The sequence below is a fragment of the Excalfactoria chinensis genome, chromosome 2 (genome assembly GCF_039878825.1).
Source record: "Excalfactoria chinensis isolate bCotChi1 chromosome 2, bCotChi1.hap2, whole genome shotgun sequence".
NCBI classification, from domain to species: domain Eukaryota; kingdom Metazoa; phylum Chordata; class Aves; order Galliformes; family Phasianidae; genus Excalfactoria; species Excalfactoria chinensis.
The window spans coordinates 137518340-137662518 of record NC_092826.1 but is presented as its reverse complement, the minus strand read 5'-3'; the positions used below and the strand labels follow the sequence as shown (position 1 = coordinate 137662518).

The 144179-nt window shown below is 44.8% G+C and overlaps 1 protein-coding gene and 1 long non-coding RNA gene across 5 annotated transcripts; one reads left to right on the top strand and one right to left on the bottom strand.

The window, feature by feature from the left end:
• Positions 1–73564: 73564 nt before the first annotated feature.
• LOC140247739 (uncharacterized) lies at positions 73565–77167 on the bottom strand. Its single transcript, XR_011902761.1, has 3 exons — positions 77134–77167; positions 74866–76791; positions 73565–74101 (listed from the first exon to the last, which is right to left on the bottom strand). It is a non-coding gene; the product is annotated as an uncharacterized lncRNA (long non-coding RNA).
• Positions 77168–77214: 47 nt separating this feature from the next.
• CTDSPL (CTD small phosphatase like) lies at positions 77215–141796 on the top strand. Of its 4 annotated transcripts, XM_072327618.1 has the most exons (10): positions 77215–77544; positions 78054–78172; positions 113840–113994; positions 119828–119860; positions 126497–126598; positions 131892–131948; positions 138063–138155; positions 139609–139794; positions 141449–141570; positions 141641–141796. In XM_072327618.1, exons 2-10 carry the CDS (start codon positions 78097–78099, stop codon positions 141729–141731), a joined length of 915 nt encoding a protein of 304 aa, XP_072183719.1. In that variant the 5' UTR covers positions 77215–77544; positions 78054–78096; the 3' UTR covers positions 141732–141796. The 4 variants fall into 4 exon arrangements, with proteins under 4 accessions (XP_072183719.1, XP_072183720.1, XP_072183722.1 ...); XM_072327619.1 differs by lacking the exon at positions 119828–119860 and having other exon boundaries at positions 77215–78172; XM_072327620.1 differs by lacking the exon at positions 77215–77544 and having other exon boundaries at positions 77971–78172; positions 141449–141796.
• Positions 141797–144179: the final 2383 nt, after the last annotated feature.

The window sequence follows — 144179 nt, the reverse complement described above, 5'->3', positions numbered from 1 at the left end:
TCTCACCTCCCCAGGCATTGTATATCCCTCAAGCCTTTCATCCACTAAGATAATTAAGGGCATAGGAGAAATTAAGCTAATTTTGTCTGGGCTGTTGCATCTCTCTTATCAGTTCTTGCTCCCCTGCTTGTTCCACATGTATAATTACAGCAAGTTTGTCTGCTAAGAGATGAAGCACCTTGCTTTTCAGGACCAGTTTCAGCTGTTCAGTCAGAGCTCACAGTGCTTCTCATTCACTGCAGGAAATTCCTCCTTGGACACACACGCATGTGCAAATCCCCCCTGTAAGAACCCTTCATGATGCTGCAGCTCCAAAGGGCTGCAAATCCACCACTGACCTCCCCTCCCACCCCTGCCCCTTGGGCACTGAGTGACATCTGTGCCATTTTTTAATGCAACCATCATAGTTGCCGTGGCGACCCTAAAACACATCCCATGCCAAGCTGTGGCTGTTGCAGCCACTCTCACTCTAAACACCAGCAATAGGTTTAGGAGAGGCATGAAGCAAAGCAGCACCACAGAGCATAAGGACACATGACACAAGAGCATAAGGACACATCTTTTCTCCTCTGCTGGAGAAAAGATGAGCATCTTCAAGCCCAACACCTTTGTGTAAGCTCAGTGTGTCCTCAGGCAGCAGACAGCCCAAAAAACAAGAGTCACATCTGGTAGGGAGGAGGGAAATGTGCTCACCACCAGGCTGTCAGTATTGCTTGTGCTCCAGGGACCCAGACAGGCTCAGCCACACCGCTGGGTCACCACTTCAAGATCAGGAAGGTCCACATCTTGGTGAACATATGAAAGTCTTAGAAGCTGGTGCTGCTATCCAGAAGGGCACTGAGTGCTGATTTATGCCTTGCAAGTGATGGCAATCCATCCAACAGCTGTGATTACCCGTTCCACACTTCCCTGCCTTTCAGGATTCTGCTTTCCTGCTGGATTTATGGCACTCCAAACAAGCAGTACTTCATCAAACCTGGGTTTGGGTCAACACAGCTTTCCCCTCTATTTTACTCTCCTGCCTCAGGTTCAAGGGTGCAACGTGTCAGAATGTAAAGAGCTACTGAGGACTATGAGAGCCATGGTTGCTGGTTTTATTTTGTATTGCAGCATGATCCTCAAAAATGCAAGGTTATATATTCTTTCATTTTATTTTTTTTTTCCTTTTCCTTATAGCTACTGTTGGCTATGCTCAATGTCTTCAATAGGATGAGAGGGAATGGCCTCAAGTTGCACCAGGGGTGGTTCAGGTTGGATATTAGGAAAAATATCTTCTCAGAAGAAGTGGCAATGCACTGGAAAAGGCTGCCCAGGGAGGTGGTGGAATCACGGCCCAAGAAATATGGATATGAGACCCTGAGGGACATGGTTTAGTGGGTAATATTGGTGGTAGGTGGACAGCTGGGCGAGATGATCTCAGAGGTCTTTTCCAAGCTTAATGCTTCTATGATTCTAAGGCCCATCTAAGCCTGAGTGTGAAAACCGAGGTTAAGGGTCATATGAAAGGTGATCTCTCCACCTAAACCAGCAGTCTCGAAAGTCTATAGAAATGAAAGTTGCAATGGTGACATTGAAACGTCATCAAACCAAAACCTGTGCTGAAACCAGGACTGCCAAAGAGTCCTATAAGTCTGCAAGTTGGAAAAAAAAGATACTAATTCTCCTAAGTGGGTTTTCATTGCATGAAATTTCAGCTTCAGCTGATGGGTACGAATCTCCCATCGATACAGCATCAGGTCAAAACCAAGGCTGAACTGCAGTTGGCTGTCGTGACCACGCTCTCATAAATATGAGATGAGCAACACTTGCAGGAAATGATGTGGTTGCCTCTGACAACAACTTCGGGTTTTACCACAAGGTGGTTATTGATCCCAGCGCTTAACAACCTGATGAATATCCTTTAGAAACCAATAATATCTCCCACAGTCGATTAGGCCATAAATTACTGGTAATTATTTCCATAATTTTGGAGTTGGACCTATTTTATTGTGTGTGGTTTTTGTTGTTTTGTTGTTTTTTTTTTTTTTTTTTTAATAAGAGATATCATCACAGCTTATTTTCATTAAAAATGCTTAAGATCTATTAATGGGATTGGGTGCTACGGCTCGTTTAAATGAAACGTTCTCAAAGTCTTTGCTGAATCAAAGCTTAGAGCTCTCCCAACATATCTTTATTGCTTTTTTCTCCCTTTTCCTTTTTTCTTTTATTTCATTCACCTTCACTAGTTACAACATCCTCAGGGCAGAGATTGCTCGATACGAGTTTCTGCTGTGAGGTTGGGGGTGCTGTGCTGCCAACAGGATGTAGCCTTGCGATAAGGCACAGCTCTGTGTGCTGCAATACGAGCTACCAACACTTGATGCATCTGATCCTGAACCATGCAAAACAAGAACACTGCATTCCTTTACCTTCCATTCACTCATTTCACCACAAGGGCTGTTATGCAGCCATTTGACTGTGGGTGTGAAAGATTAACATCTATGGTGGCAGAGCCAAACCCTGACTGGGGATAATTATGCAGAAGGTATCTCATCCTCCCTGGGGTCACTATTCTACCAAGTGCTTTTACTCAGCCTGCCAGTTTTAGGGGTAGATAAGCTTGCTTGAACACGCCCCTGGCACTGCTGTTAATATTGAGTATGTCTGGGTGCTCATTTCCTCTTCTACCTACCATCTTCTGTGCTCTTGACAATGAGCAGACATACATATACACCTCCTACTTTGAAAACTGGAGTGAGGATGTTCCTGTTGACTCATAACCTGAAGACTCCAGGAAAAGCTCAGCCATTAACGCATAGTTTGGTGATAAGCCAAATCAAGTTTCTACCATCTCCAGTAGTTGTTGGTTGAGTAGGAGATGGAGACAATACTGATTAAGCCTAATGGAATATACTTTGGCCTTGTTCCCTTTACCAAGTCCACACAGGGAGGTAAAGAATATATTCAGATCTCTGCAATAAAAGGGTGAGATTCCTCTTGCCTAACCTTTACACAGTAGATATCTACCACTGCACCCCCATCTCCCTTTAGAACCACTGGTAAGAAGATGTTAGATTTACCTGACGTACTTTAAAAATCAAATTGAAATCATGTTCCAGTAGTTCCTATTGCTCTCCACTTTCATAAGCAGAGTCCTGAGAACAGCTCAGAGGCAGAAGCCCAGCATGAGAGCCTGCTTCGTCCCTTGCGTTCCCCTCTCTTGGTGAGATGTAGGCTGTGCTCACATATCAGCTTCTGGCATCTGAATTGCAACAGGTGATGGGATTCAGCTGTGTGAAGGTAAGGTAATGTGATTTTTTCCCTCTGTTAATGAAGAACAAGGAAAAATATCTCCCAGCTAAGGCCATCTGTTCCTTGAGGATTTGGGCTTTTTACTGCGTTGTTTGTTCATTGATCAAATAGCACAGCAGAAGAGGTACTGGGTCGGGTGGCTCTACTATCCCAACAGGTGACTGGACAGACCAAGGGCAGAAAACTGGTCCTACACCTGCAAAGGACCCCTAAAGACAACCTAAAGTCTCATGGACCAACGGTTTGGTCTGAAGATGATAGAGGACAGACTGTTCTGCTGCCTTTTATGGAGGAAAGAAGCCTTTGTCCGGGGTCTAGTCTGAATGACATCTGAATTTTCTAAAACTAGAGGCAAAAAAAGGGAAGCACGGATGAAAAACATATCAGCCAACTTTCAGGAAACTCCCCCAAACCTTGACACATTCCAGTCACCAGAGGTACAAATAGAAACGTAGAAGCCGTGGTGTGAAGTTGTAGGTCCTTGTTTATTCTGCACTTCCTGTCTGAAAAGTGTCTTGGCGTATATCTGAACTGCCGACTTGGCATCGCATCCTAGAAGAACACATTTCAGCTACTGCAGTTCTGTTTGTAAAAACGAGTTGCACTTATTTTTATGCCTTTCTAATGCAGATGCAGCTGAACTATACTACTGATTCATGTATACACCTCTTTTCCATATAGATGATGACTGCGTCAGAAAAGCCAGCACTCTGAAATAGCACACAGTGAAATACCACAGCAATTCTCATTTGAAGTCTATAGTGGGAGAGAAATCTCCAAAAATGAAGGGCAAGGTTCCTAATCCATAGCAGCTTTTTGCCAGAAAGATGTGGGAGAGAAGAAACAGGATGCATCCTGCATGAATCATCACTGCAACCACCCTGGATTTATTAACTGAAATAATGAGGAACACCAAAAAGGATTAAAACCTCAAAATGCCTGTTGGAAGGCATCTTCGCAAGGCATCTTCTGACTCTCGTGAGCTATTGCCATAGACTTCCTGTTGATAGTAAAGCAGCCAGGACTAAAAAGGTCAAGCTTTCAAGACTAAATAATTTATTAAAAAATAAACAAATAAATAGAGGGACATTTGTCATCAATGTCTATCACAAAAAGAGATGAATACATCCCCAGCACCTTTCCAAAAACCATTGCTTGAGATTCTGGTATCTGGGGACTACAGGCTGAAAAGATACGGAACCCATGAATCTGTGGAGCGATCTAGTTGGAAGGAGCAAGACTTTCCTTGCTCTTTAAGCCATAACCAGCTTCTATGCTCTGTATTTTATGAGTTTCATTTTTAAGGTTGGACCAATAGATTCCATTGAAATGCAGCTCGTGGCTACCATGGACCCCAAATAAAAATACAACCACGGTTGTCCTGGTTCTGCCCTTGACTTCTTCATTCTCCGTGGTCCTCAGTGCTTCCTCTGGCAGTGGTTCAACCCCATGAGCTTCCTCTGGGTTCACAGTCACTGTGTTGCCCTTCATTTTCCATGTCCTAGCCTTTGTTTCTGCCCCTCTTCCTCACAGATTTGGGCTGAAAGATTTGGGTTCTCAATGGAGCAGGATACTGTGGTACTCTTAGACAATAAATCCAGCAATGTGAGGGTCCAGAGCATCTCTTCAGTGCAGGAACATCCCCTGGAAGAAGCTGGAGGAAAAGCTTCGCTCAGCATCTCTTCAACAACTCAACATAAGAAGCGAGGCATAAAAACATAAAAAAAACCAAAACACGAAAACGTAGAAACAGGTATATTGCTCTCACCTCTGCAAAGTCTGGAAATAATGGGCATGAATTTACCAGAGAGAGAGGAACAAAGTGAGTAGGTCCTAGACATCCATAGCGGAAGGAATGTTGGGAGATCAGTGGTCTCCCTGCCATCTGTGTGCTCTGCTCTATTGCAGGCTCTCTCTGTATTCGACAGTGTTCAGCTGGGGAGGCTGAATACCTCGCTATTTTTAAAGATAAATGTTAATAGGATTAATTGCCAGTACTCCAGGAATGGTGCCAGGGCTAAAAAGTATCTACTAAGAAACTACCAAGAAATACTGTTAAACAGGATCTAGGAAAAAAGCCAGACACAAAAATTTATGATGCTTATCTCTGCAATAATAATTTCATGGTGGTTAACCAAGGAGCAGAACAAAGGTCATCAGTTTCATATCAGCTGGAGTTTGTGCAATCCTTTGTTTTCTTCTATGTGAGCTTGCCCTGCAAGTTTGATGCAGGAGACCCTAGAAATGAATGGAAAAGCCTGGCATTTCAGAGTGTACCATTTGCATCTCATTCTTTGCTCAAGACCAAAGAACAGTGGACATCCAAACCAGAAGCCTTCCCATTACTGGTTGAGACCCAACCCAGCTCCTAATGCAGGGTTAGCAGCTTTCACCTCATTTCATTAAACGAGTTATCCACAGGACAGGTATGATGAACATCCATGTTACCGAAACCCCATGGATTAACATGTTCAGTCAGGAGAGGCTCTCTAATAATTTCACTCTTGTGCAAATAAACATGGGACTCGACCTCATCTTGGGTTCTTCTGCTTTCCAGCAGGAAGAGGGACAAACAAGAGACCCTTGGAGACCTCTGAAAATAAATAAAAGGAGATGAGGCTCTTTCTTATTGCTATTTTCTCTTACTATGGTAGAAATTATTCTAGAGAAAACATACACTTCGCTTCTTGACACAGCTGCCAAGACTCTCAGTTTTACAGAGAGGATTGGGTTTCAGAATCTTTCCAAACCAACCCCCACAAAATTAATTGACCATCCTGGAATCTTGGCTTCGGATGTTATTTATTTTGAAGGTAAAGTTCTGATCCCAGCGACTGTAGAGAAAACCTTGAGAATGCAATCTTTCTGACTCAGAGGGTGGGATTCAGCTGCCCACGCGCAGAGCCTGGTGCCATCCAAGATGCCCTTGTGCATCTGAGGCACATCCCACGGGGCTGGCAAAGTGACACAGCTGAGGGCAGACGAATGCTTTTCAGAAGCAAGAGCTGGAGTCTGGGAGCCTCCAGCATCCAACTCAGCTCTAGGAAATTGTGTTTGAACAGATGAATCAAGCCCTAGCGCACACGTACAGCACAGATATCAGCAAATCAATCGGTCACTCAATCAGTCACAAGAGATATTCCCAAATCTTCAGATTTCACGCTAGTTCTGGAGGCAATTTAAGCACTGTTTTTCAGTGCTCAGGACTCTGTTAGAAACACTCTATTTGCTTCACTGACACTTCCGAGCATACTGAAGCATTCATCTGGCCCAGGCTCCATGGTCCCCACCCTGTCTCTAACGTCCTCTTCTTCATCTTCTGTCCTTCTGGGGCTCCAGTACAACCATGGGATTCGTAATTCCCTGTCTGATCTTCAAGCTACAAGAAAAATACATATATATATGCATATATATATGTGTTTTCTTTTTCTTTCCAAAAGAGATATGTGCAAAATGCAGGAGGCAAAGACTTTCCACAAGGCCAAGGGGAAAGAGCCGTGACATGGTTTATGGAGCCCAGAGGGGCAATAGAAAGGACCGGCATGTGAAATATCAGCAGCTTTGGGGCAGCATTACCTCAGAAAATCAGAGCTTTCACAGAAAAGCTGGATATTTTTAGGTTACTGAGAGTATTTAAATCATCTTGGAGTACATTAAAATTATAGTAATTATCCCACCTTCTCATGTGGGATTCTGGGAGGTGATAGATTGGTGGATTGTGCTGGTGGAGTCATCCTCGGCGAGGTCCTTCTGCAAAACAGAATGATTTTCTTTCCATATTTTACAGCTGCAGCATTCCTGGCCCATTAATACTCGACGACTGAATGCTGTGATCTGCTCACATCGCACCCTCCCTTTGCAGGGCTGCTTCTTGCAGCACTCTGGAGCAGAGTTATAGCTGTTACCTGGGAGAAGAAGCTGACCACTCACCTCACTAGAACCTCCCTTCAGGGTGTTGTAGAAAACAATAAGGTCTCCCCTGAGCCTCCTTTTCTGCAGTCTGAACAGTCCCAGATGGATCTCCAGCCTGGTGTTATCTTGGAGGTCCCAAACATCCCAGTGTGAGTCACCATAGATAACCTCCAGCCCAGCATCACCACGGAGCTCCTACAAAGCCATGACAACTGGATCTTCAGAGTCTTGTAGAGTGTGATCCCTCCACTGAGAGCCCAAACAAGATACCTCCAATAAGAAACTAATAGGTATCCTTTGGTGGAGGCAAGAAATTCCCATCATAGTAAACCCAGAGGAGGGGATCTGGGCTACCACATTGTCCCAGGACAGGATCCCCATCTGCACAGGCTGCAGTTCTCTGCTCTTCCTCTCTTCCATCTCTGACTGAGAAGCCTTCATCACTCTCCTCAGACCATGCCTGCATCTGAACATTCCCTGCCTCACACCCATGTTCTCTGGCCCATTCCCAGTTCTTCCAGCAGCATGTTCTTGATTATTTACTCTCTGAAAGTGCTGCAGAAAAATGATGCTCTTCCTGAATACTAACAAAGAAAAAAAAAATCCCATTCCTAGTCTGTGTGTTTTCCTCTGTTTGAAGTTCTCCATTACTGCTGAAAGGCTCTGTGACCCTTGGAGATATTTGATCCCAGTGACCTCTGGTGCTTGGGACACTGATATGATCCCACTCTGAGTTTACTCTTGAACAGAGCTCATATATCCATCCATCCTTTTATCCATACATAAAACGATTGTCCCCTTTATCTCTCTCATTCCAGTGCTATCTGATCAATTTTTGTCTTTCCTTACACTTCTTTCATCAAATTAATATCTTTCCCCTGAGGGAAATCTCCCGGATTTTCTCCTTTTACACCCTGTCATGTCCCAGTCCAACTTCCCTTCTCCAGACCCGATCCCCTTCTCTCCACACTGCCAATTCACAGTTGCCTTACATATTCAGCCTAACATATATATTTAAATGGGATGATTTCCAGTAATGTAAACAGTCTGGCTCATTAATTTCAATGGTGGAGCTGACAGCTCGGGGCTGGCGTTTCATTGCCTGGTGACACATGAGTACAGCTGCTTGAACTCGACGGGTAACTGTTTCCAGTGCCGAGCTGCACATCTGCAGGAGGAAGGAAATAACTTTCTGTAACGCTGGAAAAAATAAAGCCGCCTAGATTTCCCTCCCCCCTCATCCCCAGATGATGATGTTCATCATTCAAACGTTTCAGCTGAGTGGGTGTTTAATTCAAAGTTGGATGGGGGACATTTATGGTGTGTTGCTTGTGCTGCTTTCAATTCTTTGTTCCAGGTGTTGCCTCTACTGAGGGCTCCTCCAAAATCCCTCCAATACATGCCCAGCAACATGGGTAGCCCCAATTCCTTCAGAGCGATTGCTTAATTAAAGGACTGATTTCTCTTTGAGGAGGCTACAGCATGAAGTTAGACTGTCATTCTGGCATTGTTACTGAAAGGAGGTTGCAGTGAGTTGGGGTCAGCCTCCACCCCCAGGGAATAGCAACAGGACAAGAGGCGATAGCCTTAAGTTGTGCCAGTTGATGCTCAGGTTGGATATTAGGAAAAATTATTCTCCAGAAGAGTGGTAATGCACTGGCACAGGCTGCCCAGGGAGAGGTGAAGTCACCATCCCTGGAGGTGCTCCAGAAACAAGGAGACGTGGAAATAAGGGATGTAGTCAGTGGGCACAGATTGGGTGGGTTGGGGCTGGACTTGGGATTGTAGTGGTCTTTTCCAACCATAATGATTCTGTGATTCTGTGACTGACAAATGATAGCAAAGGAGAAAAAACAGCAGGATTTCTTTGATGGGAATAACTTACCAGGCAACCTCTAACCTGCCAAGCATGGGCTGGGTCACAATCAGGGACACCATCCTTGCTGCTGGGATCCAGAAAACAAAGTTAGCAAAACATCAGGATTGACTCAGACTTTTCAGTTGCTCGAGGAAAATGCGTGATTAACACCAGGAAACACTCCAGTTGTTGTTTTTTTTTTCCTCAAAGTAACTCAATATTGTATCCACATCAGTCTCCTCTGTAGATACTCAAGACCCACGTGGGCACTTTCCTGCTCAGCTTACTGCAGGGAATCTGCTTTTAGCAGATGGTTGGATCCAGTGATCTCCAGAAGACCCTTCCAACCAACCTCTGTAGCTATACAATTCTATGAGTTATCCAGACAGGCCGAGGTACCCACATGACATCATTTGTGCTGCCGTCTGTTGGCAGGCCATGCCCCTGTGTGTCACCCCACGTGGGATCTTCTCTTGGAAAGAGGAAATAGGCCATAAGTGCCATTCATCTCTGTGACATCTGTACGAAGATAACCTCAAACTCAGACTGGAGTGTATATGGAAGCACAGTGGGACAGGAAGAGAAAGGAAGTCTACTGGACTAGATGCCAAAGCTTAAGCAACAATTTTCAGTCTTCAGTGTTGTTTTTTTTTTCTTAATCTTTCTGAGTAAAATTCAGATGCTGAGGAGAACAAACTACCACCACTTAAATAATTCTTGCTGAAGGATACCTAGCTATGCCCAGAAATGGAAAATGTATAGGGACCTAAACAACAAAGAATGGGTACTCCTGTCTCCATGACATCCTCTCAGCAGCCCTGTCCTTTGAGTGTTGTTCTTTGAAGATCCTTTGAAGATCCTGTGAGATATGTTCTTTGAAAACTTGCCCTAGTCTTCTGGGCAGTCTGGTTCTCTTCTGTCTCATTAGTCCAGTATTCTACGAGCCTGTCATCCCTTCTTGAACAACCTGAGGAAGGTGGGTATCCATACTAAGTTGGTTTGGGAGGACCACAGACACTACGTGCCTTTCATAATAACAAGCAGTTTTTAAATCACAAACAAATCCAAGCCTTCTTTCTGAGGTGTGTTGAAAAGGCAATAGCAAGCGAAACTGTCCTGTAATTGATTAACCAAACGCAAAGAACTGATCCAGAGTACATACTTGCATTCATTAATATGGTCAGTTATTGCACCTTGTGACTGACTGAAACACAGACAAGACTTTTCCCTGTAGCTCACTGAAGTTTCTTTTCAACACATTACTTCTTGTCTCCAGGCTCAAAAGTTCATTTCTGAGAAGCCCAGATTTTCCAGAAGAAACTCATAGCTGATTTGTGGAGTTCGTTTTGTATCTTTTCTAGAGTAGTGGATTTCCCAGTTCAGGTGGTAAATCCAAGGTGGGAGGGAAGAGGCTTAATTTTCCTTGACAAGCGTGAGAAAAGCTGAACTCTCATGAACATCAGTGCTCCCGGACTGCTGGGATGCCCTAGGAACATGACTGACAATTTTACTCCAACATCAGGGCTGAGCCAAACTCTGCATTAACAGCTTAATGGATCCATGGATCCATGTCCAACTTCCTTCTGGAGTTGTTCCAGGGTAGGAAATTAGATGGTTCTTGTGTATGATCGTGTCTCACAATTGGCTTGGGGCTGAAATGGTGCAACGACAGCTTGTAATGGTGATGAACTGGGGCCTCTATTGCCTGTAATGAGATCCCAGACTACCTTAGATGGAGGCCACAGCTATTAAGCACCACTTAGATGGACTGAAGCTTGCAGCCTTTTGATCTGCAGTACAAGGTGTCCGCTTCTGTAATTCTGGAGCCATTTGATAAGAACCAGAATCCTGTCTTCTCATCTGAACCTCTAATTTTGAGCCCACAAGTGTGAATGCACTGCCTGTGCGTTTCCCTACTGCAGTGCTTCTCCCAGATGGACTCACCATCTACAATAGTTTAGACAAGATCAGATAACTCATACTCTGTTCCTCCCCATTAAAGAAGCCTGCCATGATCAGTCCTTTTGGGAAATTTATGCTTAGGGCACCTAAAGGCTGGTGAACCCTAAACCAGGAAATGAAGAGAGACTGCATCACTGTCAGACCTAAGAGATGAGAATGGCTGCATTCTTCCCCATCCTAACTTTAAACTACTCTGTGCTTGTTTGTTTCTTTGCAGAGAAATAAATGCATATCTGCTCCCTTGCCTGTCTCTGACTTTGAACAGGACTCTGAAAGACAGTGGGAAAGGATTTGGGTTGCCTTAAAGCTCAGACTACATGGAAAATTGTTTATTTGCCTGTTTATATCCTGTAATAAAAAATACACAAACATAACCTTCCTTCTTCCCCTCTTAAATCCTTCAATTTATGTGCATAGCTAGTTTATATAATCCTCAGCTTGGTATGTTAGAGCATACATGTTGTCAGAACAATCTGCAAGCACTAGAAGAGCTCCAGCAGCACAGATGAGTTCTGGTGTCCTATTATTGCAGAGGAGGAACTGAGGCACCCATGGACCCAACGGGATTTCAGGTCCAGAGGAGCAGCTCTGAGAAGATCTTTGGCAGGTGTTAATTTTGGAATGCTGAAATGCAGGAGTTGTGAACTGCCTTACAGTGTTCTTGCTTGCGGGGCTATATTTAAGAGAAAGAAAAGATGACCATAGACTTCTTCCACTTTGACCCTGATTGTGAATACCTCTGGGACACAACCAGTGAGTGATGTGGAGCGTGAGTACTGCCTTAATATATCCAAACCAATGCTTTACTGCACAGTATTTCCAAGTAAATCTCTGGAGAGACAGGGAAGGATTCACAGGATTCATGGAATTCTCAAGCTTGTTACTAAACTGATTGACTGCGGACAAAGGATTCCAGTCTTCCACCATGACAATTATTGGAGTAAGCAACATATTCCATTGAATACCTGTGAAGTTCAACCTCAGTGTTAGGATTCACCACAAGGAAGATCCAAGCTGAAAGTTACACAAAAAGATTAATTGCAGCCATTTTTTCTCCTTCGCATAGAAAAAATGTGCAGCCAATCTTTCCATCCATTTGAGCTGTTTGTTGCCCAGCACAAATGGGTTCTGCTCTTAGACACTGTGTCTTCAAAATCATGTTAACACTGAAAGCCAAGGGAGTGCTAATGCCTTCCACTGAATCTTTGCTAAGTGACAAGAACCAGCATAAGTAGTTTGGATCTGATATGATTGTCTGAAATTTTCTCCAAGGCTACCACATCCCTGTCAGACATCACAGCTTCCATGTCTTTTTCTTTGACTGTCTGTTGTTCAACATGTCAACCCAGCAGGGAGATGCTAGGATAAGGAAAGCCTAAATACAGATGGCTGATGCCATCTGAAATGTCCCAGACTATCTGAGTTATTCATGTACACCTGGCAGGCACCAGACCCAGATGACATCAAGTTTACAGGTAACCTGTGTGCTTCTGGAGCTGCAGCAAAAGGCCAAATGTGACATCTGAGGACAGCAAAAAGGCCATAGTCTTTTGTGTTAGGCATCATCTCATTGTAATGGCAGGTCATATGCAACCATCATGGGCTGTCCAGTCATCTCTGTTGACTCTCTCTGCTATTTTTTAACAATTCAGTTCTCTGTAAACAGATTTGGGCAATAGAAGCCCACCACACAATGCATCCCAGTGTACATCTTTAAAACAGAGTAAATAAATCACACCTTACAAGTGTCTGCTTCTGTTCATTGGCTGAAAAGGGAACTGTGACCAGCACTGATGTGGAGACTAAGCAAAGTGAGGGGAGCTGGATACCGCCACCGATTCATCACTAAGGTTGGGAAAGACTGCTGAGACCAACCCCAACCCACCCCCACCATGCCCACTGACCATGTCACTGCAGTGACACAACTTCATGGTTCTGGAACACCTCCAGGGATGGTGACCTCACCAGCTACCTGAGCAACCTGGGCCTCTTCTTCACTTCTCCTTCTGAGAAGAGTTTTTTCCTCGTATCTAGCCTGAAAGATGAAAGATAAAGATGAAAAGACTCAATTAAGAACATCTTGGCGAGGGGGCCTGCTGACATTTCAAAGCAACTCTATCCTTGCCCCACATTCCCCCATGGCATGGAGCTGTAGAGAAGCAAGCAGCCATGCAGCAGCAGCTTCCAAGTCCATTGCACATTGCTAGAACAGCATGGGCTGCCAGGAATGGTGCATGCCCAGCACACAGCTCTGCAAGGTGCTCAGCAGCCAAGCAAGCTGTCCAAGCCCACTGAAAACTTGCCACCCTTGATGCAATACGGCAGAATGCTTTTCTTTTTCTGCTCCCTGGTGCTTATCGATTGGAGTATTAATAAAATCTTGTTCCAAGTTCCCTCAGCTTCCGAAATTACTTGGGAACAGTCCAGCCCTACAGCCCCAGCCATGCTTGTAATGTGGGGACTGGAGGATCAAAAACATTTCTAAATAGCCCTGCTAATCAATCATCAACAATTGGGTAAATTAAGCCCTGCAGTCTTTCCTTTTGTGCGCGAGGGATCTGCTGGACATATCTTTAATGAGCAGATTCTTATCCTTTTAATATTCCTTAATACCTTTCTAGAGGAAATGAACTGTGGGGAGACTTTGTTGGTGGAATGAGAGGAATGCAGATAACTGCTGGTTGCTGCTTTCTCACATGCCGGGCTGCGTGCTGGCCTGAAGCCCTGACTGAGCAAGGCACACCAGGTCTCAGTTTCCTTCTATAGATCCTGGTAACTCCAGCTCTCCTCTGGCCAACATCATGGCCAAAGTGTGTCCCTGTGTCCTCACTGTAGAGCTAAACCCTGTCGTTGCTCACCTCCCAGTGGTCCACATCTCTCTGGGGTGAAGGCTTGTCCTGCAAAGCCCATCAGCAAGATGCACACAGCTCCTGAGGTACTGGCCTAAGAGATTCCTGTTAATTATTAACAAGCAAGAAGCAATGCAAACATCACAGGAAGCAAAGAGGCTCCGTCCATCCTGGATTGTCTGGGGAACGCTGCCTTTTGTTACCTTTTTCCATGATACAGAAAAATAGAGTCATTAAGGTTGGAAAACACCTCGAAGTCCAACCTTTAGTTCATCATCCCACCCCCACCATGCCCACTGACCACGTCCACATGGTTCTGGAACACCTCCAGGGATGGTGACTCCCCCCACCTCCCTGGGCAGCCTGTGCCAATGCATCACCAGCCTTTCAGATAATAATTTTTTCCTTTGTGCTTTCCTATTTTACTGTGGCACATTGTACTTTGTACACTGTACACTGTATTTGTGTTACAGGTCCCATGCATGCTAAGAGATCCTGAGTTTTGTAGCCTGTAATAAGTTTTGGCTGTGAGATACCAGAATGTACAGATATTTCTCTACCCAGAGACAGCCCAAGACACCACTGTCTCCTGCACTAAAAACCAAGACCCCAACATTTCTCACCAGTCTCCAGAATAAGATGGCTGTCCAGGCATGGACAAAGTAGCAGTCCACAAATGGTGCCAACGTGTAAAGCAACAGGCCTTGTAGGAAACATAGGCTGCAGCTCTGCTACATATTGCTGGCTTCAAAAATGAAGAATTTGCATGCTTTGGACCCAAACTAGGAGATCTCCAGATTTAATGAAGGAATACTCTTGCTCCTACACATTAGGATTACACCAGCGAGAGTAGACTCAGACCCAGCGATCCATTACGGAAATACCCAGCCTGATGGTGCATGCAGTGTAGGCAGAGCATTTAATTTCTCCAGAGGGAGCCTAGCTTGACAGCATTTTACCTCCTAAGTGCAATGGCACGGCAATTAGCACAGCGAGCATTGAGCATCCTGGGAGTGAGGGCAGGAGGAGCACAGCCTGAGCACGGACACTTCATCCACACCAGTCCCCTTCCTCGGAGCCCCCATCACACATGTTCTTCTTGCACAGACACCTGCAATAAAAGGGAATTTATGAGATTTTGTCCACAGGCAGCAAAAGCTGATATCGATTACTGCAAGGCTCTTAAATGAGAGTAATTCACAACCCTCTCCAGTTTTGAAGGCAAGCTCTAATTTAATATCATTATGTCTTCATGCCCCCACACATTCCACTGTCTCATTCACTGAGCTTTTATTGGGCTCTGGATAATTTATGGCTAGATATGCTGCCTTTTATCTGACCTATTTTTAGCTATTCTTGCTTTTTACATATTTTTTCTCTGCCATCACAACTGGCAATTAAAGTAAAAAGGTTAAAAAAAGAAAAAACAACAAAAAAACAGCTACATGATCCACACAGTTTTAACCTTTATTTCTTCTTCTTTATGTGCTGGAGGACGCATTTGTTATTGCCATAGCTTTCTGAGGACAAGAGTTTGTGATAAAAGCACTTCCCCAGATTTTACTTCTCTTTTTTTCTTTGTTTCTCCAAAGCTTTCAACTTAAACCCAAAATCTCCACCAGTGATCCTGCTTGGTTTGCACAGCTGCTGAGTTCTCCCATTTTCCTTCAGTTTCCCATTGTAAATGAGATCTATTGACCCTCTGCAGTCTTTTCCAACAGGGATTCATGTCCTTTGTCTTCTGCAGCTTCCAAGGAGGATGTTGTCAAGCTTTGCTCAGGTTTAGTTCCCAACATCATTAACGCCCCTTGGTGCAGAGAAAAACAGGGATGCCTTTTATCTGGGGGCACTATTTTTTCTATTTTATTGTTTCAATGAAGCTTTTTTAGAAACAAAAACTTGGAAACAAATTTAATTCAGCACAAATCAGTCCCATTGACAACCACTGACACTGTCCATTGACATTAACAACCAAGAGATTTCCCAAACCTGTGCCACCACACTGCTTTGTCCATGAAGTCTCTTGCTGGGGAAAGGCTCCGTCCTTTGATCCAAGACCTCAGGGCTCTTGGCACCCCCATGAGTTCATCCCTTCTCCCTGGGCTCATCAGGCAGGGTTTTCCCAGCTGAAGGTGTCAGGCCATCGGGGCTGATAAACAAGGAATACACAGTGGTTCTGTCTCACCTCGTACTTCCCAAGTTAACTTGCAAAAAGTTCTGCTGCTGCTATCCTTTTCTGCTATATTTAAGAGAAACATCATTATGTTGATATTTGTTCCTCACAGCAATTCCAGTTTCTGAATATATTTTTAGATATTCAGTTCACAACCATTAGATCACTGCCATTTATATATATATATATATATTTTTTTTTTTTTTCCATTGCATTTCTGGTTTAGTGTAAAATTACCTTGCTCTATTTATGCATGCATAATAACATGGCATAAGATTATTAATGTTACCTATAATTACCTGTGATTGTAGAATCATAGAATGGTTTGGGTTTGAAGGGACCTTTAAGAACACCAGCCAATTCCAACCCCCTGCGGTAAGCAGGGACACCTCCTTTTAGACCTGGTTGCTCACAGCCCCATCCAGCCTGGCTTCCAGGGAGGGGACATCCAAAGTTCAAAGGTAAGGCAAAAGGTTGAGTCCACCAGAGATGTCCTCCCTGATCCCTGTCTCAATACACCTGCATGTACCAGAACCACAGAATGGTTTGGTTTGGAAGAGTTCACCTCATTCCAACCCGTTGTCCTGGACAAGGACACCTCCCACTTGACCAGGTTGCCCAAAGTCCCATCCAACTCAACTTTGAATATCTCCATTGATGGGCATCCACAACTTCCCTGGGCAGTTCATTCCGAAGTCTCACTATTCTCATTATGAAAAGTCCTGCACGGAAAGTCAATGCTGTACTGATACTTAGCATTAGAGCTGTAGAATTGGTCTGATAAGTAATTGGTCATTTGGCTGAAGGAAGGCCTTGGCCATGTACGTGTCTACATCCCACCTGAGCTGGGCACCTTGTTGTTTCCAGTCCCACAGCACAGTTATTTTCCCAGACAGACCCAAGCTCCTGGCCCAGCCTGATAAAAGCACTCAAAATAACAGCTTCATCTTGAGGGATTTCCAAGCTGTCCAAGGCAGTATCTCGGGAGAGAGAGGGAAATGAGCTGTGCAGCTTCACCAGCCGCATTCCCACACATAACAACCATGACAGCAATGCTAACGAGAACCAAAAATCACGAGGCAGATTTCCCCTCTCCTCAGCCAACATGAAAAAATCATAAGACTGGATCTGGAAAAACCACAGAGTTTTAGAACGTTGCGTGCTAGTTGTTTTCACAGATGAGTTTTATACCAGCAGCTCCCTCCAGTCACAAGGAAGAGAAGCATTTTGTTGTTGCCATTGAAGAAAAGTTCATAAATTGCCGAATAATCACGAGGCTCCAGGAATAGGGACTTGTGAACTGACACTGCAAGAGGACGTAGGTAGGAGGTAAGTTACGGGGGACACATTGTGAGATTAAGGAACACTGTGCATCCCTGTTCACTCTAGGAATAGAAGATAAATAGCAAAAAAAGTTCCACCATGAACACTTTAATCCCATAACACTAAATTATCAAGTGGCAAGAGTTTGCTCTTATGCCCATGTGCTTATTTTGTCTGCCTGGTAGAAGGCTATTGCATGGAGCCTATGCATGCTCAACCCTCAGGCAAAATCTTGCCTTGCTGAAATACGCAGCAAAAATGTCATAAATAAATAACGTGCTTAAAAGAATAATCATCATAGTAATAAAAACGACCTTAAACCATCTGATGCCATCTGATTAGAACAGCAAAATTCCATATTTAAAGAAAAAGAAAATAAATAGCAGCCCTGAAGGCAAGGAGGATTTGCTTGGGAAATCATGTTGGGAGATGGGAGCTCCCCAGCAGCAGTGGCAGCAATGGCTTCTGCACGGGTTTTTCAGAACACCTGTAGGTAGGCAACAGGGATTAAGACAGCATTATACAGCTTGGGTCATCAGAGAGCCTATTTTAGTGTATGTGGAGCTTGCTTACTAGGTTCTATGGGCTCTTGAAGGGTACCTATTTTGGAACAGGCTGCCCAGGTTGGTGGTGGGGTCACCATCCCTGGAGGTGTTTCAGAACCATGGAGATGTGGCACTGAGGGATGTGGTGTGCATAGTGGGGTGTGTTGGGGTTGGACTTGGTGATCCCAGAGGTCTTTTCCAACCTTAGTGATTCTATGATTCTATGATAAGGTGCAGACCCACTAGATTGTACAGGCTTTTTTAGGCTACACGGTGTTGTCCAGTAGACTATATGGAGTTGCAAGGATGAGTGAAGATGTTGCACTGAGTATCGCCTGGAGGTGTTGGTCCCCATTAAAGCCATGGGTGGCACACCAGGTCCAGGCCAAGCCCCACCCCAGGAACATATTTTTGGGTGGCATCAGGTGATGGGGGCTGAGCAAGGATCCATTTGTGTTCATGTTGCATGGGAGAGGCAAACACAGCTTGGCTGGAGACCTGTGAGCAGCCGGTCCTTCCGCCCCACCAGGCTCTCACAGACTGGCTCACTGCTGCCCATAAATTAACTGGATATCTTATCACTTTTTAATTAAAAATGTGCTTGTATATTATGTACTTGGACACCTAAGAAACAGCATAAATAATAAATGCAAACAGTGGCAATTTATCGGTACAGTGGGGTTTAGTTGGATCAGTATTGATTCCTCTTTATGACTACACATTCTTACAGGGGAAAGATAATATATTTCTTACTCAAACAGTGGTTAATTACTGCCTAAAATAAATCGATACTAACTGGCCAAGCAATATAAGCCATTAGTTGTGCTTAAAATGAATTAGCCAATGTGATTTTCTCAGAACTCATTTTGGGGGGTTATTTACATTTCTGGGTGCTAGTAATTTGCGTCAAAGAAATCTTTGGCGCTGATAACAAGCACTTCATTAGTTAATTAAGCTCATAAAGCAGCTCAGTGACTCGCTTAGTTCACTGCAAGTTCAGATTTAAGCCGACCAGAAATGCAATCATTTTAAAATCTGAAGTGAATCAATCAATTAAAGAGGAAAGATCTTGCTGAAGAAAGCGTTTGTTTCTGCTGGGAACAAAGCCATTTTTTATTATTCTTACTTCTAACTTTTGAGAGATTTTAAACGATCGTAAAAGGTAAAATTGAGGCAACATTAACAACAGTTCATAGATCATAAGCTAATTATTATTTTCTGTTTTATTTTAATCCCAACTTTAGACTTTTTGGAATGTGATTCCTACAGGCTCTTTCCTACAGGCTCCTGCTTTTTCTTTTCTCTTTCTTTTATTATTGGCAGTTCAACAAAAGCTGACACAAATCTGCAGGGCATGTCTGGGGAGCTGAATTCCCTTAAAAAAGCTAAAAAATCTCTGGCTAAAAAAAATAACCCTATTGCCGTGATTTAGACCTGTTTGAATAAGAGAGAGGAGAACTTCCTGTTACTTCCTCCTGACGTAACCGCGTGCTGATGATATTATTAGGATAATATTGTCCTACAGGAACAATCCAAAACCAAGCTCAGAGCTAGCTTTGCTCTCTTCAAAGCATCTCTAAAGCTCAGAACTGAGCTTTGGAACTGAGAAGGAAGGGAGGATTAAACCCATCTTGCCACAGACCAGCAGCAGAGCCAAGTGCTGCTGACACATAGAGGGTGCAGCTCATCTAACATCAGATGCGACATATTCACCCCAGGATGAGCGCACAAAGGAGAAAGGAACACTTTCAGGGTGAGATTTGTCTGCCCTAATTTGGGTGATAGATTTAAGAGGAGAAAAATTCACCCTGGGCTTGTTGACTAAGGAGACAGCCCAGAGTGAGCAGCAGTGATGGAGACCTCAACACTTGGCTGGGTGTCCCCAACTTGTAACATCAGTATCTTGAGGTGGAAGAAAAGGCTCCATCGAGGAACTGGAAAGCATGTCCAACTCTTCCACAAATATTTGGTAATTTCACACCAAGTGACGTACAGAGCTCCAGGCAGGGGAGGAGGAATGCAGTGGTTATTCAGCATCTCCTATTGTAGAATCATAGAGCCATTGAGTCATTTGAGTTGGAAGAGACCCTTAAAGGTCACATATTCCAATGCCTCTGCAATGAACGGAAGATATCAGCACCAGGAAAGAGTTTGGGGATGGAAGAGGAACCGAAATGAAAGCAGAGTTACATGGTGCTTAAAGGAGGTAAAATGTGGGGATAAATACAGAGGTTAGGCCAAGACTTTGGATCAGTAACACTTTTCTGACAGATGGCTGTGTCATGGCCATGCGCCCAAAGATCCAAGCATGCTGGAACACAGGGCTGTTTGGAAACCTCTGTTTGGAGGGAGCTGCTCTTTGCAGCCCCTGTCTTCTGCCCACACACCTAACCCAAGCTTTTTATCTATCTGGGAATGCCTTCAGCAAGCATCTAATCTCCAGATGAGTTACAATCTATCAGCCAGTAGAACATCCAGTCACGATTTAAAGTCCTCACGTTTGGGTTGTAAAGAGGCACTTCCACTGGTTTTATCACTCAAGCTGTTAAAATTGTACATCATTTCTGTTCCTGATTTTTCTGGCATTAGCTCTTATCCTCTGGTCACTTCTCCAGCAAGACTACAAAGCTACCTGCTCTCGCAAATCTGTTCCTTGCATGGATATTTGCAGTCATTAAATATTAAGATATAAAATGCCTTATCATTTTCTGTCGGAGAAGCCAAGTCAACCAAACAACGTAATTCTTCACTTCTATTAGTGGAGCAGATGGCTGCTCACAAGCAGCCTCAGAAGCTGGGGTCTGGTCCCATCCCGTGGGCTAGGAGGTACATTTAACACTTGCAGGCTGCCAAATGGCTGGAGCCCTTGGATCTTCCATATCAGTGAAAATGATTAACCTTCATGTAGGGTGAATAACGTATGCCCTTGTTTTCATGGCCATCAGAAGCTTGAGGTTCCTTATTTTCAAGATTAGCAGAAGATTTCAGGTTCATAGCCCTTTTCCAGCTTGTCCATTTTAACTGGAAGAACCCAGGTGCAGCACTGCAATTTACATCTTTTTCCAGTTTCACTGTGCTGCCTCAAGACTGGACTACCCAGAAACCTCTTCTGTAGCATCATAAGTAGCAACCTCCTATTCCAGCACTGCCTTGGAAGTGACTTGTAAAAGGAGATGCAGAGTGAAACAGCTCAAAAACCCTGGCTCATCCTTACTGTGGAGGTGGCCATGTGCCACACTGAACTGAACTCTGTAGCAGATGGTCAAGAAGATGTTGTCTGGCTGCCTTTGGTTTGAGCAACCTCCCAGAGTGCTTTTTGATGTAATTCCCCAAACAGCTGCACAGTCAGCACTGCACTAACAGGTGGTGGACTTGTAAACAGAGCACTTGGACATTGCCTAGCAGTGCCCCCACGCACGATCCAAAATCCTGTGCTCTGCACAACCACTTTGTTTTGCTCAAGTATCTACAAAGGGGAATGGCACTGCTTCTGTTCTGTAGCAGTGGCTGAAGGAATACACAGACCTGGGGCTGGGTCTGTGGTTTTGTGCTCCTGCTCAGACCTTAGTAGCTTATAAGTGAGCAATTGCAGTGCTCTTGTATATTAAATCTTGAGGTATGTGAAATTACAAGGATCTTTGTGAGCATGAATCCAGACATAGAATCATTAAGGTTGGAAAAGACCACTGAGATCCCCAAGTCCAACCCAAACCCACCCCACCATGCACCATACCAATTGATTACATCCCTCGGTGCCACATCTCCACATCACTCCACACATCTCCAGGGATGGTGACTCCACCACCTCCCTGGGCAGCCTGTGCCACTGCATCACTGCTCTTCTGGAGAAAGAATTTTCCCTAATAGGCACTAGCTGGGAACTGCATCATGTTGTCCTTCAAGAGCACTCAGAGACAGTGTGGGAGCCCAAGTGCAAGGGATTCTCCTCTTTGCATTGGAGGATGGAAACTGGAGGATGGGGATAGAATCAAAGTAACGTAGAGGCTCCATTTGAGCATCTTATCCTGTGAGATGGTACCAGATGCTCTTGCAAATCAGCCTTGCTGCTTTATGGAAGCATCACCTCTGACCTGACCAAAAAGGAACAAACAAATGAATAAAGCCCAGTCTTCCTGCTCTGGGACTGACACACATCCAGAGCTCATCTCTCTCCATACTGGGGTGAGGACCAAGATGCAGGTTCTGGTTTGAGCTGCTCTCAAGCAGAGACATCAGGCATGCTGGCTGAAGGCTTTCATTTTTTACTGCAATGTCACCGCCTGCCAAATTGGCTGAGCTGGGAAAACAATCTATAATTGACTACAGAGGCATGAGGTTATAACGATTTACCCTTTTTCTGAAGCATGCACATAACCTCTGCCAATTAGCCAAAAGTTAGAAAGACTCTTTAATGACAGCGTGTCCAGCAGAAGGAGGAAGGGGCACTTGTGTGTGTAGGGGGTGGTTGTGACTGCAAATTGTCATGGTCCAAGTTGCAAGTCATAGGAGCCTGAGGTCTGACAACACAGGGAGGAGAAGGCACGCTGAAGAGCTCTGCTTGCAGATGATCCTTAAGCACCTGGCTTCCTAGGTGTAAAAGGGAGGCAGGCTGGCACAGACAGGAGCTATATGTGGGGTTTTTGCTGCTGGGCTGTAGGGAGATTTAGATTGGATTTAAGGAAAAAGTTTTTTACAATAAGAGTAGTGAAGCACTGGCAGAGGTTGCCCGGAGATGTGTTGTGTGACCTGTCCTGGGAGACATAAAAAGTCAGGCTGGAAAGGACTCTGATCAAGCTGTAGGTATCCCTGTTTGTTGCAGATGAGATGGACTAGATGGCCTTTAAGGGTCCCTTCCAACTCAAATGAGGGTCCCCTTTAAGGGTCCCCTCCTATGGGAAGGCATAGGGCTGATGGCCAAGGGTTGTCACATTGTCATGATGGGTGCTGCATTGGGATGAGACTGGCTGGTCCTGAGGGCTTGGGATTGTGGCAATGGACAAAGAGAGCTTCCCCAGCAGGGGACAAGCAAATGTGTGCTCAACCTGATGTGCACAACTCAAAGATGGGGGGTAGCCTAGACTGAGTATTCCCACAGCGAAAGCAGATACAGTTGCCTGGAAATTACTTACTAGGTCTCACCCAGACATAGCCTCCAGGACACAGGGAAGAGAGTCACCATCACATGAAGGTCCTGCTTCTCCTTCATGGTGCCCACCTCTTGGCACAATTTCCAGGCAAGGAGGAGAGGAAATGTGTTAGGCTTGATGAATTCAGACTGTTGGAATCTAGCTAATACTTCTCCCATGTCTGCTATTCTTAAAGAAAGCTACAAAATACAAGTGCTTTGGGATGTTCTATTATACAGATTTGAACAGTCCATATCATAAGCATCAAAGAAACCTCTTTAATCCTCCTGGATGCCACTATGCTGACCACCAGCTTACATCAGTGGTATGGCTGGGTACTGAACTGGTCCAGCGGGTGTGAATCTGACCCTGACTTTCTTGCATCTTGATGCAACAGCCACAACTTGATAGGCATAGATCACCATCTCAGAGGGCTGGCTAAGACTGGCTGGATCTGACACCAGGTGCTGCTGAGCTGGAAATTCAAATCACATTTTTCAGTCTTAGATTGCATCTAGATACATGCAATAAGCAAAATGTATAACAAATATTATGACAGATTCAGACTGGACAGGGAAAACATCTGATGCCTTGCTTTGCTCCTGAAGTCAGTCCAAGCTTGAAAAGAAGGAGCCAAGCCAGCTCCTCCACTCAGACAGAGAGCCCCTCTTCCAGCTCTCCTGGCTCAGCACGTTTCTTACTCCACCTCTTATGTTTACTATCATGTTGGGCACAAACATGTTTGTTGCTAGGAGGAGCAAGGCAAGATTAGCTATCTCGAGCCCAAGCAGAGCAGGCTCCATGCAGAGACTGCTTCAGCTGGAAAGGCTGCACTGGCAGGAGCAAGGATTCATCCCCAGGTCCACATGGAGGGGGCAGGCTCTGAGCAACAGCACCAAAATTGCAGTGACAATAAAGTGCAACCCGTGGTGAGACCCAATCCCCCGATGCTGAGTCTTGCAGATGGCACGTAGAGAGCAAGGAGCTTTCAATGGCAGGCATGGGGAACAACCCCAGAACAGTCCCTGGGGACTTCACAAAGTCAGAGCACAGCGCACAACAGTCTAGTTTGCATTGAACAACATTGTTATGAGGATGGCATCAGCAGCAGAGGAGCACACTTGGAAACACTTGGTTCTCCGAGCTGCCTTCTGGCTGCTGGTGCTGCCCTCTGAGCTCAGGATCCGTGCGTGGCACAATGCAGTCAGTCCCACCATGTGTCAGGCACATCTGGTGCAGGCAGCCTGCCAGGGAATTAGGGCTGCACAGCACAAGCTGTCCTATGAGCACACAGGCTGTGAATGATCTGCTTTGCACCAGCCTAGATGTGGCCTCTTTGACCCCTGGGAGGATGCGCTAGGGATGACTTGATGAAGGCCAAACCCTATCCATGCTGATGTGGGAAGGATTTAGGGCTCAGCTGGGTGGAAATAATTTGCTTGGCAGTAGGTCTGGGGAGAAAACACATTGAAGGGACAGTAGGTAGCATATTTCCTCTCTGTTATTTCATGGAAGGTAATTTATATCCCACCCCAGGGGGCTAAAGCCTTTCTGGGATGCATTTGCAGGAGTCTATGGGCTTCTGGCTGTGTATGCAGCAAAACTTAAAGCTCACAGTGAGCCTCTCTGCTCTGCCATCACAGCATTGGCTTCATCTTCATGGTGCCCAGCTGACAAGGGTCAGATTGTTCTCACCTGGTATCACACTCCCCAGCTGCGAAAACCTCATCCAGATCTCAAAGTCTACAGAAATTCCAATCTCTATCCCAACCCCTTTCTTTCCTTTGAGCCCCTCCCCTCAGCTAATCAACCGCTGTGTTTATTAGAAATAGGAGACGCATTCCTGACCAAAGTGGAAGCCCTGTGCTTAATGGAGCCCATCAAAGAGGGGGCCATTTCTTGAACAAACACATCTCAGGCTGCAGAATCTTCCTCAGGCTGAGCCCAGCCATGGGCTGCTGCTCACGATGGGGACAGGACGCGCGATTTGCATAAGACCTTCACTAAATAATCACTGGGAGGCCAGTGAATGTAAAAGCAGCTTGGCTCTCATTGGGTTTGAGCTCAGAAATGCACACGGGGGGGAAAAAAAAAACGCTCAGCATCCACACGAGCAAAACTCTTTGTCTTCTTCAGTTCAATTGCTACTTTCATTTGTCTTTAATAATATGGTATTTGCTCACTCTTAGACAGCCGCTTGCAAGGCTGTTCGTATCCAAGGCTAATTTGCTCAGACATTTGGCTCTCCCAAAGAGATCGCTAAAACTCCTGGTACACAGAGTACTTTTCTTGAATGTTAAAGCATTTAAAGCTGTATTCCTCCTTGTCCGTACCATGCGTAAGTATTTGTGCCTACACAGAGAAAGCATTGGAAACAAGCTAGTATTTTGGCTGGGGGGATGTTTTGCACCTCGTTACGCCGGTGGAAGGAGCACAAGGGTAGAGAAGGGACAGGCAGTTTCCAGCAGCTCATTTTAGGGTTCCGGTCAGCTCCTAATTTCAGCCAGCCCTTCCCAGCAGAGATATGTGCAAACGTATCACTGCTCCTTGCCTATTTCTGGGGGCTGGGTTTGCATCATGCGAGGCTTGCTGTTATTTTTGACCTGGTTTTGGCCTCAGAGCAAAGGGAAGGGCTTTCCATGCAAGGCCCCACAGGGGGAAATGAGACCAACAGCTTGAAGTGCCACTAGAGAAACACCTCTGAGGTGGGCCAGTTTTACCCGCTGCCTGGGACTACCCATGGTATGAGCAGGGCTCACCCAGTATTCACCACCTCTTAGCACCCAGCAGTGAAAAACAGCTCATGTGAGGCTGCTGTGCAGGTAAACCTGTGCTTTGGGTCAAGTCTACCCAACAGCAGGCCTCTTTCTTTCTCTTTCAGGTATGAAAGCCTGAAGCCAGGAGAGATCATTGCATTACATTGTTTGAGCCCCAGGACACAGCAGACCACATCTGTCTGAGGTCAAGAGCCTGAGAAATGATGGCAGTGTCAGAAAACGGTGTGCCTGGATCCAAGGAAATGGAGCGTGGTTCCCTCCCTGAGAAGTGCATCACCTTCACCGGTATGAGGAAAGCACAAAGCCTTTTTCCTGGCTGGAGCTTGTCTGCCTTTGCCCTCCAGCACCAGCTCCTGTTATTCCTCACTCTGATAGATTAAAGACCCCTTTAATATCTTGTATTTTTTTTTTCCTCAAGAGAATGTACTTACATGCTTTAATGTTCTCTCAGTCTTCCTTCCGATAAGCTACGATAGCGAGCTCTGAGTCTCTTGCAAGCTATTTCTTCCGGCTTCTCATATCATTTTTGCAGCTGTTTTTGGCACCTTCCTCAATTTTTCAACTTCCTCCTGGAAATGTGGGCACCGTGCAGCACTCGATGTTCCCACACAGCTCTGCTCCATCAGCAGGAGCGTGGCAGCAGGGCAGGAGGAGGGAGCGCTGGCAGAGTGCTCTGCCCAAATTGCTGTGAGACCCAAAGCCAGCCCAAAACGCAGCCCATCTGTGTGGGGGCTGCATGGCAGGTGACCGAACCAGCTATGGATAGCAATGCTCACATCTCAGCAGCTTGTTTTTTGAGGATAGTTCAACCCTCTGCTGGTAACCAAGCCTGAGCTCTACCCTGTGGTGCAATCCATGTGGACGGATGGGCAAAACCTCTGGATCCAAGGCACTTCCATGCAGAAAGACAGGCTAAACGTTTAGCATAGAATCACAGAGTTCTCTGAGTTGGAAGGGATCCCTAAAAGCCAAGTGGTCCGACTCCCTTACAATAAACAGAGACATGTACAGCTCCATCAGGTGCTCAGAGCCCCGTCCAGCCTGACCTTGGGTGTCTCCAGGGCAATCATATTAGGAAGAACTTCTTCAAAAGAGCAGTCAGGCATTGGCACAGGCTGCAACAGTGAGTTGGTGCAGTCAGCATCCCTGGAGGTGTTCCAGAACTACAGAGATGTAGCATGTGGGTTAGCGGACAATATTGATGGTAGGCGGTCACTTGGACTAGCTGAACTTAAAGGGCTTTTCCAACCATAATGACGCTGTAATTCTATGATTCTAAGACAAGCCATCCAGAAAGACCACCAGAGAGGTTCTCTCAACACCAACACCACACAGGCAACGCTGCACAGCTTTTAAAAGCCCCAGCAAAGCAAGTGAAGCAGTGTGCTTCCCTAGAATGGAGAACACCTTGAAATTTAGCTTAATGAGCACCACCCTATTCATTATGAAGTTCAAGGATCAGTTCGTATTGCCAACCATCACTGTCAATTTACCATAAGAAGTTGTGTTCTTCTCCCACAGTGGTCTGATCCTTTCAGCGCAGAAAGAAGGCTTAGAATAGCACGTTTCTCAATAAATTATCTTTCCACTTACGTGGGTGTAAACTGGAAGTTGGTCTCTCTGGACATTTTACTCTTCAGTCTGCATTTCCAATGCAGTAACCAAACTAGCTCCAGGACATGCAGGAAATGTAAGCAGTTGCTGACACCTGTTAGGAGAGTCACGCACTTCAGCGAGTGACAACCATGGAACAAATGAGTGAACGGCTACCATCCAGCCAGCTACCAGCGTGTTCACCAGAGAAAACATTGAAGAAATAGACCAACAAATGGAATATCTTTGGAAACGAATCCAGGTTTTAGTGCAAGTTTGATATGCGTAGCTGTGAGTGAAGGCTCTGCCCACTGGAACAATGTGAGGTCCTTTTTCTTCTCCCATCACCTCCAGCTTTTGTGAGAAGGGCTTCCCCGAGGCTCAGTACCCACAGGTGCCCTTGGAACAACGGTAACCTGGGCTGAATTCAAGGCAGTGCACAGAAAATCATCACTCATTGCTGCTAGATATTTTGATGGACCTGCTCAACGTATCCCTTGAGTGTCCTACAGATATTAACATACAAATCCTCCTGCTTCCTTCCTCTAACAGGCCGTTATTGCCCAGACTTTGAAAGTACGGAAGCTGAGGCCAAGAGGTGAATAGACTGGCCAAGATCTCATAGGAAACCTGTGATCTTTATGCTCTGGGCACTTCCGACCAACAAAACCATAGCTTGGCTTTTTGCCTGCTGCAGATAAGAGGGCGGAAAGGCTTGAGTCATGGTTTAAAGGGGACTTTATGGGAGGAAAGCTTTAGGGTAGCATAGGGTTGGAATGCCACCACCACCACAGGAGACCCCATGGGCATGTGGTGGGATGAGACCCCTTGCTATGCAGAAGTCCCTGTATTATTCCACATCCCAAAGCAATAATGGAGGAGCCTCGTGGAGACTTCTGCACTTCTATTTGTATTGAGACTATTAAGAAATCAGGTGCTGTTGTCCCTTCCTATTCAGCTGAATAAAATTCAAAGGCAACTTAATGACCTCCCTGGATACTTCACAATGGTGTTGCTTAGTTTAAAATTGGCACAGCTGTAAAGTTCTCTATCTTGGACTCTGCTCTGGCTGCTTCCCTAAGATGACAGTGGAAATGAGTTACTGGCTGGAACCTAAGCTTGCTCTGTATGATTTTCATTAGCCCTAACAAGTGTCAAGCAGCTGACGTCCTGCTTCAGAAAATGACTGTGTCTCTGAGTATTCAGCCCAAAACAACATGCATACACACAGAGCAATGGGCTCTGCAGACCCGGCTCTCTCATCTCCACAGAGGGGTTTAATTGTCCTGGGCTTTTCCTGTTTTTGGTCTGTTTTGATGATGGTGACATTTGATAATAACCTTGTGTGTTATTCAGAGCTTGCTTTCCCAGTTCTCTCAGTCACATCAGAAATCAATTTGTTTGCTATTATTTAAATAAACTCGTGGCTCCTGGAGCTGGAAACTGCATGCAAAGGATAGATAGAGGTATGAGCTCTCAGCACCACAGAGATCCCCTTTGGCATTGCTGCCCACCCTGCCATCCCTGCCAGCCTCAGGGCAAGGGCTGATTCATGGTTTTAGCTGCACCTCATCACCACCAGAAACAGCAAAACCCCACCGAGCTCCTCAGGGCTAACAGAGCTCATGTTCTGGCTCATTGCCACCATCAGCCAGAGCGCAGAGGGATTGCAGCACTGAGTGTGGGGATGGCTCTGTTCCCTCCATAGCCAGCAAGCAAGAAGCAATAAATTCCCATCCAGGGGAAGGGAGAAGTTATACACAACTGGGGAACCCAGGCAGCGGTGAGTAGAAGGACTGATGCTGCAGAGAGACTGGAGAGATGAATAATAAGATAAGAATCTCAGCTAAATGGCAGCTGTGAGAGGCAGAGCTTGAAACCATACATGTTTCAGGAGCGTGTCCTAAGATAAAGAATATTTAGTGACAGGCCATGGGGACAGCAGTCAAGAAATTAATGTGTTTTTTTCAGTCTGTCTTAGTGAGAAAAATAAAGCCCATGTAGATAGACTGGAAGTGGCAAGTGCCAAGTAAGGAAATGCCTGAAGAGTCTGAATACAGAGGGAGCAGCCAGGATGGAAACACTTTGCTTTTGCAATTAGCATTAGGGATGGCTTATCACAGTGCTTTAATCATTTGCGTTTAAGTACTACCAAAGAAACAAAGACCACAACTCAGAGCTCCACGTATCCCAAAAGATCTTCCCTGCATGAAAAACTGGAGCTGTAAGGGATTGAATGAAGGGCAAGGGATGGGGAGAGGCAGGCACCAGGTTGTGTAAGGGAGGACCAGATCTCACAGGATCATAGCATTATAGAAGAACTGAGGTTGGAAAAGACCTTTAAGTTACCAAGTCCAACTGTCAACCCATCCTCACCGTGCCCACTGACCATGTCCCTCAATGCCACTGTCCACCATGTCTCCTACACTGCCTCCAACTTACAGGAGGCAAAATAGATTCTCTTGGACAGATTTCCCAACAGTGAGAGGGAGCAAAGAAGATATTCATGGGGATAATAATAATAATTTTATCCTTAGACAAATATCTGTGTTCTGATCTTAGTTATTACTAGAGGACATGGACCAAAGAGACAAAGTGAAAGGATCCCAGTTTCCAGTTGTGGTTCTCCATCTTGCTTTCCCTATGTATAAAGCAGGGCAAGGATGCTGCCTCCTCCAACATGGCAGAAAGAGGGTCTGTGCTATGCAAAACATGGGAGATACGGACGAGTGCAAGCAAATATTTTTCTCTGCCCTGCACACACACTGAGAGCTCTCTTGGAGAAGGCAAAATCACAAAGCAGCAAGTATGGAAAAGAGATAAATTATTTTAAGACAAGCATTCGACTTCCAGAAGCCAGCAGAGACTGTTTAACAACAGATCGAACATGTCCTCTGTTCCATGCTGATCAAAAAACCTGAAAAAAAGCAGTAATTGAGCACTCATGAGCACTTTTTCCTACTTTAGAAATGGAATTTAATTACAAATTGAGACACAGAGCTTCGTCTAGCTCAGTGGGATGGTGGCCACTGCTTTGCAGAACATTTGAGGACATGGTGAAGTCCCAGCATATGGCTCTGGAATAACAGGTCTTCGAGGTCTCTTCCAACTCAAGCTATTCTGTGGTTCTATATCACAGCTGACGGTGATGAAATATCAGACTCCTGGTAGCCCAGGGACCAGCAGAGGAGAACCAGCCTGCATTTAATGAGTCTGCAAATCAGACTGTCTCTCCCATGCATTCTCCCAGTTCTGTTCCCTTCCAGACTTGGGCTGCTGCTTCTTCATCGCAAAGCTCAGACCCCAAACCCATCAGCCCCGTGTTCTCCTAAAGTGACCCTGGCTTGGGGAATGTCATAATTAACACTGCCTGTACACTGCTGAAATGTTAATGTTTCTATTAACAGACTTTATTGACTTGCTTTTAACACCACAGGTGGCTTTTCAAGAGTTCAGGCTTGATTTAAATCATATCCCCTGCTTATTGCTTTAATTATGGAAATGGCCAGAGCAAGCAACCATGTTTCTGGAGCTCAGATCTCACAACAAACAGGAGGGAGGTGAGGCTGCCTGGCTTTATTTTCAGACTGAATACAAGAATCTGGGAGGACCCCACCATCCCAGTGTGTGTTGGGATGAGATGGGATGAGATCCCACCTCTCCACCTAATGCCCCTCAGCCCATATCCAGCCCTTGCTTTCCACCACATCCACCTCTATCTCATCATCTGCTCCAGAGGCGTTTCCCAGCTTCTCCTGGGCCTCCCCAAGAATGTTCCCCTCCCTTTCACCCTTCCACCAGTGCTGGCCTTTGAGTGGAAGACTTTCTCCCCTGGTTTTGTTTGCATTGCCATTCATCACGCTTAGCCCTCATGCTCTCTTGCAAAGCTGTGAGGAAGGAAGCCAGTGATGGAGCAGCCAAAGCATGGAGGCTGTATGCCCCCAGTTATGTTTTGGAGCCACCCATTCCTCCAACAATGGGTTAAGCAGGTCATTAAAAAGTGAAAATGCTCAAAAAAAGAAAGAAGTTCTGAAAGCAGCACACCTTCCTCTCACACCTTCTTGCCCAGGTCCTAAATCACAACCTCATTACCGATGTGCTGGGACACAGTTATTTATAGTCAGTATTTTTGGCGCTGCCTCTGTTGTGGCTGTAAATTTGTATTGTCTTGGCTGAGCTGACAACCAACCTGCCTGAAAAGTTTGTTGTGGGACCAGCTGAGCTATCCCAGTGTGGGGCTGTGGGGTGGATGGTTGGCAGGGTCTGTGTTCTCTTAACTCTGGATGTAAGGTATCTGTGTGGTGTCAGACTCATTTCCACAGTCACTGTCATGCAAAGGGGCTGCTTGGCTCAAGAAAGTATTGTCCTCAAAGCACAAATGTGGGAGGAAAAGGGGATGAGTTACCACGGGTATCTACATGGGTACAACCTGGTTCATTCCAGCAAGTCACGACTTATAAATCATTTTGACAAAATAATTAAAGTGTACGTGTGCTGTAATTTATAATACTGCCTCTCGCCTCTAACACCCGAGACCATGGTGCCTCTGGATTAAGTGTGGTATAAAAATAAGGGAAAACTAGTCCAAGATACATCTTAGAACCTAAATGCTTGCCCTTGTGATGCTAAGTTCCCCATCCAGAAGGATGTCAGAGCAAAGGTGCTGCTCTGCATCGATACTGCTATTGTTTGTGTGACTATCACAGCTGAGGTCTGCTGAGCTCAGTCTCTACCATTACTGTCAGTGAGTGGGACTTGATATTACAACTTGGTTTTAGAGTGGTGAGGCATTGGCACAGGCTGCCCAGGGTGGTGGTAGAGTCGTTGTCCCTGGAGGTGTTCAATAAGAGGGTGGATGCTGCACTCAGTGGCATAGTCTGGAGTGGTCACAGACATGGCGTGATGGTTGGACTAGATGATCTTAGTGCTCCTTCCAGCATCAATGATTCCATGACTGGACCCACCACACTACCTGACCAGGAGCCGTGGGGAAGGCAGTGTGCAAACAGAAAGGCACAAATAGCCACCTTCTTAAATGCACACTCCTGGGAAATCTTGCAGACGTAATTACACAATGTGGACACAGAGCTGACCTGACCTACAGCTTTCACTGACATCATTATTAAAGTTCATCAAACCAAACCCTGTGCTGTGAAACTCCATGCATCAGAAATATGTTTGCTTCTTGGCACTGCTTGTCAGAGTCATAAAAAAAAAGAGAAACGGAGTCACTTCGCATCAGGATAATCCTTTGGATGGAAGAAGACCTTTTGTCCTGAGGGTTTGGCAAGAAGGTAATGAGGAAAGCCTAGACAAGAGGCAATGATCCCTTGTCAACATGAAGCGGTAAAACACTTTAAGGACTTTGAAAGGTTTTATTTTTCTAGCCAAGTATTGTGGACGCCCCTGAGGGCGTAGACCAAAATGATCATAGGAAGTTCCTCCACAGGAGAAGTGTGATGGAACTGAGGCATATTGACGTGTCTTCTCTAAGAGAAAAATATAGTGACCCCTCAAACTCAGGGCTCTTTTTGAGGACACACCAGGTGCACCTTGGAGATTCCAGTCCTCTGAGTGGCCAGGAAGAACAGCTCAATTAAGGGAGAGCAAGTTACGAAGGGAAGTGGATGATTTGGCTCTAAATCATTAATCTGACCCAAATAAAAGTTAGGTTGGGGGTTACTTCTAAAAGTTCTCTCACCTTTTTGCTGTTGTTGTTTGATCTGGGCATGATCCGCTCTGCAATATGCAGACTCATTTTGCTACCCCACTCCAAATCATCCACCAGTGAGTGACATTTCAGTGGAGTGGCATCTTACTGGGATACAGATGAAGCTTTTATGCATTCTTGGAAGAGATTGGAAGAGATATTCATCTTTTCGTACTCTTGGAATTCAACTCAAAGATGCAAAAAAAAAGTCTTTTTTTTAAATCTGCAGAAGTTTTTGGTGCTGTATTTTTTTTTTTTTCCTCAACAGATGCTCTATGAAAATGCTGAAATAAGTGTATTAATATCAAGCTCAGCCATCTGCTTAAGTAATTTCTCAGGGGAGAAAAAAATGCAACAAGAGTAGCAGGAAGAGATAAAACTGGGCAGCAGGTTTCCACGAGGTACATCCCATCAGATTGCACAGACTAATGATCGAGGCGGTCGCTGCATGGAGCAGCAGAACTGGTGCTTTTCCAGTGACAGCCCCATGTTCTGCAGCTTTCCATGCCGTCGTTGTGAGGTCACCTCCTATCAATCATGTTGGTTTTAATTCCTGCAAAGCTACCCAGTTTCCCAGTGGATAAAGGTCCTGATCCAGCATCCAAAGATAAGGAGCGCAGTTCTTCACCCCAGGATCCCACTGAAGCTGATGGAGAGATGCAGGCACTCTTAGGATGTGAGTCACCTGCTGTGTTTTAGCCCTGGGATGGACTGAATCATGCTCTGGGACCTCGAGGAAGGCATGCAGGAGCACTACAGGGCAAGGCAGGATGACCTTGACACTGCCTGGGAACACTGTGCAGACACTGTTAGACCCTCTCCAAAATCAAGCTGGAGGGGCATAGTGCTTTCCTCCTTACCATCCTGCATCCCTGAAGGTGTCCTGTACTTCTCAGGCAGGGCACTTCATTGATCTCTGCACCACCTGTGTATTTGTTCCTTGACACTCTTGTGAGCCCCACATCTCCCCAGAGGTGCAAGCATGAAAAGCCAGCAAACCTGCCTTGTAGGAGGGGGCCACAGTGCTGCCCACGCAATCAGCACAAAGTAAAGCTCCAGCAAGGCAAAGGCTCATTAAAAATAATCAGCGTCCCTTTCAAGCTCCAGGAAGCAGCACTACTGAATGGAGATGCTCTGAATGTGTGCAGATTAGAGGAGCAGCTGTGTGGAGCCAGTGAGCCCATGGGGATGGGCATCCCAAGGCTACACCCCATGCATCCTGATCTCATCCTTGATCTCCCACCAGCTGTGCCCCAGCCTCCATATCCTTCTCTATAAGGTAGAGGTGGCCATCAGTGTGCACTAGTATCTTCCAGTAGGAATAGATGGGAAGAAATGTTTGTTACAGGGGCATTGCATGAACTGAGCATCACTTTCCTGTTCCTGATGCACCACCTCCATGTCTCAGTGTTTAGGGTCAGTCCCAAACTCTTATCTCGGTTCTTTCTTGATGGCACTGAAGTGAGGATGGGGATATATAAATCAGTCGAGACAAGACAAGGGTTTGAATTGGTTCTCATAAATCCTCTCTCTCCGAATACAGATGGAAGGAACAAACAGACAATTTGCTGAGTGGCTCTTTTTTTGTCTGTCTTCTGAAAAACTTCTCTCGCAGAAGATTCTGGTCTGCAGGTGGTGTCCATCAGAAGACCACAGGTGGATGGCCTCTAACCAACCTGAGGAGGTGGGAAGGAATAGTGAGTGGGAAATACCACCACTCATTCATCATCCCTACCAGCCCCATGCTCCCATGATAGCCACAGCAAGCCATGAATTCCATGGGGGACACCTCAAGCTTCCCCAACTATCCAAGGCCCATAGTGTCTGGCCAAGGGACAGCTGTGCTCTGCCCTCACTTCCATCTGCCTGTATCAGCCCAACCGGGTTATAATCAGCCTATTTCAGATCTTGATTTTTCTTCCAGCTGCCAGAAAATATCCTCATTCAAAAGGTGTGTGAGTTCAGCAACATGAGACCAGCAAGGGAGAGAAAGTAGAAAACAGATTAAAGGCATGGGGAAATGCTGAGGAGACAGCCTCAGAAGACAGAGGTATCTCTGCAAAGAAGGCTTGATGCTATTAGTAAGGAAAGGTCACTTAATTAGTTGGGCAAATTGATCAGCTTCCTTGTCACTCCTTTTTTTGCTGCATCTTTGCTATGTTTACAGCAATGCTGGTGAATCCTGAAGTCCGTTCAGGCAAGACATTGATCTCCTTTGCCCAGACACACAAAAGGGTGTTGTGTTGACTTAGTATGTGGGTAGTGGAGACAGGTCCCGGTGCTGCCAAATCTCTGTCAGGAACTTCATGGATAGGTCCAGTGCAGGGAAATATTCCACATGTTTCTGGGCAGATCAGTCAAGGCATTCAGGAAGGTAATGAGGCATTGAGGAACTCCACTGGGTTTGGCTCCTGGGTTGTTTTTCTCACTTATTTTTGCCTTGGCTCATAGTTCCCAAAACATCCATCTACCGTCACAGCTCAGGCAGGTCTACAGGGTGCCACATTGGCTCAACTTGGGAGGGCATTGCTTTCCAAGCTCCACACTCCCAACCACCAAAGAGCACAATGAGGAGACCCATGGACTTTCTCAAGGCTAGAAGTGGATTTGGACTTGCTCAATCCAAGCAGCCACCATGCAGGAAATACCATCTGGTGCTCATGACTTGATAACCCACCTAAACCAAAAGACCACAAAAGCTGTCTAGCTTTTACCTTGTTTCCTCTCAAATGTGCAATCAGGTTAAAGCTGGAAGGTGCTAATGACCCATTTGGGCCATTTGCCCACAAGGATGGATAAACACAGTGTTTTGGTATGCAAAGGTAGGAATCTGGTCCTTTTCATGAACTCCCATTAATTCACAAGGTAATTTCCCCCATTTGGAAAGCTGAAACGCCTACTTCATTCTTGCCTCATAGCACTGACATCACAAAAGCCTTTCCAAGGATATGAGTAAATGGCACTTCATTCTGGATAAAACAGCATTAGTGGGATCCTGCATCACGTCCAGAGCACTACATCAGGATAAATGAAGCTTGTAATCAAGAAACTCAGCCAACAGTGCAGTCCCTGTGCCATTTCTCCCTGTGCTGTTGGGAGAAACTGGCCAGTGGTTATTTGTACCTTCTATCATTGCTCCAGGTGCAGAATCAGATTCATAGAATATCTCGAGTTGGAAAGGTCCCACAAGGATTGTCGAGTCCAACCCCTGACTCTACACAGCACCACCCCAAATTCAAACCCTATGTCTGAGCACATCACCTGTCTGCTCCTTGAACTCTGCTTCTAAACACTTGCAAACAAAAAAAGAGGGAATTTAGGTTAGATGTTAGGAAGAAATGCTTTACTTGAAGTGTGGTGAGGCCCTGGCACTGCTGCCCAGAGGTGCTGTGGGTGTCCCAGCAAAGACAGTACTGAACAGAAGCTGCACTGTGTTTGGAGCTGTTTCCCCTGGCCAGGTGGGTAGCGATGCTCCTTTCCAAGTCTCAAAGTTCTTTAGCGTTGAGTCCATCCTACCTGCAGATGCTGTTGATGGCCACTGTCAGAAACCCAGCAGCTCTGCTCACAGACTTGTGCAAACCTTGTGTCACAAGGGCAGCAGCTACAGCACCTGGCACATTGGTATTTTGGGTCTGGGGCTGCCCAGGTTCCTATGGAGGAAGATGTCTACAGAGGGCAAGGTTTTGCCATCCATCTCCCTGAGCCAATGAGATCTGAATTGCCCTACAACCTCTCCTTTAGCTTCTTGAGACAAATCACTTTGACCCAAACTTCCAAAGTCTATGGAGGTTGAAATAAGTGGTTTTGTGATCCAAATAAACACCACATAGAAGCAGGCAAGTTTCATTTCAGATCCTCACAAGGAATTGCCAGTTGGAGATCAGAACCAGGGTGAGGAATTGAGAACCTGAGGCTTGCAGTCCCTAAAGCCCTTGGACCTGAGGGGTGCAACGAGCTATCTGAGTCTAACTATGGATGCCTACCCTTGACCATATTGCACTGTGTTCTCAGTGGTCAAAACAGGGACTTCTGCAAGGGTCATTCATCTGACCTAATTTGGATGCCTCCCTTTCAGCATTCACTTGACCTGCAAAGCGGGGATGACACAATGAAATCCAGAGCTGGTGCAAGGGGAAAGGAGATGCATGCAGTAAAATAGCTCAGCAGAGCTCTGGACCTCTGAGCACAAGACGTATTAAGATGTTTTCTAACATTGGGGTGCATAAATATTAAAGAAGCTGCAGCAGAAAGGAGAGCAGTGTCTGTGCTGTCGACTCCCTGGGGTAGGGAGCAGGAACCAGGACACTGAGTGCATCTCAGCGCAGCCTTGTGCTGGGCACAAAATGATCTGCAGGCTTGGACAGGCTGCCCCAAGCTCTCCTTGGGGGCTTCTGCTTTCATACAGCAGCTCTTTGACAGAGGCTGGCCCTGAGGTTTTGTGCTTGTTGTCTGGACCAAGACACTTAGCAAATCCCATGTAGCTAATTATACTCCAGCTCAATGCCTCATAGCCTCTGGTGTTGTTTCTTATGCTAATTAACAGTACCCAGCAGGGTAGTGTGCATCCCCACAGTGTCTTGTTCTCTCTCACCATGGGTAAAAGATGAAGACAACTGATGGGAACTTTTCTCTGCACTGGGAGATGGGGCTGAGTTCCATCATGCAGCCTGGTTTGCTGCAATTGTTTTATATATATATATATATATCTGTGGCACCAAAAGGCAAAAAATGTCCCTTATCATGACCTGTCAAAGAGAATGGAGGGGAATGGAGGATGACCTCCAGCTGGCATAATCCCAACATCACCATGGCATAGAGCATGCAGTCAGTGGCATGGGGCACAGGGAAGGCAGTGTCCAACCATGGCTTTAAAATCAAGATGTCCAAAACCCTCATGGGCTGTAGAACTAGTAGAGCATGCTTGGACCCCAAGCCTCATGTACTTCAAGCCTATTTGCAGGGATGTCTCCAGGATGGCCAGAAGGAGATGGATGCACCCCATGAGGCACTTGAGCTTCCAATCCCTTCTCTCCACCTGGAAAGCATAGAATCATAGAATTGTTTGTTGGGAGGGATGCTTAAAGGTCATCCAGTCCATTCAGACTCACATTTCTTGGCTGCTGACACCTCAGGCTGGACCTGCATGGAACTGGCCTGGGATCCTGCATGGTGAGAAATCCCCCAGCTACAGCCTGCAGCTTCTGAAAGCCCATCAATATCTTTGGGCACCCCCAGCATGGGGAGATCCAGGGAATCCACTCTGTCTCACTGTCTGGCTCAGAAAGACACAACACAACAGGTTTTTCTTTCCTCCTTGGATGAAACAAACCCTGTGGTGTTTCCAGCACAACCAATTCCACAATGACGGCGATCTACCCTGCCTCCCTCGCACCCCAGGAAGGTGCCAAGCATCATCAGCGTGCGGATATACATTGCTATTGCATGATCAGCTGGATATTCGTGGGGAAAATGAGCTGAATTAGGCAGTATCTTTCACTGGAATAGCAAAGACCGGTGGGGATTTCCAAAAGAGAGATTGTTATAAAAGGAAAATCCATACGACACCATCAGAAACAGCCTTAAAAGGCTGCTGTCATCTGAAAAATGTGCTGGTATACAGAAAAAGGAGTCTGTTCATCTCCCTAACACACATTTATGCAGCTGTGAAAGCGAGGAGGCTCTGTCCTTCAGAACTCCTATGCTTCTTATGCCATTACTCTCACTCACTTCTGCATTCCAGGACTGAATATACAATACCAGGGTTTACGCAGCACTGTTTACATTGAATTAGGAATATTAGGATATTAGAAAAAAAAAATAAATCTATCTTAGAAAAGAGTGGTGATGCATTGACACAGGCTGCCCAGGGTCACCATCCCTGGAGGTGTTCCAGAACCATGGAGATGTGGCACTGAGGGACGTGGTCAGTGGGCATGGAGGGAATGGGCTGGGGTTGAACTTGGGGACCTCCGTGGTCTTTTTTAATCTTAATGATTCTGTGATTCTATGAATTGAAACGTTGTCATTATCTGTGCCTCACTTTGGCTGCTCAAAGCCTGGATCCATGCCTAGAGAGACTGAACACAGCCCCCAGACCCCTGGTGAGTGATGCTTCGACATCCCATGGCTACAGGGAATGGTGGTGTTGGGAAGTGATGTGGTGCTTGGAACTGGGGCTGTCAGAGCCAAGTCTCTGTCCTGTTAGTCCAGAGTGAATTTTAAAGGAGTAATTAGATTAAAATTCAAAAAAAAATAAAAACAAGAAAACAAAACAGAATTGACTGTTTCGTTTTACAGGGTGAGGTGGATTTTATAGGGCCACTCAATGTTGATGACATGAGTGATGAGACTTCTGGGGTCTGCTGGTGCAGACCATGGGTGGCCTTCAACATCTGACCTCTGGGAAAATAGGAGGCTGCTCTGGCAGTGGACTCCTGGAGTAAGGTCTTCAAGGAAGATGAAATACAGAAAGTCACATTATTGATGCACTGCCACTGAAACGTGTACTGAAGGAGGAAATCTCACCTCCAAGACCTCTAATGTAATTCCTTTCCTTATGCCCGAAATCAAAAGCCAATGACTGGAAATGCAGCTGAGATAGGCTTTAACTTCCAGCCATTAAGTGCTGAAAACTGACACACCTGATGATTGATAGTACCACGTGGAACACCTCTTTCATTTCTTACAGTCGCCAGTGATAACAGCCTGTGTTGGCTCTGATTTCTGAGCTGGCTCTCCTGGATCAGGAGCACATGATTCATCCATTCCCTCCTGCAATCCCCAGGGTACAACTGTATGTATGCTGATGTTCCAATGTGCCTTTGCAGACCCTCTTTGCTCGGTTTCCCTACCTTGGAGGCACCGGCCTATACATGGGACACACAAATATTCCCAATGATGCTGTCTATTATTGATAAGTTTCTATAAGTGTGTGAGAGTTCCTGCAGCTCCCTGAAAAATCAGCCACCAGAGGTTTTGTGTTGCTTCCCTTGGATGGATTTCCCTCACCTGGAGAGCACAGTGGGTTTCTAAAGGCATGTGGAAGCTGATGAGAGAAGAGGGATCAGAGCACTCTTTGGCATCCTCCTTTTCATGTGACCAGAGGTGTTTCCTAAGCGATGGCTGATAAGTTAATTTGAAGTGTTACATGAATGATTCCTGCCCACCGTGACCATCGTTCTGTAGCCTGAAGAACGATGTCTGCTCACATCCCATTCATTTCAGAGATGGATGTTTCTTAGGAACTCATCCTCATCAATCCACCACTTGTGCTTATTATGAGTGTTTGGTGTTTGTCAAATGCTTTTTGAAGAACTTTGGTTTAGTGAGCAATGCCGGTTGTAGATGGACGGTTGGACTGGATGATCTTAGGGATCTTTTCCAACCTTCATTTATAACTATCCTCACTTCACAGTGAGGAGACTGAGAAGAGCAGCCCATAGGCAGAATCAGCCCAGAGCTGGGATTAACACTGAAGTCGCAATTTCAGCATGCTGGACAAGAAGGTGTTTGGGAGGGAAATCTTTTTCCTGGGGAAACAACAGCCTTCCCAAGGTACCACTGAGAATTTATCTTTTCTTCTAGTATTCAGCTCTCCCACGCTGGGTTAATTACCCCTTGTGCAAGCAGCAGAGATGCCTCTGAAGCTGTGCTTTCAGATAGCTTTGAACAATGGTACAGCAATTGCCCAGGGCTTTCTGTTGGAGCAGATGAATAGAGAGAGCTGTTAGCTTCTCTCCTTGTAAAGAAGTTCCCACAGGCTTCATCGCACACACATCCAGGAAGCCATCACAAGGCAGTATAGTCCAATATTCCCCCCTCAGTGTCACATTCCTTGAGCATCTCCAGGGACAGTGACTCTACCACCTCTGTGGGCAGCCTCTTCCAGTTCCTGACCACTCTTTTGGAGACGTTTCCCCTAATAGCCACCCTAAACTCCCCACCCACCCACCCCCCCCGGCCCCCCTGGCACAACTTGAGGTCATTCCCTCTCATCCTATCCATTCAAAGATCGTTGTTGCAGACTGATGTCTGTTCCCAAGATTTGCCACCCCAGAACATAGTCGGGAAATAGTATAATGCCTTGCTGTCTTTTTGGAGAGATGCAGCAGAGCTGTAGGTGATCAGACAGATTAATTCCTGAGCACAGAGTAGAATACAAGCCAGTGGTTTCTCAAATCCAACAGACAGCTGTTTGAAGTTGTAAATAAAATAAAGTAAAATAAAATCCTACATTTACTGAGATCTGTTTAAAATAACAGGAAGATTCAGTCCCCTCTCATGGGAGTGGTTCTCCATTCCTCTGACTTTTCTCCCATTTCACTCCTGCATGATCCTTTGGGTTGCGATCAACTTCCTTGGAGTACAGGGACTTGGATGAGGCTTTCAGGGTGAAACTGTCCAAGCTTTCCAGTTGTCAGCCACCAGATCAGGCTGCCCATCTAACCCAGCCTTGAGCACTTCTGAGAATGGAGCAATTGGTTGATGCAGAATTCCTTGGGAAAAGTCAAGTGAGAAAGTCATTTAATATAATCGTTAGATGAATGTCAAGATGGACTTAGTGTTTTAAATCATGGGAGAGTTGCTGTCACTGGACATATCTGGTTATCAAAGGGAAAAAAGGAGACAACAGTGAGTTGGGTTTCTGGGCTTGAAGAAGTGGGTTGGTCAACCCACCACATCGTAGTGGAGTCACTGCACATAAATGGGCTGATTTACATTGATTCATAGAACCGTGGAATATCCCAAGTTGGAAGAGACTCACAAGGATCACTGAGTCCAACCCTGCACAGCATCACCCCAAACCTATACCCTGCACCTGAGAGCAGTGTCTAAATGCTCCCCGAGCTCCGTCAGCTTGGGGTTAAACTAGAATGATGCCATGCAGCATTCGTTTTGGACATCTCTGTTGCTGGAATACATTCCCATAATTTTATTCCTCTATGTGGCAGAGCTAAGCTGCTCTGAGAGCTCGGGTTATTTTTAGACAGCCGCACAGCCAGAGATGCCCTTTCAGTAGCCAAAGTAAGAGGACACCAAATGGTCCTGACCTTTCTCTCCAAGGCCCCATGTTGGGCCCATGCATTGAGCAGAGCAGAGGGTGGAAGGAGGGAAGGAATCTGTGTGTATTTGCTTGGCAGGCTGCCCTTGCTTGGGGATCAAGTTTATATAAAGAAGGTGAGGACACCACATGAGGATGAAGGCTTCTTGGCCATCGCAGTGTTCGTGAGCTCAACTGACAAGGTCACAGGCTTGAAAACGCTTTCAGAAATGGAAATGATCTTCCTCACCTCACCCAGGCGTTAACCTGAACATGCCCAACAATGCTAACTGTCCACAATGTTACCTATAGGTTGTCTTTTTATTTTCCAGCATCTTTACAGTACCCCAGTGCCCAAGCAGTGACGTGGTTCTGCCACGCACGCAAGCCATCATTTTAAAATAGAAAGTAGCAAGGTGTTGGTTCCTTCTTGCAGACAGGAGCCCTGAGAGACAGATGAAGAGTCCCATACTTGTTCTGCTTCATTCAGACCTTCAGCTGTCCTTCTTCCCTGAGCCCAATCTCATTGCTTTGACATGCAGTGTTTACTCCTTCAGTATTCAATGCTCAACGTGAGGCTCGGCTGTCACAGCTGGGTGCTGTCATGACCCACTCCAGCTGGATAACATCTGGACTGCAATCTGCAGTATCTCTGCCTTGCTGTGTAATGGAGTCACGGAGTCATGGAATGGCTTCAGTTTGAGGAAATGGCCATGGGCAGGGACACCTCCCACCAGCCCAGGTTGCCCAAAGCCTATCCAACCTGATCTTGAGCTCCTCCAGGAATGGAGCATCCACAGCTTCTCTATGCAGCCTGTGCCAGCTCCTCAGCACCACCGGGTAAGGAACTGACCCCTTTCTTTCCTATCCCCATAGAGGCAATTGCACCTAGTTGAGCAAGATGAGTGTGTCAGGCTTGAATTATGCCTGGGACCACTGCTGCTTCTCAATGGAATGGGGAAACAAATCACTGCCATCCTCCCTGCGCATCCTGCAATCCAGATAATTAATACCAAGGGCTCCCTGTTGGCCCCAGCTCTCTCTGGGATGCAAAAGTCACATTAGGAGAGCTCTCACCATGCCTGGAGCTGTTCAGACAATGAGGCCGGATCCCCACCACAGCAGCGGGAGGAGAGGAGGAGGTGCCATTGCCATCCGCCAGCTCTCCCAAGCATAAGGACTCCTTTGTTTGCTTTTCCTTCAGCCTCCCATTACCCAGAGGGGGAGAGCCAGGAGATGGCAGAAAACTGGGATTTTCAAACACTTTCTGAGTCAGATGCAGTGGGAGAGGGGAGGGAAGATTTCTTACATTCAGAGAGGCTGGAACAGACAGTGCTGGGGGGTACAGAGTGCTAGCCTCGATCAAGGGTAGGAATGTCATTGCTAAGCACACGTGCCATGAAAAGACTTGGTGAATTTGGGGATTGCTTGAATATTTTCCCTCATATCCAGCCCGGGCAGCACCTTGCATGTGCCCCAGCCTAGAGATAGCATTGCCCTGCTGGAGCTGCACATCTTCCTACAGGGACATGCAAACCCATTGCATTACCATTGCATCCATACACTCCATTGATTCTGACACGCTGATTTTCTATTTCCTCATTAATTTGGATAGAGGTTTTAACTTACATCAAGCACCTCCTCCCTGCCTCCTGTTCCTCCCATGCACTTGTTGTGTGGGACTGGAATTACCTGAATGTTGAGATTCTGTCCCATTGTCAAGAGGAAGGAGGTGGAAATGCAGTTGATCACCTCCAGGTTTTAATTGCTCTTATTTGTCAGGTATAAAGGAGCAACTGGAAGCCACACGGACATGTGGGCAAAAACACTCAAAAGAGCTGCTATAAATTAATAGATTAAGTGCTAAGGATTTTTAATATAAGGTTGAATTTAAGGTGATGCTTATGTGATCAGGGGAGCTCGAGGGCTCTTTTTCCAGGTCCAAGCTGAGGACACCAGCTGTGACTTTAGCTCCGTTATGCCTAGCAGTGCAATGGCTGTTCTCACAGTTAGCTTGAAGGCAGCAAAAAGCTGCTCTACACCTGAAGGAAGGGATCACGTGCCCGCAGTCTTGCTTGATTTTTTCCAACCATATCATCCAGTCTAATAAAAGGGAGTAACTCCTCCTCCAAACCTTGCCTTGCTCATCGCCTGAAAACACCCAACAATGCTTCCCTGACAAAGGGAATGAGTCATTCATCAGAGCAAGCACTTGTGCTCCAGACCTTCAGAAAAAGAAAATATATCTACATATTCATTTATTCTTGTATTTGAATAAAAAGGTCTGATTTACATGTACCAAGCAATAGAAAAGAAACTCGTGCCTTTCTGGAACCCGAAATCTGGGTGCAAGGGGCTGGAATTTGGGCACAAGTAACAGTTTTTCAGCTGTAAGCAGAACAGGGGGGAATAAAGCACTCACGGAAGGATTACAGCTAGAGCAAGCCCTGGGGAAATCACGGTGACAGGGAGGTGGGTGGAGAGACACCAAACATCAGGAAATGGCACCCAAAAAGGGAGAGCACCCAGAGATCCTGAGCACAATGGGAAATAAGGAAGATGCTGTAGTTTCACATCACAAATAATTAATGTCTGAGTATTAAAAGAGAAGGCGGTGTGGCTTGAGTTATGGCATATAGCACTGAGGGACGTGGTCAGTGGGCATGGTCGTAGTGGGCTGATGGTTGAACAAAATGATCTTAAGGGTCTTTTCCAACCCTAATGATTCTGTGACATCTTTTGAGGTGTGGAGGGCACAAGATAGGCATGTTGTCCATGGTGGGAGATAAACAGCACCCCAAAAAACATTTGGAAGTGGTGGATGAACACGTGCGTCCTTTAGTCTACAGAGCAAGTGGATGCTGTGGCTTCAGATGCATTTCCCTGGATCTTCACGAGGCTTTCTGAGGTGAGATCCAAGCTGCTTTGCATAGAATCATAGAATGGTTTGGGTTGGAAGGGACCTCAGTGCTCAACCAGTTCCAATCCCTGCAGTAGGAGCCAAATCAGGCTGCCCAGGACCCCATCCTACCCAGCCTCAAGCACCTTTATGGATGGGGCACCCACAGCTCTCTGAGCAGCCTGTTCCAATGCTTCACCACCCTCTCAGAGAAAAAGGCATCTCTTAAAACTGGGGTTTGCTCCCAGGACCAAAATAAGGGGAACTGCACCAGCGCTCCTCTAAGCAAGGTGTCTTTTGAGAGCACCTGAAGAAGCAGCAGGTTTTGGTAGCTTCTGTGAGCCTTAATTGCATCCATCCCAAAGCAGTGACCTCAGCTCTGCAAACCATAAAACACCACTCGCTTCTGGGGCTTAATGGTGTGTGGCCCGCCAAGGAATCCTTTATCCTTCTCTTAGAGACAACGTGTGGGAATTTATTGGCTTTTTAAAGCTGTCCGATCTTTCACTGAAGGAAACTAATGGAATATCAATGACACCAGGTATTTGTCACGGGTATCATTGGCTTAGGAAATACAGGGCTGGCTCAGGGAAGCTCTGGGCACGGGGATCGCTGCATGCAGGTCCAGCAGCAGCTGCAGTCAGACTGAGCTTCTTCACGGCTCCGGGCTCATCAGTCTCAACCAAACCTATAAAAGCAAAAAGCATTCCTAATTCAGTTAACTAATTCAATTTAAAGCCCCAGTGAGGATGAGGCGACTTGAATTTTCGTGTGAGGTTGAATTTAGAACAGCACCTTTGCAGCTGGGAAGGAGAAACTTTGATTTGCAGCTCCTTTTCAAAACAGTGGGTCAAAAAAAGGCATTTAAAAGCAGTCACATTGTGGTCTTTATATCAGGTTGCTCTTCCTTTTCCTCCTTTTCTCTCCCTTTTGAGCATTATCCAATAGAAAATGTCACCTACGTAGATCCGTTATGAAATGGCTGCTCTGAAAGTAATGCCTCCTATTTTATGATGTTGGTCCCATGTCAGAGGTGGATGTTGGGATGGCAGCCCACCAATATTCCATTACATTCTGTTGCCTTGTGACAGATGGCAGCAAAAGGGGCAGGGCAGCAAAATGGTGTCTGACATCAAAGTGCGTATGAAGCAAAGGGGGTGGAATTAAACTCCTCCATGTGGAAAAATGGCACCTATTAACATTCACCAATGTTTGCTGGTCATTTATGTAGATCGAACAGTGAGGGGTGGATGCGGTGTTACAGCATCTTCATGGATCTTCTGGGTTGTCTCACGGATGTTAAATCCAGCTTGGGTTTTCAAGAGCTTCCTAAGGGCCGTGCCCAGCAGTGAGCCTTCCTATAAATGGTGGAAAAAACTACTCCTAAAAACACAAAACGTGCCAGAAAGAAACAAGCATCATCGCTCATTCCTCAGATTTTTTGGAGTGTTGGTTGAGGGAATGGAGACAAAGGAAAATAAGGCCACTTTCATGCTCAAAGACTGCAGAAATGGCTGAGTACCTGAAGCTTCACATTAAATTAGCACAAAGCACGGTGATCTGCTGCAGGGTTTGGATCTCAGCTACTGCATACCTAGGGAGAGAAGTGAAAGGGAAAGCACAGGTCTTTATTTGGGCCTGAGTCTGAAAACAGAGCATAAACTCAGAGCGGGATGCCCTGACCTCAGAGTCAGCCCCATGGGAAGGCAGTGCTTCGACAGTGCAATTAGCAGTGGGTCCTGGGGGACAGGGAAGGAGAGAGGCAGAGAAAGCAGCTGGAAGGCACTGCTTGTTTGCTTGTGTGCCCTGAGCCGCAGAACCCCCCCAGTGCTTCCATTTGTTTAGGCTTAAAACACCACAGCCCATCCCCTGCCTTCAGCCCCATTATGGTACATCGCTGCCTCTGCCAGCATCCCTTCCCCAGCCCATAGGAGTATTCATTTAGTCTTGGGCCTTGAGCTCTGATATTGTCTTGTGGGGAAATACAGCTGCAGAGGGAGCAGGGATGGCCCAGCACCACCGTTTCTGTTGGTTCTGGTGTTTCTTCCAAGGTACCCTGAACTGAAGACCCAAATTATAGAGAATGAGAGTTCAAAACAGGGCTGGGTCAGACTGTGTGGCTGCGAATGAAATCCTTAAATCAGGGTATGGCAGTGCTCCAGGTTCACCTCTGAGCTGTCCCCTGATAAATCCAGAGTAAGAGCTGGCAGCTCCCTGAACAAAGAGGGAGGGAGAGGAGAGGAGGCAGGCTCGCTGTGGATGCTTGTACGCTGGAATATCACATGAACATGTTTAACATTTTTTCCAGTGTTATCAGGGGAAAATATCATCCAGGAGGCATAATTATATCTTAGGTTCTCCTTTTTATTATTATTTTATTTTTTTGAGGGGCTTTTCAAGCAGCTGTTTTGTTTCATTCTTCTCCTTTTTCTATTTTTGAATTACGGCACGAACAGGAGGAGGATGGCAGCTAATGCAAGACAAAAGCTGTGGATGCTCAAAGGAGAGATGCTGCCATTCCTCACCATTTAGGCAGAAACCAGCACGGCTTCATCCATGCAGCTCCACATGCCTGTCACTTTCCTCCAGACCCTCTATTTCAAGTCTAAGGTCCACGACCTGGGATGTGGTTCATAGGCACCAGGGGATGGATCTGTTTGACAACTGAGTTCTTCTTTGTAGGCTGTGATGGGCACTCTCACACCCAGAACACACTTCTGGGAAGGCTTCGACATCACAACAGATGAATTTATGTCTCAGTCTACAGTCTGACTCCTACCCATGGCAAAGGGTTTCTTGCTCAATGATGCATCAGAGGACAAGACCTCAGGAAGAGAGGAGATCCCACCATCCCAACCTGATTGGGCTATCTCTCCAGAATCATAGAACAGCCCAAGTTAGAAGGGATCCATAAGGATCACTGAGTCCAACTTATAGCATCTCAGAAGCTCCTCTCACCCTTGGGAGCTTCACAACAAGCTGCTTAATACAACTCATATGAATGGGGCATTTTCCAAACCTCCACCTAGACAGGTGGGATATCCAACCATGATCCTCACCTGTCAGTCGTGCTCTGGGGATGCTCTCCCTTGTCACTGTCACTGCTTGTGACCATCCTGTGTGGTTCCATACCACAGCTGGAAGATGGGAGCCAGCAGCACACTGCAGGAATTAATGTATCCTAAGGCACCTAATGCTGTATGCCCGGGTTGGGCTCTCCCCCCTGCAGTAACTGAGGGCCCCCCAGATATAATCAGCAATGAGACGATGAGTAGCTTGTTTGCTCTCCTTTAATTAGGAGCTTCTCAACATTTTGGCCAAAGACTGTTAGGTATCAGCAAGCAATAATAGGGGATGCTTCAGAGGGAGGTTTTACATAATGCACCTCATCATTGGTCACCTGTGGTCATCCATGGACAGATTTCTCCCCCATGCCAGGATGCTTTTATATCCTGAAGCATGAGATCTGATTAGAGCGCAGAACCATGAATGCTATTACAGGCCATAAAGTCACTGAGGTATAAAAACCTTTATTTACTGTTTGCAATCCCAGCTCCAGTCACTGCCTCCTGTGGCACACAGAGACGCTCCAAGGAGGATTTTCCCACTGTTTATTCTCGAGGCACAGAGAGGGGAGGCTGTTTTCAGCAATGATTTTATTCCTCATTCCTTTTATGCACTCCAACAGCGTTAACCTCTTCAGTGAGACTATGCACTCATCTGCCAGTCTTACAGGGATGTCACTGACCAAAATTAGCTTTGTGCTCCAGTGTATGTCAAACTGCACTTGTGCTGAATGCCTTACTGTCTGCAACGCAACAGTCCCTATGAAGTTGATGGCATGACCCACCGGCCTCAAAGCAGCGTGGGCAGATCCCTCATCCCCTTCAGCTCCTCAGGATTTGCATCTATTCAGATACATGCCACAGTGATTTCCACTTTCCTTCCATTTTCTTTTAATCTTTTTTTTCCTTTTCTTTTTAACAGAAAACAGCTTCATTTTTGTGCCTTCTGGTTTCTGATTGTTTCAGAGCTGTGGCTGGATCGTGCTTTCAATATTTCTTCTAACTTTACAAGGACTGGGAGCCTTCTGCTTGTTGTTTTGTTCTTAAATGTACTTCACAAAGCTTCAAAGGCTGTGCTGAGGTTGGTGGTGGGGAGAAGACAAGGACCAGATTCAGCTCTCATCATAAATTCAGGTGAGATAGTAGCAGAGAGGACAGGGATATGCCACGTTGTACTGAGGTGCACAGCCCTATCCATAAAGCCATGCATCAACATAAAGCCCCATAAATTGCTGGAAAACAGCAGCCCAGATGCCCAGGAAAAAATGAGGTTTTCTTGTATAATGTCAGCTGCTCTTGAAGTGACACCTCTGGGATCTGCCACCATTGAAAACACATCTGGCTAATGTGCATTTGTGATGAACTAAAACTAATGGAAATATTTGGATTTGAAGAGTGGGCTGTTCAGAAGGTAAATAATTGGTTGGATGGTCGCTGCCAGATGGTTGTGGTCAATGGCTCTGTGTCCAGGTCACAAGTGGTGTCCCCCAGGGATCCATCCTGGGATCAATGATCTTCAGCATCCTTATCAATGACATTGATGCTGGGGTAGAGAGCACCCTCAGCAGTTTGCTGATGACACCAAGTTGAGTGGAGCAGTTGACACAACAGAGGGAAGGCATGTTATCCAGGGGTCCTTAAGGTCCCTTCCAACCCAAGCTGTACTATGATTCTATGAAACTCCCACTGCCCTCCTGTTTTCTCTACAAATATCCCATAGGGATTTAAATAGCAGTCAGAGTCAAGAATGCGAAGACAATTATGCACTGGAATTTAAACAAACATTAATTACCGAGATACTCTGGCAGATGATGGCTCCAACAATGCCTATTACAAGAACCTCCATCAAATTATCTGCTTTTTCTTGTTATCTGAGTGCTTCTCTTCTCTTAACTGAGATGAGAAAAGTAATTAAAAACCATACAATGAGATGCTTTATTAATGACATGCACGTCTCCATCTCTCTAAGAAAATTGGGCAATCTGTTCCTATGCCACAATCCTCCATCAAGGGATTTTGTCTACCATCACTCTAACAGTGACTTGTTACATTGCTATCCAAGTTTTTGGCTTGAAGGTAGGGGGAGGAAGGAACCATTTACTAAAGGTATCTATCGAGGAACACTCCTGTGGAACAATACAGAATAAGAGGAACAGAAAGCAAACAAAACGACGTATCTAAAAACAAGGTCATCTTGCTGTCTGACCAGAACCCCAAAAAACAAGACTTTCTAGTCTTCCTCATCTTGCCTCCAAGTGCTGCACCCAGCAGCATCTGCTCTCCCACTCACTCAGGACTGAGCCACAGAGGTGATTCACTGCAGCACTGAGCACCTTCTTTGCTTGCACCACACTCTAATTTACTTCATCACCACAGATTAAAGCGTTTCTAATTAAGGACAGAAGTTAGATCTGATGGGGACACAGTTCTTGTTCTGTTCACACTCTGGCTGGGTAAGTCACACTGATGTCTCTCACCCCAGATGTTTCCTTTCTTTTCCAACAGGAGTCCGATGCGTACATTTCATTTAGCAGGGCGTATAAAGGTATGTAAGAACCCAGTTTTTGGACCCTAAAAATATTTTAATGGAAACTTCCTCTCTGGCCCAGGTACTTACATGTGTCTCAGCTGTGTATGGGAGTGGGTTGAGAAAGCAACAAAACAATGTCATGGTTAATACAGAAGGAAGCCCACTTGCCACACATGCTCGCTGCCCAGCACAGAGACTGAGAGGAACTGGAACCTCTCTCTGTAAGAGCTGCTGTGCTGAGGTGGGGAGATGTGTTTCCATCCTTTCTACCTTTATGTGGATGATGGGATGGTGAGGTCTTTGTGACAGCACCCTATTAGATGCGGATACACTTCTGACATTGGAATTAACAACACTAGGAATATTTGTTTTCCATAAGGCGCTTTTCATGAGCAGATCTTGAAGTGCTTACTGGAAGGCATAAAAATTCTTTATTCTTTGTATATAAAACCTTAACTACAGCAGGAAAATCCAGAGTCCAGACAAGAGCCCAGCCTCATTCGTCCTCCATTGTCCTTGAAATACAGTAAGTGATCCAATTGCCTTGTAGGATCATCCAGGGCCGCTGGCAGTTCACGACTCTCATTCATCCAAGTGCTTTTACAACCATGTGTCCCTGACCCCCAGGAGAGCCAAATGCCCACTCAGTTTACAAACAAGCTTCAGAGGGCACTTGCTGGGCTGGTACACAAGAAGCTCAGGTTTCACTTCCCAAAATGCTGGAGCACTTGTTTAGTGCTTGTTTAGCTAGATGATTCTGTGGAGTTATTTAATCACACCATGGTTTTGCTATGATAAAATATAACATAGTGTGGCCAACACAGCCTCAGCAACCCACAGAGGGTCTCCAGTAATAGGTCACAATGTGGAGGTGATGAGGGCTTCCCAAGGGTCTTGCAGCTCCTTTCCAGCATGGACTGGGTTTGTAGAGCATCCACCAGTGTCAGCTTTCTAGTTAGAGAAATGAGACCTCTGCAATGTCAGGCTGGGCACAGAGTCAGGGAATCATAGAAGCGTAGAATTATTTGAGTTGGAAGGGACTCTTAAAAGTCATCTAGTCCAAATCTCCTGCAATGAACAGGAACACCTACAGCTTGATCGTGTTGCTCAGATGGGCAAGCCGGATGCTGTGTGCACCATCTGTCCTTCAACCACAGTGAAGCCAAGGGAGCAGTCTATTGGCCAGGAAGAATGCGAGCCCAAGGCCAAGAACAGGGATAGCTGCCCAGGATGAAGCAAGAAAACTCTCTCCCAGAATGGCCTCCCAGCCCTCAGCACCTGGTGGTGTGAGGATTTGCACAGAGGTGGTCACCACAGCAGTGGGAACATTTGGAGGTCCCCAAGCCCCACCAGTGTTCCTGTGCTACAACAAGGCCCTGGCTTTGTGGGTGCCTCACTGGGATGCCAGGCAATGATGAAACCACATCCTTTCAGAGCTGAGAAGGAAGCAGCAGGGAGCACACATCTGCATGTGACCTGCATGACACAAGCCTGCAGGCACAAATTACATACTTTACAAGTGACATCTGCTGTCACAGGGAGAAGTTTGAGTGAGGCTGTTTAAAATTCAACTAAACTCTGCCTGGAAAGAGGGTGGCATGTGGTCTTCGTTTTGCTTCCATTCCCTGGGGTAGCACTGTGATGTTTCCAGGGAGGAAATCCCTCTCTGGCTCCCAGTCTTGGCTGTGAATTTTGCCCAAGGGATAAGGATTCACGTGTTGCAGTTCTCTGGCTGTTGTGCAAACTCCAGGCTGACCTCCCTTGTCAGTCAGCAGCATGGGAGCTGATTTACAGCATCATGGGGGCTGAGTTCAATCAGAAGAGCTACACAGCTCAGAGAACACTCAGTAGATTTATCCTATCAGTTTCATTTCCTTTCCCCGTTGCTTCTTTTGTGTCATGCCCCACTTCAAAGGCAAGAAGGAGAAGACTTCATGCCCTGTTCCATAACCTGGGAGGAAGGAGATCACTGTGAAGAAGGTGGTCAGAAGGCTGCAAGAAAGGTATCTACTATGGGTTGTGTTGAAGCAGCCATCAAAATCCAGGGTTGTGTCCAGAAGTAAAAATCACTGTGAGATTGTGATACCCAACAGTGCAGTCCTGTTCATTGCAAAGTCCTTTTATTTCTTAAATCTCTAGAAATGGTGGGAAAGAACTGAAAGTATTTTCTGAGTTCACGGCTCAGGTCTATTTTCTGGATAACTACATTATATCACTCTGTAACTGCACTATCATTCTCTTCTCTACTTTCTCAGCACACACTGACATTGTTTCCAGTGACTATATGCACTGGATCTTCTCTTTCCAGCTTTCTGATCTTTCCGAACCTCTTCCATGGATGTGCAGACTTTGATATGCAGCTGAACTCTCCCACACATGTGTGACTTACACGTGGCTTTGCTTTGCTTTGTCATAGACGGTTACATTGTGATGATGCTGTTAAGTTAGTTATCTCATAACAGAGAATTACTTAATAACTTGCTCTGTGTGTCCTCTTTGACAGAAACAATGTGTTCAACCATGTGTTACATCAGTTCCTACTAATTTTCAGCAATCTCACAAGGCCATGAGCAGCTGCAGCTGTTTATTTTATCAATGGGATGATCGTAATATAGGACTCACTGCAGAACTAAAGGGTTCTTCAATCTACCAAGGAGAAAAAGGTTGTAAACCAAATCCAGAAGCTCAAGGCACATAGATTCAGATGAGAATATTGCCAGTCAAAAGGAAAATCTATCAAGGGAATTGGTGGAGTGTCTATCTCCTGAAATCCAATTATTTTCATTAAATGACAGTATCTACTCTTGCAGATGACACCAAGCTGAGTGGTGTGGTTGACACATTGAAGGAGAGGGATGCCATCCAGAAGGAGCTGGACAGGCTTGAGAAGAGGCCCATGTGAGCCTCACAGAGTTCAACAAGGCCAACAACAAGGTCCTGGATCTGGGTTGGAGCAATCCCAAGCACAAATACAGAATGAGCAGTGAGCACACTGAGAGCAGCTGTGACAAGAAGGACTTGAGGGTGCTGGTTGATGAAAAGCTCAACATGATTCAACAACGTGCCCAAACAGTCCAGAAAGCAAATCACACCTTGGGCTGCATCAAAAGAAGCATGGCCAGCAGGGTGAGGGATTTGATTGTCCACCTCTAATTCACCCTTGTGAGTGTCATGTTCATCTCTGGGGCTGCAGCATCAACCTTCAGATCACTGCACAGAGCTTAGCTCTGTTGGCTATGCCGATATCTCACACATCTAGATGGCCATAGAGGTGCCCTGCCCCACTGTCAGCTGGCTCCATGAACCCAGCAACCTGTAGCCCTGTGTCATTTCCTACCAGACCTGCAAGGATATGTCATATTCCCCAAGAATCTCAAAAGAAAAAACAACCAAACCCATACACCTCCATTTAGGCAAATGAACCCCTGTATGATTTCCAGGAACAGACACATTACTCAAGAATGCATTACTGGACACAATGCAAAAACACGTGGGTGAATTTTTATGGCTTGTATATACAAGTACTCAGACTCAAAGATCAAATGTTGGTTTTGTCCGTAAAGTTTCAAAATGCTCCTTATCTTACAGGATGTTTGCTTTGCTCAGTTCATTAGTGTGGGCAAGACACTTTTACCATGCTTTATCACAGGATATCAACATATAAATGATTTATATGGATGGTGACGTTTATTCTATCAACGAGAACATTAAATGAAGTTAAAATACAGTCTAACGAGGTGCACCAGAACAGAATACCGTATGCAGCATTTCGTGCATGTCTGTAAATAAGGTAAGCTTCCCAGGAAAAACAGGTCTAAATGTGTAAGAGGACTAAGCGAGCTCCTGGTCACACAGCTGAGTCCATAGCCAATGTGACTGCTAGGCTGCTTTTAAGAGAGCAAGTAGCAATCCATGTAAGCATGTTTGAAATAGGGAATAGACAGCACTTGTTGAAAAAGAAAATAAAGAAGAAAACTTTGAAAAATAAAAGTGGTTTTATTAGTGTTTCCAGCATTTAATCATTGGCATTTGGGCTACGGCCATGTTGGACAGACCCAAGCATCTTCCCATGCCATGGTCAGGTTACTGGATGGACCACTGTGTGGCTGTCATCCATAAAGACTGCTTTGGAGAAGCTCAGCTCCCCCTTTCCCAGCCAAGAGATGAAATCCTGGCTGCTTGGAAGCCCGCAGCAGAATAAGCAGAAGAAGACGCCAGTATATTCAGCATCCAACCCTTACTGGTGCAGACCGGGAGCAAAATTTAGCCACTCTCTCCAGCACTGCTTCCATTACAAAAATATAAGGAATTTTTTTCATAAAATGGGTTTCTCTAATCATTACTGGCAGCTATTGCACAGTCAGCTTCTCCATGAGCCAACCAGCAACCATTCCCTCTGCTGCAACCACAGCAAACACGAGAATCAATCTAGAGATGACAGGTAGAATTTCAAATATAAGAAAAAAAAGAAAGAATCAACAATCAAATAAACGTATAAATAAATAAATCCACCCTGGGCATGTAATCAAGTGAACCAAAATGCTTGTTGATGCTACCGACACACAGGCAACTATTTTCTGAGAGGCAAAGGAAGGCAAAGTATTGAGGAGCTAAAATAAGTCACTGTGAGCAGGACTTGAATTTGAGGTGGCCTGAGATGATGGGGATAACCTGCTGATGCCTGCAAAGCCTGCTTTTTCATGGCTGGTAGCCATCTGGTCCAGCACTAGAGGGTAACAGTGAGTTAGGCCCTTCCAGACTCACGTCTGGGTAAGGTCTTGCCAGTGGAGATGGAGTGTTTGGAAGTGGTAAGCCCAGAGAGATAAGAGCAAGGTGAGAGCAAATAAAGGGGCTGGTTGTGGTCCCCTCACCAGCCTGGGTATGGAGCACTAGTGCAGTGTACTGTGAGGGTGTTCCCATGTGCTGGTAGGAGAAGAAAGGAGATGGCATTGAAAATGGATTACCAAGCTCTGCATTTGACTGGAGGGAAGGGGTTAGGAAGCCAGGTGGAAGGTGTATTCTGCTCTACATAGGGCAAGGAGCCACCTTTGTGCATGCAGAGCAGGAGGCACATCTGACAAACTCTATATGCTATTCACAGAACCAAAGAATCATTAAGGCTGGAAAAATACACTAAGGTCATTTAGTCCAACCATCATCCCACCCTCCCCATACAATCACATCACTCAGTGTAGCATTTACCCTTGAACACCTCCAGGGGTGGTTACTCCACCACCTCCCTGGACAGTCTGTGCCAATGCATTACTACTACTTCAGAGAAGAAATTTTTCCTAATATCCAACCTGAACCTCCCCTGGTACAACACAAGGCCATCACCTCTCATCACTGTTATCTGGGAGAAGAGGCTAACACCCATCTTGCCACAACCTCCTTTCAGGCAGCTGTAGAGAGTGATGAGGTCTCCCTGAGCTTCCTCTTCTCCAGACTGAACAACCGCAGCTCTCTCAGCCACCCCACATAAGATTTGTGCTCCAGACCCTTCACAGCTCCGTTGCCCTTCTCTGGACACACTCCAGGGCCTTCCTACACTCAGGCAAGATGAACACTTTCCCTCAACTTGATACTGTCTGCAAACTTACTGGGTGTGCACGCAATTCAGTTAATCAATACAGATATTAAACACGCGTCCAGTGCAAGGCATAAGTGCACAGCTTGCTCCTTCTTCTATTCAGAGCCTCATCTTCTGGTGACTCACAAATATGCAAAGCCCTGCCAGAGCCCTGAGCTGCTGGCTCCAAGGAGCCAGACCTGCTGCCCATGTCCCCTGGCGTCAAGCCTAGGACCTCATGTGTATGCAGAGCATACAGCAGATCTGCTCTCCTTCAACAATGCTCCTATCCCCAGAGGGGCCGTGCCTGGTCATGCACCGCTTGGTAAAGTTGGAGTGAATTATTCTCTCCCTTAAAGCTCCAATATTGTTTGAATCTTTAATCAAAATTACAAAGCCTAAGAGTGGGTTCTCCGGCAATTGATGTTAGGTATCTGGTGGATAGAAAAGACCAGCAGTCAGGACTCCTGGGTCCCATTTTCACATCTCCCATTGACTCTTTGAGTGACCTTGAAGAAGTCAATTAATTTCTGTGTCATTTTCCAGACAGGTAAAAATGAGGAGATAATTCTTCCCTGGTTCGCTAGAGGATTGTGAGACTTAATTGTTTGCAGGGCACTTTGCAGTGTTCACACAAGAGGTAAAGGACTGCAGCCATCCAACAGCCTGAAAAAGGCTGTTATCGTAGAATCACTGAATCACAGAATGGCTTGGGTTGAAAAGGATCTCAAAGATCATCCAGTTTCAACCCCCCTGCCATGGGCAGGGTCAACAACCACCAGACCAGGCTGCCCAGAGCCACCGTCCAGCCTGACCTTGAATGCATCCAGGGATGGGGTTCTGTGGGGCAGACCACAAAATCTTTGGGTTTTGTTTTGCTGGAAAATTGCATGTTTGCACAAAGAGGATGCGGTGACCCTCTTGGTGGGATGCTCTTTTGAGGTCAGTGGAGCACATTCAGACCAGATCAACCTGCCCTGGAGTGTAAATGACTGCTGTACTTTTGAGCTTAAAGATATGTATGCTTCCCTTTGCCTTGCAAGGGAGCTCATTGCTGCCCACTCTGCAGTGCTGTTCCATTCCTAGGTTTCCCTGGGCAGAAGAGAGGAAGAGGAGCTGCCACCAGGGAACCCCTTCCAGCTTAACCTACTTACCAGGCGCATCTCCTGTCTGTGCTGTTTGTTTGCTTGAGGCCATTTCCACGCGCAGAGTAACTGGAGCTGAGCAGAATTCCGAATTTCTGCTCCCACGGGAAATTTCGGTGTTTCAGAGGTCGGTTTGCATCCCAAATCAGGCCAGTTCAACACAGCGAAATTCTGCTTGAACTCACTTGAAACACTTGGATTCTCCCCAGTGAAAAACTGGAATCTGGGGAAAGAAGGAGGGGGGGAGCAAAGGGGGAACATTTGGCATTTACTCGCAGGAAATTTCCCTTTTAGAGAAACTGTATTTTTCACTCGTTCCAGTCCCAAACTGCTCCAGAGCTAATGCCAGGAATTCCATCATCTATTTATACTCCGTTCTGCTGTCTGGGTCTTTATTGTACCTGGTATTTGCTGTGCTCTGTGACCAGCTTGCAAGTAGTAACAGGAACATTCACTGCGTGGAAGTATGGCAGAGGGAAGGATTCCAGGAGCCCTTTGCTAAACCTTCTGTCACCAACCTGCAGGGCTGATCCTCATCCCTCCCATACTGCCAGCAAAGGCCCGGAGCCCTGTGGCTTTTAAAACACTGCAGCAGAAACAGTGTGGGTGGATTTGGGGGGCTAAGTTCTCTTTATGGTGAAAAAAAGGAGAAGAAACACTGCGAATTTCTGTCAGTTTTGCCAAATGAATTCAGTTAGAACTGTAAAAATAAGTTGCTCGAGAAGGGTTTTTGCTGTGAGATGTCTTTCTGCTCAGAGGTTTCCTCTCACTCTGTTTTTCTTTTTCACATAGAGACCAACTGAAACGTTTTCTCTGGGGCTGAGTGAAACGTTTCAGTAGATCAGGAACTGCAGAGATGCATGTAGTTATCTTTCAGAACTGCCAGCAAACCAAAACACCTCTTGCACACCTTGTTGTAGCTGAAAGCATCACGGGACACCCTGTTAAGATAGCAGCAGTTTGCAATTGGCTCCAATCCAAGCAAATAATTCTTAACTGAAAGGCTTCTTTTTATGAAAGGAGCCGTGGAAATCTTACTGTAATGACTGTCAGAGCGTACGCTGGGGGACAAAACTGCCAAATGGTGGTTCTGAATCTCATCTCCTCAGCACTGCTGCAATTGCATGTAAAATCAGGTCCGGGGATTGCAGTTTTCTTGGTGTGAAGTTGATGCCAACATAAGACAGACTGGACCTGGGCTGAGATGCAGCTGATTGGATGCAAATATACGTGGTCATGTTTGCAACTCCACAATCCCTTTGCAGGCATAGAAAAGCGTGTGTGATGGTCAGTGGGGTTTGGGGGACAACTCAGCCACTGCTAAGGTAGGACAAGGGGAAATGGTTTTAAACTAAAAGAGAGGAGACTTAGATTAGATGTTTGGATGAAATTCTTTGCTCAGAGAGCAGTGAGACACTGGTACTGCTGCCAGAGAGCTGTGGATGCTCCATCCCTGGAGGTGCCCAAGGCCAGGCTGGATGGGGCTCTGGGCAGCCTGGTCTGGTGGTTGGTGACCCTGCACATAGCAGGGGGTTGGAACTGGATGAGCACTGTGGTCCTTTTCAACCCAGGACATTCTATGATTCTATGATTCTGTGAGCTACCATATGATGTCTCTGGTAACATTGCCATCTGGCATAGCACTGGGTGCCTCAGTCATCCCCCTGAAGTTGCAAGAGATGCAAAGACTGGTAAAGCACAATGCACAGGCTTCTCCTGATGGCTCTGCATTTCCTAAGATGCAGCAAGGCAGTCCTGCCCAGATTTTCAGGAGATTTCCCAGCAGGGTGAGTCAGTCTCATCACCTTACATAAGACACATGGTGAGAGGAGGGATCGCTGTGCAGATTGTGTGGTGCTTTCTGAGCTCCCTGCCTCAGCTTCCAACCTTTTGCCACCTTCCGTATAATCACTTTTTGCTGACAAGTCACACCTCTTGCTTTGGGTAGCAGCACCAAGCCAAACTGCCTCTTCACAACAGCAGAGCTTGCTCGCAGCGCACAAGGAAGCAGGAGATTTACACCAGTCGGATGACATAACCGTCCCAGATAAGAGGAATGCAACATGTCAGCAGTGTCCATGGCTTTATCTCTACAGGAAAGACATTCAGGAGCAGAAAGATCTTTGTGGGGTTGATAGGAAAAATTATTCTTACCCCCTAGCTTGCCTGGCCATGAGTGGCTCAGGGTGGCTAACGTTATTTGAGAGCAGCCTTGGTGTGGTTTATCTGCTATTAGACCACAGCTGGCACTGCTGTAAATCACACATTTCCCTTTCCCCATCATTTATCATCAATAGAGATGTGTTATGTTTTATACAGCTCCTTTCATCCCAAGGATCCCATGGCGTGTCGTATGGCATGACCCAGGCACAGCAGGTAGGCAGGCTCATGAGGACATCATGATGGATTTGTCCAGGGGGAGCCAGTCTGGGCCTACTCACCAATTATTTCCCAAAAAGCAGCGGAAAGAAACACATCCATCCCCATTTGTTTACCCTGTTACAAAACACTTCCCAGAGGATGGGTTGAAAGAGTGGTGTGGCCCAAGGCAAGAGACACATGAAAGTGTAATTTCTGTGCGGGGCCATATGAGCAGATGTTTTAGTGAACAAATTCAAACTGTATCTTGAGAAGAGGGTGATTCCATCTCCGGAGATGTTTAAGTGATGTAAGAATAAGGCTGAAAAGAGGCTTGATATTCAATTCTTGAGTTTCAATATAAACTAGACTGAAAATCTGAGGTCAATAAATCTGGATAGCTCACGCATAAATGTCTCTCTCTGCTATTTGCTGAACTCCATTAGGGTCTGTGAAGACAAATGGAGTCTTCTAGGGCATATCCCAAAAGAATGCCAATGTCTACTTTAGAGGAAAGTATATTGTTGGCCTTTAAAAGGGTCCCGGATGACTCCTCAGAAGTATATTGCAAACCTGTGAAGTTACTGATGAGGAATCTCATTTGTCTGTACCTTGTAGTAACACCTGTGATCCCAGAACACAGCAAAGCATCAAAACAAAAGACAGCAGTCCTGGTTTCATCTTCACAAACTGTTCTGTGTTCTCTGTAACACTCCTTCCAGAGCGATGGAGGAGATCTGACAGTCAGCACTGGGATCATTCCTGCTTTGGATCTATAGGACAAGCCAGTAGAACAGGCCTGGTCAGACAATCCCTGTATAAGAAGACAGGAGGTTGCTTAGTTCTATTCCCAAGGACAGAAGATGGTACAGATATCAGTAATACAGAACCAATGGTCAAAACGTACCCAGATATATTGGTATTTTGTCCACTGACATACAAGGAGTGGGCTGTACGTGGGCTGAGTAACAATACTCTTTAAAACATGACTTTGCAGATTGAAATGAGAATTGTGAAATTACAGGCTGGGTGCAGGTTTGCTATTTAGCAAATTACAGAGAGGTTTCGAGGCTCTCCAGAATGACCCAGCCAGTTTCAAAACAGAACAGACCAAAACCAAACATCATCCAGACTAATCACAATCCTAGTCTGACAAATAGGGCTAAGAGTACATCCTCTGAGCATCTGAACCCCTGTGTTTCAGACACACACAGAGCTTTTTCCCCCAAGATGCAGGTGAATTAGAGCTGTACCCCCAGCAGCTCTAAAGGCGCTCGCTCAGCCTTGTTTGCCTGTCTGCATTCCAAAGCTAATGCACATTCCAGCCCGTGCAAGGAACTCTGCCTCACCTTGGATGCACAAGGTCACCTCACCTTTGATCCCCTGGTTGCTGCAAGGCTACCCGAGAAGGGCTGAGGAATGACTCAGCAGCTCTGCCTACTGCGTTCCACTTCTCTTTAACTGGATTTTTTTGCTCTGGTGAGGCTGTTCTCAGAATGGCTGAAGCTGACATGCCTGATCTTGAAGGGAGAGCACAATTATTTAGCAGGTGTAAAGCCAGCTAACACCAGTACAGTGCAGCTCAGGCATGCGGCAGGCAGGCTGATGTGTCAAATGATGCCTGTTGTTGCCACGGGAATAACAACACGGAGGAGATCATGCAGCCTCGTGGCAAACTGTGACTTCTTAGCATGGCATCCACCTGCACCCTTGTCAGAAAGGGAGTGAGATTTTGAGACACCGTGCACAAAATGTGTGCGGGAGAGGTTTTCAGAGAACTCCATGAGTTCTGCTTGCTTCTAAACCCCGGCAGTGACTGACATTCTTGAGCTCATGAGCTCTGTATCAAAATCTTGATATGGCTTTTAGCCATGAGACAAGTGACAAACAGAAAGACAAATTGAGGGAAGGGCTTAAGTGGCACACAGATCAGATACATCAATCACTTCTTGCTTCCCACAGTCCCTTATGGAAAGGGATCTGGCCAGCCTAAATGTCCTCGTCATCTCTACGCTTTCCTCAGCTGGGAGTCTAAGTCACACTAGCAAAGCCCTACAGCTTTTCATGTAACCTAGACATGGAGGGGAGATGCACACGAGCCACATGCAACTCAATAACCTTAGATGGGTCACACTAGAGGCTTTAGTAAAATAAAGCCTAGAGTCTAGCTTGGTTCTCCTTCCTTCCATATCACTGGCACCTACAATCCCTACCACTTATAAAGCCAACCTGACCATCAGCCAGCATCACACAGCTTCCTTTTCACACCTTTAGGACATGACTCTGAAGCCATCACAGCACCCCCAGCATTCTCCCCACATCAGTTCTCCCTTAATTGCAACTATCATTAATCTCCACTAATTAGTACTGCTGGGAACTCTTGAGAAAGGCATTGATAAACACTGAGAAATTATTTTATGCCAAGAAGCCTAAAATATCTTGACTTTGCCTAGTTTATAATGTATTGTAGTATTCTACTTCCAGCACAGGACATAAAAATAGCTCCCAACAATATTATCACTTTGTTGTAATGGGCTAAATTCAGCCCTGAGGGGCTGTAGAAATTAATGGAGTTTGGCCCAACATGTGGTTAATGAGGATAGTCTATTTCAAGCCCATAAGATACCATACTTCTGCCACTACAGACTGGCTGGGAATAATTCACCTCTTCAGAGATGCTGCATTCACTTCCAGCCCTGGCTATGTCTGCTCTAAATAGAGACAGCAAAAATAGACATCAAAAACAAAAACATTTCTTTCAAACTCCAAATGCCTCTGGCTCTGATTTTGATCTCGCATGCAGCAGAAGCTCAAGTGAGCAGAGAGGTTTCTTTCTCATTTCTGCCAGTACAAATGAACTCGGCCCATTGCTTAAGAATGCAGAAAATGTTAATGTCAGTCAAACAAAGCTAACCTTTACATCTTCAGATCTCTTCCTATGGACAGCCTCTTGGCTTCCTTTGATTTCTGCAACTGTCCAGTTTCTAACACCTTCCCTCCCATACAGCCAAGCCCAACCCCCTCAAGCCACGTCTCAAGAACTTCAGAATCAAAGTCCTGTAGCGTCACGTTTCTAGTTCTGCACGACCCTACTCTAATCTCTCAGAAGCACATAAGCCCATGTTAACCTATTTAGACCAATAAATCAGTGTTTACTTGCAAAAAAGATGCATTCCTGGAGCCTTCTCTGCAGCTCACTCTGTTTGCATCTTACTCTGAGCCCCAGGATCCTGCAGGATGTCTGTCTGATCTTTGGCCTTTGAGTCTTTGCTGCTGTTTGTTTTGAAACAGCACAGCCACAGAGGCTCAAAATACAGCCCAGGTTCTCCACTGTGCCCTCCATTTTCCACACTGAAAACCTCCTGCAAAGAAGAATGCCCCAGAAATCACTAAACTGCAGTTCAGATCATGTTAGTTCTTTCGGACAGGCTTATCATTTCTAATATAGTTTACCTGCACTGAAGATCTTGTGTATTCCTTCTTCCTCTTACAATTTACCTCAGCTGTTCTCAGTTGAAGAAGGATCTCCCCTTAATATCTGAACACAGCCCGAAGTGTTTCAACCACACCTCTTCTAGTGATCTAAATTGTACCAGGGAGCATTTTATGGTCCAGAGGCCAACTAGCACAGTCTGGCTATCCAAAGGGACCCAACATTGTTTATTTAACTAGTGTAGGTCTATACTTTAAAACCTTCCTGCCACAAAACACTCAGATCAATTTTTTTCTGAACTATGGGTTAATGGGCAAATCTGTTTTTTACCAGAGAGGAAAAAACGTTCATTACTTACAAGAACTCTGCTGAAGTGCAGCACGTTTCTTTCCTATAGGATAAGCTCATGATTTCATTCCTATGGCTCACAACTTTGCTCCCCAAACTTACTGACTTTTACCTGTGCTTCCAAACACACTACATTATTTACTTGGATCACGGTGAAACAGAAAGCTGAGATGAGATTCTCATCTATTTAGTCATTTGTTAACTTCCAAAAGAAATTGAGCTTTGTCTCCTTATCTCCCTTTGCCAAACAATGCAGCCAAGGCCAGCAGCTGAACCTCATCTTTCACGCTCGTCACTTGATTCAATCGGTCACATATTGGAGTTGATCATTACATATTCTAGGTAACTACTTGTTGTTTATTCATTGATGTCAAATATTCATTGCACTAACAATTTCTTAATGGGAAGGAAAAGAGCGAAAACTTCACCAGTACCATATCTTTCTTATCAGTTCCAGGGGTGTAAAGCTAGCAATAACTTAGTAAGGTGTCAGTTCCACAATCAGCAGGAATAAGTATTCTTTCTGGAATGAAACTATAATCTTTATCCTTTAGGATGGATATCAGGAGGAAGTTCTTTACTATGAGAGTGGTGAGTTGCTGGAGCAGCTGCCCAGAGAGGCTTTGGATACCCCATCCCTGGAGGTGTTCAAGGCCAGGTTGGATGGGGCCCTGGGCAGCCTGGTTTGGTATTCAATGTGGAGGTTGGTGGCCCTGTCTGCAGCAGGAGGGTTGGAGCTTCATGATCCTTGAGGTCTCTTCCAACCTGGGCCAGTCTATGATTGTTTGATTCTATGATGATCCTTTGTATATGGCCATTATACCTCATTCTGCATGGGCCACCGTAATACAAAACTTTCCAATGAACCATCTTTTCCATCTTGTTTTTTTAACATTATGACTTCTGAATCCCCAAAAGATGAACCCCAGCACTCTTCAGGAAGCTTTGACCCCACCTACTCAATCACACAGTTCAGGTAGAAGGCCTACCCCTTGCTCATGGATCCTCTGCATTTCTTCGGACATACCTCTTAAATAAAACTGCTGTCAGCACTGGTCTTCTTGCTTTCCTATCTATCATATCCATCACAGCTTTCATTTAGAAGATACTGAGACTTTCCTTGGAATGAGCTTATACCTCCAGCCTACAGTCTTAAACATACAGGAAGAATTCCTCATTACTCACCAAATCCAAGGAGAAGTGCAAGCTTGGAAAACTTTGAAAATCAACTTCAGAATCTTCACTATCAGTTCTAAAAATCTCAAATTTAGGCTGATGCACTGGGCATAGCATTCTGTATTCATTTGGCAGTTGTGATAAAAATTAGATCTCACTTCTAACAGCACGTTTTTGGAAGCAGATATAGTTAGTCCCTATTGCTATTTTCTCTGGTTGAGGGCCTAGCTTGAGATTTAGGCTATGACCTTCCTCACACCCACCCCAGTGCTTTGGCAGCACATGTATTTTCAGCATTGTGTGTACAATAAGCAGTCACACTGTAAAACAGTAAAGCAACACCCAAGCAAGCCATTGCCAATAGCGAAGAACTGGTTAGCTAGAAGAGTGGTTAATGTTTTGAAATACTGAGTGGTTAACAACACTTCAAGTGGCTGTTGAAAGAATGCTAGTATTTACTGAGAGACCAATTATTCGCTCATTATTTTCTCTGTTTAATTTCCTTGTAGTCTATTTCCTCCATTACATATTTATAATCACTTTCTCATAAGTTCTCCTCCGTAATTACTCTCTATCTTCACCACATACCCTTTTGTGCCATATACACGGCGAGTATTAATTCCCGTAGAGCGGAGAATTTTTTAATTAAAGCAACGATCTTTGGAAACAAATACAAAAAACCATCAATTAAATGTATCAAATAAGGAAAAGTCATTAAAAAAAGAATGCCAGTCGAGATGCTGAGCTGAAATTCAGATGACAGATGCGCTCCACATGATGTGCTTCTTAAAAATCAGCAGAGATCCCAGACTTCACTATGCATCTCCACTCCTCCACATGGACATGATCTGGTAGAGCAAAGTGAAGCATTTGAAATACGTCACTGGAAACAGATTCTCTGGGGGCTCAAAACTATTTACCTATAAAAGGGACAATCAGGTGCTGCTCCTCTTCCCGTCAGGATCTTCAAAATAAAGATGTGTGAACCTTCTAAGGTCTGAAAGGGAGTTTTTGTTTAATAAAAGTAGACAAGAAAGAAGGATGTGGTCACAGAGATATTAGAAGTAGGTTAAGAGAAGCAATCTGCTGGGATGGACAGAGGCAGTATTTTGGATTTTGACTTCAAAGGAAAAGTGTAAGGAACTCGCAGCTCTGGAACTGGATATCATCCAAGTATTTCCTTCAGGCTGCTTAGGATAGAACAGTTACTAAGGATTGCTATATAACTGTAGTTACACTTAACAACAACAACAAAAAAAACATGTTTTAATGTATATCCTGCCAATTGTGTTTTAAGTATCTATTTGGCCCTTAGCAAGAACAAGAAATAGTAACTTCCGCTGTAGAAAAGTCTCTTGTGGCCCTTAGCAAGAACAAGAAATAGTAACTTCCGCTGTAGAAAAGTCTCTTGTTCCAAAGGCTGGATTGTGTCCTAGAGCTATCCCATAGATCTGCCTTCCAGAACTGCAACTGTACGCACAAAGCACACATTAAAGTAATTGATTGCTCCTTGAGCTTAATACTTCACTATCCCAGGATCTATACATTACAATACAATACATTATATCATAATATATAGCAAATACCACTAAAGTCAGTCGGCACTGTCTAAGCAAGGACCAAACAGAGTGTTGATATTAGAGTCCAGAAAGAGGCACAAGGGATATGGCAGAAGCCAGCAGCCAGCGGTGCAGAGTTTAACCTGTCTGTGATATTTCTGTGAGGGCTGCAAGCAGAAAATCCCAGCCCATTATCTCCAGAGAGGAAAGAAGGATGGTGAAGAGAGAAGGGTGAATTATTAAAGGATAGGCCAAGTATGACTGAGAGCTTATTAAAAAGGGAGGAGGATGGGCAAGAGGAGAAAGAGCTTGCTAGGCTGGTTTTATTAAAATCTAAGGCTAGATCCTCTGCAAATTAGCATAGCTCCATTGACTTGGGTTGACTGGTTGACTTTTTTGGCTTTATGGCAGTTCACCAGCTGACATTTTTGCCCATTAACTTGAAGCATTGCATGTTTTCCTGCGAGCTTTCTTCTTTGTTTGTTCTGCCCCCTCCCCACTCTTTTTCTGCCAGAACTGACAAAATTCTTCAGCTGAAACATCTGAGGGATGACATCTCATCAAAGATGGACGTTTCCATGGAAATCTCTGTTTCAGATGAATTTTTTTTTTTTGAGTCTTTCACAGATGAAATATAAATAACTGGTTGGACAAGTTTTCGATAAATCAAAACAGAAACTTTGCTGGAGAAGCTGAAATGTTGTTTGGGTTGCATTTTTTTTTCTCTCTTTCTCTTTTCTCTAATAAACATATAACGTCCGAAGACGTTGGCTAAGGACAGGATGAGATGTTGAAGAGTGAATGCAAGACAGAGGAGGGAGAGAAAGTGAGAGGTAAGCATCCTGACTTCCCTCTAGATTAGGGCCTTTTCTTTCCTCTCCAGCTCTTTTCTTCACTCGTCCCTTCCCACTCACTGCAGCTACTGCCTCAAACCATGATCTGCTGGAAAAAACCTAGTGCATACTGTGCCTCCCCTGCACCAGCCGTTGCTGATCAAGAGATCCTCCAACACAACTCTAGAGGGTTTTTTCTCCCTCCTTTTGAGCACTGATTTAATCATACAAATAGACTGACATTTAATCACATGGGGAAGCACATTCCAGGGGAGAAACTACTGTGTTTCCCACAGTAGGACCCCAAGGAAGAACTGGCTAAGGAAGATGGTGCGTTGAAAATGATTTTAGAAATGAATACATACAGTAGAATGCAGAGTTCTGCTTAAACACATAATAGGGTCTGACAACAGTGGAAGCTGGGTACCTACATCCCTGAGAATCCCATTGGGATTGCATTCCTCTGCCAAGGAATGCAAGCGAGTAGGAACACAATCAGGACTCTGGTCATATTTTACCACCCTCACATCTGCTAAGCAATCACATGCCCAAGAACAGTGCTAGGAAACCACTCTCAGAGGTCTTTCCTAATATATGTAGTGCCAGGGCTGGGCTTTACAGTACAAAGATAGTATTGGATACAGAATGTGCAGATAAGAGTTTCCAGGATTTTACCTTACCGCTTCTACCCAGAAAACTCTCTGTAAATGAAGTGTGCCAACTGAATCAATCTCTGCTTCTGGAAATGCAGTACCAGCTTCCTTGGCACAGTTCAGAATAGCAAAAATGTAAGAAGCCTCCTACGGCTGGGGAAGAGAACTAGAGCTACCAGCTGCTCTGAACGTTTGTAGAGGAGTGCTTGGGGACTGGGCTGCAAATACACCAGTATATTCCACTTTCCAGGAGCCTTAAGTATGTTTGCCAATATACTGGGAAGAACTGCTGATGGTGTGAAACCTCAGCTGGGAGGTTGTCTAGAACAGAGCATAATCCTACTCATGGATGAATATGGTCATGATATTTTATTGCTGTACAAAAGGTCCCATAAAGAATGTGTCACTTTGAGTTACTTTTCCCACATAAAGAATAAAAGATGTGTTTAAATCAGTGCTTAGCTTTAGGCAGCACTTAGCTGCTGACCGGTGTGGATATCCCAGCTGATGGAGCTGAGGAAAAGGCGTGCAGATTTGTCATCACTGCCAAAGTGGTTTTGCACAGGAAGTGCTAATGCAGAACAAAACAATAACTGCTTATTCTGGGGGAGGCAAACTCCAGCTTTTTCTGTGAGCTTGTTTGGTGAGGTCAGCCAGACAAAAAAGAAAGGGGGAGGGGGGGGAAGTTTGTTAAACTATGAATGCAATGAAAACCAAAGAGATTGCATTAGGGAAGGTGTTATTCAGTGCATATGTGTGTGATGGGGTGCCAGAAGCTGGATCTGAATAGTTTTGATTAACAAACTCGAGTTTGAATTGTTAGAGAACTGTTCATTTCGTTAAGCCATTATTCATGGCCTGCCACTGGTCATAAGTAATGTTCTGCATCTTGATGAGAGGATTGAAGCTTACACTGGAATGATGAATGCCTGACAGCAGATAATGAATAGTGTACTTCCCTCACAATTCAGAAATGCTCTAGGGTTTCTAAATTGTAAGCTACCAGGCCAACTCACTGAACAAGTGCAATGAAATAACATTCCCAAGAGCAGCGAGATTTCAGCCCTTTCTCTGTGGAGCAGAGTTTTATTTCTCTACATCAAAGCAGTGTAGGTCAAGCAGGTGTCCTCAAGCTGTTTGTTGGTTTTGTCTCAGGCCCAGGCAGCCAGTAAATACAACACAACCTCTCAGCCTCCAACTCCTCCTTGGGGAGAGAGATGGGGAGGTCCTGGGGAGGTCAAAACCCAGCTCTCTGCACAAGTACTTTTACCTCCTGACCCAGGAACTTCCACATGTAGTTGAAGCTGCATGAATACTTCCGAATAGTAACCGCACAGTCACATAAATAGCAGTCAATGGAAGCCAAGTAATTCATTTATCAATACGTTGGCCAACAGACTGTCTTCATTATTTAACTATTCTGGTAAAAGCTAATGCATAAAGAGCTTAAATGGTACACAGACCTTGCACAGGGCCTTCAGCCAAGGGGAAATTTCATGAGAAATACCAAATACCAGGCAGTTAGTTCAAAGTCTTCTCCTTTTGCAAACAGAGCAGAGTATGCTCCTGGTACACAGAACTGCAGGATGACCAGCCAGGGGCAAAGCACTGTGAATAGTGGTTGGTACAACACGTTGCAATACTGTTTTGAAGTTGTATGATTGTCCCTAAATACCAGTTTGGCTCATAACCAGACATATATATCTCCCTAGCTGAATGCAATGCCAGCATGCAAAGAAAATGCTTTAGTTGCTGACCCATGGGAAACTGAAATATGGAAGAGCTGTCATGTGAAGCTTGGAGAAAAACACCTGAGAGCATCAAGATGAACACTTGAAAAACAATCACATGCTGAGAACTTCACCCATGATAGACAAGAAAAAATTGTTTGGCCTGAGATATTTGTACTTCATGGGTTGATCTTTCAACCAAGCTGAAGAACCAATTAATTGAATTAGCATGGCATATCGTTCTCCTAAGCAGTCAACACTCTGCAACTGTGTGAAGTCTGTTGCTGTGGCAGGCCTGCCTACGCATCTTCGGTTCGTAACACCACAGTCTATTTGCTTGCATTTACAACTGCGGCTTTGCTAGCTGCAAATGACAGCAATGGCACTCATTAAGCTGGTGGCTTGGGATGGGCTTCAAGCGGGGAATGGCTTATGTGAGAATCTCAGTTCAGCAGTATCCTGCTGGGGAGGTGGTGGCTACAAAAATAAACAAGCAGAGGCTTCCCACTGACCCACTGACACAGCATCAGTTACGTTTTTACACTTGGCACCCTTTTAACAAATGACTGCACTGTGGTTGCATGAGGCAATAGCACACGCTCCATGAGTCCTTTGTGTCTGCTCACAGTGCTGAGCTTTTGCAACCCAGGGGGCCACTCAGTGCTTCTGTTTCTGATGGGTGGGTGATAGGACCAGGAATTATGGACTCCGTCCATTTTCTGGGAGCAATACATCACTTGCCACACAGTATTTTTTCTTGTGTCTTTGCTGAGTGAATTTTCAAAATCGAACAAGACAGTTTCTTTTCTGACTGGAGAGTTAGCAGATTGGGTATTCCTAACGCTGACAGAAATTGCCTGTGTAATCTCAGCTTAATTACTCTTTCCACATGAAATTATATTATCTTTCCCCCACGTTGGATCTAGTTTTTCCACTTAAACTCATTTTCTAGTCCCTTCATCAGCTTTATTGCACACACTCAAGCACCTCAGCAGCCTTCTTGTAGTGAAGGACCCTCAGGTGAACACCATATTCGATGTGAGGACTCACTAGTGTTTAGTACAGGGGGACAGACAATCCCTTTCCTAATTCTCTAGTCGCACTATTCCTGAGGCAGGTCAGGATGCCCTTGGCCTTCTTGACCACCTAGGCACACTGCTGGCTCCTGTTCAACCAGGTCCTTCTTTGATGGGCAACTTTCCACCACTCCTCCCCACAGTTATATTGCTGCATTGGGTTGTTGTGACTCAAGTGCAGAACCCAGCATTTATTCTAGGTGAATGTCATGAGACTGGGCTCACTCAACCCATTGATCTGCCTAAAGAGCTCCCTTTGCAAAGCCTTCCTACCCCCAGACAGACTGACAGTCCTGCCTCACTTCATATTGCCTGTGAATTCACTGAGTATTTGATTCCCTCATCAGTGATAAAAATATGGAACAAAACTGGCCCCAAGACTAAGCTCTGGGGGACACCACAGGTGATCAGCTACTGACAGGACTGAGCTCCATTCACTAGGATTGTTTGATCCCAGCTCTCCAGGTGGTTCTTCACCCAGTAGCCCTGTCCAAGCCGTCCCGGCTGCCAAGTCACAGAACTCTTATACTCTCTGAACTCTTACACAGCTCTGAATTTCTATCACTTAAAGCTCCTTTCCTCAATAAATGCCACCAAGTTTCTTTGCAGCTCTCCACCAACAAGGTGCTGAAGATCACCTCAGTTTTCACATTTGCCCCAGCAGGAAATGGTCTAGAGGCAAGTCATTAGGACTGAAGTGCTGAAGGTTGTTAGGAGCTTTTGTTCGAGTATTTCCTATTTCATACCATTTCTGTAGCTCATTTTCCTGTTCTCTACCTTACAACTTCCTCCATCTAAATAATCTCCTACCCATATTAACTCTTATTTCTCTACTTCCGGCCACTGCTCCACCAGATCAGAAATACCTTTACACATTCTTGACACTTTGATGCTCCGCAACCAGCCGTGTGAACAAAATTTCAACCATGCAAATGGTCACAGGGATGGCAAGTAAGGATAACTCCAAAGACTTCAAAGAGAAGTTGTGGTTTTCAGGCATTTCTTGTGGTAGTCGTTCACTACTAGTTAGGTCTAGTATCAGCCTTCATCAATCAAACCCCTTCCCTTTCAAAAGCCAGCGTGTAATTAAAAAAGAGAAGCCCAATAGATTCTCAGTGATGATGCAATGGTGCGTTCTCAGGTGCTTTTCTAGGCAAGAGGCCAAGAGCTAAGGTACCGTTTATGCAATTGTAAATGAATGGCATAAAATTAAGTTGAGCTTTTCCTATTGCAGTTCCCTAATTGTTTTGGCTTTATTTTCCCAAAGCAGGATTTTCTTCTGAAAAGTCTATTTCTTTCTTTCTTTTTTTTTCTTTTTCAAGTAAGCTGCCTACTGTAACCATCACTTCACTCAGATGACTGCACATCATACTCACGAGAGCTTTTGTGTTCCTCACTCCTCCTTTTCTGTTTCTCAATAAGGCCAAATTCTGCTACCTTTATTCATACTATTGCTTTATTTCCTAGCTGATGATTATTTCGGTACAGTGACTCCTATAATAAATTACTACTATAGTGTGCCAAAATGATTTGGAGTCCTTGTTAATGGCTGTTTCAGGTCTTTGCCATGTCTTTTTTATCCACAGTCCTATCATGAGTCAAGAACTCTCTCACAGCTCATCAGACATCCACCCGAGTTGATACAGTAGGTAGGGCTTAGTTATATAGCCTCTCCTTGGAAATGAACTGGGACATTCTCAGCTATCAGTCACAGAGCAAAATCAATTGCTAACCAATCACATCACAGAAAGAATACTAAGAACACAAAGTCAAATTGCCCCAAATTAGGGAATGCTAGAGTTGAGATAATCATGACCTAGCCTGAAAAGGATAAGCTGCAACTCTTGATGCTACATAGCCTCAGGGGAATGTACAGTAACTAGTTACCCAGTGCTCTATAAAACCTAGTCCCAGGCTTTCCACAGTAGCTATTAATAGGGTTTATAAATAGTCAGCGAACCGTTACATGACATTAGCTGTTATTGTATTTATTACATAGATTAACTATCTGACAACCAGTAAAACTAAAAAGGAAACCAGGCCTCTATCGCTGTATCCATAGAGGTGATGCAGCAGGACACTGAAGAACAGTGTTCATAATGGGTACACAGATAAGGGCAAAAACAAGTTTTAGCATATTCCATTGCTGAGCTCAAATGAAACTGAAGTAGAATTAGGAGTGAATTCTTGCTACTGCTTTCATATCTCCACTGTGGTCCCTTAATGACACAGAATTCCCACCTCTCATCTCTGACCAACAAAAACTTATAGCGTGAATGTGGTCTGATGCTGCAGAAAGACAAGCAATTGCACTACGTGAAGATGCTGTTGCCTCCTAAGGTGTCTTGTGGTAGAGATCATAACTTCTCCAGCTTGAAAGATTTGGTGTAAACCCTGATCTGTTCTAGGCCAAGTTATCTAGGTTAAGGATTTTAAGTAGTTGCCCTGAGTCAGCCAGTTCTATCTGAGTGGGAGTTCCCCTAAGGAAATCACTGCTGCTGAGTGCTGGTGGCAGTGGGCCTCCAGCTTCAAGATGTTGATGAGCACCTTAGGGGCAGCAGCAGGCTGCTTAAACTTGACCATAAGGAGCAGAAGACACAATTAGCACACCCACTGAATGGGAGAGTTTGCCTGAAAAGGCCGGAGCATAATTGAGTTGCTTGCTAAATAAAAAATAAAAAATAAATTAAAAAAGCAGGCTCTCTTTCAACATTGTACCATTAGCAAATAGGGAGGACTGGATATGTCACCTGTAGGTCACCAGGTGATGAGTTATACCAAGCCTTCCATCTATTGGTCATCAGTTAAGTTCAACCCAGCATCAAAATTATGGCCAGTCTTTTTAATTATATGTTTGTTTCACATTGGCTAGAGTGCTTTTCAGGCATTGTTTCTCATGTGGGTGTCTGGTGTCTGGCACAACTGGGGTTTGTCTCCACTGGGTTCCTTAATCTGAGTTTCTGGAATAGGAGTCTATGGGGAGCCTGGGTAGAATATAAACTTAATGGTTGTAAAAAAGAAGTTCATTTAGCTTTATCTCCAGCACTAGTTTAACACACGCTAAGAACTTACATTTTCTGCTAAGCTTACGGTCAGAGGAAGGCAAGGAGAATTAAAAATCACTAAATAAATAGAAACCAACATTTTCTATGTTATCTTTTCTCCAACAACATTGTATTTCAGGGCAAGGAAGGAAACAATTTATGTTACAGTTTCTGAAAGCATGAATCTTTCCAGGCTTGACAGTACTTTCAATTCCTCCAAAGAGACTCAGCCTGAAACAGACAGCTCATAAAATTACCTATAGTTACAGCAAAGGAAAAAGGGACTTAGGATGGAGATTGTTATGCAAGCACTACTTTATGAATTGCTGCCAGATCGGGTGATAATCCAAAAAGCAGCTGCTTTCTTCTGATCTATTTGGTGTTCCTTTACCCTCCTGTGGCATAGCAATGCTATCCTCTGAACACCAGTCTTGCCTTCTCATTTCTTTTGGCGCAGTCATAAAGAAAGAAATACATTGCATTTAAAAGCACAAAATCTTCAGGATTCACAGCATTTGGTGAAACTGCAAGTGATCAAAAAAGAGTGTTAGGTTAATTCTTACGCATACATACATTCCAAAAGGGAATAGTCTTGTGTTTTACTTTAGCGAAAGCAGAGCTTCGGTGCATTTAATGCTTTATCGTATTCTCATCAAAATCTCTTCTGCCCCATCAAATAGGTCACTATGTTGAAATAACAGCGACTTTTCAAATGGACTGTGTTAACTTTATGAAAGCACCGTAAAAATGGGAACTCCATAACTTTGCATTGACACTGTTTTACTGTTGCAATTTACTGTTGTGATGGCACTATTTAGGAAACAATGAATGGGCTGCAGTGAGATAATTAACAGATAATCTCCATTACTTTGAAGTATACAAAGCCATAAACAGCTGCCAAAACAGATTAATAGCTGAAGACATCTAATCAATCTCATAAACCATGTATTGCAAGACTATAGGAGCTTCCACTAACTGGGAAGCATTTGTCTTATTGATACAAACTGTGGTATTTTCTTTTTCTTTAGGATGTAATATCATGAGACCTTGATTGTTCTTCCATTAAAGTCAAGGATAAAACTCCCATTGTGAGCCCAGGGTCAAGCCTTCACTGAGCTGATATCAATGAAAATAAATGCTTCCTTTTTAATGTAGAACAGTTCTGCTAAAAAGCATTTTTTTTCCCTCTCTCTCCTATTATAAAACATCCCGTGGCAGTGGAAGGGGGGACATATTCTAAGGGCAAGGACAAATGTCAGGAGTCGTGATGGAAATCTGAATCTCTTACCAGCTTAGGCTGCAATTTCCAATACAGTATTGTTTTGTCTGCGCCTCACCCTCCAATCCATAAAGTGGAGATGGATCTACAGGATTAGTTAGGGTTTAGTTCAAGCGATGTATAAAGAATCGCAGATGGAAGATCCCGTATGTGCTTCAGAGTGCCTCGAAAGCAAAGAAAGGAAACTGCATGGCTTGCTCTTGATTCTGTTCCAGTCTTGGTGCAAGAATGGGAGTGAGGAGAGATGCATCCCCTCCTGGCACAGTCTGTCACCCTATTATGCATCACCATAAGTGGCAGCTCCCCTCAAAGCAAATTCTTTGGGAAAGATGAGCAAACAGGTAGCTGTTCAATAGGAGTTTTACAGTGTGCTTCGTAAAAACAACTCGCCAGCATTTAATGCACACATAAAACACTGGCGTGGGGTGAGAGCTGCATTTGTCTAGCCTTGCAGAATGTACCTTTCATCAGACGAGATGTTTGTATCTCCTCATTCCTGCATAGAAAAGAAGCACTGCAGCACATGTTCTCCTATTATACATGATAATTGCCCTTTCCATGCACAGAAACAGATGCTTTTAGTGCTGGATGGTTCTCGAACTTGCTCGTAATCAACCACTTTGTAGGAAGCTACTTGGGTTTATCCAAATATAAATGTTGATATAGAAGCGAATAGCAACAGAGGTATGAATTTATTGTTTCAGCAAAAGCTTCCACGTAAATTAACCATCGGATAATTAAAAATGCCTGCAGTGTCTGGGCGGGTAAAAGATCAAGCACTTGCTGGATTACAACACAGCTAAAGCTGTGATAAATCTTCCTAATGGCTTAGGAGCAGCAGCTCTCAGCCTCTGCAGCTAACAGGACCGATTCCACCAGCCGACGTGTACTAAACCCCATTCATCTGTGCCCGATCTAACCCGTAAGGGACTGCTTGCAATTGCGAGACTCTTGTCTGCAGGAGCTGAAGCTAAACAACAGGTTGAAACTTGCACAGTGGGATGCAGTGCAAGCAGTGGCATTGCACTCATTCCCCGTGCAAGTGTTTGTCATAGGACTAGGCGGGCAAACCTAAAATACAAGTCTCAGAAACCTGCAATACTGGTATCTCTGCATGTGCTGCTGCCGAGGGAGTGTTGGGTTTGTGAGAGAAAACACACAGCAAGATGTGGAACGACATCTTTTTTCTGCAATAAACCAACGTAGTGATATGATAAATCCACAGCAAAACATTGACATGCGTTGACTGTAGGAATACGCTGACCAGGAGTGAAACAAGACTCCAGATTTGCAAGTATTTTTCCTCAGAAACTAAATGGGGCACTAAAAGAAATCAGAACTCTTCCAGGCCAGGCCTGCTGCCTCCCTCTATGGTAAAGCACTGCAATGGGAGCAGCTCATACAATCACTGGAATGGGCTGCCCAAGGAGGCTGTGGATGCCCTATTTCTGCAGGTATACAAGGCCAGGCTGGATGTGGCTCTGGGCAGCCTGGGCTGCTGGTTGGTGACCCTGCACATAGCAGGGGGTTGGAACCAGATGATCTATTGAGGTCTTTTTCAACCCAGGCCATTCTATGTCTGTGTCATATATGTAACAAACTGCAGGCTGTGGATTTCTTTTCCAACAATCGTGCCTGTAACCACTGCAAGGAAAATCTACATTGCCTGCATCTTTGTTGGCTGTTTCGTGAAATTCAGAACGATATCCATCCTTCTTGTAGCAAGGTCACAATGGGAGCTTGCATATCCAATTGAAACCTATGTATTTACTCTTCTGGAAGAGAAATGTGGTTGCAGTTCTTCGCTGACGTTTCTTTAAGGTTTTCTTCCTCAGTTTTATGCTCTAATAGCTCCATGTGACGACACCACAGTCCTCATCCAGGGCACATCAGAGCTGAGGTACTCCTGAACAGCCGGGCAGGTTTTAAGACACTCTATGAGAAAACACATCTATAATTTCATCTCAGTAGGTAGCTGCTCACTTCTAACCCCTCCCAGGCAGTCCCTGACAGGAGCCCACCCTCACATACACCCCCTCCTCCATTTCCCGCCCACCCCCCCCCAACTCCGATTCCTCCTCATGGGCCCCTCGCAGCCTCGGCTCCGCCCCCACCCGCCTGACCACGCCCCCTCGAGCCTGGCCCCGCCCCCCTCCCCGGGAGGCCTTTTGTAAGCAACAACAATGGCCTTCTCTCCACCCCCCCCACGAAGCCCCGCCCCCTCCTCCCACAAACCACGCCCCCTCCATCCACACCAAGCCCCGCCCCCTTGTTTACCGCGCAGCGGGGCCCGGGCGCTGCCCGCCGCCCGCCTCCATGTTGGAGCGGCCCCGCGGCGCGGGGGCGGGCTGGGGCGGGGCGCGGGGCGCGGGCCGCTGACAGGCTGCGAGCGGCGGCGGCGGGCTGTGGCGCAGCGCGGCCCCTTTCCCCTCCCTTCCTCCCCTCGCACCGCGTTTCCCTCCTCGGCCGAGCTCGGTGGCACCACGGGAGGAAGAGGAGGAGGAGGAGGAGGCGGAGGAGGAGGGGGGACCCGGGAGCAGGGAGGGGGGGGCCGCGGGGATGAGATAAGCGGGCGGCGGGCATGGAGGCAGCGGGGCGGCTGTGCCGGGGAACGCGCTGAGGGGGGAGGAGGAGGAGGAGGAGGAAGAGGAGGAGAAGGAGAAGGAGAGGCCCCGCGGGGCGGCTCAGGTGGATGCGGGGGGCGGTGTGAGGAGGGCGGGGGGGGCTCCTGAGGAGGACCGAGGGGATTTTTAGGGGGCAGCGGTTCCCGACGGGCAAAGCTCGGTGCCCGGGGGGGGTTCCTCTCGCCTTTCCTTCCCCCCCCTCCCCTTCCCCCTCCCCCGTCCCTCCCCTTCCCTCCTCCGCGGGGAATCGGCGCCGGGAGGAGGCGGCGGTGGTGGTAGGGCCGGCGGGGCCCCGAGCGCGGGGCTGCCCCCCCTTCCACCCCCCCCCCTCCCTCCCTCCCGCCCGCCCGCTTGGCTCCGTTCCTGGAGGAGTTTGGGATTTTGTTTTTATTTTTATTTTATTTTTTTTTCCCTCCTTTTTTAGTATTTTTTTTATTTTTTTTTTTTTTAAATCCGCGTATTGATTTTTTTTTTTTTTTTTTAAACACAAACAACTCCCCCCCCCTCCCTCCGCCTGCCTTTCACCCCCCACCCCCCCTCCGCCTCACCGCCCCCCTCCCTGCACACACGAAGCCTCCGGGAGGGAAACGGCCAGGTGAAATCTCCCTCTGTTTCCATGGACAACCCGTCCATTATCACCCAGGTGACTAACCCCAAAGAGGAGGAGATCCTGTCCTGCGCTCAGGATAAAGGTGAGCGGCGGAGAAATGCGCGGGGAGCCAGCCGGCTTTCCTAACCCCCCCCCCCTACACTGGGGAGGCTGTGCTGTTGGTGGGATGGAAGGCTTTGCTGGGGAACTGCCGGCTGGGCACGGCCCACAACTTGCCAAGGGATCGGGGTGTGGGGTACGGATTGGAATCGGGGCTTAATTCCATTGAAGGCTTTTGTTCCACGAGGTGGGGATGGAACTTTGGCAGGTTGTCACTGTGCAGCGTGGGGTCGGTACCTGCTCTGGCTTTGGAGATCTGTGCTTTGAGATCTCGGTTTCGGTGTTGATTTTTCATCCCTCTTCTTTGGGATTCCTCCTTTCCCACTTTCCATCTGTCTCTCATCCTGTTTTCCTTGCGTATGAGAATCCGTGTAGCTTTCAGATTTGTGTTTTTATTTAAAGGCTGCTCGCTGCTGGAAGAAATGCAAGCGACTTCTAAAAGCTGGCCATCCCAATGGCTGGGTGGATCAACAGCTGTTGCTTGCGTAAAGCATTGCGTCCAGGCGGTATTTTGCTCCAAAATAAGATGGATCCAGCTCGGCCAAAGGAGCTGTTGCTCCTTTAGAGCCTGGACGACAGCAGTCCGCCATCACCTCCTTTCCTTCTGGAAGCCTGATGGAGACTTGGGCTGCGTCCTTACAGCGTGCTGGTGGGATGAAGGTTCCTCTTCAGGGTTGATGTGAACAGAGTGCTACGTTTGGAATGGTTTGGGGGTTCTAGGTTTGTGCAAGCAGGGGAGAAAAGGCAGAAATTACTCATGTGCCAACGTTGTGGCGGTGTTGTCTGGCATACGTATGGTGGTAGATCTCCAAGTGGTCTGCAAGTGGTAGGTTGATGGGTTTACTTCTCAAACCTGGGCGTTTGATCCCCAGAATGCTTCCGTTTTTGCATGGATCACAGCAAGGAGGTCCTGGGCAGCTGCAGAAGTTGCTGCTGCTTGCTGGCAAGCGAAAGGCTCACACCAGGATACTGCGAGCTCATCTCACGTGTGCTGCCTGCAAGAGGAGGATGGAGATGGATGTCAGAAACATTGTGGCGTTAAGGTGGGGTGTTCCATTAAACTCAAAGAGGATTTTCTTTTTTCTTAGGCGATTGCTTACGTTGCTTGCTTTTTAATTTGTATTGCTTGACAAGTGGCACTCCGAGGCCTTGCTTATGCCTGGAGATTACTGATATTTTCTTCTCTTTTGGCAGCGCTGAGTGTGTGAGGTGTCTGCAGGAGCACGGCGCTGCTGCTCTCCTTATGACATCTCCTAAGGCTGCTTTGGAGCAGATTTATGTCACACAGAGCTCAGATGGTGCCGTGGTCTTAACAGCCTCTGTTATTGCAGTGCTGGAAGGGTTTGGGTAGCGTTGCTAACAGCTGGTCGAAGCCTTAATATAAAAAAAGGCAGTTGGGAGAAACAGGAAAAAATTGACAGCTCAAAATAAGACGGAGAATCCACATCAAACAAGTGGCTTGAGTGCAACCAGCTACTCTGTGTATCGAAAAGATGCATCTAACTTGCATAACTATGCAGTAACTTGCATAAGGTGCATTGTGTTCTTGCTATTGGTTTGTCTGGAGCAGAAAAATCACGATGGGCTTTAATTACATAGCAGGGGCCTTGGAGGCTGTGTGCAAGCATGGGTGGGTTGGGGAGAGCAGCAGGAGGGAAGCTGAAGTTGAACAGGCAAGAGTATGAGCTTGGTACAGGAGGAAGATGAGGGTGTTTTTCCTGTATCTTAAGTGTAGTCTGAAGTGAATGCTTTGGAATGGTTTAGTGCTTTGCAGCGTGGTGGTACGTGCTGTGTGGTGAGCCTTGAGCGTGCAACTTTGGCAGAGGAGCTCTACCAGCCCCTTGTGTTGGGCTGGAAGGAGCGCTGCTGCTTGCCTTGTTGCTCCTGCTACAGGTTTCCCTTCTCTCACTACTGAGGTATCTGCAGCTTGCAGAGACCCACTTCGTTCCCTTCCCTTCTGGGCTGTGTCACCTCACCCTCTGCTCTGTTACAGAAGTTTGGGCCAAGCTTTTGGTTGAGCTCCAGGAGCCCAGAGCTGTGGTGATGAATGGAGGGGCTCTCAATGGCAGCTGATGCATGGAGCAAGAGCGCTGCTGGTTCTGGCTGAGCACGTTCGTACAAAATGGCTAACAGGCCATCCAGGCACCCTGAACTATGTTAAGCTAATACAAGTATCATCCAGGCCGGTGCTTTCTGCAATTTAGTGATACAGTGAGTTACAGTAGCACTGTACTGTGTGAGAAGAGGTTGTCCAGCCCCATGGCAACCTGCATTCAGCACTGGGTTGCAGAAATCTGGTCCGGGAGTGGCTTCAGGATCTGAGGTTTTCCATAGGATTTTTGGAGCTGCCATTGATGTTTCTTATGACGAATGATTCTTTTTCTTCTCCTTAAGCTGTAGAGAAGCAGTGAGTAACTACTAAATAATGCATGTGCATATTTTGGAGTGTTGGATTGTTTTGTTTTTTTTCAGGTGTTTTTGAAGCTTTTAATCAAGCATGAGTTCAGCATTTAGCTTGATTTATTTTTATTAGCATGTATTTATGTTTTAAAAGGAGCTTAATGCGCAGTATACGCTTATGGTCAGTCCCTTCAGTGGAAGGGAGCATGGTTGGCAGGAGCTAAAGAGCTGTGTCCTCACCAGGGAGCAGTTCTGTTTTTTAAGTAAATATTGTGCTTTATAAATATAAATGTCCAACTATTCTCTCGCTAATCCAGACATATTAAAAATGTTTTTTGAGATAAGTGAGGCTGTGATAAACTTACTAAGCTTATTAATACGGAGAGGGAGCTGTTACTTCACAAACACCCCCAAAAAAATGTAGAAAGTGGAAAAAAACAGCTCTTGGCACACAAAACCATTCCTTAATGTGTTGCCACACGGTGGTGCACTGCATTTAGTTGTCTATCAGAATGAAAGCTGAGCGCTGAAAGGTGCTACGACCGTGCTTTATGATGATGGCAGCGCTCGCTTTGCAATGCCTGCAGTGCTTGTGGAGGGTTTTGGCCTCGAAGCTGTTAAGTCGGTTCTGAAAAACAAACCCGTTGTCCCATTTGGAAGCGCTGTGCAAGAGATCAGAAATATCTGAAGCACTGAAATCGGGAGAAATGTAATTCCCTGATGGGTTGCAACTCTGCGCATAGCAGAGGGGTTGAAAGTAGGTGTTCACTGGAGTCCTTTTCAACTCAGGCCATTCTAGGATTCTACGAATTAGAAGGTCGCTATTGGAAACTGGAAGCATGAGCAGTGCTTGTCTCCAGAAATGAAAACACGTAATAGCCCAGAGAAGCAAATTTCAGTTATATAGAACACCCGAGTGTTTTGGTATGTCTACAAAAATGTGTTTTCTTCTATGATAAAGCAGTTGGGAAGTGTTCAGAATGGATCCTAAACCACTGCTCGTTGTTTGTAATGACCGGTGTTGTTCACTGAGGATGCCTTCGCAAGCAGGCAGGCTTTCATTTAGTAGGACTGGTTAAGACAAACAGAACAGAGCCAATGAAGGCAGTACTACTATGTAAAATGGCAAGTACTTAAGATCTAAAGGTAAAAACCTATTTTGAGAGCACAGGCAAAGTAAATCATTAATTGTATCAGTGGCGAGATGCATTTTGGAAATATTTAAACAATATTTAGGAGCCTTTTTTGTCATTACTTCATCAGAATTCAAAGTATTTAAACATCTGGAGGCATTCGAGGCCAGGCTGGATGTGACTGTGGACAGCCTGGTCTGGTGGTTGGCGACCCTGCACATAGCAGGGGTGTTGAAACTGGATGATCATTGTGGTCCTTTTCAACCCAGGCCATTCTATGAGCCTGTGATCTGAAGATACATTGGTATTCCCGGGATGCTGTCTCAAGAAATTTGTATGGTATTATCCGCAGGTTTTTTGACTTTAAAGTAGCATTCAGAAATGGAAATGGAAACCACTTCGGCAGCACGTTGGAATGCGAATTGCTCACGGAGGGTAAAATTTTAAATCATTAACTAATGACATAGCTGTTACATGAAACCAGAGTAACCATACAGTAGGTTTTATGTTCCTGGGAGACCGTAGTAACCTGCAGTAACCCAAGGTTTGATTTAAGGTGGCAGCTAACAAGCTGCAGTGTGCTGGCAGTAACGTGAACGGTAGGTTGCATGAATATCTGGTATTGAGTTGGTGTCGGTGAGCTGCAGCCCCTGTCGTTTCTTCCCACTGCGTGCCAACTCCATTTCAGATTTGTTTCAATGCAGCAATTGAAGTTGAGCGTTGAGGAGTTTACCACGCCTTTAAAAAAGAAAAACAAAGTTGACCTACATTTTGGTCAATTCAGCCTTCAGAAATGCAAATAGCATTTTCGGAGATAATCGCTACAATGCATCGTGATCGGCGCTGCGTTTCGCCTCTCAGAACTTAATCTGCACGTTGCAAAGCAGCTTCCGGATAACGTGTCCAAGTTTGTTTCTTTCAAGCGATACCGCATGAAAATGCTGGGAAAGTGAAAGCTAAGAGGAATGAAACTTGCTTGTCTGGGTCAGCGTTGATGAGAGGTGTTGCTCCCATTGCTTGCTAGAGGGCTTGAGCTGTTTTTTGAGGCTTGTCTTTCTGCCACGCAACACTTAATTTATGTTTTGCTGTCTTGTAGAAGTCGTAATTCGAATGTGAAAGCGGCTGCAAAGTAGTTGTGGCCCGTGTATTTTGTGTATGTCAAGTCTTTAATATCCATCCTGTAAACAAGTAAGCCTTTGTTTTGTGACAGCGTGTAACTTCTTCGTTGGAAGGATTTGTTGGCAGCGTCCTCCATGTTTGTTGATCAGTGTTATTTTTCCATTGGAAATCCAGTTTCAGGCAGTCCTAGGTCTGGAAATGTGAACTTTGGGAGTGAATTACTTCAAGCTTAGCCTATGGAGAATTTCCTTGACGTTATTTGGATGACTTTGAGTCACATTTGCAGTGTTTCTGTGCGGAAGAATTAGGACAAGGGGCAGAGTGGAAGGTAAGAGTTCCTGGCTTTTGAGGGCTACAGAGCCTAGCAGTAAGGTGGGGAATGGGTCTTGTAGGTTCTCCTGGCCCATAGTGAGGCCTCCAGCCTGCTCTGAGCACATCCTTGGCTGTGGGTGATGCTAGGTGTCTGAAGAGCCCATCTGCGTTGCTGGTGAGGATTGTACATTGTGTGATTCATTCCAGAAGTGGAGACATGGCTGAAAAGTTCCCTTTGTGCTGTGGAAAGATGCTGATACTTCCAGGTAGGGTTGGTGTGGTGGTGCTGGGGAGAGCCATGCACTGGTGGGACTCGGCCCTGCTCCATCTGCAGAGCTCTCAGGGGCCAAGGAAAGGTGCCTCCTGGGCTGTGATGTAGCCAAGCGATATTTTTAAGAGTTCCATATTGGAAATGTTAATCTCCTGTAAATGCTATTTTTACCAGAGTTTGATGGGAGCTCTCTTTACGTGGAGAGGTTAAGATGTAAAATGGACATAGATGTGACAAATGTGGAAGGCAGAAGTAACATGGAAATAGAACAGTAACATTCTGTTCCAGGCGGCCTGCTGTCCTATCAGTCTGGCCTTTTGCTTATTCTTAGTGTTTGCTATAAGACAAAAAGAATTTGTACATCTAAATGAGTCTCACACAGTCCGGTCCTCTCAGCACCGTTGCTGCTTTGTGACATAGGTATGAGGGATAAAGATACAACAAGCTTTAGGCAAAACTGGTAGTTAGGAAAAAGCTGGCTGTGCACTGCTGGGCCTGCATGAAGTTTGTAGGCTTCGCTCTGCATTATCAAAATGGTTGCTTACATAAAAGTAGCACAGTTTATTTTCTTTGTACAAGATGATAAAGGATGATTTAGAAAAGAAAGAACGAAAACCCCATTATTAGAAGTGATTGGCTGTACTAGAAACTAGAATTCTATTATCTAGGGAATGTATTGGGAGTTAAATCTGAATAAATATATGGTAGGTTTGGATTTGAAGGATGTTGGGTTTTTAAAATGAGATTTTTTTTTCCCCCCTTATTTTTTTCTGTGGAGAAGAACTATTAATCTCCTCTGAATCTCTATTGGTGTTTTCCAAGCCTGATGGACAGGGGCAAGTAAGACACTGCAGGCTGTGTTTTGTACTGAAGAACAACAACCCCAAATGAAGGATGCCAAAACCTCCTGTGTATGTAATATCCTAAGATTTTTTTTTATTTTTTGGCCAAAATTCAGCTCAGTTCTGCAGGAAACAAACTGCTGATGAACGTAAACCTGAATTTATGGTATATGTGTTGGTGGTTTTGTTTCAAGCCAGGTCATCTCTCATGGGTAATGGGCCAGTCGCTTTTCTCAGTGCTTTTTTTTCCTCCCTGCTAGTCATATAAGGCCTACTTATTTTCTTGGTGGAAAGTGCTGTATTGATTTTTAGTCACTTCCCTGCTCTCCCCCAACCCTCCAAGCTCTCTTGCTTCCTGAATAGTAGCCTGTGGGTTCCCAGTGGAGCAGCAGAAAAAAATCCTGCCCTTTCCTTGCATGCTGGAACCAGCAACGAAAACTTCAACTTTGCTATTTCGTGAGTTGTAAGGCTGGCATCTCCATGGCGTGGAGTTGTAAGGCTGGCATTTCCATGGCGTGGAGTTGTAAGGCTGGCATCTCCATGGCGTGGAGTTGTAAGGCTGGCATCTCCATGGCGTGGAGTTGTAAGGCTGGCATCTCCGTGGCGTGGAGTTGTAAGGCTGGCATCTCCGTGGCGTGGAGTTGTAAGGCTGGCATCTCCGTGGCGTGGAGTTGTAAGGCTGGCATCTCCGTGGCGTGGAGTTGTAAGGCTGGCATCTCCGTGGCGTGGAGTTGTAAGGCTGGCATCTCCGTGGCGTGGAGTTGTAAGGCTGGCATCTCCGTGGCGTGGAGTTGTAAGGCTGGCATCTCCGTGGCGTGGAGTTGTAAGGCTGGCATCTCCGTGGCGTGGAGTTGTAAGGCTGGCATCTCCGTGGCGTGGAGTTGTAAGGCTGGCATCTCCGTGGCGTGGAGTTTCTCCTGGCTCTGGAGTGGAGGTGGGGATGTGTCCTGAGCTCAGGAGTGAACTCCTGGCATCATACAGCATGGCAGCAGGTTGACAGTCACCACCTGCATAGCTGCTGGTACAGTGATGTGGGCAGAAGAATCAGGACAGGTAACTTTTTCAGGGTTAATGTAAAGCTGTGGATTTAATGCATGGTTCTTGCAGGCGTGCATTGAAGAGCTTGGATGTGCTGCTGGGTTTTTTTTGTCCACCAAAGCTGATGTGTACATACATGTCTGAATATCTGCATACTTGCATTAGGTACCATGAGTGCACGTACGTGTGGTTATTTGAGATCCAAAAAAGCAGAGAGTTTTGGTTTTGAAGTCGTTTGGTGGTTGCAGTTGGCTTGAATGGTGAAGCTGGCAACTTGTGCTAGTTCAGATGGAAGTACTCTGAAGGAGGGGTCGGTAGTGACTCATTCCTGGAAGATGTTTGATGATTTATCCCAGCTTATCTGTCTTGCTCTGTTTTGCCTTCTTGCCTGTTTTTCCTCTGAAGTTTGTGGCAGCTGCCTGCCTGTGCTTTGCTGATGCTGAAGTCGGAGGGGCTCAGAAATTGGTGCTGCTGCTGTTTGTGTGTGGGTTGGCTTTGGTACGAGAAGCTGTGGGAGATGCTGAGGATCAACGTGGTGCAGCCATCAGATGTTCTAAAGGTACAAATCACATTCCAGTATAGGAATTGTCATCTGCCAGACAGGGAAGAAGGAGGAGATATCTTCACGTAGTGACTGCATATGTCAAGGATCTGAAGTGACGTTCCTTGTGTTCATAGCAGCAATTTCTCTGTGATGTGTTTGGGAATGCTAGAAGACGACTCTTGGCCAAATCAGCCATTGGCCACCATCCAGTTCTCATGGCTCTGGCAATATGAAGCTGGTGTTGTTGAGAATCAGTAAGTTTTGGAAAGCTGCAGGGGTTTTGTGTTCATTGGGGAATCAAAAAGAAAAAGGGGAAGAGTGCTGAATGCAATCTACATTGCAATTCATTTGCTAATTACAAATTGACATCAATTGAAAAGTCCCAGAAGGAGGTGGGTTTACAACATAACTGCAAAACAATTTGCATCAGTGTAGAGGTCTGTAAAGTGCTTATCCACAAAGGAATGAGATTTTAAGTGGATTTATTTAATCGGGGTTATCATGAGTGCATTGGTTGTGGGACTCCTGTTTTTCCATCACATCTCGTGTGTTTCTAGAAGATTCCTTCTTGTGTTGAGATGTCAAGGAAGCAGGGATGGCAAAGTTTAATGGAGAAGGAAATTGAAGCCTGAAAAAAAAGGCCAACAAATGTCTTTGTTAATTGTAAAGTGTATTGAATACCAAAATGGTTTTGTCTCCAGATTATCATGATAAAACTGACAGCTTCAATGCAAGCTGTGCCCTGAAATTCAAATACAATTTACTGTGCCCCAGTAGAAGTTTGAAAGCCTCCAGCAAATCTTTATTGCCTGTGCTGAAAAGGATGCTAGCAGCATAGATACGATATACAACCAACTCTTAACTAGTACTGCTGCAAAGCGTGCTCACTGTTCGTGTTCAGATTGTTTTCTTTGGTGGCTTTTTGTTGCTTTTTTTTCTTCTTATTGCTTGATGTGGTTTTTTTTTTTGGTTGCTGCCACTCTTTTTGTAAGGCTGTCGTGACGGGACCAAGGTTAACAGATCAGACCTGACAGTTGTGAGGCAAGAATCCATTCAGGTCTCGTTCCTGTATTTACACGTTGTGCTGTCAATGACCTTTGTAGCAGTGCTTTGGCAGGCAGGTGAGCGCTGAGAGTTCTTATAAGTGTCACTGCCTCACTTGTGTTGGAGGTGATGGATTCTGTCCCGTACCTTAAACTCGTTTGTCTTGATTTAAGTAACTAAATACTGTTGCTGTCTCATGTTACAGAACTATAGTATTATTTAAGGAAGGAAAGCAAGCTCTTTCAGACGAAACGTGCCTCAGATTCAAGAGCAACTTTCATGTGTTCCAGGGGACTGAAGCAACAGCGATACAAATCCAGTAATAATAGCGGAGATAGAAGATGTGGAAAGGCAAGCAACTGTGACAATGTGAGAGGGCGTATTGGGATAATGCTCAGAAGGATGTGGCAGTGTGATTTTCAGCAAGTTAACCTGGTGTCTGGTCTGTACAAAACTCACTCTGACCCTCTGATGAGGTGAGAAGCCAGGGTGAAATAAATGTATTTGAAAAGATTGATATTTGTGTTTTTATTGTGAAGGTGATTCCTTAAGTTCCAATAGGTCGTATTTGTATGGTAACCCCCAAGCAGCAGATGGTCCTATCTCCCATTCTGCTAATAAGGTCAGTTAAAGATTTCTGGTTTGGATAATAAGGTCTCTGTTCTGAATGGATAATGATTGTGACTGGAAAACAGGGTCACAGTTTTCACCTTTTTAATAGCTGGTTAGGTGATAGTCAGCTTGCTGGCTGTTGGGAAGTGCTTTACGGGAGTAAATGGGCTTTCTTACTTTAATTAAGGCCATATGTGTATAGCAGCTGTGATTCTCTGGGAATCTGTACCTTACATTTTCAGTTAAATAGCTGATAAAAGGTTGCAGTTGTACAGAAGATAGCCAAGTCCAGAGGGCAAATATAAAGCAGTTGTTCAGCTTTTGTTTCCTATTTCATGTTCCAGCATTTCTTCAGTTGGCTGCTGCAATAAAGTGAGGATGTCTTCCTGTATCTGCGAGGGTTGCTGTTTGGAATCAGAAATGCTTTCTTTATCAATCTCATGCATACAAAATGGCAAAAAACCAACACATCCTCTGTGGAGTTCACATGGATCAGTGTCTCTGTGAGCAGCTGGCATGTTAAAGAGCAAGAGAGTCGAAAACTAACGTGCTTCATTCCAGTTTATCATCTGTTCCATTGAAAAGGAGCAGCAGGTATTTGCTAGAGAGGTCACTTGTTTTTTTTCCCTAGAAGAATTACAATACATTTCAATTAAAAGGAGCAGCTTGGAGTTCCTGAACCTGAAGGTACTTCTGGAGCAGTGTTTGGGCAGAGCGTAACACCCGCATCCTTCCCTCTGGAAAACATCACTTCTATTCATATCCCTTCCCAGAGGCTCAGTGCAATCCTTGGAACAATAACAGGAAAAAATAGCAGCGTGCTTGTGTAGTACGACCTACCTTCTGGCCTGGGTGCCCAAATATGCCCCTTTGGTTGCTGATGTGAGACCGCATGCAATTAGCCTTGCCTTGCGTGGTGCCAGGAGCTGCTTTGGGACCTGTGCACTCGCTGTGAGTGGGCTGGGGTGGCTTTTTTGGGCTGTTTGTTCACAAACACCACCTGCGTGCAGCTTTCAACCTTTCTGTCCTTCCTGAGAAGCTGAGCCAGATGTTCCGCTGTCCATCTGCTGTGAGCGCATGACCAAAAGAGATGCTGTATTGCTGTTTGGTTTGCAATATGCTCTTGGAAATGGAGCTTTCAGTTGTCGCTGCTATCTTAATTACAGTCATTTACCTTGCTTGGAGGAGTCCTAAATAGTGCTCTACTTAAATATCTGGTAGAATTTCCTCAGGCAAAATGTGGCTGGCAGTGCTGGAAGTCTTCTGGACTGAAACATGCTCAGCACCTGGGAGGCACAGCAACCAGGAGAATTTTCCTTGCTTTGCTTGATAAACATAGAGGTCAGGGTATCCTCCATCTTATTTGATATGCTGTTGAAATAGTTTTCCAGCTGTTTGATTAAAGTTATCTTTGATCCTCAGACAGGATGAGCACATGGCCGTGCGTGCACGGATGAGCCAGGTGGCTGGCTTTCTTCTTACGTTTAGGACCACCACATCACAGAGTTCCCAGGCCACAGCTCAGCAGTCCTAAGGCATCACAGAGTAACAGGCAGGGGAAGCACGTGCAGCTTTTCCCCAACCTCTGGTTCTCTGTGGATTCAGCTAAATGCATTGGGGTTCAGAATCCCACTTTCATTGTTGGCTCTGCAGTCTGCACAGGCAGCATAGGTGCAGTGCGGCTGGAGGCAGAGGCACACAGCACTGCTGCTGCTCTTCAGCCTTCTCTTTAGAAAAGGAGGAGGAAAAGAGGGAAAACTCAGCAAAACCTTCCCATGGGGGGGAGGATGGTGGTGTGCTTCTCTAAGTTTAGCAGCCTTGGGGGCGGCTGTTAAAACAGGCTCTGGGCTGTGAAACCATTCTGGAGAGCGCTGGTTGCAATGGGGCTTGGGGCTGGAAGTCCACCCATACTTCTGCTTAAGGCCGTGCTGATTTAGCCAAAAGTTTATTAAAGCATGGGATTAATTTACCACCTTACCCTGTTGAGGAGAAGAACTGTGCAGTTTGCTGGCTGCTGAGCTTTGGACAGCACACTCAAGGTGTCATTTGTGGGATCTTTGGGACCTGCTAGAGTCTCCATGTCGCTGTACAGAGGCAGGACTGCCATTAGCAGGGGTTCGTTGTTCTGCACACGGAGAAACTTCTCTTGGTGTCTGTCAGGCAGCCAGGGGAACAATATAGAGGGTTATAGAAAGGCTGCGTTATTGTGGGAGCCTTTTGGGTGCTGCTCGCGGCTCCCATACGATGTTAACAAACCTAAAAGCTGCAAGAGAATCTGATAAAATAGCACCTCCTCTAATTCCTTCTCCGATGTGTTTGTTCAGCTGCCTTCCTGAGTGAGTAGCACCAGTGCTTTTTGTCTGCTGTTGCCCTTGAACGTTTCTATAAATGACAGGTTTCTGAAATCTATTACTAAATGAAATATACATGCAATATCAGAATCCTTTCTGTAGATACTTATGAAATACTGTAACAAACTTCCAGTTCCCTGCTCTTCTCAAGTGTTGAAGGGAAGCCTGCATTTAGGTATGACATGTGCTTATAGTCCAGGGCGCTGTGCAGGAAGAAGTACTAAGTCTGCATCCCATTAAAAAAGCAAGTATCTTTCTCTCTTAGCATGAATATTGAGGAGGCATACATTTACTGTGCTCATAGCAAGATTAAATTGCCACAGATCTTCAGAGCTTAAAGGGTCCGTGTGATTTCCTAAGTTTCTTTTTACTTGCCCTTCCAGTGTCTCGGGTCTCATTTTGCTCTCAGCAGCAGAGCGCAAGCTGGGAGACCCTGCCCAGGCTGAATGTCTGAGCTTTAAAACAGGCACGTGGGACAGACTGTCATGCTTGCAATGTACTATCTTAGTGGTAGTGATGCTTCTAGAACCTTGCTTCGAGTCCCTGCTTCGTACCTTCCTCCTTTTGTGAACCTCATGCTGTAATATTTGGGAATGTTGTCTCATCCTGCAGGTATGCACAGCTTGGCACCTGGTCAGGACTTTGTTAGTGAGAGCTGAAGCTGTAGTTCAAGGGGAGTCATTTTAGTGCAGGTGCTTGCAGAGCATTTGGGGTCTGGGGAATGGGTTTACAGCCAGGGGCTGCCATAGGTTGATCTGTAAGCTCAGCTGTCTGCTCAGTGTGTGACTTAATGGCTCTATGCTGCGATACTAAGGATGAAATCTAGCTCCCTACTGAAGCTTGACTCAGTAAGATTCATGATGGAAGCCTGCAATTCAGTAAATATTTACAAGGCATTTAGCCATTAGCTAGGTGCTTACATTCTTCCCCCTTTTTCTGTGATCAATGATTAACAAGGTGGTATTTTATTTCTGTTGGCAGGCCGTGGTGTTGCTCTACCTCTGCTATTGATGTCCCAGGAAGTAATTTAAGGGAACGAGGGTGCCTAAATAGTAAGGATGGGGGAGGGAGGGGGGGAAGATGAGCTGATACTTCTGGGGCAGATAGAAAACTGAGCAGAAAAAGGAGAATAAAGCAGCAAACATGAAGCTGGAGGGAAGATGGATGAAAGGTTTTTAAAGAATTCAGGTTGATGTAAATGTCAGTTAAAAGAAAAAGAAAATCACCTTTCAGGTGTCATGCAAGCCCTTTTTAGGTGTTCTTATCTGGCAATAGCATTTTATCAAGATAAGAATCCTAAGCTTTAATTTTCTGCTACATAAAAGAATGCAAAAGAAAGGCTTATTGTTCCTATGAGGCTGGCTGGCTAATGTTAAAAAAGGGTTTTGTGGGTTTGTTTTTCAGTGCTGTCGTCTTAACCCGTTAATGTTATTTCAGCTGTTGGAAATACTTGTGTATAATACTTTAAATAGCTGGGGGTTAGCGGCTGCGTGCGCTTAAGGGGCACAAGCTGTATGCTGTACGCAGATTCCTGTTGCTCACCTTTAGGTAGCAGCGTGTGAGGCATCTTCAGGGCCATGCTTGTCCAGTTGGCCTCTCTGTCTCCATGGATGGACCCGTTGCAGCCTCTCTCTCACTGCTGTTCTCTTCAGTATAATGAATCTGCAAGTAGCTTATCCTTCCATGTTGTTTGTAGTGATTAAAACCAGTCATTTATTCCATACCATGCTCGCCTTGGTTTTTCTTTCTGGGATCAAGAAGATACTGTAGCAACAGATATCTCAAGGTGGGAAGCAACACGACTTCATTATGCTTTCATTTCCATCTAATCCCTTTTTTTTTTTCCCTTTCCTGTTTTTATTAGTGTAGTGACCTTCTGAAAGTATTTATCTTGTGTGCTTTACAGCTCTTGGAGAAGAAACGAAACCCCACTTTCACAACTGTTGTGTCAAACTGAAACTTGTACGGCACTGTGATGATGGCAGCTGAGGAGATGTGAAAGGGGCACACACTGTCATGCACGTGAATTTGCCGTGCTGGTTCTTGATAGGGTATAGGCAACTAGTAGGTATTCACTGAAACATTGGGTGATTCACTCACTAACTCTTCTAACTGCCCAATGACATAGTCAGAAAAATAACTGGGCTGAGGGTGAAGGTGGGGACAGACTGTGGAGCATCAGACTTGCACTCCAGGAGCTGGGGTGCGTTAGGATGATAGCTGCAGCATCAAGGTTAGTAAATAGGAAGCTGACTTATACAGGAATAGTGCTTGCATCCGTTTGGCACAGTAAAAGCCTAAGCAGTGTGAAAGCCTTGTCTCTTTGGAAAGCTGGAAACAGGTGAGCTTAAAAGACTCCGTTAATAGAAACGTTGTGTTGGTTCCTATTTATAATAAAGCAGCAGTGTGTTCTTTCCTTTAAGAAGAGCAAGCAGAACTTCCTAAAAACAAGGAATAGGCAGAGCCTTCATGGATCTTCTGTATCCACTTTGAGGCCATCCTGCAGAACACCTCGAGATGTTCAGCTGTGTCTGTAGGCTGCTCTATGTGTGTATTCATGTGAAGCTCACAGTGCTCTCAGTGCACCTTTCCAGAGATGGAAAGGGAAAGAATAAGCTCACTATATAATCATTATTCGTTGGTTTTCTTCAACTCCTTGACAACGTCCTAACAGCATCTTGCTTTCATTTCTGAGTAGTTTACTGTTGTTGTGCAGCATAATCCTGAAATCACCTGATGTTTATCTGGATTTAGAATTCAGATGACTTCCTTCTGCTTTCCCAGTTCAACCCTTTCTGCACGAAAACTTGGTCAGAAACCCCGCAACATTTCTACATGGGCAGTTAGTTAGACTTCCTGTAAAACACATGGAAGCTGAACCTCGTGGATCGCAGTGAGGATGGTGGCAGTACTCTGTGTGGTGTGAATGTGAGATGGCATTGGGGCTGCTGTCGTTGCTCTGCCAGAAACTGCACCGTGGGCTTTAATGGTGCTGGCTTGACATAACTTCTCTCTTTTCACTACTGCTTTCATTCTCCTCAGCTGTAGAAGCGTGCTGCTGTCAGCTGTGTCTGCACCAAGGCACAGGAAGAGCAGGGGTTAAAGGCTGCAGCAAGGAGAATTCACCTTATTTGCAAAATGCTTTTCTGAGGTTGCAGGAAGCAATTATTAGGACTAAGTAGGGGATTTTCGGTGGTGCTAGAGCAGGCGTTTGGGCTTTTCTTTTTATCATTTTTTTTCCCCTTTAACTGCTGTGGATATGATGATCTTTCTGTGCTGTTTGAGTTTAACGTTCCCAGGACGTGTAGGATGAATGCATTCCAGGTGCTGCTTCTTGCCCCAGCTTCTCAGTTTTGCACAGAACCTGCAGAGGTGAAGCAGCTGAACGGTTCACATGGCCTCAGGAAGAACGTGCATCGCAACTTCTGAACTGTTGCTATCTCAGCATTTCATCAGAATACCGTGAATGTCAATTTGCAGTGCAGAAGCTACAAAAATGAATGGGGAGGGAGCTATGCCTGTAGAAAACCTGCACTTCATTTAAAAAAACCCAAACCTATGAATTGAATCCTGTCTTCAAAGAAAAGCAAGTATGCAAAATTTCCTTTGCATCTCCCAATAAAAGTCAGACATATCCTTCCTTAAATGTCAGACTTTACACGCTGAATGCCCTCCGTTTTATTGCCATCATACCAACCAATCCATAGGGAGCCAGCTCTGTCCTGTCTATAAACTGTATCTTGATGGCAGCTTGCTTATGTTCTCTTAATTCTATCAAATAAAACAATTTGATGTTTTAATTACCACTTTGGTGTCCCGCGTTATTCAGGCGTGCAGCTCTATTAGAGTCAATAGCACGTTTCTTGTATTTTTGTTTGCTTGCTTTGGTGACAATATTAGGGTTTCATTCCAGTGTTTTACTTGAAAATTAACATATCATTAAGCAGCATAATAAGATTCTCACGCAGTGAAATGGCAAGAGAAAGCAGGGCATGGTTTGACAGCACTGCTTCACTGCTTAATTCAACAGAAGCTTTCTGGAAGTGGATCCGTCCATTAATTGGTGTTCTGTTATGGGATAGCAAAGCCAAAGCTGAAGCATTTTCAGTAAAACTTAACGCTCAGGATTATTTTTCTGTCATCACTGAACGTTGTGAAATAGCATCTGATGGGACCACAGCCTTCCAGCTCGGTTCTGTGTGATCCAGGGATAAGTCCTCTCATTTACCAGCACTGTTTGGTACACTTCTGTAGTACAGTGCACTGTTTGGTGGGTAGAATAAGTGCGTCTTCCTAACTCACATCTGGTAGGTTAACAGTGAACAGTTTGCTTCCAGGGGCAGGAAGCTGCTCTGCTAGCTTGCTTTTGGTGCACTGCTGGGGATCCTCCTGTATGAGCTCTGTTGATACAGTGGGGTTGGTTGCAGGGATCCTTTTCCTCAAGAGCCCTGTGGAAACGGAGATAACGTACACACTGATGAGCTGCTATCTGTGGAGTAAAGCACTTAAAGGGAAAAGAGATTTACCAGAAGTCTTTAAACACAAGAAATTGCTGTTGACTCACCTCCTCCAGCTGCTTCCTGGGATGCATTCGAGGAGGTTTCTCCAATGATGTAGCTCTCTGCTGCATGGCTTTCTTGGCTTGGGAGAAGAGTGAGGATGGTCAGCATGTCCTAGCAATGCTCCATGTAAGGCTCAGCGGAAAAGCTCTTGGAAACGTGGAGTGTTTCTGCCAGCTGAGAGGAGCTGCTTGAGATGTTCTTGAAAGGTGCCAGTCCTCCTTAGTGTGGGGACATGGGCTGTGCTGGCACTCACATCCTGCTCTGCCCGAGGCCATTGTTGGGCTTCTTATTTCCTAAAACTAATGGTGTGTTAGAGGAGTGGTTAATATTTATTTCTTGCATTGCTGCCCACAAAAACTGTGTTCTTCTCAGGCACCTCGTAAAACAAGAACCCTCCCTGAGCTGGAAGGGACCCACAAGGAGTGTTGAGTCCAACTTCTTAACAAGGCTGCAGCTCTATTCCTTTAGCATAGAATCCTATCGAAAACAAAGGTTAATTCCTGGACTTACACTGGGTTTGGATTCTTGCTATCGTCTTCACAGATAAGGCCACTTTAACTTCACTTTTGGACTGGGTGAGCTGCCTGCAGCCAGTGGGCCAGCTGGGTTGTCCATGGCCATGGTTGCTTGTACTGGAGTGTATGCAAAGAAACCTCATGATGAGAAGGTTGGATGTATGTGTTGAAAACCTGCTGGATGAGCGTGTCACCCTTGACGTGAAACATGACAAATGTGCCTGTAGTCATTTCACTTGTTGCTACAAACGTGGTTCTCTTCATTAACTTGTATGTATGTGCAGAAAAGCTGAACAGATTTGAGTGTGCGTGTCAAAGGATCATCTGGATTCAGTGCAGTGCTCAAAACGTTCCTTGTTACAAGTGATAGGTGTAAGTTCTGGGACCTCCTCTGTTATTTCTGTTGTACTGAGACAATGGTCATTGCTTGAAATTGGATGGGGACCTACTGGTGTCAGTCCTTGAGCACCCATTTTGTTTTCTCCTGCTTTACTGGGGCTCCTTTAACCTTATAGTTGTTTTGTTTTCTTCCCTTTTTTAGGGAGAGGTAATGGGAGTGCATTAATCTTTTCTGTTGTTAAGGTTTTTTTTCTCTGTTACTCTGAACGTTTGGATGTATGCAGTGCTGATCAGTGCTTTTAAAGGAGCTGTGGTTGGGGAGGGACTGTAAAGGAGAGGAAAAGGCAGAGGTTATCACAGGAGGGAGTTGGTTCGGGCAGATTCCTTCACCTGTGACAAATCCCAGAATGGAATATCCCAAGTTGGGTCATCGAGTCCAGCCCTTGGCTCCATGCAAGGCCACTCAAACTCTAACCCAGTACCCAGCACTTCCGAGATGCTGGACCTATCTTTGTGCTTTTTCAGGGCACTTTGTATGATCGGGGACATTAGAAAATGATATCGAGCATAGGAGTAACGTTATTCTTCACATCTTGGTGATTGCTGCATTGCTGGTGCATCACAGCAGCAACTTTGCAGAAGACAACTTTTGCAACTGGGCAGTGGGAGAAGGAGCACAGCAGGATGTGTTCTTGCCCCAGGGGGTGGTGGGCACGGAATGGGATGGACAGCATTCATGACCCTAAGCTGCCAGGGCTCACGATGTGTTGGGACATTGCTTCCAGACATAGGAGTTGGGTTTGTGTGGTTCTGTGTGAAGCCAGGGGTTGGACTCAGTGATCCTTCTGGGTCCTTTCCAACTTGAGATGTTCTGTGGTTCTATGGCTGTGGTGGGGTTGAGCGCAAACTCGTTTTCCCTGTTAAAATGGAAGACAGAAAATAACTAACTTAGTATGTTTCTCTATCACAAGAGGGGTGGAAGGAAGCTTGCAGAGTCTGATCTAGTTTCCGGTTAGGATGATTTGAGCAGGATAAGCATGAAGGAATATTTGGGTTTCTCTGGCTTTTGTTTATCTGTTTGTTACTACTTTTCACCTTTCATGTGCTTTGTTCTTGTCTTGTGTATAGCACTGGGCATAGGGCTGTGGGGAAGACGAATCTACATGTATTGTGGTAGTGATAGGAAGACCAAAGATCTGATCAGCTGTCAACAGGAAAAGGAAGTCGGCAGCTTCTGATTCTCAAATATTTTATTAAGACAGGGGAGGAGAAGCTCGTATCAGTTTGACTAAAGCTTTAATGGAGAGCAGATGGTAAATGACATCACTGGATGCTGAGTGGCTGGTCTGAAACTGCACAGCTTTAGAACTGTGAGTTATCTTCAATACCTTGAGAAGAGTAAATAAAGCTCTATAGAAAACAACAACAACCACGCAAACAACAGAGGAGTAGATGTCAAACTTCAGAATCATGAATCAGGCAGCCTAATTTCAGTTCTCCGGAAGGAAGATGGGAGCATGAGAAGTCTTGTAAGAAAACAAGGAAGCAGCTTCAGTCCATCAGATTTTCCTTTCAGAAGTAAATCATGTGAAGGCATCTGATTTCTGAGGCTCGGTGCAGTGGAGGAAAGGTGAAACAAGTAGATCATGACAAATTAAGTGAATCCTTTAAGCTTCTTAACTAGAAAACTGAAAGACTGTGGTGTGCGTGTGAAATGGGCGCAGAAATCTTTGAGGTATAGGAAGCGGGACCACGCAGAGTCGAGTCATTAATGGCTCTATTAATGCTATGGAGAATCCACTGAAATGAAATGAAAGCTGTACTGAATGACTGAGCTGAAAATACAAAGGGACTAGATGAGCTGAATCCATACCCTGTTTTTCATATTACTTAATCAGAAAGTTTCAAGACTCCATGGAATAACGCATGGCAAGAATTAAGAAGGATGATCAGCTAGCTGTGTTGCTCACCCGTAGAAAATCCTGGGACTTTTGTTATAGCTTGGTTGCACGGCAGTAAAGAAGATATATGCCTGTTTACACATTCCAACGTGACAGCTGATTTGTAAGAGCAGTGAGGCCATCCTGCTGTACTCTGCGTTGGAAAGACTTCTGAGCTGCTGTGCAAAGCTTGAGCACCGTGTTTGGATCTGAGAGCATTCCAAGGTGCAGGGAGAAAAGAGTCAGACTGGAGAAGCTGACCTGTTGTGAAAGACTGAACGAACTGAGGACTTTTTATCCTGGGGAAAAGTCCTTGTTCTTTAGGTGAGGATTGAAACAATATATATTCAGCTACAAAAATAATCTGTTCTCCCTGCTGCAGTTGGGTGGGGTGAGCGGTGATCTTGATGAGATCAGGGACAAGAGATGCTTTATTCTGCATCTTCTTTGCCAGATCTTGACATAGGAACTTTTTCAAAGCATAGAAGTAAGAGACCATTTCCCATACGTACAGAGATCGTGCAGTCCCAGTCTTCAGAGGCTTTAAAAACTAATGGATGGGACAAATTCTAATACAAGCAGTTATGTGGATTATTTTAATGATAGAGAAGGATGGCTTCAGGTCTCGGTGACTGATGTGACTCCAGCACTTCAATAGGTGGGTTGCCAGCTGAAATGAAAATAATGCAGATGTTGGCATTTGTTTTTTCATAGAGAAAATGTATGTTGGTGGGGTTACTTCTGCAGGTAGTTCATCTGTGTATAGTTTGCTTCCATCCCTCCTCTCCATCCCTTCAGACACCCAAGGTCAGGTTGAGCAGGGCTCTGAGCACTTGATGGAGTTGTAGGAGTCCCTGTTCACTGCAGTGGAGTTGAACCAGATGCCCGTTAAGGGTTCCTTCCAGCTCAGACAGTTCTATTGTTTCCCTTAATGCTGCGGTGCTGTGGGGTGTTATATATAAATGCTCAGGGAATCTCTGTAATTGAACATGAAATGAAGCGAGAACATTTAAAAAACATCAAGTTCATTCCTGCCATGGGAAGCACCTTGAGTCAGCAGCATCAAGTAACCCAGAAGAGAGACGAGTTCAGCTGTCAATGAAGGCAGAATCCTTTCTTCCTTCCCTTTAGAGCAACTGCCTCTTTTCTAGGCCAAACCAAATGCTTTTGCAGAATGCAGGTAGGGCTGATGTTTGGACCTGGCTCAACTTAGGAGAAGCTGCTCAGATCCCTGCTTTTGTGGTGCCCTTTGTGCATTCTGCTGTGCTTTTGGGGCCGGTGTGCAGCTGAGCACAGGCTGATGTACGTGGGCTCATTGTGATAGGGCTCTGGATGCAGCGGTCAGTGCTAAAGTCAGCAGTCATTTGGTGCTGTGCTGTCTTAACCAGCTGGCGTGGAGCAGGCCAGCACAGCAGGAGCAGGCAGAGCTGCCACCTTATTCCAGAGAAACTCAGCCACCTTCAGCCTACAAGAAGAGAAATCAGAGTTGTAGGTTCCTTCTTCCTCCTTTTGCCTCCTTGACCCATTGCAGCCTCAGAAGCCAAGGTCGTTTGTTTGCAGCCACATCTTCCACACCTTTCTGCCCATCTCCTGTGAGTATGCTGGTGCTTCCAACTCCTCCATCCCCACAAAAGCCACTGGAAATGCTTGAGCTTGACAGCATCTGCCTCACAGCAGCTGAAGCATGGCTGCATCAAAGCACACGGATACAGATCTTAGAATCACTAAAGTGGTTCAAAAAGACCATTGAGATCATCCATCCCCACCGTACACACTCAGCCATCAGTGCCACATCTTTTGAAGACCTCCGGGAATGGGGACTCCAGCACCTCCCTGATCATCCAGCATTGGGACATGCCTGTAGGGATGTTGCAAGATTTGTTTGTACCTTCAGAGATGTTATCCTCGCTCTGTTTTGATAAACAGGGTTTGTTCAACCGTAGGAATTTGTCGAGCTTTTCTGAGAGAAAAGTGAAGGAAAATAGGGGAGAAATAATCTCTCCATGCAGTTCGCAGCAAAGAGCTCCGGGTGCTTTTTTTTTCTGCAAGGAGAAGCCGCTTGCAGCGGTAGCTGGAACAGAACTGAATGTGCAGGATTAAGCTTGAGGCCCCTGCTTCCTGTATAAGGGGAGAAGAGCGTTCTCAGCACCAAGCGCTCGCCAAAAGGAAAACGGGTAATGCACAAACATGGGCTGGGCGGCTCGCTGTGCTGCTGCCAGCTGCTGCCGGGTGGATTCCTGCTGGTTGTGGGGCAAAGCTGCCCCTTGGCATTGCTGAAGCAAAACGGGCTTTATTTCTGGGTGTGCTTAAGGTAAAGAGCTCCTCGTGTGAATTTTATAAAGCCAATGTTGAGAGGCAGGAAAAAAGCAGGAGTTCTTGGAAGAACAACACGAGGAAATGACAGACTTGCAGGAGGCTCCCAAACAATGAAGAGTGAAAGAACTCAGAGGCGCTGTTCCCAAAACATCACTGGGACCCTGATTCCCTTTGAGAGCACAAAGAGCCTTGTTTTAGTTAGTTTCGTTCCTCCCTCCCTGGCTAGCTCTTGTGGGATGTATATCCATAAGGCAGAGCAAGGAGGGGGTGGGCAGAAAGCTGCCATTGCCCCATCGTTGCAGCAGTGGTAGTCCAGTCCATAACAAATTCCTTCCCATCACCTTTACCACTTTGGCCTGTGGTATGGTCTAGTGGTTGGTGACCCTGCTTGTGGCAGAGGGGTTGAAACTAAAGGATGTTTGAGATCCTCTCCAACCCAGGCCATTCTATGATTGATCCCTCCAGCAGAAGGGGACGGGGCGGTCTGTTGGTTCCATCCAGCCCTCATGCTGCAGATTGCAGGGTGTAAGTTCCTTTCTCTGAGCACACCTTATCCGCTTCCTCGTGTCATGAACTCGCTGGTGGCTTCCTGGCAAAGCATCCGAAAGCTCCTGGGGACGGATCGCTTCCAGTTGCAGGAGCTTCCAGGCACATGGAAGCAGCAGGGCTGGCCTCTTGTTTGCTGATCTGTGACCGCCCGGGTTCACGGCCTGCAGTTTGTTTGCTCTCCCATGAGGAGGGCTGGGAGCCCTCGGGATGGAAGTGGCAGCGAGCAGCACAGCTCTGTGCAGGACTTGCTCTTCTGGGAAGCTCCCCGGTTGTTTTCCTCCATCTGCTCTGCGAAGCCATTTGATTGTTGTAAATGGTTTTATTTGCTTGTTGTGGTAGAGCCGTGGACAAGCAATACCTGCCTCCAGATCAGTTTTCTCCTCTGTTTTTCACGAGTGGCAGCAAAAAAAAACCTGTTTGCTTCTGATTATATAACGTCAAAGTTACGTTACATATAACTGAGTTATGGACCAGAATGCACCGAGCTCCCTGCTGTGATCACAGTAAGCGGTTATCTTCTTTGATAGCAGCCACTAAGCTCTATGTTAATGGTTTCGAATCAACAGTGGTTTATGATCCGCCCCTATTTAAATGTCTGCCTTAATCTTTTCACAGCAGTACGTTTTCGAATGAGTTTCTGCTTCCTGAAGTTGCTTTAAGCTCCAGGTGTGAGCAGGATCAGCTCTCTGGTTTGGGCAGGGCTGGGTTTGTTCTTGTGTTCCTCATAGCACTTACAGGCTGGCAGAGGCAGATGTGTGCATGTGCATGGGTGTATTCATGCCTGCGAGTGCGTGCTCTTGGTGTATTTAGGCAGGCAAAGTGTGTGAGCCCTTCTGTCTGCGTGCCTTACAGGTGGAACTTGGGAAAGCATTTCGAGCTGTTTGGTGTTGTGTAGTACAGTATATTCTTTCAACATGGGATATTTTAAGGCTGGTGAGAACCTGTGGTTGTATGTTGACATCCTGCTGTCCCGTCACTATAAACAAGAGGCGTAAGCCAGGTGACACCCTCGGTGCTGTGTTTCACTTAATGTACTTTCTCATTCCTAGATTGTGCTCAGTTTAATTGCCTGGTGTGACTCAAGGGAAAAAATCCACCCAGCTGCGTGTTCAGACAAGGAGCTCAAGATACGATATTCCATCGCCTTACTCAGATCTTGAGCAACAATTAGTTTATTAATAAGAAAAATATCTGTAATTAGTAGTATACAAACACCAGACACCACAATTGGATTTTAGGGAAGCCATAACCTAAATTGGTCCTTGAATATTAAGGGCCTCATCTGCATCAGCTTCGTGTCATTCTCAGAATACGCGGGACAAAGTGTTATGTGATACGACGACAGAATTTTATGAGCAGGGCATAAAGTTAGGATGCTGGAGGCTAAATGCTCCTTTGGGCATCAATAACAGGTTGTATGAGTACCTCTCGTTTTTAATACATGTTCAGCCCCAAGCTCCTGAAGGAAAGCTGCTGGTGTGTCTCACCTGTGATTCTAAACAAAGCAGGTGGCTTGTTGTCCATGTTCTGTGGGTTGGTTTGTTGTGTATGTATTATTTTGGGGGACCAGATTTAAAAAGGTGTTCTGCAGACACCCACGGCACATAATGCATGAAGCCAACTTGTCTTAAAGCATAGAAACATGGAGCGGAAAGGTGAATCCAGTTCACTTTGGGCTTTAATTATGAATGCTCTCCCATTGGAGATGGACCTTTCTCCCTCTGCTTTGCAGTACATTTACCCTGCTAAGATGTACAGTGCGGGTTTGTGTTTTGTCACTTGATATGGAGTTATAGGGAAACCTCAGCTTGATGCGCAGAGTGGTCACTCGAAGCAGTTGGTACCTTCCAGCATTCATTGCCTATGTTATTGTCTTTCCTTTAACAGCAGTATCCAAAACTGATGTTTGCAATGGAAAATTCATGTTCTAGCTTTTTTTCTTTTTTTTTTCCCACATCCTGACTTGCAGCCACATTCCTTAATGTTTGCTGTGGTTTATCCAGTGCATTACAATGCAAACAGTGCTGGTACAGAACTTCGTACAATCAAGAGGAGAGAAGGAGGGATGTCACAGCTTTGTAGTGCAGTTTTCTGAGGCTCTCTGTATAGATAGAGCTGTCTTTGGGGTTGAACATAAAGCTTATGGTAGCGGCCAGGAACTCAGAACCAGAAAGCAGGCACCAACATTACCCAAGTGCTGTAATTACCTCGCCTTGTTATTGAATGATGGTGAAGCATGTCTCAACGTGTGGCATGTCAAAGGTATTTGGAAATGATGGCTCGTCCTTCATTACAGGAAGGGAATGAAGCAGCCTCTTCCATGCTCGGCTTTGCCTATAAGCATGCAGTAGCTGATTAAAGAAGATTCTTTGAATGATTGAATTTTCTCAGGTTGGGAGGTATGGGGGAAGTACACCAACATGCTTCATGGATCATGTGCATGCTTTATTGCTGCACAGCTCCGTGTCCAAGGCATCCTCTGTATGAAAAAATGTTCCACTTTCACCTCTTGGCAAAAGGAGGGAGGGAGAATGAGGGGAAAAAACTGCTGTAAAAATACATCCAGAAGCTCTGCTGTGTTTGTGTAAGCTCTTTCCCTTGTGAATTTTGCTGTGATCTTTGAGCTGGTGGCTTTTCATACTATGTTGGGCAAATAAATCTGCCCTTAAACATTCTGTCATCAGGCTTTCCATACCACGGTGTTTTTTCTTGCAACATGGCACTCAGGAGTCCCCAGGAATCCAAAAACTTGGGGAACCTTCAGCAGCTCCTGGTAGATATGGAAGACATTCATGGCATACAAGAATCAGGCAGGGGTTCCTCACCCAGCCTTGTCAAGGAACCCTGTGGTTCCTTAGTCCTGTGTCTTGTCTGCGTCTTGTTTCCCATGTAGGCACTTTTCATCTGTATTTCAACTACGCAGACTCGTAGTTTGGAGTGGTTGGGAAATAGTTGCATTGATAGGGGTAGAGGAGGAGAAGGGTTGCACAAAGGGGTTATTTTGCAGTGTTTTTAGTGCAGATACGCTTGATGGATTGTTTCTTAGTCTGGGCCAACTCCGCTGACTTACAGGAAAGAAGGGATCCAGGGGGGCTGATCTCTCCCCACGCTTTAGTTGTTTGCAATATAAACAGCTGAGCTATTCCTCTGAGCCTCTCTTAGAGGGAAAAAAACAACAAAACAAAACCAGGCATTTTGAGGGTGAGTTCTAATATAGACAAATGAGGCAAATTACACCCTACCAAGTGCTTATCAGCTTGGCTTTGTGAATACTACCTGTGGTTCGCCAGAGTGATTCCTGACAACAGCAGGCTAAGGAAACGATCCGTAAAAATTCCTTGGAAATGAACAGTTTTCTGCTGTTATAACTCCAACATGGAGGCCAATTCCCTCCTAAAAACTTCCTGCTGTTTGAGTCTGGGCAGGGGGGGTTGGCAGTGTGTGCTCCTTGAGCTCAGTGGGTCTCTCTTTGGTTGCTTCCAGGGGAGGTTCAAGTTGGATATCACCAAATAGAGCGGTGATGCAGTAGCACGGCTGCCCAGGGAGGTGATGGAGTCAGAGATCCTGGAGGCGTTCAGGAGCCATGGAGATGTGGATCTGAGGGATGTGGGCATGGTGGGGTGGGTCAGTGGTTGGCTTTGGGGGTCTTAGAGGTCTTTTTCAGCCTTCGTGATTCTGTGATCCTTTGTGGGGCTGCAACCAATGCCTTGTGCTGTAAGCCAGTGAGATGGGGCCAGAGTTCTTCAGCAGAGAGTGAGTGCATTCCCAGTACTGCACAGCTTAGCTCTGTACTTGTACTGCTAATCTCTGTTAAATTTAGGGCTGGGAAAATTGTCCGTTGACATGCATTTGCCTCATAATACGTTCCTCTGTCCCCAAGAAGCATACAGCCTTGTAGGAAAGGCTGTAATGAAGCAAGCTGATATGTAGCTATTTGTCCTCCCTTTTTGGGTTACGTAGGAGTGGGAGAGATGCCAGATATTCCTCTTGTTTTTCAGCAAGCGTTCAGTTGCATACAGCATGTTCCTGCTTTAGATCTATGGAGCTTCGGGAGATGAATTCAAATGCAGGAGTTGGTTTAGATTTTAGTGAGTGAATGCGCTGGGGCTGGGCAGAGGAATGCTGTACTTATTGGTGGAAATGTATTCCAGCCAAGGGGGCTTAAAGCTCAGCAGATGAACAAGGCATGCAGCTGTGGGTGCAACCACCCCACGCAGAGCTTCTCTCAGTATAAGCTGTGCTGTGTAGAGCTGGACTGCAGGCAGGTTTAGGGTTAGAAATGGCTGTTGCTGTTCCCTTGTTCTGTTTCAGGCCAAGTCGCGAGCCCCATTGCAGGAGGTGACTGCAGACTGGCAAACCTTGAGTTGTGTGGTACAGAGAGCTGTTGTGTGGTGTGTGAGCTATCCAAAATGGATGGTCATGATGGTGGTTGCCCCACTGGTTGATGCTCATAGATGTAGACAGTGATTCAGCTTCTGCAGGTTTCTGTGGCTGGGATTTTCCATCTGAGCTAAGCTGCTGTGCAGGGCTTCTGGGTGGGAGCATTAGTGCTCTTCTGCTCTCAGACCAGGTGAGGGAATGAGAGCTCCAATGGATGAAGAGTCCGTGCTCTTCAGGAGCTGGTTGTCTGCTGTGCCGAGAGCTGCAGTGCACTGAGGCCTTCCTTAACACGGTGGTGAATGGATCTGCCTCATGGCTGAGAGAGGAGGATGCAAGGAGATAGGACTGAACGAGTTGAATACCCTTAGCACTGCAACAGCAGTGAAGAAAAGCAGCTTTTTTTACCATGTGGGACAGAGACCAGCAGACCTGCACGTGTTCTGCTTCAATAGAAAGCTTCAGTTCTGTTGGTGGGTGCAGGTGTTATTTTTTACCTTCATTTGTTCTTTCTGACAGGGTGAAGGCGTGATCTGTGAGGGTAGCAAGGCAGGTTTGGTGGAATGCATCTACATAATTATTGACAAATGTAAGCATTTTTGTTGTTGTTCCATTGTACAACAAAACAGTTCGTGTTCTGCTTTTCAGGATCAGTAAAAGTCGAAGCATTGGTATTAAACTGCACGCTTTCCTTTCTGTGTGAAGTTTTAGGATGTAGCACAGGGGCTGAACGTACGTGATGTTCTGGGCTTTGGAGAACAACCGAACGTGTCTGCAGTCGTTCCAGCTGCAGTGCAAGAGCGGCACTGAAGGACGTGGTAAAGGCACCAGAATGCCTTGAGAACAGTCCCTCCTGTTGGAAACATAATACGTCAGAAGAGAAATCATTTCTTTTCATTGCTGATTATCTGAATTTCTAAACAAGCCATGAAACCTGGCTTTGTTCTGGGAAGGAATTGCTGGAAGTTGGGCGAGTTTTGCTGCTTGTTGTTTTGTTTTTCTTCCAGTGAAACCTGTAGTAACTTTATCCATTCCCACATCTTTGGTTTCAATCTTAACCTAGTTTAGCTTTCCTAATATTGCATTTCCAGGTGGGAACGTGCTGTTTTTCATGGATCCCAGATTGGGTAAAATCTTCCATCCAAACTTTGTGGTCAAGTTGAGCAGGGAAGGAGTATTTCACAATGTGTGTCTCAGGATCAGTTGAAAATAGTCTTAAAGCAAAGCCAGGCTGGCAGCCATCCATCCATCCTGCTACAGGGGCTGCTGGTATTGCTTGTACTGCTTGTAGCTGTTGGTAGTTTTTGCTTCAGGCTTTTGGATTCTTAACATTAAGCATTACTCTCTTTTTTTTTTTGGTCTTTTTTTTTGTTGTTGTTTTGCTGAATGGAGCTGAGTACACTGAATGCTTTCCTAGAAGTGGCTTTGCTGTTTTGTTCAGCTTCATGTTTGGGTACAGTGAACACACGTAGCCAGCAAGGAAATAAAGCTCTCTGTCAGACTCCTGATCATTCATTAAAACTGTCAGATCTGTATTGGTTTTGGCTGTTCCCTCTTCTACAGCCTTTTTTAATAGTAGAGCTGGATGCAGGTCGACATTTAGATGTTTTAACATCACGTTGAGTGCATTATGCTTGTTTTTTAGAGTTGACAGCATGTATCTTACTGGCTTTCTTAAGTAGGCCCCAGGGAAATGGAGTTGGAAAGCCAAAGCGAGAGGTCTCTTGCCTCAGCAGCACAGCGCTGTTGGTCTGAGCTAATTATTAATGAGAATTTGCCACATGCCTTCGTGGGTTTTTGATTTAACTGTTTGCTCAAAGTATAACGACAGAAGCTGGGTGTTCCTGTTGAACTGAAACCCTGCAGTGACTGATGTTGTAATTCCTTCAGACTTCATACAGCTACTAAATATGTGGAGCTCTTCCAAAAACTCAACTGAAATTCGTTCAGTTTGATGATCTTTGAGGTCCCTTCCAATTCAAGCCATTCTGTGAGTCTGTGAATTGGGTTGGAAGGGACCTCAAAGACCATGGAGCTCCAACCCCCTGACCTGGACAGGGTTGCCACCCACTAGATCTTAAACAATACTTTTTTCTCTGCAATATAAACTTGTAGTTCATATCCAGAACACTGTATTTAACATACAGCAGTCAAGTTTATGATCAAAACCTGATGTGTTTGTTTTTCTTCCCGGATGCATTAGGTTCCAGGACTTGCTCAAGCTGTATGCTGGCTGTACCTTCATTTCAGTCTTTCTCCAAAGCAGTGAGATTTCAGTGGTTCTACAGGCAGGTTAACAGGATCAGCGTGTTCTATGAGAACTGCATGCAGTGTCCACACAACAGCAGTACGTTGGGAGAAAGAAGTGGTAATTCAGAGCAGGCACCTGAGATGACACACACATACACACACAAAAGGGCATTTGAGTTTCTTTTTCACTCTTAGAGGTGGATCAGTGGGGAAGCAGACCTGGATGAGCCATTTCTCTGGCAAGGAGGAAAACTGCAGCCTGAGTTAAAACGTCCCCAGGGAGTGACTAAAGAAGTCATAAAGTGAAGTGGAGGAGCAGAGCTTCTTGCAAGGGAGCACCCTGTAGCAACGTGCGTGCTAGATTAGTCCCTTAGCAAAGAGCTGTTCCTGGGGAAGAGATGAGAAAGCCTGCAAAAATAGGCTCACGCTTTAGGTTTGATGCCTCTCTGATGGATTTGCTTCAAAAAGTGCAGTTGGGAATGTAGCTGTCTCTATGGGAACGTCTTGCTGCTATATTTAGCAAAAGTAAATGAAGCTTGTTTCATCAGATGGGCACAGTTTGGTAATGTTTGATTGGAGGGGTTAGGGTTATTGTGGGGGGAGAGAGACTCGAGGAATTTCTTTGTTGGTGAATCACTTGTCTGGTGTTTGACAAGTCAAAAAGTGCCATAGGTGTATATTCTTTCTGCAGGCAGTGTTAGGATTGAGTGACACTTCAACCTGAAATATTAATTGCTTGGATATAATAAGTATGGCAGGTGGGCACGTTCAGCGCCGGGCAGTGCCTGTGGAGCAGAGAATTTGATGTCTCTACTATTCTGTTCTCATGGCATCCCTTAGGTGCACTGCAGCTGGGGGATGTGCCTGTTGGGTGTGCAGCACACAGCTTAAACACTGCAGAAGGGCTCCTCTTCAGCTTGCTTTCCCAGCCTGCTTTTGGCTTAGCCATCACTGTTCAGTTACACCTTCAACAGCAGCATGGCCATGTAGGAATATGGGGGCTGACAGCAGCGGCTCCAGTTGTGCTCCAGGTCCCCACCTGCTTGTAGCTCGTGCCCCGTGCTCTAACTGCTTGGTGAGTTCTTTCCTCCCTTCCCCTCCATGTTATGCTCAAGTCCAGCGCAGAGCCGAGCAGATCAGATGCTGTACATATTTCTGCTCTATAAACACATGCTTGTTTACATTTGTTTCACTGCTGTTTTGACTCAAATCCCATTCCGATGCCTGAGGATATCAGCCGTGATGAACGGACCTCGAGATTCTGCCATTGTGTTCCCCATGTTTGCTTCTCTCCTGCCTTCCCATTCAAGTATTTGACCATTTCTTTTAGGATATCTTCCAGGATTTCAGAGGTTGACTTGGGAGCAATTCAGAGGAGCCGTGATGCACAAACATACTTTCTGGTTACTAATTCTCCTTGTTACGTTTATGTTTGAAGGCAAACTTGAGCACTGAGTTCTTGTTCCATAGTGCTCCATGTTATACTCAGCCTAAACCATAAAACCGCCTTCTTTTTGCAAAAATAAATCTTCTTGTCCTACAAAATCCTCTCTGTTCTAACAGCTCGACTTTGATTGTGAGCTGCTAGGAAACCTTAAAGCAAACCCTCTGGCTTCCACTTTACCTTCCAGCACCTCTGAGCTGCACATGTCACATGGAAGCCCCCAGCCCTTTGCTGCTCTATCTTTGCAATGCCTTACCATCGTGCTTGCACCCAATTCTCTCTCTCCACTTGCATTTGCAGGCCACATCTGCTGGTGAACTTTGTGCAGTCTGCCTGGCTTTTTTTCATGCTTCTCTCTTTTTTTTTTTACCCCTCCCCTTTTTACTAGAAGAAAGGTTTGTTTGTTGGCCGCTGGCTTTGGGGCGGGACAGGAATGCAATGCATGCCCAGACCGCGCAGTATTTCCTGTTGCTGCAGCCCTCTGCGTCGGCACGGCTCCAGAACGAGGCAGCTCCCGAAACGCCTCGATTTTTATGGGGAGAAAAGCCCCGTATTTTTAACAGTGAATCTTTGTGGCACGACGGTGCTTGAAATATGTTGGTTTCGAGGGATGTGTGTGTGTTATTTATAGGTTGCCGTGGCAGAGAGCGTTATCCCTACAGAAGGTGCAGGGAGGAGGAGGCTCCGTCGCGTCACTGCAAGAAGTGATGTTTATTTTGCAGCACAATATGGCTCCATCATGCTTCCTGTGTAGCTCAGCTCACTGCATTTTCCACTCGGTTAAAAATAGCGGTGATCTTTTGTCACTGGAGTTATTTCTGCGTTAGTTGTGCTGCTTTATTTTGCTCTTGCACTGCTCTGGAGTCCTACTTTTGCATTGCGTGAATTCTATAGCAAGAAATACTATGTCTGGGCAAAAGGGAAGACGTTGAGTTCAGTCCCTTATGCCAAGGGACATTACATTTTGCTTTGTGTGTGGTGCGGAAGGGAGATGAGGGGCTTTCTTCCTTTTATTATTATTATTTTGAAGTGCTTTTGTTCTTTTGTAGCTATGGCAGCTTTGTTGCTGTTTCAGACTTACAGCTGATAGAAGAGTATCTGTAAGGTGTGGCTTTGCATTGATTTTCTTTTGTTATTTTCTTTAAGCAGATCCATGTTTTAGAGCACTCGGGTTCCCTGGCTCCAGTGGAACGTAGGAGGCCTTAGAGAGGGGCAGATACCAGGGAAAGGTTGAGTTGTGTGTATGAGTAAATATATATATATATGCAAAAACACTATATATCCTTTTTATGTGCTCATCAGCTACTTACCCTGTTTGAAAAGTGTGAGGGTTGGTCCCTTGGTCCATCTTTGCTCCATCCCTGGTCCTTCAGGATGGCACATGCCAACAAGGCAACTGTGTGCCAGTATGGAGCTGAGGGGAAAACTGAGGCAAGGCTGGTTGGCCACATCCAGGCCTATTCAAAGACCATCCAGACATTCATATGGAAGTACAGCAGCTCCCTCTCCATTGTGCCAGAAGGGTCTTGCAAGCCTGACAACACAAAGAGATGCACCTTTCAGGCCTTTGGAGATGCACACCTACACGTGGCAGCTGTCTCAGTGAAGCTCTGTTGCCTTGTCAAGCAGAGCAGAAGTGGAGGAGCTGGCCAGGCTCTGTGCTGTGTAATGTGAACTCAAAGGTATTCCGCTCACAGCATGGTTCAGCAGGTTAATTAGGTTGTTAAAAGCTGTTTTGACTTTCTGGCTTCATTATTAAATGTGAATGCCCCCAAAGCAGTGGGTCTGTTCCTAAAGCCTTCAAGCTGAATGGCTGTGAGGAGGTGAGCTTTGGCAGATGGATTTGTTTTCATTTAGTATTTCCTGGTCACGAGGTCTTCCTTTTTTTATTTTGAATGCTTGCAGCACAGCAAGACAGCAAGGATGTTTATCTTTAAGTCATGGCTTAGATGAGTAGTAACACATGTGATGTGAAGGATAGACCATCATAAATATGTACATGCAACTGTTGTATACAGACTGTAGCATACCACAGCTCTTTGGTTTTCCTTGGAATTCTTTGGGGTTCTCCTTGGAACTTTGGTTTATGTGCAGTTTTGAGGCTTTTTGTGGTTTCTTCTTCCTCCTGGTCAGTTCAGAGGGAGGGCAGTGTGGCCGTTGCCTGCATTCAGCCTTGAGGAGCTACAGCAGATGGAGCATCGCAACACCGTACAGAGAAGGCAGAGCAGAGTTCTGCACCGTGGTTTGAAATTCACTGCTGTCAGTGCTTAGCAAGTGAGATTCCAGCAGCAGCGGATATTTCATCCACCCACATTTAGGGAATGCAGCTAATAATTATTATCAGGCAAAAGCTGGTTTTTCCTTGAAGCTGCTGCAACAACAAAAACATTTCCAGAGTGTTATTTGATGAGGCGGAGGTTCAGTTCTCTTCATGCTGCTTTGAATTAACGTCCATCCTGACTATTTGTTTCCTTTTTGTCCTAGGTAGTACCCAAAAGTGCACTTTCACAGCCAGTTTTGTGCTGCCTTTCAGCCATTCCGGGCTAACAGTTCCATCTCAATGTGCAGATACAGCTCCTGAGTTTGTTTATCAAAATGCTGTGGAATGGGTTGATAAAACAGCATTAGCCATCTCTTCTTCAAATCTCCTGCAAAGCGCAGATCTTGGTGGGCAGAATTAAGTGCTTTGGGAAGGATTTGCCTTCATGAAACTAAGCTGGGATCCCTCCCTTCAGAGAAACGCCTTTGATGGAAAAACCAAGACCTGAATTTAATTCAGTTACATTTTGATGGGGAGAGAGGTTACCGCATGTAGCTGAAGCAAAAACAACTCTGGAGCGTGTGGCACTGGATGTAAACGGAGCCATTTGCTCAGCTTTTACCTGTAGGAAGGTTAACCCAGATGTGAGCAGTTGGTTCAGGTATGTGACAATGCCATTCCTACAAAGCCCACGTGGACTTAAAACAGTTCAACAACAGACTGTAAACGAGCTTTAAAACCAAAGCAATCTGGGTATGGTGTGCGGATTTTGTGTTAGGTATTATAAAAGAAATTGTGCCCTGATGTGTGTGTTCCAAACATCGGGACTGCTTTGTAGCTCTGACTTCTGTAGATGACACAGCTTCATTTTTCTACTGAGAAACCTTAAGATTGAGACATCTGTAATCACAGATAAATTTAGAAGCTGCCTTCTTAGGAACAAGGGTTTTTGTTTAATGCTACTTCGTTCCTATTTGCACGTTCCCATTTTGCCTTATAAACAACCTTGTTCGCGGAGCGCTCGTGATGCGCAGATGTTCATTTTATTGCATTTAGTTTGTCTGGAAACGCACTGGAAGTCTCTTCATTGCCCTGTTTCTGTTCTTCAGGATGACTGGCTGTTGCGTGCATTTCATTAGGAAGCAGCAGCAATAATTGGACACCTCGTGGGCTGCAGAGAGGGGGCTGCCAGGCTGCCTGCTGAGCCTCCTGAGCGCGCAGGGCTTTGCGTGGCAGTCTGGTCTTATAATTAATTGCATTTTTATAATTAATGGTGACTTTCAATAGCACAAATTAACCGTCTTTCACACAACCGCAGCACAGTTTGATGGGAGAAGCCCTGGACTAAACTTTTCTTTTAGAATACACCCGCGAGGGAGGAGCTTTTCCTCACCGTGTAACTCAACGCTGCTGTTGCAGTTCCTTCATTTGGAGAACAAAAGCATAAAGGTTTCGCCTCCAAAGGGTAACGTGAGTCACGGGAGGTTTGTGAGGATGCTGTGTGGATTTCTGCTGTAAGCATTCTTGGGTGTTGTTTTCCACCGTAACAGTTGTCTTCATTGTTTCCCTTCCCATTCTCCTTGCATGGCCGCCCAGTATGGTTACATATCTTCTGTTTGGGCTTGTGTGGTTACAGTAATTTATTTCAGAACTTGCCTTTATGTTTCCTTGTGCCCTTCCTCACATTCAGTAACACTGTGGGTTCGTTCAGATGTGGCGGAAGACCTTGAGCAGCACAGTTCTTTGGACCACAGTGACTTGCAGAAACTTGTGGGCCAGGTGGGAATGAGCTTTCCTGCAGGCAGTGTGCAGCCACAGGTTGTGAGCAGGGAGATCTCTCATAAGGTTGAGGGCAGGGAAGCTCTAGGTGAGACATTCCTCTGGTTTGAAAGTGTGGATCTGCACCAGAGCCCCTACAAAGTGTGGTATTGACATAGCCCTGTTTAGACGGCATCTGAAGACGAAAAGAATGGCACTAGATTGTAATGGTCATCAAGGGGGGGAGCATCCAACAGTTGGCACTTCACTTTATTCATTGAATTTTAATTAACAAGAGATGTGGTGAAAAGAATCTGTTGGATATTTGGACAAAGGGCTTGGGAGACTCTTGCAGACCCCATGAAGGCTGTGCCTGGTGTGATCATTAGTTGTGTGGAACAGGGAATGAGGAAAATACAGTGACAGTGTTTGTGGGAGCATTGGGTATATGAAGTGTGTGTGTGTATAGATGGAACTAAAACCAATTGTGAAGAGCTGGAAGAAGACTGTGGCATTTTGAATGACTGGTCATAAAGCTAAGCATAGATATACCTGCTATTTTCTGCTTGGGAAGAGGTAAGAATTCTTCCCTTAGGAGTTGCTAGGAAGGTATGAGACCAAAGGTTTGAAGGCTAGCGTGGTGGGATGTAGGTAACTTCCTGCCTTGGTTGTGTTCAGGAACCTCCTGAAGACAAAGTTCAGAAGCATCCTTATGCAAACATTCCGTAATGAGTTTTCCTTGCTTAACATTAACCTTCTATTAACTTCATAGAGATGTTTTCTGCAGCAAAGACTTAGTTTAGTCCCAGCCTACAATATCTGCTGGGCTTCATCGTAAACCGCGATCTCCCTATATGGAGAACAGAACGGTGCTGTTGGACCCATCAGACGCCTTGTGGGGGTTTAAAGGGAAGCTCCCAGTGGTAGAAGAGTTATTTACATGGTGCACACGGCGTGGCCATTCCATGTTGTTACCGTCTGACATTAACAGGTTGAGTACCATATCATATGGTGCAGTGCTAAACCTGAGTCCTGGCTTTCCTATTCCTTCAGCAGCACCCACTCCTAACCTGATCCTGTAGCTACCAAGGCTGCTTCTATCTTGTCTCTCCAGCAACTTTTCCAATCTGTGAGCAACAGAGAAACACAGAACCATCCCAGATCTCTTTCTGACCTTGCAGAAGTTTACATATTGTACATGTGATCATGGATTTGGACAGAAAATTCACCCAGGCAACAGTGAAAACTTTGTTACATCTCCTCTCCTTTAGTTCAGTCCCAACCAACCAGCAGCCCAGGCTGCCCAGAGCCACATCCAGCCTGGCCTTGAATGCCTGCAGGGATGGGGCATCCACATCCTCCTTGGGCAACCTGTTCCAGTGCGTCACCACCCTCTAGGAAATATATTTCTAGGAAATTTGGAAACTGTGTCTTGGAACAGCATGGTCACCTGTGATTCTGTTGAGATTTAGGTTGGTTAGTAGTACGCTAGTGCCATTTGAGAACGAATATGTTGAAAGAGAGGGAAGGAGGTCTCGATATGATGGTAAACTTCTGTTAAGGTTGAAGGACTTCTAAGCTAATAAGCACATACTTGAGTTCAACCATTGTACATCTGGAAAAGTAGGTCTGTACTATATGAATTTATCTCTGTTTTTTTTTTTTTTATTCTAGTGTCCCAATGTAATATCAGCTTGAAGAAGCAGAGGAGTCGAAGTATCTTTAGCACCTTATTCTGCTGCTTTCGTGACTACAATGTCGAACCACCATCTACCAACAGCACCAGTGCTCTTCCTCCTTTGGTGGAGGAGAATGGAGGACTTCAGAAGGTCAGACTCTTCTCTTACTCTGCTTTCCAAAGGTCTTTGGTAACTGATGTTTAACTAAGTGCTACTAAATGTTTGTCTCAGCAGGTTTGCCTCATGAATAACGTGTTATATCAGCTGATGGGGAGCTGCTGATAGTATCCATTCAGCTGCAATTTACAACCAAATTTTCTGTGAATTTTATGATATGAAAATAACATTGAAGACCTGAGTACGATGTTCTAAAAATGGAGACTTCCCATAACACTCCAGATGCCAAGTTGTTTCCTGGTTTTAGTTCTCTTTTGCAAATAAGGGAAGATTGAAGTATTTCACATTAAAGCATAGCGAAGCTGCTTTGAATGTCACTTGAAAGTGTTTCCAGTGACATAAAAACAGCCCAATAAGGGAGAGAATTGTAATCCTTTTGACTTTTTTTTAATGACTCCACCTGTGTTTAATGCACACTGAGTCCAGAAGTATCAGCTTTTGGTCTTCTGGCTATAGAAGAACCCTTTATATATAGGGTTGTTTACCTAATCAGCCAATTCACTTTAAACTTTCAACACTTTAAAGCTTTGTGTGCTAAGAGCAGCAGGTTACTTACTTTGAGTTCTAGTGATTAAACTGCTTTGACACGCACATAGAATCATGTCAAATCAGTTTCTTGTGTTGCCTTTCAACTTGATGATATCGAGTGGATTTGCATTATATTACTGAAGGATTTTAGTTCAGTGTGAACGTAGGAATGCCATCTTTTTCCTAATCTCCAAACTCCACTTGTGCTATACTTTAAGCTGAAAGATCTTTCCCCTTCCGTTTTTAAGAGACTGCAAGAACGGGTGTATCTATGATAGGAAATAATCTCATAATAATAAATAGGTTCCTTTTCACTTCTGCTCTGCCCACTAGCTCTGTGTATTTGATGCTGCTCATTTCCTGCCTGCTTTGCCCACTCTTGGGTTTGGGTTATTGTTTGATTTGTTTCTATTTTTTTTTCTTAATGCGGAGGAAGAGAGGAAAGGAAAGCAAGAGAGGAAAGACCAGGAATATACTTGGGGGGGGGAAGACAGGGTGTGAGGGCACTGAAGAATTCCTCTGCCAAGAAGAGGAATTGTATGTTTATTTTAATGGCTTTTTTTCCCTTAGCCAAGGTGCATTTCAGCTGAAGTGAGGGAAATCTAAGTTGGATATGCTAAAGGAAAGCTGAGAATAGCGTGTAGCGTGTATGTGCATGTTCACCTTAAAAAGAAAGTAAATGGGAAACTAGTGAAGTTTCCTTTTCCTGCTGTGTTGGTGGGCAGATAAGAGGCATAGGTAAGGGTGACAGCAAAACTGCAAGCAGGAGAAAAATAAGCCAAGTGTTGTAAAGAAATACTTAGCGAACGTGAGCTCCAGTGCTCTGGAAGCAAAATATCCAGAGTACAAAATGTAAAACATGCCATGACTTCCTAAATAGCATCTTAGCCCTGAGCAAGTGACTGCATGTGTGTTTTGCACAGGTTTCCATCCTCGTGCTGCACCTCCTCAGTGGTTGTGCAATTCTGTGTGAGTCCAAAACACGAAGCACAGAATGCACAGAGTTATCAGACTGCAGCATAACTGGGTGGAAACGTCCCATGAATACCTTACAATAATAAATGATTTGAGTTCATTTTATTGAAACACACTGAAACAGGCTCAGCCGTGTCGAGTTCTTTGTAGAAAGGAAATGAGCGCTGCTGAGTTTTGGGGTCATTCTCACTGAGTGCAAATAGGTCTGTAACAATTCTATTCTACGTGCAAGGCTGCAGTCTAATAAGCTCTGTGTGCTTTTCTGTGTCGCTTTTATATTCAGTGCTAACGTGGTTAATGTAAGCATGAAATTCTTTCCAAGACAGAAAAACAGCATGGAAGATTTGGATGTATTTGAATGTTCTCACTCTGTCAGGACTGTGCTTTCTCCCGGTAGAGCTTTGTTCTAGAGCTGTGCAGGCAGGTTGGGTTTGATCGAGTCACAAGAGATTTGGAGGTGCTTTCTTAACTGGAGGCAAGTACGCGCATCAGCATCATTGAGTTTCACTAAATTAGTGAAAATAAACATCCAGAAAGGGGCAGAACAACCAGGTTTGGAGGAGAAAGGATTGCTTCACAACATGCTGCTTAAACTCTTCTGATGTTTACTTAAAGCTTTCGTTGTACTAATCCGCTCGCCAGATTAGAATAGTCGAGATTCTGTTGAGCAGCTGTTCAGATGGTCACTTCATTACCTCTGCTATTAATTATTGATCGCCTCCCAGGTGACCTCTGACCGTGGTGCAGTGCTTCGTGTATCCTTCAGAAATGACAAGAGGAAATTGCACAACGATGTTAAATAGTTACTATTAGAAACTGGAGTATAAAATGGCTCGGATGTGCTTTCCTTCTGCCGTTGTTGTTCAATGGAACTGTTATATGGAAACCAGTGGTAAAAACTGGAGGGGAAGATAAAGAAAGTGAGAAAAGCTTCAGCTGCTTTCATAGAAATTCAGTGTTCTGCATTGCTTCAGGCATAGTCGTGAATTGGTGTGACAAGCCTCCTTCCTTCTAATTAGAAGTCTCAAGTCTTTCCATGTTAACCTGCTGTAAAGCAAGGAAAGCAGCAAAAGGTATTTTACAAAGCAGTTGAGAACACGGTTCAGAGATTTTGCTCAGAGGTATTGTGCTGATTTTTCTATAGTTATTTTCATTTTTTTTTTGCTGTGTTAGGGGGAAAAAAATACTTCCAATAGTGGTTTACCAAACGGTGTGAGTTGATTCTGCTTGGCAAGTTAAATGTCACGTCATTTCTTTGTAGGATTGGAAGAGATGCCAAACTGAGCGTGGTTTCAAATAAGGGAGTCTTACAGCACTGACTTTTATTCCATTAGGAAACATTAAAGAATAAAAGGCCCCAAAACTTCTTGAAGTATTGAATTCACTTTTGAGACTTTTACTCACAGAGCAGCTGCTTGTCCAAGTGTGATGCTAATACTGGTAACGACCGGTCCACTCTCTCTCTAATGTTTCAATACAACATTTCTCAATAGTAACTTGTATTTACTGAAACTCTTTGATGTATTTTTTTTTTCTTCGAATGCAGCAGCACTTTAAATGCAGCACAAAGGTTATGTTCTAAGATGTGATGTCTATTACAGTGGGTATATCATCCTGCCTGCAGCTCGGATGCAGAGTCAAATGTGTCGTTGGGAGCACACGGCGTTCAGCCTTCTGAAATCCTGGCTCATTTTTTCCTGCCTTCTCAGCAGTGGGAAGTTTGCCAAGACCAGCCAGTTTTTTGGGGCAGCAGCATTGGGAGAGGGGGAGTGTTTGTTCAGAACAAGCTCAGATCTCAACTTCTGTTCTTCAGTTAGCAGTTTGACCCAATAGGTGTCAATTCTGAGCATGCTGTTGTGTTGTTTCATTCCGGACAAGTTCGCTACCTGCATTTTGAAACATATGGAGATAACTGATGCTGTCTGCAAACTTCAAGGAGAGAGCTAGGTAGGAAACAAAGAGCAAACTTACTCTTGTTCTCCCTTGGCTTTCCAGTCCTGGTTGGTGATGGGACACCAACGTCTCTCAGCACTTCACCATTTCACTTACAGCCCAATTCCTCTGCGGTAATTTCTGCTTTGGTTTCACAGTTGTGTACAGTTGGACACACAGATTGTCTAGAGAATGAATGAAGGAAAAGTTCTTTATATTTCTTGGATCAGGGAGAATGCTTCGATCCACGCTCAACGAGGAAGAAGACAGAATTAGATGGAAGTTCATTCTGGGGACAGCAGCTGTCCCTGCTGCTTTCCCTGTTACAAGAATGAAGCCAGAAAGGTCAAGTCCTTGAATTACCACCTCACCCATCCTAACCACTACAAAAGTAAGGTGTCTTTCCCCCCTCTGCTTTCTGATGCAGGATGCTGCCATCTCCAAAGTCATGTTGGAAGGCTTATTTTGGCGACCTGTTGTCACGTCTCCAACACTCTTCAAGGAGTCTGCTTCAGGGATGTATTTTAAAATACACTTGGAAATGCAAAGGGAAGGAAAGGATCTTCCATCCGCATGTGGTTCACTTGAGGGAAGAAAACAGACCTTGCAGGGAATGTGTTCTTGAGATCTGCAGGAGTATCTCCTTCATCCAGCAGACACAGATGAGCAGCAGCAGTTGTTCTTTGTTCACAGGCTGTTCTCAAACAAGCAAAATGTTGTGGTTCATCACTTGATGGTCATTGGTGCCCTGTGTTAACACAGACAGCATTAACTTACAGATGCAGTACTGAAAATGCTGCGTCTCCAACCAGAACTACACAGATCAAGGGAAAGAGGAGATTTATCACTGTGTGAAGAAAAAGCCAGAAGTCGGTGGCCGAGCAAATCAGTTTCTGTGTATCTTAGTGATGCAGTGGGGAAGTTTTGGCACTCTGAGTTCGTCTTTGTCCTATTGCTAGCATCAGGGGCTCGTAGAAAGGCTTCAACAAATGCATTTATCTGTCATTACTTCAAATGATAGCGTTATGACCTACTTCCCTTCCTGTGCCAGGAAATGAAGCAGGACACTCCTAAAAGTTTCTCATAGCAGGATTGTTTTCAAAAAGCATCTGTATGTTCATGGCCACTTAACGCTTCAACAGCAGACTCCCATATGTATCTTCCTGCTTGTTTTTCCAAGTGCTGTCATAACCATTTTGGGTTTTGCATATGTACTTGTAGGATTCCATCTAGGGAATTCACTTCTTTTACTTCATGATTTAATAAATCGTGCAAGAAAAACAGAAGCATGGTGCAAGAGATTTATCAACTTAATTCTAGATTCTCGTGAAAGTCAGCCTTACAGTAATATTATGGGGCACAGCTCTTGTTTCAAGAGACTGCCAAAGCAACAAGCTACTTAAACAGCAATGATTGCCTCTTGACGTTTGTGGGAAAGCCTGATGTGATACTTGGATGTTTTTGTGCCCACTGTTAGGATAATCTCTTACTGTAACAGCAGTGATGTCTCTATCTTATGCTGTTCTCATCTGTTGATGGAAGAGAAGCTCCAGTTGTGTTTCATTCTACGACAGGATGGAAAGAGAGGAGAAAAAAAACAACACATAGTTCAAAGTCAGTACTGCATAACCCTATCCTTGATCATGGTCTGTTCCTGGGCCAACCAATCTGACCAGCACCTACTCAGGTTCATTCTTTTCTCAAATGGCACATGGACTTCAGATGATGCTCCAACAAGCTCTAGAAGTAAGCATGTGTTGTGGTAGTACCACAGGCTCCAGCATGAGAAGGAGACATGAAGTTGGCTAAGGTCCTAGCTGTCGTCTTGCACACTGAAAGAAGTAAGGTTGTGGGAAGTATTGATGCTTCTGCCTCTCGTTGGCTGAAGGAGGTGGGATTCTTTGGCTTATCATCCATCCATTGGTCTTGGTCATATTGCTGTTGCTTAATTAATGCTGTCTTTTCTGAGACAGTCATCCCAAACAAAGTTAACTTGAAAAGTTGGGCCTCTGTTGTGCTACCGAGATCTGGCTGAGCCTCTGGAGCTGCAGTGAAAACGGACAAATATACCCACTGGTAGACCTTAAAGCTGAAAAAGTTACAGTAAATACAGGTGCTTTCCTATGATCATCTCTTTTTAATTACAGCATGGGTTGTACCAGTCCAGTCTCCTAAAAACCATGAATACCAATATACTAACCAATCATTACAGCAACTACAACGCCAGGTCCTGTTTTTTGTTTTTATTTTTACCCTGAATACTTTGAACTTTGGTTTAAAATGTTTGAGTGCTACATTTACTGCTTCAGACCTTTGTTCTACCCTTTAAAAGCCATTACCCTTACAGTGATTTTTTTTTCTTTTTCCCCAGGGTGACCAGATGCAGGTCATGCCTATACCAAGTGTATGTATTTTTATCCCTTTTTCTTTTAATAATTTTCATAACCTTTGCTTTGAGTCCTCTTACGTTGCAGCCTAACAGGCCTGTTTTGTGTTGCATGCTAACAGAAGGATTTTGTGTTCTGTCTGCTATGTTGTATACTCAGAGATGAACTGAACCACGCATGTCCACAGACTAAAAGAAGGGTTTGGGTTTTATGTGACTTTCAGCTTTGATCTCAGCTAAACTTCTTTCTGGCTTTCTGTCCTTTTGCAAATGCATGAAGTAGTCTGAGAGTTAAGGTTGCTTCCTTCAATACGAGCTGTTGCAGGGAAGCAGAGTTCTGTGCCTGTAGCTGCGTTACTCTGCTTGTTGGAGATGATGCTCTCATTATCAGCTCTTGTTTTATGGCCCTTAGTATTCCTGCTTATCTTCCCTAGATTAAACATGGAATGCTATTAGGCATTTGAATTCTTTTTCAAACCTAAATAAAAGAAAAAAAAAAGCCATTCAAACTGAAGCTTTTAATTTAATGAGATGTGACCATTTTTGGTCAAGAAAGCTGTTCTTTTTCGACTTGTTTTTATGAAGACTTAGGCTTTTTAAAAGCTGGACGTACTTCTTTGAGCTCCTTTGCTGTTTATATGGCTTTATTATTGCAGAGCTTTCCAGGAAATAGCACACCAGTGCTGGTGTGTGGAGCTGTTGACACAGTGCTCTTTCTGAAGCTCCTTGGTAGTCCTAAAGAGCCGAGTATTCCCCAACATAGCATTTTTTTTCCCCCTCTTTTCCTTCCTTCTCATGTAGCCCAACATTACAAGGGCTCCTCTAAGAGCCCTCAGTGCTGCAGAGCAGCAGTGTCAGGAGACTGGGAAAACTGCAGCACTCCTTCCCCCCATTCTTGGGCTTTGTAAGAGCTGTTAGAAACCACTCTTTATTTCCCCACTTACTATTTCTAGTATGAGGTTATTTTTAAAGCCAGGTAGGACGGGGCCCTGGGCAGCCTGATCCTAGTAGTTGGCAGCCCTGCCCACAGTTGGTGGGATGGAGCTCAGTGGTCTTTAAGTCATTTCCAACCTAAATCATTCTGTGTTTCCATCTTACATGGCTAATACCTATGTGTGTGTGTATATATATACACATACATAATTTCCATATGTGCAAGCTGGAAATGAAAAGCTTCAGGTATATGAAAATAGCAATTTCTGAATGATAAGACTGATTGCTAAAGTCCTCTCCCTTGATGTGCTCACTGTGTGCTGCTCAGTCAAGGCAGTGCTGCTGTCCTGGCAGCCATTTGAATGTACAATTTGTTCTGGCTGTGCTCTGAACTACAATTAAGTGTTACCCAAGAGTGGATGTCAGTGTTAATGAAAGAAGATCTCGAGAAGAAAGTTTTTAAACTACAGATGAGTACGGCTTTGTCAGACGCAGTCATGAAATTAGAAGCTGTGCTAGAGCTCCATCTTGGTGATGCAGAGCAGTGCTTTGCTAGGCATGGGGAGTGGTAGGAAAATAAGGGATTTGTGAGGCTTCTGTTTTCTTTCTTCTGTTGCTGAGGGACTGTTTAACATACAGAAGACAAGACAGAGCGGGGATCTTATGCTTGTAAAGATCTAAAGGGCAGGAGGAAAGTGGCTGGGCTCTTTTTGGTAGTGCCCAGTGATAGGATGAGGGCCAATTCAATTCCAATGCAGGAAATTCCATATGAACATGAGGAAGAAGTTCTTTACTTTGGGGATGACAGAGCCCTGGATCAGTCTGCCCAGAGAGGTGATAGATTCTCCTCTGCAGAGATTTGAGACCCACCTGACTGCTTTTCTATACAACCTGCTGTAGGGAACTGCTGGAACCCTGCGGGTTGGACTAAATGATCTCCATATGTCCCTTCCAACCCCTGCAGTTCTATGATTGTAGTTCAAGTGCTGAACTGTATTCCTAGCACTTTAAGGCAGCAAAATTAACTTATCTTCTCTGGAATGGCATGTGCTTCTCAGGGTGCAGGTTACCATGTACGATCAGCCCTCTCCTCCTGTGCCATCTGATTCCCTCTCTCCGCAGCAGGACCTGCCTGCTGCCAAGGGAGCAGTGCCCGCTGGTGGCTGTATGACATTTGTGGCCCTGCAATCAGGCTCTTTCTTCCTGTCACTCCAGGCCAGCACACAGCACTGTGTCACCTTCTAAATACAGACTCAAGTGTGCTGTGTATAGAATCCTGGAATCACAACATGGTTTGGATTGGAAGATATCTTAATGCTCATCCAGTTCCAGCCCTTGCCATGGGCTAATTGCCTCCTACCAGTTCAGGTTGCCCAGGACCCCATCCAGCCTGTCCCTGAGCACAACTCCAAGGATGGTGTCGTGGGTTATCCCATATCTGGGATTTCCACGGCATTAAAAGGCTAAAATTAAAGCAGTCCTTTTTGCTCATCTTGCAGGGGCTGTTTGTCCCAAGTGCAGGAGCCCAGAGGTTAGCTTGGAGATGCCCTTCAGTCTGTAATTAAGACCCATTAAGGCAGAAATGCTCTCGATTCTCTGCTACGCGAGGACGTGGATGAGGAATGGGCTGTTTGAGTTGTATGTATTACACATACCAGCAGAAAATCTTTTAGACAGAGAGCGAGGTCGGTCGCAATTAAATTGGACCTTTACTTTTTATAGGGTGCATCGCAAACGTAATCGCTTCGAGTGCTTAGAGAATTCCTCAGTGGCTCAGAAAAGAGCACTGCCCACTCTCATTAAATGTTCATGTTGAAGCCCTGGTCAGAATACAAGGCTTTCTGTAGTTGTATCATGTCAGGCAGTCTGCTGGGGTCACCTGTTTGAGAACGAACTTTGTTTTATGGATACGTATAGAGCATCAGTGCAGGGTATCTTCTGCTGAAATCAATTCTCTGGGTATTAATTGCATAATTGATTTCTTTTTTTTATGGAGGGGAAGTACTGCAAAGTGATGAGTTTTCTGGGGTGAAATAAATACAGTTGGGGTAAGAGCCAACAGCAGCTGACATATAGATGGAATGGGAATCTGGCGAGCTCTGTGGTAGAACGGACTTAGAGGTGTATTCAGTGTAGCTCAGGATCCCTGTGCTTTCCTGGATTGATCTCAGCTTTGTTTGGAAGGAGGTACGATAGAAGCATCAAAATCAGACCCATAGTCCCATAGTAACTTCAGCATTTTCATTCTTTCCACTGAGGAGGCAGTCGGAAGCATAAAGCAATGCACGTGCACCTCATTAAATACATTAGAAATATCCTTTAGCATTTGGCCTCTGTTTAAAATCCGAGTGAAGGAATGGGACTGGAAGGAGCCTTCAGAATCCCTACAGAAGTCAAAGCTTAGCGCTGGGATATCTGTGTTTCACTTGCATTTTGATAACTTCTTGTTATAAGCTTTTCCAGAAGAAAGTCTGTGAGCTGCCTGCCTCACAGTTGTCCCTCCCATCTCTTGGCAGCTGGGTTTTAATGGGAAGATGTTAGCTTCTGTCGGAGCATTTGGTGCCCAACTGCTGGGAGAAGCTGTTAGCTACAGAGTGCAACCAGAACCGAACTGGAGGGAGCCTGAACAGCAAGCTAATGTTCTGTGCTTAGGCTAGGCAACATTTTCAGTACCCAAAGGATTAATTCTGCTTTCTGCTCTGCTTTCTGCACGGGCCTGCAGAGAAGAAAGGTTCTGATTGCTTTATATAGCAAATTGTTTGAAAGGTTTGTGTTGAGCAGCTGTTCTGGCTTCAGCCAGGAGCCCTGTTTTCCTGCTCCCCTCCTCTCCTTTCATTGGGCAGTATACAGTTTCCATAGGACTTTTAAGAGTTCAGCCGTCATTTCTCTGCAAGGTCAGTTAGTTGATCAGCTGTGAGACCTGCCTGGAACGCAGGAATCCCAAACACCGACAAGTTTAAAAGCTTTAACTTGTATACAGTTTATTTCTTGTTGGCATTGAAGCCCAAGCTGGGACTTCCAGTACTGAGATACTACAGGTTGTTTTTCTGCTGAATTCCACAGAGGACTGTAGTATCTTGGAGAGGATTATGTAGTAAATGTGAGTTGCTGTTTGTTGCATTTAAATGCTCTTAATAGACTTAAAATATTTTTAAAGCCCACGTGTTAAAATAGAATTATCAGAGGCAACTGTTCACCGTAATTACAACTCCTCTTGTTTGCCATCCCTACCAGTGAGGAAATAAAAGTTTGATATGGAGCAAAGCCAGTTCCTGCATCAAAGCTTTTCTACACTGGAAAACGTGGGAATTCTGTTTTACATCAGAAAGTTTCAACAGCCAAAGAAATGGATTGATATCCCACATACAAATCCCTTAAGTTCCTAAAGCCCCCAAAGATGTCATCTTTGCTGCAGAACCTGCAGGTGTTCTGCAGCTTGCAGTCCCTGCAGCTTCAGTGCAGTTTCCACATCCCTGGTAGATTATCAGGCAGTGAATGTGTTTTCCAAGTTGAAAGCAACGGAGATGCGGGATTTGAAAGAGAAAGATGCGTTTCTTCTATTCATACGTGCAAACAGGTGCTTCTGAAAACAAGAGCAAGTGGAATTCAAAGCCCAAAGCACATAGGAAGGCTGACCTGCCAGGGATTTCAGGTTCTACGAGGCAAAGGTGCTCGTGTCTTCATAGCCTTTTGAATGTGTATGTGCATCCTTTTTCTGATGGCAGGTGAACAAGATTCCAGAGAAAGAGCAAAGATAACTGTGAAATTAGTGTTCACGTTTGTCATGTACGTGTTTCTATATAAAGTCTATTTCCATATATTTTCCATATTCAGTTCACTCAAAAATTCATGCTAAATAGTAGGAGTCTTAAGAGTAGAAAGATGAAGGGAGCTAGTTTGTCTTAAATATATATATATGAATATATATATATATGCTTAAGATATTTTGGGATGTAGCTGTATTTTTTACTTCTTCAAAGACAGACAAGAAATGTGCATCAGTGGATTCTGAAGATGATTGTCTTGAAAAGGGTGTGATTCTCATCTGATCAGCCCTAAGTTGCTTTAGATTATAAGTCTGTATCCTGACTCTGAAAACTGTAGGTGGAGGGAGTGCCTTTTAGGTTCTGAATTAGGAGTGAAGAACCTACATTCCCTAACACTGGCCTTCTGTGTTAGTATGCTGCCAAGCAAAGAGAGCTCAATCAGTTGTGCAAGCAGTGTATATGTAGGACTTTATCACCTAGAAAGAGTGTCCAGTAAATCTTGGTCCCATTGCATTATTGTGATGCATGCCTGCTTTAGAGGCGTTAAGCAGCAGTGGTTTCTTCTTAAAAGCCACTGTTAATATGTGCTGGGAGAAAATATATTAAGACAAGTGGCTTGTAAGCAAGGCAGCTTCTATTTCACCAACTCGAGAAGCTGTTGTTGATGTTCATCGTAAGGAACTCAGTCAGTTTCAGTGAGCCCTCCTAAAAATCGCCTAATCATTTATACTTGAGCTAAAGATGCTTCTATTTACATCCAGGATCTCTTTTGTTAGTTACTTTATTTAAATGAGAAGTAGCTAGGCATCGCTGGCCAGCATCTTTCAACTGGATGTGGCAATAAATCAGTGATTAGGGGAGAGCAATCCTTGCTGCTGGGTTGTGTGCAGTAGTATCTTACTCACTGCTGTCACTGCTCTGTGCCAAGTGGTGACCTCAGATCTCCAAAAGCACCTCTACAAAAGGCACTTGTATCCAAAAAGCACAAAGAAAGGATGGATGCATCCTTAGCAGAACAACAGCACCCAAACAGAACAGTTCGAGTGACAGCAGGAGAGTGAAGTGAGTTCTGTATCAGCTGATTTCACTTCCTTTCGGTCTTGAGCTTCTGCTTATTGATACTTCTCTGTGGAACTAGTTCTTTTGCTCCATCAAAAAGACCATCTCTAAGCCAGAAATGTTTCAGCTCCAAGAGGAAGAGCTCCACTTCTGTGCTTTCCAATAATAATCAGTCTGGAGTAATGTAACCATTGCAGGTTGGGATGTTAAATTGGGTGCTGAGCAATCAGAAGTCTATGTGACTGCATTGCTTTGAAAAGAAAGTTCTTTCTTTGTGTAAATTACTGCCATTAAGGGCAGCATATGCCGAATAGCCTGGTTTAAGAGAACTTTCTTAACTCCATGTCTAATGCATTGATTCTAAGTGCACTCCATGAGAAAGCTCTGTCAGCAGCCCTGCAAGCGTTCATGGAGGACCATGTTCATGGAGGACAAAATTACCTTCCTTCAGGGCCAGTGTCTCCACTTCGGTGTCTTTAGCGGCCAGCAGAATTTGTGTAAATGTCCATCAATGTGATGTGACCAGAAAGAATCCTGAAGGAGCAGGATAACAGCAGCAACTGAAACTGAGGCATTAGAAAGGGACGCTGGGAGAAGATGTCAGTACATCAGACGTCCCACTTCTCACTGTTGCTTTTAATTAGTGGTGGTGTTTTGCCATTTTCCTTTTGAGCGCTTTGGAGATCATTCTAAACGAGTGTTTCATTTTACAAAACAGAATAAGCTGTATGGGCATTGCATGAGCCATTGATTTCCTTATGTGTCCTTGCAACAAGCCCAGACAAATATTCAGCTTTGAGTAGTGCATTCTGGTTCTCAGTGAGTGACTACTGGCACAGCAAGTCTACCCCTTCTGTAGAGGTTTAACATTTTCTTGTTGTCTTCCTTTTTTTAGCCACCAGCTAAATACCTCCTGCCAGAACTGACAGCATCAGACTATGGGAAGAAGTGTGTGGTCATTGATTTAGATGAAACTTTAGTGCACAGTTCATTTAAGGTGAGTACATCTGAAAGTGATCTCTTGCACCTCACCTCTGCCAGTGAATGCTGTGGGAGCTGTTAAGCAGCTTAATGTGTTAACTGGTCTTGCAGGCTCTTCCAGGACACCTGGGAGTTCTCGTTGTTCCTTCAGCAATTATTCATCCTAATGTAGCTTTGAGTAGCACAGACACCACTGGTTTTTGATTCTGAGTCTGAAACACATTCTTGAAAGGTTACTGGGTTTCATGGCTTTAGCCTGTAACTATTCCAACAAGGAGCAATGTTAAACAGGTACAGAACTTGTTGCTCTTAAGTTTGGGTTCGCTTTTGATGTTTAAATGATGCCATATTCTTGGCGAATGGAAATTCAACACAGCTGTATGCTGGGTAGATGGAGTAGATCTGAAGCATCCAGCGGTCACTGTGCTCCACTGCTGGAGAATATTGCTTCATGTGTAGTGGGAAAGCAAATAACAGCCTGCTGTCCTGATCTCAGAAGTGTTTTTAAGTATTCAGCTCTCACAGCAGGAGAGCAAATAGCATTTAGCTGTTGCTGATGAGTCAGTCATTTTGTGAAGGAACTTCTGTAACCCTTCAGAATTCGGCATGTGGTGGAAGTAGTGGTGTTTTTCTATTGTTTAAATGGGTCCAAAGTTAGAATTAGAGAACTCAGTAATGCAGATAACCTAAATTGACTCAGGTATTTCTGATCAGCAAACGTCAGACATCAGTAAAACAGTAGGTTTATACTTCAGTACTGGAGAATTTTTAAGACTTCTTACTAATAGCAATCTGGAGTTAGCACTAACTTTGCAGTCGTTCAGTTTTGGTTACAATCCAGTTTTCACTGCAAGCATAAATTCAGCATTTTAATCCTGCAGTACTGAGTTGCCAGCATTTAAATATGCAAACCATAATTCATGTTGTGGTTAGAATTTGGCAACACTCTGTCTTTGTTGACTTACAGAAGACCTTATATGGAGATACTAGAACAAATATTCCTGTGCCTCCAACTGAAACTAAGATTTTTCTCTTTCTTTATTATGCCTAATGGTACACAGCGATTTGTGGTGGTGTACTGGAACCTCTTAACCTCAGTGCCAGATCCCTGTCTTCTGTACCCAGACTGAAACTGTGCCTGAGAATTGTTCAGCTGAAAGGGGAATGGAGGGACCATGCCTTCTTCATTAAGTGAGAGTCAAAAATAGGCATGGAAAGCTGAATGTAAAAGTCCAAATTTACATAGTGCTAAGCCTGATCATTGTTGTTACTTGAAATGTAAAATGTAAATTTGTTTTTTGGATGCCGTGGATAACTTGGTGCTGTGATTTATTTATTTATTTATTTTTCCAGTTCTCAAACGTAAATGAGGTTCCATTCAGGCAGTTAATATATATATTTTTAACCATTTTAAGGAAATACGTGTTTAATGGTTGACATACTGTAAATCTTTCAGGAGGATGGTTTTAAACTGAGACAGAGGACGTTTAGGTTGGATCTTAGGAGGAGGTTTTTCACCCAGAGGGTGGTGATGCACTGGAACAGGTTGCCCAAGGAGGCTGTGGATGCCCCATCCCTGCAGGCATTCAAGGCCAGGCTGGATGTGGCTCTGGGCAGCCTGGTCTGCTGGTTGGTGACCCTGCTATGTGCAGGGGGGTTGAAACTGGATGATCTTTGAGGTCCTTTTCAATCCAGGCCATTCTATGATATAATTCTACAATCTTCTTGTGTAGGGTCGAGAGTGCTTTCTCAGTGGGCTCATCTTCAAATGTCATCGTCCCATTTATATTTAATGAGTATTAAGTATTTAGGAAAAAACAGAAGATTGTTCTGCTTGGTCTTGAACACTGCTCAGTGAATATCCTGAGCTGGAAGGGACCCATAAGCATTTTCACATCCCAACTTACGGCTCCACACAGGACCACCCAAAAGAGAAAAGTAAACGTTGGAACTTTAGTTGTTGAGGGTCTGTCAGTCTGTCCAGTGCGTGGTTTGGGTTTTGCTTTCATAAAGGGTGACGCTTCATCTAAAGGAAGGTCATTGTGGCCATCAGAAATCCGATGAGTTGCCAGAAGACCAGGGGGTTTAACAGCTGTATGTACACTGCTGTACCTGGATAATTATGTACTTCTGCGGTTTCTTTTAGATGTTGTTTTCACTGAAATCTGTGCTTTACCCAGGTCCCCACTTAAAAGCCATAAGAGCGTACATAAAATTGTGATTTTGAGTACAAAAGGCTTTATTTAAAACACGCAGCGTTGTAGAATTCATAATTCTGTTATGAAACGGGCTTCATATTTCAAATGCAGATAATTGTGTTGGATTTTTTCTAACACAGCCAGAGATGCAGGGTATTTAAAGTACTATTTATGAAAGCAGCAACATCTGAAGAAGGGTAACTCATCTTTTTATGCCTCTGAATATTTGTGAAGCTTCAGGAGAAGGTATTTGTCTTTTATGTTAAATGCATACTAAAGGAAAAAGTTTGAGGTGCTTTGGCAAGAGTAAAAAAGGAACAGATAGACATTATCGTTATCATTCCCATCATAAAACAATAATAGAAGTAAAAAACGGTAAATTATTAAATCAAGAAGATGTAAATATTGTCTTGTGTAAAATAAATTAAACCACATGCAAGTCTGGAATGTGGTCGTATTCAAAACTGGCTGTGAAACTTTTCTGCTTTTTCTTTTTTAACGTTGTGAAAACTTTGAAGTTTTTCATTAAGTGGAGGCAGTTTTCAGAAGTTCTTATTGGAAATGCTTTGTCTTCTTGCTCAGTCTCTCTGCGGTTCCCTCTTGGCATGTAAATGCTTCATGTGTGCAACCCCAGAAGCCTTTAGCCAGCCAGCTCTGCAGACATTGCTCCTGCCTTCCCATCGTGATGAAGCACAGAACCCCAGTCCACAGAACTCCCTTCCTCATTGCCTGTGCCAACACCACAGCTATGTGGTACCTCAGATACAAGTGGGGGAAGCACGTAGCTAGTTTTAGAGTAATTTGGTTAGTGTTGCAAAGTCTTGAGGGTGAGTTTTATTGGTTAGCAAGGACTAAGTTGTCTAAACATAATGTGGTTTACTCTGACATCTGGTTGCTGCCGGTCCTGTTGGTAAGAAAGGTCAATTATAGCTGTGCTTTTTTTATTATCAGTGGGCTTCAAAACTTTGCAACTCGCAGTGGCCTATTCTTTCTCTGCTGGTACAGAATGCTTGTCTTGCTGCAGGGAATCATGCATATAAAAGTGATGCAAGTGTGTGCACATCTCTTCAAAGTATGCTCAGAGCTGGCAACCACTTGAGAACTGGTGGCTGAGTCTTATTGAGAGTTCATTTGGTTTTCTTTCAAGGTGAAGCTTTGGAACATTTGTGTACCTGTTCTCTTTGCTATTAGAGAGGCTGCAGAGCAGTATAGAATCACGGAATCATTAGGGTTGGAAAAGACCTCTAAGATTTCCATGTCCAACCATCATCCCACCCCCACCATTCCCACAGATCACATCCCTCTGTGCCACATCTCCATGGTTTTGAACACATCCAGCTATGGTGACCCCACCACCTCCCTGGCAGCCTGTGCCACTGTATCACTACTCCTTCTAAGAAGAATTTCTTCCTAGTATCCAACCTGAGTGTCCTTGGCACAACTTAAGGTCATCACCTCTTGTCCTTCTGTGGCTGAGGGACTTCATGCAGGTAACAGCTGGAGCCTCCCCTGTGTCAAAGGCGGAGAGGTTGGTATCTAGATGTTTGCTTGTTAGAAGCCACATACAGATGTAGATTTGGTCTTAAAGAATTTGAAGCTCTCTTCAGCTCCTCATGGCACAGCATCATCAGCAGAATTGGGCTCTCCAGCTCTGGCCACTGTGGATGTTTGGTTGTTGATAGTGGTTTACCGGTAGGGGTCCTTTGTGGAGCCAGCAGTTGGACTCAGTGATCCCTACAGGTCCCATCCAGCTCAGGGTATTCTGTCATTTTCTATCCCATGCAGCACTAGCAGAAGTCAGAGCAGACCAGCCTTACTGAGAGTGAACGTTGTGCTACGTATAAATTCTTATGGCTGTCATTTAACAGTGGAATGAGAATCTCCTTTCTGCAGTGAAAGGCATCAAGGTTAAATTTTAGGTTAATGGTACAGGATTCCCTTCCATTTTCATTTGAGCATCCTTTAAGACTCACTAGAGTGTGAGTTCGTAGCTTTTTTCCTCAGCTGCTTCTTTGTCACTCCTCAGCACCCTGAATGATTCTGCAGGGGCTCTTTTGAGATTCCCCAGTTCTGCAGGGCCACCCTCATTTGCGCTACTTAAGCCTTGATCCAGAAAGCCAGGAGGGAAGGGAGTGCAAGAGCTGAGTGAGGCTGTTCTCCAGTATAAACTCAGCAGTGCCTTTCCTGTTCCCAGCCAGACTGCTCCCAGCGTTTGTTTCAGGCTGTTACCATGAAGCACACTGTTAATCAGCCCAATTAAACAGGGCTCAGCAGCTTGCTCCTTCAGCTCTTTCCAAGCTGTGGGTTACAGACTTCAGCAGGATGCATTTACATGACGTTTGTTATCACAAACGTAACTGCATGAGCCATACCAAAAGTTTCTACCCATTTGATGTCCTTTTATACTAGTACATATTATTAGCTGTGTGTTCCCCAATTACCACCGCTGTCTAGCTAATGTTAGTCTCCGTGCTCTTAAACTGAGAGTACGTATCTCTGCTTTCTGAAGTCATTTTCCTAGACTTTAAGAAATGAGATGTATCCAGCAGGTTAGAAAAATGGATTCAGGGACATGGGTAGGGTGTGTGCCTGCTCTTCCCTTCAGGTTTGAAATGCTGTTTTGCATGATTAATCCAATTGGCATAGCACGTTTTTCAGGTATCGCATCTTAAGAATCACTTTAACTGTATGACTGAAGTCTTTTCCTTCCTGTAGCTCCTGATTCAAATGACTCGTTTAGGTTTCACTTTTACCACTGCCTTTCTTTTTCAATGAATTACTAATTGATGACCTAGAATATGTGGGATTTCAAATAACAGAATTTCTTTGTGATCATCCACACAGGCTTGATGAATGAGTTACCCAAAGAGGTATTTATCCTGGTGAACATGCTCAGCAGTAGTGGGGATCACACAAGTAGTGAAGCTTATGGCACTGTATAAAGCTTAAAAATAGAAGAGAGTTTGGAACCCACACGCAGGGTAGATCAGTGTAACCAGTGATGCTTACAAACTTATTCCTGAGAATTAAGTGTACGTTTATGGCCTCTGATGTTTTCCCTCTGGCGATATTATTTTTAAAGTTGATTGATTTCCTTGTCATCCTTTCCAGCCAATCAGCAATGCTGATTTCATCGTTCCCGTTGAAATCGATGGAACCATACATCAGGTAAGCACTGTTGTTCACTTAACGTTGCTTTGGTAGTGCAGCTGTCTGCAGTGTCCCAGAGCATTGCCTTTCTGTTTGCTGCTGTATTTGCAGCAACTTGGGTTTTTTGCAGCATTCCTATTAGAACAGGTACGTAGCTTCTGCCTGCGAGTCTCCGTTGTAACTTTTTCCAGTTCTTTAGAACATCCTTCTCATCCCTTCCCATAATTAACTTCAGTTCCTCTGATGAGAGCTCTTAGAACTGCAGCATCTTTAAAGGGGCTAGGTAAAACCCAAAGACCAGTCTCTTGTTCTTTAAGACCTACAGTTAAGACTCTGAAATTGCTTTTAGTAAATGCATAACACACCTCATATGGAAATCAGTCCCCTCCACGTACCTTAGTTGGGTGTCTTTAACCAGCAGCCATTGCTGAAAGCCTTGAATGAAGTAATGTACAGTACTGTAAGTGAAGTCGAGCCTTTCTGATAAATAAAGCTTGCAAAGCGTTTGAAGCAGACTTCGTTGAGTTGTTATAAGTTAAAGATGATGCACTTATTGAGTTGCAAATCTCTGCATATGATTCAGTTGAGATTTTAAATACTTAGATTTCTGAAACGCAGTCTTTTTGTAGAGATTATTTTGTATTTGGACAAATAGGATCGTATTTTTAGCTTGCGGCAATTGATAGATGATAAAGTTAACTCGTCATTTTGATTTCCTCTTATGAAAACCATCTGTGTAACTGTCACTCTCAACATAATGACTGAATCATTCCGTGGACTGAAATGGATTGTAAAAGCAATTGTTGCTTCTGTGCTGTGCCTGTTTTGTGTAGAGAAAAATCAATAGTTCGGGTGCTTTAACCTGTGATGTTCACTAGAACAAATGTGTCTGTGATGGTTTGTGTTGCAGCAGTGCCTGTCCTCATTTGGTTTGTGCTTGGTGCTGTAATGGTGACATTATTTTTTTCTCCTAAAGCTTTCTAGAATGCTTTTGAAAGGGAATAAAATAGGTTGCCTAACAACCTATTTGCAACGAAACTACCAAAGACTGTGCTTTACTGTCAAGCACTCCAAAAGCTTTTCCACTCCTCGCTGCCAACATTCACCAAATGTAACACAGTTAGACGAGGTGAAAAAACAAACGTGGGAATTTTTCTTAATATTTAAAGGTATAGTTGGGAACAGGTCGAGGGAAGTGGGTTTGTTCGTACCCTAAACTTGAAGGGTACTAAGGATGCTCTTGACAGTAGGTCAAGTTAAGTCAGTTTCTGGATGTGCCTCACTGGAGACCTCCTGTGTGAGTTGCAGGAATCGTTTAATCTGAGTGAACTTCCAAGTTCTCAATCTCTAAAACTGGTGAAACATCTCAGTCAGAGCTGGTGGTTAAATGGGTTTAATGATAGGGAATTTGTGATTCTTGAGGTAAAGGTGATTTTTCTGTCTGAATTTGTCATCTTTACCGTCTTCTCAAGGGATTTATCTATTCAAAGGTGAAGGAAAATAGTTTTATCTATTTAAAATGCCATGGGATGTGTGAGTGGTGGAGCCGTGCCATCAGTAGCATGTCCTATCTGCCTTAGGTAGAACCCCCACGGAACACAAATGGAGAACAAGCTTTCAGAAGTGCCCATTTGGAAAGAAATTTGACTCGGGTTTTCTTCAGATCTGATATACCAGAGTTACTTTCACATGGTGAATTTGTGTTTGCCTTCGTGTTGCTGTACGCTTCCTGACTTTCATAATGATTTATCTAACAGGTTTTGTTTATGGTACATATTGTATTCTTTATTGTTTTGCAGCAAAATCATTCAAAAAGACTTATCTTGATTTTGGGTGTTTTTATCCCTGTCTCCTGTGTAATCCAGAGATTACACAGAGAAGCTTTTACTCTCCTACAGAAAGGTCCATTGGATCGTTGTCTTGGGTAAACCAGCTTGCTTAGATTAAAGGAAATAGCTTTTCTGAACCCTCCTTGGCCCTCTTTATCATAGAATCCTAGAATCATAGGATGGCCTGGGTTGAAAAGGACCACATTGATCATCCAGTTCCAACCCCCTGCTATGCGCAGGGTCGCCAACCACCAGCCCAGGCCACCCAGAGCCACATCCAGCCTGGCCTTGAATGCCTCCAGGGATGGGGCATCCACAGCCTCCATCTCTTGTTAGAAAGGATTTGCCATTTGATTTTACAAGGAAATAACTGATGTGAAGGACCTGTCGTTCCCGCTGTTGGAGGTGTTCAGATGCCTGCAGAGGCTGCAAGCTTGTGTTCCTGGACATGAACTCCCCACATTGTGTTGGAAATTATGGCACAAGTTTAAAAAGCAAAAATTAACACAAACTGACATTATTTTGGCCAGATCTCTTAATTTCTTTTTGGTTCTCTGAATAAAAGGAAATCAGAGCTGGTCCCATATTTTGCCAGATTATAAGTGAGAAACTGTGGGAACTGCAGTAGAATGTGTTGCAACTGAGACACGAGTGCTCTTCAGAGTGAGTTCATTGAGGGTGAAAGTAGTGGTTGGAGAAAAGATGTTCAACCTGTTTGGTACCCTGACAGAACTTCTGCAGGAGCATGTTCTCTCTCCTTGAGCGTGCTGCCCATTTGTAGTATCATAGAGAATCATTAAGATTGGAAAAGACCTCCAAGGTCATCTGGTCCAACCATCAGCCCATCACCACCATGACCATTAAACCGTGTCTACCACTGCACCACTTCCCAACCCGTCCTACTGTGTTTCAGTTTGGTGTCACCTGCAGTTTTGCTCCTGAATGTAACTTGTTTATTGATTGCAACTGTATTTTAAGCGGTTTTTGTATCAGTAAATAATTGCTTGGTATTCACTGTTGAAAGATAAAGAGATGTTTAGGGAGTCTGCTATGAACGTAATGTACAAAGTATTTTTTAATGGTGGGAGCAAATGCCATTCAAATAATATACTTTTTTTTTCTCTGACGACCAAAACCCCTTAATTCTGTTACGGAAGGCTGTCACCTGGTTCAAGTAATCCAGGATAGGCTGTATCCATTCCTGCTGGCCTATTCTTGGTTACTTGCACTGGGAGGCAGCCACAGCGCTGCAAGTCAGGAAGACAAGGCTGGAAGACGCCGAACTGGGATGGCAAGGCTGGAGGATGCCAAACTGGGAAGATGAGGCTGGAGGACATGTATTATTTTCCCTGTGAGGAGAAAATATAGAAGCTGGAGGTGTCACAGGCGGAATTATTTGTCATTACTTAAAGATTGTGTGATTCTGAAGTTCATTCTGTAATGCAGTTCTGTCTCTTTTGGTTTGCGAATGCTAAATCTTCTTAGGTTAGGACTGCTTTGAGGTATAGAAACTGTATGTGGAAGTATGAAACACTTGAAAACAGTTGAAGATGGTTCTTCATGCGTTGCCATTAGCAGCTGTAAATCCAGAATCCTGTGAAAACATGCCTAGTGCCTGATCCATCCCTCGGCATTTAGAAGGAAGGTTCATAGAAAGTGACTGTATTCCTTTAAATTCTTACCGTGCTTAGAAAGATATTAGCAAGCATACAGTACAGGAAAAAAATGGGGGTTTTGTTAATGCCTGGAAAGGCAGTGTGTAAATCTCTGCAAAATGCCAGGAGCCGGTTAGTCTAGAGACTCAAACTGAAGCCATCAGGCAGCAGAGGGAAAAGCCAAGCCACAAATAACCACGCTGCATTGAGATTCAAGTCCAGCAGCTGACAGAGTAAAGGGAAAAAATTCCAAGTGAGGAGGAAGAGGAGAAAAGAGCCTCACTGTCGGCCTAAGAAAGCTTTTTATGTGAAGTAGACCAAAGAGATTTTGTAGCCCAGGATACGAGTACGCTTGCAGTTGCTTCCAGGATCTAACTGGGACTTCTCAAAGCAATTTCAAGGGGAATATCCATCCAGAGTATGAACAAATGTTGCTCTGGAGAAAATGAGTCTTGCTTTAAAAGAAAGGGATGAAGTTGCTGGGGCCCTTTGGAGGGAGGAAACGTAGTGAGACCTCCTCTGACAAGGACACAAACAGAGTAGTATGTATAACTAACGAGGCACTTAAACAAGGGGCGAATCTGTCGGACTGGGTCTAGTTGGTAACATGGAAGGGAAGGTGAGGTGTGGGAGGGTGAGGATGTCCTGTGTTTGATCTGAAGAGCAAAACAGACAATGCAACCTAAACATACTGTGTATCTGCAGCTCCTATTGAGCGTCTGCTGCTGTGTGACTACAGGAGAGCTGCATGTTGCAAAGAGTGCATTTTCCAATCATGCACTTACATAAGCACTCCTGCATGCAAGGCTGTGCCTGTCAGGTTGGTGCTGCAGGCTCCCAATGTGGCAGAGATGGGTTTTGTGCAAGCAGCAGCGTCCATATCCTTGGCTTGGAGTTTGGGTTTGCATTCCAAGAGGGAATTCTTTGCCAGTACAGGCTTAAATAAAGATGGAGAGGAAAGGAGATTGCTGCTGCAGCTGAAAACACACGGTTTTAAAAGGGAAATTAATACTAAATTCCATCACTTACTGTCTAATATTTATTTTAAGACCCTGGGGTGTCTATTTGTGCTCTCTAAACTAAGTTTAGGTGTACAATTTCAGGTTGAAAAATGAAGAACTTTGTTATGAAGTGTATAGAGTTAATGAGCAACTTTTGTCCTGCTGTCTTTTCTCTTACAACTTGCAAGTCAGGTGGCTTTCTTTCTGGGTACCCAAATGCAGAGTGACTGTAGCTGCAAAGGAAATACTGCAGAGCCACTTCGTATAGTGGGACTGAAGTGAAGAATTAATTGCAGTGTTAGAGGAGAGGAAGTTAGTTGGTATACGCGTAGTGAAATACAGGAAACCTTGCTGTAATTACCTGGAAAGAGCAGTGTGACAGTGCAGCTATCAAGTGTCTTCAGTTCATAACATGACACCATTGATCTGTTGGGTGCTGCATTGATCTGCATGATCAATTTTGGCCACATTGTAGTTCGATTGCATTGCTTATATCTGAACTGTAGTTTAGTTAGACTTAATAAAAAGCACTTAGCATTAAGGCTTGGTTTGCTTTCTGTGAGCCATTTGCCACCTGAAGCAAAGTGGGAAAGTAATTAACATTTCTGCTTTCGTCATGAAGGTACAGCTCCATCATCTCAGCCTTTAATAAAACTTGGCTGTCAGATTTAGGTGTTACCAATTTCAGATCCCTCTTATGCAACTTTCATTCCTTTGCTAGAGGCTCTCGTTGTTGCACATAAGCTCGAGCTGCCATTTCCATATTCTTCTCCTGCAGGCTTTTACCTTTTTGTTCCTATGAATGTAGAAAATACATGCAGTTAATCTAGTTGTCCTGCACACCAAAGGAATAACTCCTGAAATCACATCAGGCTTGCAGTTCTGCTTAAATCCAGTTACATGCCAGGCTTTTCCATTTGAAGTTTCTAGCAGTAGGAGTTATTTGCCAAATGAAGAAGATAAGGTGCTGCTGGTGTTTTCTCTCCAGCTTTTAATCTAACCCCAAACAAGGTAGATAAATATTTTTTCACGCAGCTTTTCTTCTTTGGCTTCCCAGTGCATTACAGTCTAGTTACAGGCTTTCTGCACAGCAATTACCTTATCGTGCTGTTCTCCAGGATCACAAATCATTTTGCTTGCTCTGAAAAGATGAGCAAGGAGGTTCTAATCTTTATCAATCTGATGACTGGCAGTAGGCAGCCAGACTACCTGGATCCGTGTCAGTGCCAGAAGGCTGTGCTGCATTGCTGAACTCAGTCTGCTCCAAAGCAGGATCCCAACAATTCGCCTTCTCTATGGCATGGTGACTGTAGGAGATGGTACAGACTCTGCTGAGAGGTCCAAATCCTCATTTCCTGAAAGCCCTACCTTCTTTCCGTGCTTTTAGTGAGGTTTTTGGGAAGCATCACCACAGGTGATGCACAGTACTTGCAGTTGCATAATCAGAATTGGTCTTTGCAGCCCATGCATTCAGATAGTTCCTTACTGAATGTGTTTTTATTGTGGATACCTTTTGTTTTATCACTGAGCACTTGCATGCTAACTTTTCTTTCTTCAGGTGTTGGGATTACAGTGGTGGGTTGGGGTTTTTTTTGCCTTCCTTTTACCTTAAACACCACTTGGCCTAAACAGTTGTTGTCATTCCAGGTGTATGTATTGAAACGACCACATGTGGATGAATTTCTTCAAAGGATGGGAGAGCTCTTTGAATGTGTCCTCTTCACAGCAAGTCTAGCCAAGGTTTGTTCCTCTCTTCATCCCATTAACCCACATGATGCTGGACTTTGGGTTGGCTTTTGTATGGATAATTATTTCCACAGCTTGGCACTATCTTAATTTTTCCCCTTCTTTTCTGCTTCTTTGTCTGACAGTGTGTACTTTGTCTGCTAGTGTGTGGGTAAGTGTTCCCATGGTGACGCTATCACATATGGGCTTGGCTCATCATGTAGCCTCCATGCATTGCTCATAATGCCAATATGAAAGGCTTGCAAGTTACCATGGTTATAGTGAGAAATTAGAACAAGTAGCGGGCGAGTGCAGCAGTATATTAAAGCTGGGCACGAAATAAAATACACTGTATTTAAACACTACCCTCACGATCAAACAGTGACTCAGAAATTTATTGCGCATGAAGAATTTGGATGGTGTTTTTTGTCCTGTCAAGGTGCAATTGCAATCTGCTCTTAGGAAATCAGACATTTTGTTTAAAGCTTGAAATAAACCAACAGGAGTATTTTGTGCCCTGTGGTAGCAGTAGTGCCTTGTAGGTAGTGTTGTGGTAGACACTGCAGTAGTGGACACATCAAATGCAATTCTTCCTCAGTATTGTGTTTGTGATGTCTTGTTTATAAAGCTGTGTTTGTTATCTTTTAATAATATGTTAGCAGAGTAAGCTTTTACTCCAGTATGTCATTGAGATTGGTGGAAGGAGAAAGGACCCTGTGTGATCTCCCATAGTGCCTTATCAGAGGGTTCATCCCTGTGCTCCGTCTGCCACATTCTGTTCAATCACTTCACTTTCTTATTTACATGGGTGTTTTTTCTTGGATAGTTGTATCAACTATTGGATCCTAAGTTGTGCCTCACTTCAGCTATCACCTCGTGTATGAAATGGTACACATTTGAATTACTGACCTTGGGAGAGTTTACCAAATACTGCACGCAAGCTTAATGACACCTTTTGTCTGCTCTTTTACGGCCCAGTTATGCAATTTGGTCATCTTGGAGCTCATTCTATGCCTCATTGTTTGGAAAAGCTGCATCTGGCTGAGGTGATTGCATTGCAGTTTGTCTTCAGAGGGCACGTGGAAATGAATCAGCTGGGGAAATGGCTTCCTATTGATTTTCTGTTAGTGTTCATTGGTTTTATGGTAATATTCGTTGAGATCTCTGGGTCCTCCAGCTTCTGAGTGTAAAAGGGGAACTGTAAGATGACCCTAAGAATAAAACACAATCACAGAAATCGTTAGGGTGCAAGTTAGCTTTCTTCTGAAAGATAACAGTTCAACTTTTGCTTTATCTCTCTATTAATCCCTTCAGCTTTGCAGGGTTGTCAGGCAATTAACAAGGAGCAGGGAAGGAAAAGAGGAAAAAGCATTTTATCTGAAATTGTTCTTGTCTTCCTTCTTTATAGCTCTGTGAATTAACCTTAGCTATGCATCGCTAACTGGGTTTTCTACTTTCTTTTTTCAAGTATGCAGACCCAGTGGCCGACTTACTGGATCGCTGGGGTGTGTTCAGGGCAAGGCTATTTAGAGAATCCTGTGTTTTCCATCGGGGAAATTACGTGAAGGATCTGAGTCGGCTGGGACGTGAGCTGAGTAAAGTTATCATAGTGGATAATTCTCCTGCATCTTACATCTTCCATCCTGAAAATGCAGTAAGTACTCTTATTCCAGCACCCAAGCGTAGCTTTGTCTTTCTGGTCCGTTCCCAGACCTTCTTGATTTGGCAAAATGCACTTTCAGAACGCTAACATGTCTTGTTTCTGCATCTTCTTAGGCTGCAGGTAAGTTCTAGTGAAGGGCTGTGGCAAATAGATCTTGACAGCGTGTCACAGTCACGACTGCTCATCTGCTTCCAGTTTTAGCTTTTGGCATGAAGTCCCATCAGTTTTGAGAAATACCGAGCAGTGCAGAACCTGCATAACTCACCAAGCTCTAAATTAAAGTCAAGTTGCCCTTAGTGTCTTTCTTGTCCTTTGGAGCGGTGCCTCTAGTAAGGACAGCTTACTTCAACTGCTCCTGGTACTCATCGTCTTTCATTGTGGGAAAGAAATTGTTTTATTAGGAAAAAAAAATAATAATGTTGTTCTGATTGCTGTCTGCATTCTGAATTCATGGATAAGGGGAAGAAAAATATCTAGGTCCTGTTGTTTTACATTTGTAAGCGTTTTTGTGACAGCTCGCTTTGCGGTTGGAGATGTCAATCAGCAAGTTCATCAGGTGTCAGAAATAAGGATAAAAGTCAGGCAGCGGATCTTAAAGGAGAAATAAACAGCAGCAGTGCATGTTCTCACAGAGTGATTCGGCTCCAGAAGCTGTGATGGAATGGTCTGGCATTGGCTCCTTTTATTGCTGCTGTTGGTACAGATGTGTTTTGTCACTGCCTGGACAGCAAGCTGGAACTTCCCTTATATCTATTGGCTCGTAAACAACCGGGCCGTGTCACATTTCTTTGATGATTTTAGGCTGCCTTTTCTGCGAGCTGTTAAAATTAGTGTAGGAAGCTTTTATCAGGGACGGCCTTTTGCATGGTTCTGCCTTCCCAGTTAGCATTCTTTTTGTATGAACTTCTTTTTCTTACCACAATAAGCTTTTAAATTCACATCTTAATACCGTGCTGCCCTGAATCATTAGGCGAAAACGTGGGGTTTTTTTCTGGTTGGTGCCACACGTGGTTTAAAGTTGCTATTTATAATAACCAGGAGCTGTAAGTCTAATTTATGTTCACGGTTAAAATTAAAAACCTCATCCAGATCGTCATTTGGTATCTTGGAGCTCAGTGCCAAGAAAATAATGAGCTGTAGAAATTTGGGAGGTGAAATTAAAGACTGTCAGAATGGTTTAATCATATATAGGAAAGTGCTGCTAGCTGACTGATAGCTGAGGCTCTGCAGAAACCAAAGCCTGCAACTTAGATCCAAGATAGTCTTTAGAAGACCTCAGTATTCTCCCGCAGTAAAGATGCACACAACTCCTTTCCCAAATCCAGCCCACATTTAAGGTTCAGATGTTACTAGATGCATTATTTTCTGAACCCACTTCCAAGGTGTTTTGACTTTTAATTGGAGGGAACTGTTCAAGTATCTGCTGTTCACAGTTTTCCCCCTTAGCCTCATGTGCCAGAGGAAGCTGTTGCTGCATGCCTGTGTTCAGTGACTCACACTGATAATACTGAGAGGGAAAGAAAAGACTTGCTCGTAAATAGGTGGGCTATCATTGCAGCTATATAAGCTACATCTACGCAGGCAAAGCTCGCTCGCTTCCTTCACATCAAGAAGTCTTCATAGCGCTGTTGGTTCTCTGTTTCAGGTGCCTGTGCAGTCCTGGTTTGATGACATGACAGACACAGAGCTGCTAGATCTTATTCCTTTCTTTGAAGGACTAAGCAAAGAGGAAGAAGTTTACAGTATGCTTCATAAACTCTGCAACAGGTAGCCCTTAACTTTGACTGACTTGTGCTACTAGGTTGCAGTTGCTAGAGGATGTCTCCATCTTTTTCAGCTCTTTCAAATGTAAGCTTTGGGGAGGTCACTCCTGTCAGAAGTGCTACTCTCGATCTTCCTGTTACATTGGACACAAAGGACAATCATGAGTGATGCTATTAAGCCTTCAGAAGCCTGACTCCTAAGGTCACGTGTTCAGACTACTTTTTTTTTTTTTAAAGGAAAAAAAAAAAGAAAAAAAAAGAAAAAAAAATGGGAAAAAAAAAAAAAAGCTATTTTAAGTGGGACTCTTTTAATGAATTTCATAAATGGACATCTTTTACTGGATCAGCTTTTCTTAAAACATGCCAAAAAAAGAAGCTTGTATTTCAGCAGTTGAATTTCTCTCCCTTTTCTTCCCCTCCCACTATGCAGACAATTTTACCCCCCTGCTTAGAGCAGTTGACCTGACTCTGAATTTTTTCTTACAGAATGAAGTGCCTTTTTGAATGTTATTTTAAGATAAAAATTCATTTTTGTATAAGACTTATTTCCAGACATCTTTTAGTCTTGTATTGTCTAAATGCTTTAAAAGGTAAAAAAGGAAAAAAAAAAATAAGAAAAAAAAAATTTATAGAGCACTGTAATATATAACAAAGGAAAAAAAGTTAAAAACAAAGATGCTGGGTTCCTGTCTCCACGCTGACATTAAGTTGTACTGCGTTTTGTCATGCTCAGAAGGTTTAAGTGTTTGTGGGAGGGGGTGATTTGGGTCACTGATGCGGTTTATGGATACAGCTTTGAACATATCTGCAGTTGTTTTGAGTATTAGGGAGTGACGGAAGTGAGAAAATAGGGTGACAAATAGATCCGAAGCACCTTTAATTCTAGACAGATGAATTTCTGTTGTCTCTGCTTACGCACAACTGTCATGCCTCTCATCTTTTGGAAAATGATTATCTTGGGAGAACGGGGAGGAGATCTATTTATTAGTTCAAAATTCTTTCCTTCAAAAGAGACCCCTCTGGGTAAGCTGGATCTGTATGGAGCTGTTTCGGAGTACTTTTCTTTCTTTTAATTGCTGCTACTGTATACTCACCAAATGGAGTTGACCATCGGCTGTTATACTGTTTTTGCCACTGTGCCTGTGCTATGAAACATTTTCTGTAAGCTGCAAACTTGGGCAATAAATAAAACGCAGGCTTCGTAACCCCTTACATAAGTATTAATCCTATGGTATTCCAGAGATACCAGAGAACTCAGTAAAAGGTGACCTGCAAAGGAAATTTTATTAATCTTCGTATTATTTGTGTCAGTTTAGATGAAATCTTCTTTTTTTATTGGTATATAAAGAAGCAAAGAAGTATTTTTCCCTTATCTGATTCGTATTTCTTCTTTTCCAAGGTACAGGCAGGGAGCTATGTCAGGTCTTCCCAGAAGGGCAGAATAACCAGCCTAGATTGTCTCCACAGTGCTCCTCTGCTTTGGGGCTGTTTAAATCTCACTCTGAAGCTGGAGTTCTGCTTAGCGTCTGTTCCTCTCAAGTGTCATCGGTACACTGGGATAACTTTGAAACTATTTTAAGCCCTTTGAAGGAAAATGCACTTATTATTTGTTTTCCTTTCCAGCGTCACCTTTTAACTTAATTATTTTCCGCACCTGAAATCTACACACGTAAGATTTGCAGCTACATTTGGTTGCCGTCAAAGAAAACCAAATGAGAGGAGATGGTGCTTCTAATTAGCATAGCGCTACGTTCTGAGCAGCGGATCCCCCTTGGCCTTTCCCTTTCTTCTTGAAAAGTCTTGACAGACTTGGAGGGGAAAAAGAAACAAAAGCAAAAGCGATGGACTCACATCCTTGTCTAACCCATTGGTGAAGCAGCTTAAGGAATCCATTCATAGAAGGGCAGGCCAGCCTATACAGGCAGTGAGTAGGTTGGTGTGGATGCAGTGTAAGCTGGGGGATGACCTGGCCCTCGCAGTGAGGGTGATAGAGGCAGCCCAGGGACAATTGTAAGTCTGTGTGGCGTCACCGTTTTGTTTCCTCACCAGCTGGCATTACCTTAGTACTGTACGACTCTGTGCCACAACAAAAGACAAAGCTGACACTTAAACGTACAAAAAACAGCAACAATAACAAAAGCATACGTTGCTTGGGGAAAAAAAAAAAAAACAACAAAAAACAGAAAACCAACACAACATATGGATTCTGGTTAGTCCATTAACGTCGACTTTCAGTTTGAGATGATTGTTTAATTTTGTATTTGAATTCAGAGCAATGAAACCGTAAGCTGCCAAAAAGCTGTTGTCTGAGCAGTATTTTCAACTGTGTTTGTAGCTCCTGTGTTACAGATGCAGTTTGCAGGGAAGTATTCAGGTTGTAGTTAGTTGTGCAGGTATGATAGGAATGGCTGAAAATATTCAAAGACTTTCTCGCTAGCATTAGACCAAACAATCTTCCAATTAGACAATGAGTAACCCCCTGAGACGTCCCCGTTTTACGGTTGTAACCTGTTACGTGTGAGATGAACGTGTTGTTAGTTTGCATTTACGAAAGCAGCAATTTCATGAACCAGTTGCCTTAAGTCTGTGAATGAATGTTGATTATCCAAGTGT

Excerpts from the sequence above, each read along its gene's own strand:
- CTDSPL (XM_072327618.1), top strand. The coding sequence starts at position 78,097 with ATGGACAACCCGTCCATTATCACCCAGGTGACTAACCCCAAAGAGGAG. Across the intron at positions 78,173-113,839 it reads GTCCTGCGCTCAGGATAAAG|TGTCCCAATGTAATATCAGC; the intron begins GTGAGCGGCGGA and ends TTTTTATTCTAG. Across the intron at positions 141,571-141,640 it reads CTTCATAAACTCTGCAACAG|CTCTTTCAAATGTAAGCTTT; the intron begins GTAGCCCTTAAC and ends CATCTTTTTCAG.